Raw genomic sequence first — 123,432 nt, 5'->3', positions numbered from 1 at the left:
GGAGCCATTGTTGTGCCCTCAGCAGAAAAACGTAGAATATAACCGCCACTGTTTACCAACATGGCTGACATTCTGGGGCCCATGATTCGCTGCTGTCATGGCATCAGAGGGCAGATACAGAAGACACACCAACATGCCTCTAGCAGTATTATCAGTGTCCTTAGAGCTTGCATGTATCAGGTTTGACCTACTTGTAGTGTTTTAAACAAAAACACTGTCATTAATCATGCATTGTCAGTACAGGCTAATAAAACACTGATACTGATTCAGCATTACGCTCGTGCACTGCACAATAGATGACAAAAAACTGAAATCCATGTAGACGTGTTACATGGTCTTGTCATGTATGTTGTCCAAACATGGTGCCTTCACTATCCACAATGCGACTGGACCACCCACAGGTTGGTGTGTTATGCTAGTGGCAGCTAATGTAGCCACGAGCAGAGATGAGGAGCGGGCTGCAGACATCAGGTAAACTCACCTCTTTCTAACTCCACACCCTAGAAATATCTTTCTTTTGCACATATGTGATCTTTAGTTTCAAACCAACACTCGAATAGATCTATTTCTCCATTTCTCAGACTCAGTTTGTCCCTCTCTCAGTCACAAAAACTATACACTGCCTGTTAATGTACTTTCATGTGTAAAAGTTGTTGAATTTTCCCTTTAATTTCTCTCTTTATTTAAGAATCTTATATATTAGAGATTCTTAAATTATTTTTAAATAGATGTTTTGATTAATTAAATTTAACACTGAGAAAATATTTCATTTTGAATTCAACTTTTTATGGCTTTCTAAAGTTTCCTTCTTTAATCAGGATCCGGTGCTGAGTCTGGCATGATGGCATCTTGGCAGACTCCCTGGTATTACAGCAACATTTGGATGGCGTGTGTTAAATTTAGCAATCATTAAAGCGTTTTTGCAATGAAACTGGCACTCACTCACTGCTGATATATCAAGTTCTTACATTTCTACTACTTCAAAACTCTGACCTTTACCCCATTGAGTACGCACTTCACTTATTAACTTGGGTAAAAATGTTGGTACATGCCAGCTGGGGATTATGTAACGCTGGGGCAAGAGTAGCTGGCTTTACAGACGCTGGTTTGTTGCATAAAACACTAGCTCCAGATGCCAAGATTAACTGGGCAGGAGGCCGATGAGGCGCTGGTCGGAAAGTTACAAGCCTGTGAAGGACAATGCAGCAATAAAGTTCACAGGAATTGTAACATGTGGTATAACGAACCACTGACTTTGTGACTAATTATCTGGAAAAGTGTGATACCAGCGCCGCAATTAAAGGGACTCTTAACACATTATTGCAATCTACTATTACTCCCGAATCGCCTTTTTATTGTTTGGGTTAAAAGCCCTTCGGATGTACATGCAGGGCTTTTCATTGAAGGACAACTAGATCCAAGTCTTTAGCTCCTGCTCATACCATGAAAGAGGTACAATGCTATTGGGAGTCTCCCTCTCCTGTAGTGTGTTGTCACAGTAGAGGCACAACATTCAAATATGAACCTGAAAATGACCCTGATAGTTTCTCTTTAAAGGTGGTTAACTCAGGAAACTGTGCAAAACAAACAGCCTTCAATGTTTCAAGAGGATGATTCACAATATATCAAGAAAAGAAAAAGGGATCCTCCAGAAACCATCAGCAGGTGACAAACACCAACACATCTGGTCTGCTGCCCACAGCGCCACGGTAAGAGCGGTGGAAGACAGGCAACGAAAAGAAGAGGTCAAAAGTTAGGTAGAAGGATGGAGTGCAAGGCTTTCTGGAGGTTCAACAACACAATAGACCTACAGCTGCAAAGGAAAGCACTACACAAAGCTTTTTAAAGCGGCAGAGAAGGCTAGGTTCAGAATAACAACTCCTGTGGATGGTGAGCTGCAGGCGGTGTCGGGTAGACGTCTCTGTTCACGTGTGTTTACAAGGGGCGAAACACCCATAAACTGTGGTCTTAGGGTGGTGACCCTGCAGCGAACTGAGCAGACACCGCCAAAGGTGTGGCAAGCCCAGACAGACTATAACAATTAACACCTACTGTCAAATTAAAAGGCTGTTTATAGAAAAGGTTTCTTAAATGCATCTATTAAATCTACTTTTAGCCACGAGCTTACAGACCGTTCAAGGGTAAAAAAAACTTGATATCTACTCAAGTAAGTCCCATGAAATGATGTTCATTTGTTCATGATCCCCAGAGGATGGCTCCTACTGAGACTTTGGTGATCCCCCAACACTGCATTTGAACCGGTGAGCCTCTTGTTCCGAAGCCAGGGCCCTTCTCTGACCCATCATATTTGACTCTTGACTTTTGGTTGAGAACTAATTAGGGACTGTCAGAATGCTAACATGCTAACTCAGATGGTGAGCATGCTTTACATTACACCTGCTTAGCATTTTAGCATTAGCATTTCACTAAGCATCACTGTGCAGCCTCACAAATATGCTACTGTAGCTGGACGTAAGACTCTAAGTCCTAGTACATAAGGAATACAGATATGTAGCACCAAAAATAACAGCTCCGTTGATAAAATAATGATCTCAATGTTTACATATTGTTCTTAAAACTCATGCTGGTTTACAAGCCATTGAACAATCTCATGTAGACTTGTTAATGATGGGGTTTACTAACCCTACATCCCTCTGCTTTGATCTTGTCTACCAGGTTTGCAGCATCTGTAGTCCACTCTGATTGGACCAAAAAAAACTGCTGTTTCAGTCATTTAGCCTCCCACGGTCTGCATGTGAGGACAAGTCTTCACACAATTAACATTCTTCACTAACCTGCAGATATTGGCAAAAAGCCCCAAGCTTATGTCCACCTGAAAATGTTGTCATGCGAGACAAAAAAAAGTATTGGATGTGAAGTGTGTTTTTCCGCTAAAAGAAGAACAGTCCACACATAGTAAGACACACACACACGCACACACACACACACACACACACACACACACACACACACACACACACACACACACACACACACACACACACACACACACACACACACACACACACACAAAGACTTTGCTCCCACAGCAGACCAGCCTCAGTGTTTCTCTTCTGTACAAATGGCGTAATTTTCCTCGAAAAGCAGTCAGTGTGTTTGAATTTCCACTGATCGTGGTTTCGAGGGGGTGATGAGGGATGAATTGGACACCAGACCACTACAGCGATGTCCGTGCCAGCAGAAAGTAAGAGGGGACAGGCAGTAACTATTACTTTCAATGTTTGGAGGCAACAGAATGACTTGACTTTATTATTCCAAGACTTTCCTAAGCTGATTTCTAGGAAAGGCAAAGGACCACATGTTGTACAAATACACGTTTGAGAATTCCCTATGGACACACACGAAGAACACTCCAGGCTCCAAATCTGCGCAGGCTACCAAACACCTAGTCAGTGTCAAAACAACATCATGAGGCAATGTTTGCACAACATATCTGTTTTGTAGATTTTCAATGTTCAAAAAGCTCTTTATGTTTCTCATACTGCCTGTGCTGCAGCTCCTCTTTTCACCCTCTGTCTGAAACCAGAGCCCAGTCTGCTCTGATTGGTTAGCTGGACTGGCTTTGTGTTGACTGGTCAACCGCTTAGAGATGTCCCGCCCCTTAGCCTATGTAATGGAGCGCTAGACAATAGAAGCGCAAATGTTTCAGAAGTAAACAAAGGAGTCCAATGAAGGTGTTTCCGGCAGGGGGGGAACAAAGGGATTTTAGGCTTTGCAGACCATTTACATGCACTAAAACCTATAGAACACACTACAGGAAAGGGGAAACCCCAACTTTTATTGGTTGTCTATAAGAAAACTCATAATGCCGTTGAGCAAAAGGAAACATACAGAATTTTCAAAACACAGGTGTCGGAAATGTCAGTGACAGATCAGAGATGATTGTGGATGAATTGATGATCCGAAGAAAACTTTGTATCCGAGCTTTGGAAAACTTGAGAGAAGTGCAAAGCTGTTTTTGTTTAAGATCTGATCAATCCTGAACTCTAAAACAGCCAACAACTGTAGCAGATTGACCTCTGTAGTGTCAACAATGATAATCTCCGATAAAGAAAAACAGCAGGATATGTTATTCACAAAAAATGTTCACTTCTTTGATTTTCTCCAGACCCCAACAGTTGCTCAATTGCAGAACAAGAAGCCAAACGGGAATCTCTTTCGGGGAACTAATCCTCAGACTCGAGGAATCAGAGATACACAGATTCTCTTTTCTCTTCCTTTTAATACTATGTTTTCATTCGGTGTTACGTAATCTGTTTTGAATTTCTAGCAAAGCTGGCTTAGTGATAACAACCAGCTATAATCCCGCGCTATTGCACGAGGCTTTAAGGGGCTTCAGATGTTGGTGGAGTGACAATGACCTTAGTGTGTGACAAGCACCACAGATGTAAGCCATGTGGTAGCGGTAGTTCATCTTTAAAATATCATCAGAAGCTTATTTAAAGACCTTTTTCACAACTTTTTGGCACTACAACAAGATGTTTGATGAGCGTCTTCCCTATATGTTGGTTACAAAGACTTCACAGAGTCTCTACAGGCTGCCCGGTGTGTAATATAACTGCTGTTGTAGTGTTTTGCCGCTGTACAAAATGTAGGTCTCTCCCGTTGAAGCTTTGAGACCAACACACAGCTGTTGCAGATACATGCTTAGGGTCACAGCTGTGCGTCAAGTGCCTGTGAAGTATGAGCTGTTATGCAGCCTGTGTGAACAGCTGTTTTGATAGAAATATAAACGGATCTGTTCCATCAGACGTGTGTGACAGACGGCTGAAACACAAGGCTTACTGTGCAGGCAAACAGTCATCAAAGTAAGGCTTATATCACAGATAGCTATGAGCATGAATGGTTTCATATTATTGATGAAGTCGAGATATCAACTGCTAAATTTTTAGTTATGGCAAGTTGAATTAGAAAAGTACAATCAAAGAATCAGAAAAATCAGCCTCTGTTTATTCCATTGGTGCCTCCAAATCTAAAAGGAAATCATTTGGGAAGATGGTGAGTGTGAACAGTAACGGCCTCGATTAAAGCATAGGTGAAAGGGCCAAGGAAGCACCCAATTACTCCAAATTAAGGGGTAGATATTACATATTACATATCTATAGTAGCATTATCTCAAAGTACAGCTGAGGACAACAGGACTGGTTGTTAGGAGTCAAAATTAGGAGTCAATGTAGCTCGAAAGCTGCCACCATCAAATCCCACCAAAGTGATTAATTGTCATGCCTTAAGTACTTGGAGGATGCGTACCAATCTAAATAGCAGTCTGTGCAATCTAGGGAAAATAGTTCACACTGACGTTGCCGGTCCTAAAATTATGACGCTGGTGTAGTTTAAAAATAGTGGTCATGGAGCTAGTGTCAGCTACTTTGAAGGGGAATAAATGGCAACTTGCACTGCATTTCATTTAAACATGGAGCCTTCATTTTCCGTAAAGATCAAACCTGTGTCCAACAGAATTGCTTGGTGACAACAATCTAAAAGCCCATGGTGTCATTATCCTACAGCCATTACATTGTGCGGTTAATATTTACCTCATAATAATAAAGTTAGGCCTAATACCCTACTCTAATCCACGCATTCATCACGTCAAGACTGGACTATTGCAACAGCATCCTGTATGGCTCAACATCCTCAACAAACCCCAACACATCCAGAACTCTGCCGCTCGCCTCCTCACACACACCTGCTCCCGAGACCACATCACCATCGCCCTCAATAACCTGCTCTGGCTCCCCGTCCGTCAACGAGCACATTTCAACATCCTCCTGCTAACCCACAAAGCCCTCAACAACCAAACCCCCTCCTACCTCAATGACCTGCTCTATCACCACCACCCCCTCCCGCAGCCTTCGCTCATCAGAAGCCGACCTCCTGTCCACCCCCACACGAACTGAACCTGGGGTGACAGAGCCTTCTCCATCGCTGCCTCCACCCTCCGGACTCCCCACCTTCAAAACACTGACATAAACTCAACTTTTCAGACTAGCTTCTAAGGTGTGATTGATGACATGTCCTTGTGATCAATGTGGTTTTATTGCCCGATTTCAATTCGACTTTCTATCTTATTTTTGACCTCCGTAAAACGTCTTTGAGCACCCGATTAGGCTCTTGATAAATAAAAGTATTATTATTATTATTATTATTAGAGATAAGGCAGAAAGGCTGTCCATTGCCACAAAGAAATGCTTTGAACCTGTTTCTCAGTCCTTAAAAATCCACTCTGTACATTGTGTTCTGCTGGGAAACACATGTGTCTGTTGACAATAAAACCTCTGCAGGTTACTTTAAGTCAAGCTGCTCAGTGGAGTTTCTCCTTGGGAATCACAACTGACTGCATTAAACTCAACTCAATACACAGGACTATAAATCAGAACCACAATAGCACGTATACACTTCTGTACATCGCTAAACTGTTACTGGTACTGGATGTGTATTTTGTAAATTGTGTCATTTCTAGTTTTAGTATTTTGACCCATGCTTCTCGAGTCATATTAAGCTATCTTTGGCTCTTTACTTGCTGTACCAAATGTACATGTACCCTCTCTGGGATGAATAAAGGTATTCGGATTCTGTAGTTTATAAGAAGTCTGATTAGTTCAAGGCATAATAGGTAACTATTAGCATTGATGGGAATAGATTGAAGGTCTTTTTCTGCATACATAAACACAGTATACACTTTTGAATACCCAAAACTGGTTTCATATGGACTAAAGTTTCATATTAAACACATTTTAATTGATTTTCTGTGTTAAAGTTCATACATTTCTTGGTATTTCCCACCATGACAGCCTGAATCAAGAAGCCGTCAGCCTCCAGGTGTTTGGGCATAACCCTCAGTCAATGGTATTTTAATATATATGATTTAAACGGATAGCCGGACAGATGTTTTATATCGGATCAACGTCAGACACAGAGTTATATGCAGTCCATGTTTGGAGAGGGTCCTGCAGTGTTTGTCACTCATGAAATGGTAAGGACTTCCTGCCATGCAATCTTTCGATGATTTAATGTACGACGTTTTTAAATCCAAAATCAACCGTAGTCAGAAATACTGGAACATGTGCTTTATCTCTTTTATTTAACCATCCTGGTCCATTTATTTATACAGTGCACGGCATTTCAGGTTATCAAAGTAGGTTCACTGAAAAGCTGGTATGGAGACCAATTTGATCGGTCTTCCCAAAGCCTTGTGCATGAAATCACAAAACGCTTCATTTATAAAAATACATACGACAACAGAAGCCTGCCAAAAATATATTACAGCTTAATATACAAATATATAAATGTACATTTCCATAAATACAATAATCTTGAGATGTATTATGGCTAACATGTAGGCCGGTCCATCACAAATCACCCAGGCTTGCATCTTTATTCTTCAGTAATTGTGTAATGTTTGACCTTTCAAAATAAGGGCATGTTGTTGGCGGAGCTCAGTCAGTGAGGTAAACCGTTGCAGTCGAGACTCTGTTGACCCAATAGGAAGTAATTAGGAAGCACCTAGCCATCACTGGATTTTTAAAAAATGACCTCAGATCACTTTCATAACAAAAGATTTATACCTAAACTACAAAATGCATATCGTCGTTCAACCGCAATCTCAATGACTTTACCTCTACATGGCTGCAGGGGAGCGAGAGCCTTTTAAAGTGACCAGTGACACACTATCTAAAACAAAATCACAGAACAAGCAAGGCTTCAAGAGATCTGATATTAACACATTACACATATTAAAATATATATCTTATACTGATTAAAAAGGTATTTACAAAGACCACTGTGATTCTCCGCTCAGTAGATAGTAAATACTTCTTTGGTCCCCGTTGATTGTTGGCAATTAGTGGTTCGATAAAGACAAACATTTGGGACGATTAAAAAAAAAATACATGTGCCTAGATTAAGCCTATCACTCTGAATCATTTATACACCAACCATAATCCAAGTTCACATAGGCTAAGCAAGCACACCACTTCAATATACATCAAGCTCACTATAAACAGTACATGTTGTCGGCTACAAAAGCATAACAGATGATTACAAAGATACGCAGCGAAAGCTACTGCAAGTGTACATTTGAGATAAGTGAGCACATCATTATGAACTGTAACATTTTTGAGCAGCAGATTATGCAGAGAGAGAGTAAAAGAGATGATGTCCAGCACTGAGGGCGAGGGCCTGCTGGTGGCACTGGGAAAAGGTGGAACGTCCGGATATGAACGCAGCATCCAGTAAAAGTCCAGTTATTGCAAAGGCGTTCCCAGTGTTGCTCTGTGCTGTCCGTGTTGGGATTGATGTGCATGATGATGTGTTCAAGTGCAATTTCAGGCGTCGTTCTGTGTGAAAAGACTGCCCTGCGTTTTCAGCTTGTGCATCCTGAGGAGAAGAGAGGACGACAGTGAACGAGGAGAGCTTTCCGATAAAACAGGGGAAGGTCACATTAAATAATCTGCTACAACAACACAAGCTTCTTCTGGACTTACAGTTTCTCTTTACGGTTCATGTTGTCTTCCCTTGACTTGACAAAGACTCCAGCTTCTCCTCCTCTGGAGAGGTAGGCAAACTCTCCGTCCTTTGAGCTGAAGATCACCCTGAAAACAATCATAGAAAATGTGTTTTTTAATATAAAACTGAAATACAAAATTGAATACAAAAAAGGCTTCATTTGTCATATGCAGAGTAGCTTCAGCGTAGTCGTTGGCAATGAAAATCTTAAATCTAAGGCTCCTCCAACAGTGCAAAATGCTGAAAAATACAGCCTTTTTCTTGCTCCATTCACCACACGCCTAGTCTGAATTGTCTCTGGGTCATACAAGATAGGGTTAGGGTTACGGTTAGGGTGTGAACTTACTTGGACTGGGTCTCCCCGGCCTTGATGCGCATTTTCCTGATGTGGAACTTGCTGCTGCCCCACCAGTCCGACCAGCTGATGATGGTGTCTTTCTCCCAGCGCAGCTTCACGATCATCAGGTCTCCAATGTCCACATCGGTGGTGATGAGGAAGGACAGGGTGGTGTTACTGTCCAGGAACGGACTGAGGTGGGGAGAGGAAGAGGAGCAGTCAATAATCTGCAGCTTATATTCCACCATCATTACATAGAAGGCAATGCAGGCGTCTGTGTTCTGTGTGTGACACGTGCAGCAAGTGTCTTTATCTAGAGTCAGAAGAAACTGTTGCTGAGCATGTCTTTTTGTTGTAATTTACACATGGAAAGCAGAAACACACCAACATTAAAGCTGCCACTTCGGCTGTGTGCAGTAGTGGAGTGTTTAAAACTCAAATCAGAGCAACATGAAACAATGGTTCAATATCTTCAAATAAACGGTTGCTGTTTTGGTCGCCTGAAGAAGGTTCACATGTGAAAAGACTGCCAAAATAGTCAGAGGAAACATGCACTATGCTTTGTATTGATGCCCAAAATATATGTCTCTAAGCAATTATAGGAAATGTAAAAGGTGTATTGTTATGAGCTATATCATTACGGCGGGTGTGGGGAATATGCATTGCATTGCCTCTAATTAGAATATATAAGTTACGTACAGAACAAAAGCGATGTCCTCCTTCTCTCCGTGGGTGCCGTACAGAGAGATCTTCATCGGCTGCTCGGTGAAGCTCATTTTGTCCGCACCGAAGAGATGCACCTTCACTTGATAGTGGAAAACTACGGGAGAAGAAACACACAGTTCAGACTTTAGACACTTTCACAGCTACTGGCCTCGCTCATACCACTACTTAAAGTTGGTGTTATAACTTCAAAAGCCCTTATATAACCTTTGTCCGTCTCCATGTGACTCTCACAGAGGTCAGATGTGTGCTAAATCCTTGCCGGTTACATTCATACACCGTTATATATTTTCATATTTACTAAACATGCTAATCTGTGCACAGAAATACTGCAGACAAACTGTTCCTAAAATGACCTTTCATTGTATCACGTGTCGGTGTCGCGTTACCTTTGCATGCCCGGAGCAACTAAAATACCCATGACCTCTTCATCATGTGACCTCCCTTGAGTTGTACATGTCTACAACATGTGTGAAAGTTGTGAGTCGTCTGTTAACACCAGCGCTGAGTGCATTCATACTAATTCCGGCTCCAAGCAGCCACCTCCACCATTAGAACATTCAACAACAGTAGCTCACATATTGAGGATTACTCCAATTAAGGTGTGTGTGTGTGTGGTCATTAACTCCACGCTACCTAATCCTCTTTACAGAACAGAAAGCCAGCCAGACTTTTCTACAGTAGCTCAACGATTCTCACTACTCGATCAGGGTGGATGACGTCATTGATAATAATGCTTTTCGTCAAATTCCTCATAAACTGTGATCACTTTTAACTTGTAGTAATAAGTATTTTGTCTTTTTTACTTGTGTAATATATATATTTGTACTTGTTGTGACGTCCCCAGAGCATGTTGCCTGTCTGTGCGCGTTGCAGGTCTTTGGAGGGGGGGTCGGAGCTGAGGAGGCCAATCAGCCTAACTGGGGACACCTGGCCAGTGCCCCGGGACCTACTCCAGCTCAGCTGCCCAGACTCTCACTCTGATTCTCCCCTGGACCCCCCCGTCCCTTTGCTCAGCCAGGGTTACGTTTTTTTACTTTTAAGTTAATAAATGTGAGGATGTCTTCGCTGAATGCTGTGTACTTTTTGCTTTATTATTCTCTACATTAATTGGTCTGTGTTAGTTTCTAGTAAGTATGTATATTCACTCTGGTTTTGTAATCTGCCTAGAGACAAAGGATGTAAATGAGCTTTTCTGCTAACTGTTTATATTACACTGATGTTCATTAAGTTGAACTGTCCTTTCACTTAATAAATGGTTATTGTGTATATGTGTTTTATAAATGTTGAATTATAATAATATCAAAACTATAAATATATCCATAGCGCTTGGCAATATGGAGCAAAACTCAATCATCTATATTTGTGATCAATACTTCGATAGTGATGTCGCGACAATATGGTACTTTTCAGTCCTGTTGCTTTCATAAAATATTTACACAATGAGATTTTGGATAAATAGTCATCATAAAAGTGATGTGAAGTCTGCGTTGGTAAAGGCAAATACTAGGAGAGTTGGGATGGAATCTTTAAAACTAAGACGAGACGCTTATTCAAACCAAAATCTCTGTCGTAATCTAGTTTTATATCAATGTACTTGTTATATTTTAGATAAATTGGGCCTGGTACAAAGTATTTCTTCTATGTTCTTGTACTTACATATACAAACGCTTCATTAAATGTTCTTTCTCCGGGTGTTTACCTTTGTAGGGCATCATGTCCCGTGTCTTCAGGTACATCTTGGCGCTGCGGGTCATGCGGACCTTGTTGATGTTGTAGCCCAGCTTGTTGCAGCGGTTCTTCCTGCAGCTCAGACACATGCCCTTGTTGAAAGCCTCTCTGGAGTTGCAGCGGTACGCCATGCTCTGCTGCTGCGTGTTCACCAGAGAGTCGATGAACAGGTGGATGGAGCGCTCGTGAGAACATTTGACGAGCTGGTCCATATCTGCAGTACACCAGAGAGTAGAGAAGCTGTGAAACCTCTGCGTTTCCCATCACATCACGTCAAGCAACGGAGACAATGTCTTCCTCATGTGTGGCTTTTATGGTTCTTTTATGTCAGGGTTTCTTACTTAGTTCTGCATTGCTCGGTTTAAACACTTACAGCTGCCGGAGGGCAAACTGTGAAACCCTGACTGTAGAAAAGCATGTTTACATTGCAGCCGTGAAAGCTTTTACAATCTCAAAGTGACTGTTTACGCCGTGTTAACGCACACAAGCCTATAGAAACTGTTCGCGACAGTCTTAGCAACAGGTTCTCGTTCAGCTGCCATCAACAGACAAATCACTGCCAAATATTCTGATAATTAGAAGTTATTTTTCATCCAATGATTGGAATAAAGTGCTGTTTGCATCCTCTTAAATGCAGACTTTCCTGCTTTTTCATTTGATTTCAAAATGAACTAAACATCTGCGGGCTTTTGACTGACACAAGATGAGATTATAAGACATCACCTTGGACTTTGAGGAAACTGGGATGGACATATAATCAATAGTTGCAGGCATATTATAGGGGTGCATTTCTAGCCACTGATGTCTAATCCCAAATGTAACCAGGTCCTGAAGTTTATTTAACAATACCCTAATGAAACCGTAACCCAGAGAATCACCTCAAGCCAGAGTTTAGTAAGGAACGAACAATGAGAAGTTTTTTGAGTACGTACTTTGGAGACCCTTGATGCCGGACAATGCGATCCCCATCAGCGTGTTCTGGATGTCGCAGCCCGGCTGGAAGGTGCCTCCGTTGGGGTAAATGTCGATGTGGCCCACGGGTCTCTGGATGCCGATGCTGCGGTCCGGGGATCCTCTGGTGTTGGTGTGCAGGACGTCCACAAACTGGGCATCGTCCTTGGACAAAATGTTCTGGTTCTCTGCGTGCTCGAAGGTGGGACCTGCAGGATCAAGACCTAGAGGAGAGGAAAGAGAGGAATGTCTTAGTGCCGCTTCTGCACGGTTCTCCATGAAGAAAGGGCGTGTAGATACCAGATGACTCAAAACAATACATGTATCTTTCTATGTATTAGTCTGCCTGCGAATTGAAGCATTCTGCGGTAGTTTTGTTTTTCATTTGGTCTCTTTTTGCAGCTTTGCAGGAGCTCAGAACGATGTGAATCAGCGATTGATAATGCTTAATGTCCTCCGGCCTGGGATCACAGCAAACATACCAAATATTCTAATCAGATCAGAGAGATTTCAAAGGTCTAGTGACAATACGGATATTGGACCCGCTGAACTGGGACGGACTGGCCACATGCACACACACAATACAGCCCAGGAATGCAGCAGATTACATTTCACTGGGTTGCTTTGCTGTTTTTACGAGCAGGGCCCTGATATTACATTACAGTGTTTTATGGTATGTCTGCACGCGTGAAATCATTGCCTCAGAGAGAAACTGCTGACATTATAGGCGCCTATTAAATAAGATAAAAGGCTCAGAGCTAAAACACATGGTTGTACACTGCAAAGTTGAGTAAGCAGCAGAGGATCCATTGGTTAAAGAGGACATACCATGCACATTTTCAGGTTCATATTTGTATGTAGTGCCTCTACTGACATGTCTCCCTGCTTAATGTTCAGAAAGCTCTTTATGTTTCTCATACTGCCTGTGCTGCGGCACCTCTTTTCACCCTCTGTCTGAAACCAGAGCCCAGTCTGCTCTGATTGGTTAGCTGGTCAACTCTGTTGTGATTCTTCAACCACTTGGAGATGTCCCGTCTATCACGTACAATGTGTTGGAGCGCTAGCCAATAGAAGCGCAACGTTGCATACCGATGCCACTATGATACAGGACTTAACAAAGGAGTTAAATGGAGGCGTTTCAGGCATCCTTGGGATTTTACATTTTGAAAACCATTTACATGCACGAAAACCTATATACCACACAATGGGAAAGGGGAAACCCCAAAATGGTCTAATAGGGCCTCTTTAAGACGTCCTCACCTGTTATTCTGCTGATTTTATGGTCCGTAAGTCCTCCGGCAACTCCCGCCACATGCGCTCCCAGACTGTAACCCAGCAGATGAAGCCTCTCCCAGGGCAGCTGCAGCTCTTTCTGAATGGAGGAGATGGATGAGACGTGTCAGAGGAACATGTTGATATGTGTTTAAACAGCTCAAAGGTGAACCCCACAGACTTGCCGAAGGCTGCACTTGGCAAAGCACTGCAGAACTCTGTTCACGTATTAATGGAGTTTGGGTCCAAAACAAAGAATGGTTGGTACAATTGTGTGTTTTGCCCAAACATTTTGCAAACTTGGAAAGTCACGCACGCAAACAAGTGAAAGCATTTATGCCTAAAGCCTCTGTTTGCATTGATGTCGATCGAACAAAGTCTGCACTCAATACTGAGCGTTGTAATGAGAGGCTGCTGTGAACCGCAGACAAGGCAATAAAACACACACACACACACACACACACACACACACACACACACACACACACACACACACACACACACACAGCATTTCAAATCAGAACCAGTAGGGAAACATTAGACTACTGCTGTGATCAAAAACATTACATCATCTGATACAAATTTGTGACAGATTTTTTGGCTGCTCTCATATCTTTGCTGGCAGTAGGGTTGGGCGATATGATAAGAAAATCAAATATCACAATATTTTGAAACCCAACACCCAGGTATTTGTATTGGGATGATATTGTAGGCTTACAAGTAGCAACTTGACAATTGATGCGTTCACAATCAAGTCGATGCTTTTCTGGTAAATAATCATCGGTTATGTGGATAACTTAGTAATTGGGTAAGAATAGATAACAGAAAAAGCAAAATAATTCTGGTTAATTATAAAATTACGTCACTTTGCAGTAATGCAACCATCAAAACCAGTAAAAAACCACATTATGATTAAAATCCAAAACATCTGGTCTCAAATGACAATATGGATGTAATGTGAATATATCGCTCAGGTCTGGCTGGCAGATTAGCAGAGAATCTGTTGGACAATACATTTCGAGGTGGTTAAGCTTCTTGAATATAACTTTGACTCACTTGAATCCACGTGACGAACTTGGCCACGTCGCGGCCCACCAGCTTGGTGTAGGCGGCGGAAGTCGGGTAGTGCTGGTTGGCTCGGGTCAGCCAGTCGACCACGATGACATTGGCGCCGGGCTCACGCTCGTACAGGGCAGATACCAGTTTGGGCACCCAGCTCTCAAACATCCCTGTCACCTACAGAAACACACACACACACACATATATTTCTGATGTCAGCTGCAGGGTAGCGTAATTTATTGTGGTCTCAGCCACTCATTCTGTGGTCCTTCTGTGGTTGGAGAGAAGCCAAGGTGTCATCAGGTTCAAATCATACAGCATGACTGGCTCGAAATCGCATTACAGGAGGAGATGCATGCAGAGAAAACTCACTGCCCTCAGCTTCTCTGCTCTGAAATGTGCATTTATTGTATAGATGCTCATCATTTTCAACTTGGATGAACATCCATGATCCGTTTGTCGGCATTGGCGAGACTCAGAGTTTATTCAATGATTATGCAACATACCGTTTTTGGCATTTTATCAACTGGTACTTGTGGTGCAATTTTTTAATAGTAAGAAGAAGAAGAGAAGAAGAAGAAGAAGAAGAAGAAGAAGAAGAAGAAGAAGAAGAAGAAGAAGAAGAAGAAGAAGAAGAAGAAGAAGCCCTCTCGTTTTTATAGCCCTTAAGTCCTCAGAAAAACGTCATACTATCATGCACATATATACACTGGAAAAACAATGTATATTTTCTTTGTTGACACTTTTTTTGGGTATATTTTTGGGCAATTACCTTGACAGCATAAATGTAAACTCAGTGCATTACTGTAAAAGACTGAAATTCTCAGTCAATTTTCCCCGTATTGTCAATGGTTAATGACATAGCCTGCATGCACATCACACAAATATACGCTTTACTAGCAAATGAGGCACCTATATCACAGACCCACTAAGAAACCTGCAATTTTCACAAGATGTTTAGTGGTGACGACTCCACATGAATGGCATTTACTTTGACATACCGTCCAGCCATGGATCACGATGAAGGTCTGGGTCTCGGAGTTGAATTCACACTCCTTGATGGTCTCCGGTCTGCCGGCCACGATGTAACACATGTCCTCATCAGGGATGTCCAGAGTGCGCAGGGAGAACTTGGACACAATGTCAGTGAAGTCTGTGATCCATTCAGTGGTGGTGGGCAGGGGAGCATCGGTCACTGTGCTGTTTACTGTTACAACATACACACACACACACACACACACACACACACACACACGAGATTAGATTATGGTGCTATGACTGAAATGCAGGGGATTGCATGCACAAATCAGGGATTTTCAATCGGAAATAACGTACATTTATAACATTATTATAACACTTTTCAGTTTGATGCACCTAAACAACAATCAAGCAGCGATATAAAATAGTTTGGATAGTAGCACAAATCATAATAAAAACCTAAAAAAAACGATGTATTTTTAATTGCAAATGACCATATTTTGCTGCTCTTCTGAAACATATAAAGTGACCACTATTAACACCAGCATGAGTGCACCAGAGGAGACATAGAGCATGGCAGTGTCGCCCCCTTTTGTCTCATAAAATGCATAAAGTGAATAAAATTTTAAAAGATTTAAATTCCTAAAGGGATTGAGTTCCTTTATGTAAAGAAATCTGGGTAAAAAAACAACAACGAATTCGATTCTTCCACTGAGACCTGTTTTGTTGTGTGTCCTTGAAAAAAAAATCTGTTAATTGGTTTAAAGTGAAGGAATGTCATTACAAAGGGAGGTATAGGCAATCCTAAATGAACTTTCTGAAATGCTGTTTTTGCTTATTAACGTTAACAAACAATGAGATTTTGTACGATTTTAAAATACTCCGTTTTTTTATGTTAATGTGTCCTTTTCCTCTGTCCTTTCTCCAGACAAAAGGCCTGCAAGCAGCCGCGTCTCTTCATGCACACATGGATCTGAGTGCTATGAAATGGGATGCAGACCTGCAGACCTGAACTGAGCAGGGTTACTCTCGGTCAGCTCGGACCAGCATGCATTAATTAACCTGCTTATTTTACTTTTATGACTAGTGCGGGTGAATAACCTAATTAATAATCTGCCAAACAGGTTACCTCAATAATAAACACACAATGGTTTAGGGAGGCTCTTACCAAACTCAGTGGTGGTGAGTTCAGGCTCAGAAGAAAAAGTTGCAAAGATTTTTCCCAAAATGATCCAAACAGACAGAAAAAAGATATTTTCTTTTCCCATATTAATGAGAAGGGTTTTTTTCTAGAATATCCTGAATGAAAAAAAGGGCTAAAAAAAAAGGTTGTATATCCAAGCGAGTGTTTTAACGCACAAAGTGTCAGGAGTTGCGGTTTAGTGTAAAGTTTCTTATGGTCTGTCACCGTTGCCGATCCAAGTCATCTTTATGGGTGGCTCATTTAAATACTCACGCCTGATTGGCTGAGAGTTGGAGGGCGGGGTTTCAACTCTGTCCCAGCTCTGATTCACTGCAATCATTCCCATTGAAGCGGAGTTTACTGCAGCGGGAGGGTCGCTATCAATAGATTTCCAAATTTAAAAGAAGGGTTTTAAAGGTTACAGGAAAAAACAGGAACAAACTCTGGTTGTGAAACTTTTTTTTAAATAATAGTTTGTTGAAAAAGACAACATTGATGCGATAATTGTTGTTTTCACACATTTAAGCCAACAGCACACTGAATTTAAATAGTTACTCCAGTAAAAGCAAGTATTAATGCCCCTGTCGGTATCAAAAACTACACTATATACCATTTGATTTTATTACTGATGCATTTTGCTGTAACAATGCAACATTTTCTGTGTAAAATTGAATTTTTTAAGTAACAATTACTATGGTAATCAAAGTAATGTAATAAAAAAGTTGAATATTTTTCCCCAGAGCTGTGAACTAAATGCATCAATTGCCACTAAATGTATATACTGACAAATTCACTCCTTAGTAAATAAATAAAAACAACAATATCTATATAATGAAAACACATTAATAACAATCAAATATTTTGATGAAAGTGTTGTTACCATTTATTAAGTGTCAAACTAATGAATGAATAATCTATCATACCTAAATACATCAAACCTCTCCATTCCCAGACATCTTTCCAAAACCCAACCCGATTTTCAAACCCAATGACTAAATTGTCACTGATGTTTAAGTTATCAGATCTAAATCATGTTGATGCCATGGTGAGGACATGAGATCATCTTCCACAGATCCTCAGAGCCGTGGGTGTGTGAGATAGCCCCCTCTCCTATTGGAGGGCCACAACTCAAACCAATGGCAAAGCACAAGAGGGCATCAAGTGATACAACAATGTCCTGCCCAATGTCTTCTGGTTGCATGCAAAATGTGAGTGCATCCCCATCTCATATCCTGTAACAAAAACAAGATGCTAAGATGCATTCTTCATGATGCGAGTTAAACCTCTCTGCAGCACTTGGGGGCAGTGAAGAAACTCAAATCAAAGACACTGTGGAGAAAACATGTGGGAAATGTGTCTGAGTTTCATGAGGATTTCTATGCCAAAACACCTGCGTGACAATATTTTAAAACCTCAGCTTATTCTCAAAAACAGAAACAGATCAACCTTTGGCCTAGATATTTTTGCATCAGTATAAAGTGTCCGTGTAATTGTTTCAGAGAATCAGCTCTGAGTGCTAAAGCCGGTCGAGAGTAAGTGAATGAGATTTGGATTAAGGAATCACGTGAGGAGTGTGACAGACAGACTTATATGCCCACATCATCTCTGATTACTTTCTAACAGTTTGTTTTAAAACCGTTACTTATCTGTATATCATTTTTCATTTGTATTTTCATCTCATTTCCTTGTGTGAATCTGTACGGTTTTTTCTCTTCTCGATCTGTTGCTGCATATACGCTTGAATTTCCCCACGGGGATTAATAAACGTCCATCTTATCTGATCTTAAAGTGTTGCCTGGATAAAAAACACTTTGATTTCTGTTTTTAGGGACTTGAATTGTCTTATCTTTTATCCATCCTTCAGTTTTTTATTCTTCTTTTCTAATAAATACATGTATATACGGGTATTAACACCCCATTTAATCATGCATGTATTAATCTGTATTGTTTGCTATATTTTAAACAAATAAATCTAACAAATAAAAAACTGATTTTTGACATTTTGACTTAACCTGGCTTTCGTTCCTCATTGTTTTGGCTCTCATAATCCAGATCAAGATGTTACTAATAACAGTAACTGCAAAACCGACAAATTGTTTGTGTAAAACACCCATTTCTTCCATTTTACCTCAATAAAACCTGGTTATGCATAGGAAAGTATTACGTTTTATTAAAAAGTATTTACAAACTGAGCTCCTGTGACACATTTTCTTAAAGGTTGTCTTGTTTAAAAGCAATTCTCATGAAATGTGAGAAGGTCATTAAAATCTGAGGCTGATTAAATAACATCAAGTGATTTTTCAACCTGTCATTGAGGACTTTTGGATTCACTTTCCCTCATGAACTATTTCAGCATGATTGCACCCTGCTGTCCTCGGTAATTATCTGCTGCTCTATAGTTACCTTCTCTAAATATAGTCCCCTATTTCTTTTATCTTTCAAGTATACATAATGTTTGCCTGTGTATGTTTCGATGTGTGTGTGTGTGCCAATGATTGTCAGGGGGTGATGCTTATGGTGCAGACCAACAAACCCAACCCAGTGATTAGAGAGAGGAGAGACGCCTCTCCTCCATCCTGTGATCTCAGTCCTTCATCTCTGAACTCACTTCACTTTATCCCAAGGGAGACCAGCAGTGATAAAAGACAGGAGAAATGTCATGTCCTGTCCGAGACACGCCCTGGCATGCTTTAGAATAAATGTGACGTTTCTTAGGGGGGTTTCCAAGTTGTATCAGCAAAAAGACAGTGGAAGGATTCAGAAGAATGAGAGCAGAAACTGATTAAAGTGCAACACAAACAACAGTAAACCATCCAGCAGGGTTTTGGCTCATATACAGATCAGATATTTAAAACAGCACTTATTTTGTACTAAAGCACATTTATTGACACTTGCTAGGTACAGTGATGACATGTTTTCGAAGGTCAAACGGGAAGTTAGCAATGCAAGGGCTCAAAACTACCACCTTTAACTAACCACCGTTTATACTACTTACATTTATTATTCAGCAGGATAATCTACACATATTGACACCACTTTAATAATGTTTGAAGCATTAAATATTACGCTGGGTGTAAAATGCAAATGCAATGCTATAAATTAACCAACGCTAATCTAAAGGCGGCTAATGTTCAGCGTGATGACATTTAGTAGTCTGTTAAGACTCGTAAAAGATCCTGACATTCACCAGTGGAGGATTTACTGACAAAGATCATCTGGCACAGATCTCGTTAACTTGTGTTAACCACAGAGCATGTGCTAATGCATCTATCCAAAACACATTCAAAGAGCTGTTGACGTTTAGACGGGCAAACAGGATGTGTTGAAATGTTGACTCATTCCCGGGTTTAGGACTCACTCCTGCACCTCTCCATATTGGAAGAGGGAGGTGCAGCTGTATGTAGATTTAGATTTGGTAAGGAGTGGACTTCTAATGAGCTCAACCTGCACCCTTGTTATGATAAGTGGAGGTGAATGGGGAGGAGGAGGGCCGCAGGGATAACGCCTGAAATGACAGCTGACAGGAGGAGAATGGAGGACAGATTCAAAGTTTGACAGCAGCGCAATGATTGGCTCTTTGAGATCATGGCAAAATGTTGGTGTAATCAGCTTATTAGAAACAGCTGGAGGAGTGTGAGAGGAATAGGAACAAATAAAGGTAAAAGGTAGTCTCCCTCCTGATTGAACTTGCGCTGAGCTTCGTATGTCCAAGTTTATTGTCATTTTGTTTGACTTTGACCTTCTGACCTGCTGTGGAAATGAAAGGATCACTGCACGGACAACATACTGTATGTTTTCAGCTGGAGAAGAATTCTTCACTTTCCTGTTTTCCTTGTTTTCTCTGGAGCTTTGTAAACCTTAAAGTCTTGTTTCACATTCCACTGTTTGCAACTTGTGACAGATCATGAGGCGAGCGCTGTTCTGTCGAGTTACCCAGACTTCTCAAATCTGCTGAATGTTTGAGGTGGCGGAGTTCTTCTGCGTTCTTGTTTATCGCTTTTTCTGTTTTGCCTGCAGTATTTAGATGTGTTTACAGGATTCGAGAACACAGGTGTATGCTATAACCTCGCCACATGCTAACACAACATCTCTAAAAACATAAACCTCATAAAAATGTGTTTAAAGGCAAAGTTCAAAATACATATTTTCCTTCTTACTCGATTTTTATCAATTTAGATTGTTTTGTCGCGGAAAGAAGCGTGTGTCTACTTGTGGACGAGAGGCTCGTTCTTACTCGTTGTTGGGTGGAGTTCAATTGAAAGAAAATATTTCCCACATGAAACTGCTTCAAATAATCTCTGTGGATCAACTCGAGTTACCGGGTCAAAAGCCAAGAAGCCAAGTGCAATCTAGTTCCCTTATATTCAAGAACTGGCTATTTAAAGGGGCCCTATTATGCTTTTTGGGGTTTTCCATTACCTGTAGTGTGTTCGGTTTTGGTAAATGGTCTGCGAAGGCTAAAATCCCAAAGATCCTCCAGAGGGAGTTTCTCTTCCACTCACTCCCCCCTCCCTGCCTGAAACACCTTCATTGAACTCCTTTGTTTACTTCCTAAAGATAGTGACATCACTATGTAACACTCACACTTCTATTGGCTAGCGCTTTAACACATTGTACGTGACAGGCTAAGGGGCGGGACATCTCTAAGCAGTTGACCAATCCCAACAGAGCCCGCCAGCTAACCAATCAGAGCAGACTTGGCTCTGGTTCCAGACAGAGGGTGAAAAGAGGTGCTGCAGCACAGGCAGGATGAGAAACATAAAGAGCTTTTTGAACATTAAAGCATGGAGACACAGAAGTAGAGCCTCAATGGTGCATTCCTCAATGCTAATGACTCACTGTTAAGCTGATTTTAGAGAAATGGATAACAGGGATTGGGTTTCCCGGGGCGATGCAGTGTAAATATTAATAGGGCAGGCCTCCTGTTGTTCAGAGGGGTTACACCATGTGTGTACATCGTGTGGTTTGAGGACTTCTTTTCACTAAGAGACTTTTAATGCTTACTTGGCTTTTTTTAAATCTGATACACTTACATGTTCCACTCTGTATCTCTCGTGCAAGGCCAATCTCTATTTGTGTTTGACGCTTTTGTTCTAACAAATCACAACGTGTTCCCCTTTATCAAAATGTTTCCACCGTCCAAACACAACAGGAGATGTTTCTCTCTGCTGACACCTTGAAGGCAGCTGTAGAGCATACAATGTCAACGAGAGGGGAAAAAAACTCATGAATGATGGTCTCACCGATTGTATGGTGTGTTTCACAGTTGTGGCATGAAAGCTAAAGGGAACGCTCTAATTATCCGGCACCAGAGTGGGTTTTAGCTTTATTGCCCATTCAGAATCCATTAGACGAGTAAAAATTTGATTTGCTGGGCTTGACAAAGTGAGAGAAAGAAAGACTCCTCAGTGGGAGTCCAGGCTTTTACGAGCATCCTACTCAAGACACCACAAGGTCATAAAAGAGCCTTGAATGTGTGAGGAAGGCAGTGTTTCAACCCTCTATTCAAGGGTGACATGAAGAGGTTGTGTTATACACTCACGCCGGCTGTTTAACAAGGAAACCAATTGATGGGTGAATTGCGTGTGAGTAAATGTTTGTAGACTTTTGGGTGTTTATATCTGACGTACACAGATAGTGTCACTTGTTTGTATCCCTGTTCAATTTTATCGCGCCTTTATGAACACTTCAATCGCTTTCCAGTAAGTAACCAGCTCCTGGGAAAACTCAAACTCAACTTGCCAAGACTGGCACATCACAGATAATCCTTACAGATCATCAGATTGAGGAGAAACCCCCAAATAACTGTTCATTTAGTTTTTATTTGGACATGCATAAGTAGTTTTACAAATGATAAAGCAGATAAAATCACATCTGTGGCCTCGCTTTGAGACACTTTTTCACAAGTTAGCCAAAAAACGTCCTGTTTTCCTGTCTTCTTGGCAGTTAGATAAGGGTAATGTGGGTGAAGCAGGTGCCAGGATTTGACAAGGAGGAAGAAAAAAACATGTCTGTTGTTAAATTTTGATTAAACTGTCCACCATGAATTGCACAACATTACATGTGCAATGCTAAAATCTACTGAGGTATAAAAATCGTAGCTTTAAGAATAAAAAGGAATGACATTATTCCCTGGAACATGGCAACAGTGGAAAGGTTTACACAATAAAAAAGGGCGAAAGAAGGAACCAAAAACTGATTTAAACGAATGATTGATCTTTTCATTCTTTGTGAGTGCTATTCAGCATAAGCATTGCATGTTATCTCTGCTGTACGATGAAAATAGGGACATTGGGATAAAGTACTCATCTTTAGGATTGATATTATTTGTTGGGTGCATTTGAAAAGGCTTGGTTTATATTTGATTAGTGGTTTGAAATGGCAGACCGCATTTATAAAGTGCATATTTATTTTATTTTATATTGTGTAAGTAGAATTTCAATTATGTTACACCTCGCTTGTTTTTCTTTTGCAGAGCCTCGTCTCCTTTATCAAACCCCCTGAAGTAATCTTAGTGAGCTGGTAATGTAGCTCACTCTGCCAAAACTAACAGAGGGCTGGATGTAAGGGAGGGTGAACTCATGATAGGAGTACAAAGCATTCTCCGAAACGTTGCATTTTAACTCACGTGAAACTGAAGTCCGTCTGCGTATGCTAAACCCCGAGATGGCACCTTGACGCAGCATGAGGTTATCTTTACCTGACATTGAGATATGTCACAAGTGTGTGAATACACCTACAATATGTTTGCATGTACTGTATGTGCAGAGGGGAAAGCTTGACACACACACACACACACACACACACACACACACACACACACACACACACACACACACACACACACACACACACACACACACACACACACACACACACACACACACACACACACACACACACACACACACACACACACACACACACACACACACACACACACACACACACACACACTAATGTTAATGTGCAACAAAAGAGAACCAGACTGAGAACTTCATATGCAAATGAAATCAGTCCCATATGTCCAGATACAATAAATAAGGATAGAGGTAAACTGACATGGACATAGGATATAGATATGGTAAGGTACGTTCATTTATACAACACATTTCAGACACATAAGCAAATGAAAGTGCTTTCGAATACAAAAAAAATGGAACGGAATACTTAATCATTCATAAAAAAGAGAGACAACGATCAGAAATCCACATTGGAAATATTACAGACTAAAGGTATTCAAGATGTTGATAATATATAAAACATCTCTATGTGACCTCAGTAGTAGCAGTGATGAACACAAACATTTGAAGTAAAATAATCTCCTTTTTTCAGAACTGCAACTCGGGGAGGGATCAGGTAAACTTCATCAGGTAAAGAGGGTGAAAGCAAGAGCAATGAGGAAGGAAGTAAGGTAGGTAAGGAGAGGATAACCAAATTAAAAGAAAAGTCTTTACTCCAGAACATCTGCTGCTGTGTTCCCTGTGAGTCTGGATGTAAGAGCACACAGAGTCCTGACATTGATATGCATTCATACAGAACACACACATGCATATTTGTGTGTAGTACATCGAGTTTCCCCCCCCTCACAGTATCATGCCGGTACGTCGCATTACATAAGGGCGTTTGCTGCACATGTGTGTTGATGGATTTGTCTGCGTGTTATGGGAGGAATGCGGCAGACCAGCAGCCTGAATGAGTCCTATGTTTCAGACACAGAGGCAGCTGGTCATGCTGCTGTGAAGGGAGACGCTGAGCATGCTGCAGAGACACCAGACGAGTCAGACCAGACTTTCTCAACTCACTGATGTCCCAAGATTTCATCACAGTTGGATTTCATCTGCTGCGGGACATGCCAGAGGAGCCTGTAGGAGCTGAGAGGAGGTGGATATCATCTTTTTTAATGACTTAAATTATATTGCAACCTAATGTTTTCTGAAAATAAAATATATAGCTGCTTCCTTCTCCTGGAAGTCTCTCCCCCAACACATCTGTCCATGTTCAAATCATAGTTAAAATCACACCTTTCCACAACAGCTTTTAATGCTACTTAACTTACTATGAAAAGATCTGCTTCTGAACTGGAGTTTTAAGACCTTCCTCCTCCAGGTGCACCTCGTCTGAACCTCGTTACAGCAACACAGCACAACTGGGTAGAGGAACTAAAGGAAAAAAGAAACAGGGAGCACATACAGTCGTTAAACATCAAAGATCATTTTCGGGGTCAGAAAGAGAACATTTTGTGAGCATCCCTTAACTCATGACTCTGCAGATCTCGGACTCTGATTACCCATCTTGGCTCGGTGCTTTGCCTTTGCTCTTTTTCCATCAGTCTGGCAGCTCCATGTCTTTGGCAAGGAGAAGAGTTTGCATCACTCCTCTAACTGAACTAATCAAAGGAATAGACACAGCCGGCAGGAAAAGCACAAGGGCACCAGGTGAACCGAATCAGTAATCAAACAGTTAAAGTGTTAATCCAAAATGTATTGTATTGTTTAATCATATGTAAGAAAAACATGATGGCTGTTATTCGACTAATTTCCCCAGGGTTCAAAGTATTCTGATTCTGATCATCTTGAAAGGATATTGTGTTGCTAGAAACAGGGCAGACTGGCTTCATATCTGCCTCCCTTTCTGGCTCTGATGCTCTGCAGGCCTTCTTCTCCTCCCTGCTGTTGCTCCAAACTCCATCTCTGTGGAAGCACAACACGGATATTGTCTCAGCTTTGTTTTCCCTCAGCTGTCCGAGGAAGCTCCTGGTGGACCCACCTATGGTGCTCTCAGGTCTGGTGCCCTGCAGACTAACATATGAGAGGAGCTTTCTGCACATGAGCGCAACACAAACATCACGACCCTGCCTGCAGCGTCTCAATTTCCTCTGATTCAGAGACGTGAATTGATGGAGGTGATGACACTCTGCACGGGATGTTGCTGAAAACCTGCTGAGTGGCACGATGTGAATGTGTGATGTTAGTCTGTTTCAGGAGGCAGTTTGGGCGCCAGCACCTGCTGTCATCACCTCACCCCACATACCTGCACTCATCACACAACAGCAATAGATTTGGTACAGATGAACCCCGTCATTACTTCTCTTCTTGATGTACTATTTGAAGCTGCAAGAATTAAGCTTGAAAGGCTGACAAATGGAGGACACCTCAGTGGAAAGACAGAAAAAATAAACACGCATTCCTCAAAGCCAGGAGGAATCTGGGTGACACAGCACGGGGGTGACGCTGAGGATCAGTTGTGCGTGTGTTTGGATATTTGCATTCCTGTTGCCTTGACCTCACTGTAGGTGCTTGAACCTACATATACCTGACTTAGTGTGTGTGTCATGCTGACCTTCCCTTGTGCTCTTCCTCTCAGGGGCTGCAGAGTCATGGTGATTTAAGCTGTTCTAGATCTGGAGGATTATTTGCAGCACATGTCATGATGTTATCCCCGACACCCTCAACTCACGTTCTCTATGCCCGCATCTTCTGTCTCCAGGCATTTTTCACTTGTTTAGTGTTGTGAAGGGCAAGCATTATGTAAAACTCCCCTTTTCGGAGCCTGTGCATGCACATTCAGGTATCTGGATTGACTTCCAACCCACAATGTGTGAAATAAATGTGAAGTTTTAGAGAAAGCTGCCTTTTAGTGCTGCTCAAAAGTGATTTCCTCTTCTATTTCACATGCATTTTCTTAAAAATATACTCAAGTACCAAAAGTAAGGTTTAAATGAATGTTTTCTTTGCAGTTGTTCAAGGCGAGTCTTTAATCTATGAGTTATTTATAATTAGTTTCTATATTTGTATTAATAAAGGAAAAGTAAGGACAATATTTAGTACAGTACTTGAGTAAATGTACTTTATTACTTGCATCCCCGCCACTGCATTTAGTGTATGCATACAGTGACTGGACCATGAGTCCTCTTGATTAGTGTTCCTATATTTCAGCTGAAATATTAAATCAAATCCACTTATGGAATCTGTTCTGGCTTCTATTCATTGTTAGATAACACCCTCTAGTGGACACAAAGTGGAAGGACAGAAGAAAAATGGGGAGGATTTGAGAGGATTTTCATTCATGAGCTCTATTTCCACATGAAACAGCAAGATTGGGTTGAAAGAGATGTTGTTGATATGGCAAACAAACACATACTTACATCTGCCGCATGCATCTGTGAGGTACTGTGGAGACCTGAAGACCCCTGTACCTGTGTTGCCAGACAATCTATAACATGTAACTGCCTTTACTTTAAGTCTAGGGGACAACAGAAGTACACTTTGGGAGTAAGAAGGCTTCAAAAGCTGAATGTGAAAATAAGAGAAATGTATTCTATGAACATACTGTATTCAATTAATATTACAGAAACAGAAGCATGAAAAGGTGTCAGGGTCTCGAAGGCCAAGCTTCTCATCTAAACACAGAACGAGAGGAAACAGGAGAGGCTCAACAAACAGCAGATAACCACTACAAGGCTTCCTTAGTTATAAACACTACACATATATAGATAGATAGCAGAGCTGTTGTGAGGCGCTATCACGAACACTGAGTTTCACCAGCAGCTGGAAGCTCATACGCAACATTACAAAACAGAAAGAGAGGCAGAAGATGCTTGATAAAAGTTTATGTACTGACAAAAACAGGTGAGGAACAACAGTGAACATCACAGCATGCTATTGGTTCAAGGTTTATTCACAGCTTTGGATGCAGCTGTAGGTAAAGTGAATATATAAAATGCAGAAGCATTCAACTATGGAAAAAAAGAGTACAGTTTAATACAAAAACATCCAATGGTTTACAGCCTGCAGTTGAGTACTTCCCTGGTAGTGTACAAACACGAGTCATCATCATCATCATGATGCATCACCTGCAGTGTGCCGAAGGAGGAAAGTATTTGTGGGAATAAAGGAACTATATTTGCAGAAAAGGAACTTGGGTCCAATAATAGATAAGAAACAAGGAAGTTTGAGTATATCTGGGAGTCATCGCTAAGCCCACACTGACAGTCGCTGTACTCATACTCTGAGGGCGAGGTCCAGAGGTCACAGGGACATCCTGCAGTCAGGATCAATCTCTGTTGTAACCAATCACCCGAGAAATATTCTGCAAGGAGAGTTTTATGCAACACTCATGTGACATTTTCCTCCAGGCCCCCCACTGGGTTTTCTGTTGCAGCCACTACCTTACAACCTACTTTCTTCAGACCAGGTTGGAGGTCTACGAGTCATCCGAGATACCTCTCACCTGAATGGACCTACAAGTTGGGTGACTCTCAAATTTGGATAGCAACAGGGTGCTTTCATTATTATATTCAAGTGAACATGAGACTCCCTCTTATGTGGATTCAATCTTACTATCAGTCAGCAACAATTGTCCTCAATTTCAAAACTATTGATTGACTCACAAGTCATTGCTACTCTGCCCATCAGCTCAATAAGTTAAGCAGTACATCTATAATCTGTTTTTAGAGCCATGCATACTCTGAAGAGTCAGGGATGATTTAAGAAGCAACACTCCATAAAGATGACAAATCTTTTATTGATGAGCCAATTTTACCCTGTGAATTTGTACACTCGACACCAGCAGCTGGCTTTAAAATGAACCCAACAGACACAACTGAACAGAATGCTTTCATCCCAAAAACATATTTCCGTTACAGAAAAAGTAGGATGTGACGTCGTCCGTTACATTTTGTAACAGATCTTAAATCAATAGTGATAATCATCCAACAGTCACACAAACCAAACACTATAAACAAAACCAATTTGAAAACATCGTACTTCAAAAACATTTTATTCCACCAAACGCGTTTCAAAATGAATGACGACCCTCAAGCTATGAAAAAATTAATTGCGACATAGGCTCATCCAATGGAAATCTTGCCACAGACATAAACTGGGAAACGGCGAGGTCCAGTAATCTTGAGGTAAATAAAACATCTCGAGTTCAGGACAACCTGCTTATACAGCACGCAGACAGTGTTACACACACACACTTTAGGTTTTGCTAGATGATAAATACAAGGCAGGCGGGAAATACATCACAAAAAAGAAGAGGAAGCGGTCTCCACAAAAAGGGATTGGAATCGTGTCATAAAAAGATTTCCAGACCACTTTTTTTATTGAAATGTACAAAACAAGAGCGTCGCACTTTTTTTTTTACATCAATAGCGTCGTCCGAAAGCCCCCCCCTGCAGCCCGCCGCCCTGCAACAGCTGGTTCTGTCTGTTCAGAGCGCCGGACAGAGACTGAGACGTCCCCGTGTTCATGTAGCTGCCGCGGCTGCTGGAGTAAAACACATAGAAAGGACACAATTATCGACACTGTGCCAGGAGTGGAACGTAATGAAGTACATTTACAAAGTAATTTAAGTCCTAAAAAGGATGACAAAATATAGAAATCCAGCTGATGTTCTTTGCTCACCTTGCCATTCCTCCGCGTGCTATGTGGCTCTGGCCTGGGATGGCCCCGTCTCTACCTGGAACAAAACAACGCCGCCATTTAGTCACAATAGCATCTTGACATTTTGCACCCTTTTTCTTCAGCCTACTAAACAGATACTGTTATTCCCACTGTACAAGTACACGGAAATATGGCTTGCCTTATCACGAGAACAATCAGGATCTAATATTCAAGGAATACAGAAACCTCTGCCATGGAGAAGTGACGCTTTAACTAAAACCAACCTTTGAAACCACTGCATTTGTTATATCGCTACTGTGTTGCTTGTTTGTTCAGTTATGATGAATGTGGTCAAAGAGGCAATACAATTGAGGAAAGCCTCTGAGTTTTCTTCATATTGTCTACATGTTCATCCTTTATCAGATCCTAGTAGTTCATTCTTCATACACGCACAGAAAAGCTAAAGTAAGCATACTTTGCCACGTCCTGTCTCCATCCACCTTCCGGCTAGAGTCCCAGTCTCGCCCGCCGTCTCTAAAGACAAAAAGCGTGTTATGACATTGTTGACAGTGGACATTTTCAACCGAAGCCATTGGCAGCCAAGTGTAGCGCTTACCTGGGGTTGACGCGTTTGTCGTAACCTCCGCTCCAGGAGTCTCGGCCTTCTCTGCCATGTCTGTCTGAGAAATGCTGAAAAAAAGAGACGAGATATGAGGCGGTTAATATTCATTCCTTAATCCTGATCAGCTGCAACACACTTACTGCAAATCCACAAGCAAAATAAATATTAGTAATAAGTAAAATAAGAAATCCGAATATGTGTTTCGGAGATTCTACAATTGTGAACGAAGAAACCAAGGAAGGACACTTATTTTGATGTTTGGGGATCACTATTTAAAAACAGATGTGGACAAGCATGAGATGTAATGAGTGTAGTAGTGAAAAGTCACGTGTTAGGGAAGTAGAGAGCATACGACTATTTAAATAAGACTTGGACTATACGGCTTGAGTTGTGCAGAGTGTAGGGAACATCTTGGGGTTAAAGTATTCCTTCAACTGTCAAGTGCACGAGTTTCCTCTGAGCTTTAGAGAGAGACGGGGGTCGACACCTCTTACCTGACTATCTCTGTCTGCGGTGCTCCTCGGGTTGTCCCTCCTGTCCATTATCGTGTCGTCCTGGTAACGGCCCCGGTCTCTGTGGTCAAAGTCCTGATAGCGATCCTGCCGGCCGAAGTCTGAGCGGCTGTAACGGTCATCCAGAGCCATGCGCTTATCGGCCCAGTCATCTTTCCTGAAACAGGAGCAGACAAACGTTTATTATCCCGCTACTTATTTTAACAGTGATAGAATACTTATGGACTGAGATTGCGTTGGATTCATAATGAAGGGATTGAGGCTGTTTGCATTCATTGACCTTTTGTGGTTTTACTCTGCAGCTGCACAATGTTTTTTGATACGTATATAGCCTTTAAGAATTATTGTGCATCCATTGAGAAAGCAATGAAATCCATGCATCTATCCTCCTGTTAAGCCCCATCTGGCACTGCTTACCTGCCATCGATGTCATAGGGTCTCTTCAGGGAGCGGCGGTTCTGTTCGTAGCGCAGCTGCTCCTGCTGTCGCCGCAGCTCGTCGCGCTCCCTCATGATCCTCTCCTGCTCGCGCCGCCTCTCGTACTCGATGCGAAGCCTCTCCCGCTCCAAGAACTGACGCTCCATACGTTCCGCGTCCAGGCGCTGCTTCTCAACCTGAGAGTCAAAGCGTTCATTGCGATTACCAACCTGAACGTAAGGCTGATGATGAGTAACTCGACAATTGATATGTGAACAGCAAGATGATGTATCGGTAATCTGACGGTACCTCCAGATAGTCTCTCTTCCGGAGCAAGTGTTTCCTCTCCTCTTTCTCTCGGAAAAGACGGATCCTCTCGCGCTCACGGTCTGGACGGTTGTCACGGTCCCGATCGCTGAAAGAAGACGTCTAATATTAATCTCTAGCAATACATGCATGTTTTGGAGTATATAGAAGACACATTTGTCATTTAGAATATATCCAAAAAGAGGATTTGACTTTTCCTGCAGGTTTTGCTCACTTTTCTTTTTAAAAGGTTGTCAAACTACGGTCAAAATGAAGTGGTGCAAATGTTTCCCAGCTCTGGACAACTTCACTCTCCAAGTACGACATTTCTTCAAAGGATCTTATAAGTTAATAATGTGAAAAGGATCCTTACGTTCTGCGTCTCTCCACCTCTCTGATCTCCCTCTCTCGCTGTCTCTGTCTCTCCCTCTCTCTCTGCTCCTTGATCTGGTCGAACGACAGGATTTCTTTCGTCTCCTTACTCAGCGACTTGCGGTCCCGACTCTTTGAGCTCTGCAGAAAGACGAGTGGAAACGGTACGTACGAGAAAAATACAATTAAGGAAAAGAGTTTTTTTAACATGTCAAAATGAAATCCAGCCTGCAGATCTGAATGACGCGTCGTGTGCCACTGTGTGAGGAAGTGTTTACTTACTCGTTCTTTGCTCTTGGTTTTGACGCTGATGACAGGTTCTCCTTTGGATTTGTCCATAACTACAGTTCTCTCGTTTCGCCCTGTGACAGAAAACATCATTGATATTCAGAATGCATGTTTTTAGCGGTGCTTTTCTGCATTTACTTGCAAAGTTAAAGCCAGAAACATTATAGAATTCGTACCTTTGCCATCTTCTCCTTGTCCCTCAGCTTTGTCGTCCTTCCCTTCAGTTCTACAGAAAATAGGAACGTGTGAGCTTCATCAGTGCTGTAGCAACTAACATTTTTATTTCTATCCCCCAATAAAGTTAATAGCTTTTTCACAGTCTGGGCTTCTTAATGCCGTGGTTGTTGGTTACCACCGGCTAAAAATGTTTGCACATGTGATATTAAAAAGCACACAGGACCAAAATACCAGGACAGCAGGGGGGAATATTTGGTTATAGAGTATACTTGAACATGCAGCATCTTTTATGCAGTCTTACTTTGAGTCAGAGGAGTGTCTCCTGTCACCGCCAGACTTCTTGGGGTCGTTCTTGTCTGCTGGCTTCTTCCCCGCAGGCTCATTTTTAGCCTAAAACATTCAAACAGTAACAAGATGAATGAACGGATTCAATTACACACTAATCGTATCACATTTCATGCAATCAAACTGAACAATAACACCTCTTGAGTAGGCAACTTTAACAGGTCATTTGAGTCAACAACTATTGGAGATCAAATGAATCCAGTGTCTTGCTCTTGACACTGACCCGCTCCACAGAGATCATCCTGCCGTGCAGCTCAGTCCTGTGAAGGTGATCGATGCACTTTGAGGCCTCCTCTGTGGAAGACATGGTGACAAAACCATAGCAGCGAGCCCCGGGACTCTTAGCGTTTGTCACCACCTTAGCTCCAACAACCTGCAGGCAATGGGAAGCAAAGTAAATATGAAATGCTCAAATTTCAGATGGAATAAAAGTGATCTGTAAGTGGGTAATGTAAGGACTAGTCTGCATGGACTTACCTTGCCATATTTGCTGAAGAGACTCTTCAGATCAGTCGCTCTAGTAGTCGAAGAAAGGCCGCTGACCCACAGATTCCTGCTACTGCTAGCTGCAGCACTTCCAGCGGCTACAGATATACAACAAATAAATGAGCATGTATCCATTGAATTTAAAAAGAGCAGAACAGGAAAACAAACTCTTGATTTTAAGGCTGCAAATCTAATTAATTACGGGGTTTTTTCTACGATGGGTATAAAAACATTGACGGGTAAATCAGTTATTTAAAGTGCCATCAAAATATCATGATCTTAATATAAACCAGACCTTATTCTTGTTATTCATTTTGGCCATAGCAGTGCAGCCTTACCTGTTTCATCTTTTGACTCAGTCTTGGCATCTTTCTCCTCAGCGCTAGAGGCAAAGAAAAAAAGCAATGAGCCGACAGCGGTGAGGATCCCCGCCACCTCTCCTCAAACAGACGTATAAACTGGTGTTTTATGGTGTAATACAAACTGACAGTGATCAGCCCATCATGTACCATAGAGCAGGGATTTAACAGTGGGTAAATGGATTTGGCAATCCCAATACATTACTTGTTAATGGGTAATTGAGTCAGATCGGTGAGTGTAAAGAATGACAAATGAAAACGCACAAATGCACGGAACGTTTTTTTTTTACCTCCAAAAAGAGCAATCCAATTTTTGCTAGCACAAAGGAGCCAATGCAACAGAGATAGCCATTTTGGTTTCTAGTAGACATAAAGCAACAAACCTCTTTTTCGGATCATCGCCCTCTACAGAAGAGGACTCTTTCACTGTGGACGCTGAATCCGCGGCAGCTTTCTCTTCTGTCTTCTCATCCTCCTCACCCTCCTTAGCCCCCATTTCTGTATCAACAGTTTCACCCACAGTGCCCTGTTCGCTATCACTAACAGCCTGCGAGCTTTTGTTTTCAGTGTCAAATGTCTCTTCTGGGGCTTTCTGCGTGTCCCCAACCTCTATGGCATCCGTCTCGACAACATCCCGGACGGTCTCCACATCTCCAGAGGCGGCCTGCTCGGACTTGGCTCCGGTGTCGGACACATTGTCTTCCCCTCCGGCGGTGGCAGCTTGCTCTTCTTCGGGGATCGTCTCGGGGCTCTGGTGCTGATCTTCGTTAAGTGGCTCAGATAAACAAGACCCGGCTACTTTGTCATTTTCTACGGATTTAACAGGAATAGAATGGCACAGAGTTTAATCACTTCTGAAACACAGCAATTGTTAACGAGGAACTGGCAAGGCCTGGATTAGGAACGTCATGACCACTGGCCTGTGCCTTAGAAACTATGTATTAAAACGATGGAGCAGACCCTAACGAGAGACTGGAAGGGAACCCAAAAGGCTGGAGGACAACTGAGCAACTGGTGCGACTCATTTTTCACCACAGTGTTCACCTGATCCAAAGCAGACAAAGAGTTCAGTGCTGAAGAGAGCCACAAGATCAGCAGTGCGGCAGCAGAGTCTCGCTGCAGTCCCATCTTCTTTCAACCTTTGACGTTCCAAGTGTCTATTCGTGATGAACACAACTTTAGCTCAAGTCCAGCAAGTTCATATCCGGCTGATTTCTGAGTCAATGTCTTTAAAAAGTTGTTGATGAGTCTTGATAGATCTTCTGTGTCTTGTTCTTCATGTGGCAAACCTAGAAACACTGCTGTCACACCTCCCTGACCATGTTTAATTGCTGTCAATGTGCATCAAGTTTTTAACCACAGTTCATTTTTGTAGTGCAAGAACAAAACTGGCATCTTAAATAAATGTTTACCAGTGAATTCATAAGTTATGGTTAACCACATCTCAACACAAAGCCAGCAATTCCCTTTGGGCTTCCAGTCTCTCCCCCTAACAAAACAAAGTGTTTGCATTCCAAGCTCCACACTGTAAAAAGATGCCTCCACATTTCCTACAGTACCTGTTACTTCTTTCACGTCATCTGCATCCGGATCCTCTGCCTGCAAGAAGAGAATGATGTTTTAATTAATGTGACAGTTTGTGAAATGTGGTTCATCATACATTCACAAGCTTTACATACAGGAAGATATTTGTGAGGGAACATACCATAGTGACTGATGAGCTAGACAGTAATTCCTCCTTCTCCTCCAACAACTCGGACACCTCCATCTGTGGAAAAAGAAACAAAAGCGGTCAGTTAGACAAATAAAGTATCGGAATTAATTAAGTTTCTCGTATGTTTTCTCACCTCTGGGTCTTTTGCTTCATCTTCTGACTCCAAGATCTTGTTTTCATTTTCGTCCTTCAACAGAGCGTCTTCGTCACAGGGTGGAATCCCGGTTTCATCCTCATCGTCCTCGGCTGGTATCCCGCTGTCATTCTCCGTGTCATCCAGAACGTTCATGTCGAGGATGTCCATTTCCTGCATGTTCTCATGATCATCCTGACGCTCCTCCTGAAAAAGAAAACAAGAAATTTGCTGAAGACTCAATATCCAGAATATGAAGTCCAACTCTGCAAAGCATCCCGATTACAGAAATGATTGAACATGTGAAAATAGGTTCAGCAAACTCACATTGTTGGAGTCTTCCTCCATAGTGCTCTCTTCCGGTTCATCGTTCTCTGGCCTTGCATCTGCAGAAAACAGGATTTTGTTTAGTCCAAGTGCTCATTTAGATGTCTCACAGGTATCAAAGAAAACCACTATGTTCGGTTGGTCATAAATGTGCAAATTCATCTCTACAATTTGCACAGTTGGTACACCTTACACCATAATGAATTCCAATACCAACTGCAGCTTTCTAAATTACTATGGCCTTTATAGAACAGCTCTCTTACTCAAACTTAATTACACTTAATAGAACTAATTAAAATGAGTACGCATTTGTTGCAGACAATGCTCCCTTAAGCACTTCTCTGACCTGCCCTAGGAAAACAAAGACCGTACATTTATTGTAAATAGAAAAGGAAAACAGTGAAACAGGTCACTAAGTATAATCATTTTATTCTGGCATGGCAACTACTCATTACATGTTCTTCCAACTCTTCCCAAGGAAGCCACAAAAGCCTTTGGGAAACTACTTTTAGCCACTATGACACAATAATATGGAAAACTCTGCCTATTAAAAGCTAGACTTGCTGACTCAGTGGACAGTTTCAATGGGAATTCAAAACGTCTCTTTATAAATAGCTTATATTTGACTAGGGGCATTTTTCTCCCTTCCCTCTTGTGTATGTGTTTTTCCAAACTACCACAAGACTGAGTGTGCAAAGGCAGAGCAGACCCAAAAAGCCTAAGATAACAACAAATTGTTCTGCATCTGGTCCATTATATTTGTAGTTGACCTCTATACAAGATAAAATAAACAAAAATATGTCTAAAACTGTAACAGTACAAGGTAAAATGAAAGAGGTTTACATATAAACAATGTATAGTTGTGGATATGTTCATTTGAAAGTGCAATTCCAAAGGTACATTATGGTGCAATTCACAAGTACACAGTGATATACTTGACATTCTGTTTTTAAAAAATGTAAACACCTCCTTATATATATTTATTTGTATTAGCACAGTTGGAGTGAGATCAATATTGGATAACCAAGATGATTGCTGTAAACGCTTCCCTGCTGTGAACATGATTAAGAACGTGCCTGCAATACCACAAGACTGTGCATCATGTGACACTAGCAGAAATGACTTTCCAGTATAATTTCATTTAAACAGAAACTAGTAAAGGCAGGTAATGATTCAGATTGTATGTTACAGTAGTAGCTGGTGAAATGGTGTCCAACATGCAAACCTTACCTTTGGAGGACCGTTTCACGTTAGGAGTAGCTTTCTTAGGGGTTGACTCTGGAGCTAGAATAATCTCATCAGGGTTTCCACCCTCCTCCTCGATTGCCTGGATATGGAAAAAACAACACTTTAATAGACTGTACAATTTAGAAGGAGTTTAAAGTAACACAAACATGGCCAAATGTGTAAAAATAAGGTACACAAAAAACAGTTAATTAGCTGTGTAGTGCAAAGGTTGTTTGGTTGTTTTGAACAATAATTCTAATACATCAGAAAAAAGCACTTAATCAGTATGCACTACAATAATTAAAAACTGAAGTCTTTAAATAGAGAAAACACAACAATTAAAAAAAGTAAAAAACACAAGTACTCATTAAGGTGGTTATACTTTTGCACAATTTAATTATTTATTTATATAATTTCATGTCTTTAACAGCAGCAATGAATACTGGGGGAAACTGTAATAAACTGTACAACATTGCAAGGAGTTAAAAGTTATACAAACATGGTCAAATGTGTAAAAAGGTACACAAATAAGAGCAGTTAATCAGCTATTGGCGAAAATGCTAGCTAACAGTTTATGCTAACTAGCACACCGTTCAGGTCAATGGGCCGGTGAAGCTAACCTAGCTCAAGCTAAGATTGAAAGGGAACATTCACGAAACAATGAAGTGGAGCCATGTGTGTATTTGTAGAATTTTGTTCCCAGTTGTTTAACAGGTGAGGAGTTAGCATACCTTTTTCAGCCGCTCGGACAGAACGCTTTTGACACCCGTGGTGTCCAGGTTTCGTTTCTTCAGCTCGGCCTTTAGATCGATCACCCGCAGATCCGACAGTCTGCGGACCTCTGCGCCTTCCGTTAGAGTCACGTCTGCGGATGGGTCAGCCATCGTTTCGTCCGTGAAAATATCTCTCTCAAGGTTTAAATAATCCCTTTTCAGATACACTTTATTTACTGGCGCTACAGTACGAATGGAAGCAACTTGCTTGCAAAACCACTGCAAAATGGAGGACGTGGGGTGCTAGTTGATTACAGCGCATGCGCACTGCAGTTATAGTGCAGCGCTCAGCAGAAGAAATCATACATGTGGTTTCAGAAGAGGGAAACAAGAAATATGCACACATTTTTTTGTGCCGTATGGAAAGGGTAAAAAGCTAAATCAAACACTTTATACAATTCATCTTAAATAATGGTTTATTTCTTCCTTATTACAAACAGAATACATATCAGACTTGAGCTGCAGTGTTTACTTTATTAATGCATTATAATGTATCAAAATAATATTAAAAACTATTATAAAACATTTCTAAAACATAACGCATAGTTAGGGTGAACATAATAGCTTTAGACTATTTAACAAACCTAACATCCGATTCAGCTTTAATGAAAAAGCACAGGCTTTCCTCCCTATCTTCTCTCTGAGTGTGTGTTGTACTGCTGATTAACCATGTGTATGGTTAAATCATAGCTTTCATATGCTTAGTGAGATTGAAAGTTGTAAATGTCACTAAATTTGAAGTTTGTATCATTTAATTGGCTATGGGGCAAGCTACTGCTGACAACAAGAGGTTTGGGGGGGTCAAATAATTCATGACACACCGTCTCCTCTGGCACATTGGCACTTCTGGTTGAAGTTGGAAGGTCCGTGGTGGCAGCCGTCTGTGCCTGATATGACCATTCACTTGACTCTGCAACAGAATTAAAGAAGGAGCACTCAGGAACGTTGAAGGAGTCGGGGCTGAAGGATGAGGAGCAAGAGGAGGCGCACGTCGGTCGTGGCTCATGCAGGTTGAGTTTGGACACCAGAGGTTTACCAACTGACACTGTTTGCCTCTCCTGTACTTCCTCATCCATGTTGGAATATGTGTACTGAAGGCAGACAGTGAATGTGAGGTCCCGCTATAAAGTAAAGAGAGAGATGTGTTTTTAGCTAAAGCAAAACAATTTAAAAAGTCACGCCGTTCTTCATTCTGACTTCTTAAACGTAAATTCCATTCAAACAAAATGCTGCAATCCATATTCTTTATTGTGACTTGTGTCTGACCTTGAGTCTCTGCAGGCATCGGATGCGCGTGTAGAGACTGGAAACCTCTGGTGAAGGAAGATTTTCATTGATCAATAACAAACTCCCGGCTTCAAGAAGAGTTTCCTGGTTACTCTTCTTCAGATTAATGGCCACATCCTGCAACACAGAATACATTTGGTACAGCGTTTAATTTGTAGTTTTGATCATTACGGGCTCAAACCTCAAATCTTCAGGAGTAAAAACGGCTGACAAACCTCAGGGAAGTCTGTAAGATGAGCACAGCAGGAAGCTATTTCTTCCGGCTTCTCAAGTATCCGAGTGTAAATGACCATGATGTTGGAGAACTCTGCAGCAAACCCAAGCTGGACCTTCGCTCCACAGTCAAACTCCAGGCAACGGCTCTGTGGCAGGACTGCATAGAGAGACATCTAAAATTAGATTTACTAAGACATAAATGCATCTCAATGGATTAACCTACAAACATGACATTCATTATGTGATATTTAATTATTTGAGCTAGTGAATCAAGTACCGTGAGCAACAACCCACTGCAGGTTTCGAGCTGAATGTGAAGTAGAGCATTCAGAGGCTTGAATCTGGTCGATGAGCGAACGTCGTTCAGACAGATTACTGCGGAGCTCCAGAGCCTGCCTCCCCCGTGTGATTTGACAACGACCCATGTCTGGACATAGAAAATACATTACAGTAAACAGCATGGACTTTTTAGTGCTGTGACAGAGTTTAACCCCAAAGATTGTTGTTGCAACAGATGTGTTAAACAACCTGAGTGATATGTGGTCCAATATTTAACCCACAGAGGGCAGCACAGCAGCCTTTTTTTACCAAGTGCCATTTGTTTCTCCCATGTACATTTTCTACAGAGAGACTGTTATACTTGTGGTGTGTTCAAAGTGTTAGAAGAACTTCACCAGAAGAAGAAACATGTTTTTCCCGGCGTAGAAATACTTTCCATGCAACAAAGATGGTGTAGATAGCGTAACGCAGCAACATAAAGATCTCATGCCCCACATACCCTCAGCCACTCTGTCTAGCATGACGGTGACCTTCTCATCTTCACACACTCGCCGCTTGAGGAAGCTTATGAAAATGCCATTTGACACGTCTTCCCTCTTCACTTCGTATGCTTCCGCGTCAGCACATCTAAAAAACAAAAAGCCACAAATGAGTGACATCTTCAACCTAAAGCAGGGAGATTAAATCAGACATGTGTGTTTATTCTATCGTGTGAGACACAGGAGGAAGGAAATGAATATAACATCAAATGAAGAGAATCTGCAAACTTACGTGGCATATCCAAACACTATATTTGCCGTCACTTTGAGCAGTCCTGGTTGTACAATGATGTCATCATTTAGGTTTCTAAAAAATAAATAATTGGAAGCATTGACACATGCAGCAGATAAGTTTGAAATAAAAAAGCTGGTACATTAAACGAATAATTAAAAAGATAATGTATCGACCTTTTGCGGCACATGTCCAGCAGCAAAACATTGAGTCCAGTCTCTTTCTCCTGCATCCTGGTAAGTATATTCTGCACACACAGACAGTGCTCTGATGTGTAGGAGGCCGGAGCATCGATGGGAACCATGAAACTGTTGCCAAAGTTTTCATAACCGTGACCAGCAAAGTAAAGCAAACCTGTTGAAGGAAGGACAAAGAAGGGTTAGCCAGATTTGAGTGTGTCACTATAGGTAAAATTGGCACAGAAAACAAGGTCAGATTCGCTATCGCTTTTTGCTGATGAAAAAATCTGCATTTAGGTGTCCAGTTTATTTTATTTTGTTAAGAGATACTTAGATATAAAACATCTATGCATCCGTTGTCATTCATTATTTTCAGGGGTCTGTAAAGTAAAGCTGCATTCTTTCTAACATCCAGCAGGGGGCGACTCCACCAGATGCAAAAATATAACTTCAAACTTGATTTATCACCTCAGTAAACACTGTAAGTTTATGTTCTCGATTGCTAGGTTCAAGTATTCTATAATACAGCATGATTTTCATTTAGAAAATGATGGTCCTTCCAAAACGCCAAACTCAGCAAAAAACATCAATGGCAAAACGTCAACTTCCTTTAAACAGTCTGTGGAACATTTAGCACTAGCTTACGCTAACTGCTGCAGGGTAAATATTAAATATAAAGTTAATTTGTGACAGTATCTAGAAAAACATTGGTATATCCTATTTCATAAACTATTATATAGGGGTAAAGAAGGTGTTTAGCCTGTGCTACAGTGTTTAAAAGTACAGACACACATTTCCACATGGAAAAAACACCAACCATAGACTCCCTTGTCGAGCAACAAGAGGAACTCTGTGACAGCGCTGTGCATCTCCTGCCAGTTGAGGTCCAGCAGGGAAACCACCTTGAAATCCATTTGTCGGAGCAGGTTGGTCAACTCATGTACGTCAGCGATGGGAGCGGAGAGCTGAGTGTGGTAGTGGTAGTTCATGTTGCCAATCAGGAGAGCAACTTTGTCTGTGGCTGCAGAGAGGAAGATAAAGTCGATTTTTATCCACAGATACCATATTCAGACTTTTCTGTGTCTATTTCTTTTCACAAAACTCACCATACAGAAGCCTAGCCGGTGGGGGCGGATTGACAATCTGTTGTAGTGGATGACTTCCTGCTCCGTAGGTTGACCTATGGACTTCCTGTTGACTTCCTGTATCAACATCAACATGAAATGTCTCATTTTACTTTAATCTACAGTTCTTGGTAAGCATTATTTATCTATATTCTACAATCTACTCTACATACAGTATTGTCTTCTTTTGATCAGAAAAAAACCTCAAGTCCACAATGGATCAGTCCTCAGACACAATTAGATGACATTCTTTTACACTCACAAAAATAGGCCTTTCACTTCTGTACACAAAAATAGGAATCAAAGTGTGATGACATGCGTGAGAGGAAAAAGGAACCACAATTCTAGTGTAGTTCCCCTCTTCTCTTTTAGATATTCTATTCAGAAAATAAATAGTACCTCGACCACGATCAACTTCCACCCAGGAGGCCTCTGTGATGGAGCTGGGGCCTGCATAAAAGGGCAAAAAACAGGACGTTATTCACTGCACATTACTGCCTTTTAAAAATCAAGTCTGATAGTGAGCCTATACATGTGCACTGTCAGACCTAATGCTGGTCTATCTATTTTATAAAGGTGTCAAAAGTAGGCCTATTCGTACAGATATCTTACGTACTTAAAAGGTACAAATACGCAGCAGGGTCTTACCGATGGTGACTGTTGCTGTGTCACTCCACGCCTCGTGATACAGGTTAAACATCTTGCATTTGTACTGTCCTCTCTGTGCTGTGGTAACACATGGGATCTATAGAGAGTACAAGAGGACACAACATCCATCACACACTGCATACTGACATGGTGACAAACTATGAGATGAGTTAACTTTGTTTGATTATACAGGCTCAACACCATCATATGTGTCATACACACAATAAACATTTTATAGATCTTTATACTTCTACACCCCGACATTTCAGAGGGAAAGTAGGTACTTTCTTTCTCTACTAGACCTGTCATACAACTTTAGTTCAATTTCAGATTACTTATCTAATCAATTTATCTCCAAATCTGATGATTTTGTAGTAACTGGAAGGGTTAATTGTTCCTTTGTGAGTTGAGGCATTGCAGTATTTTCACAGTGTTGTATTAGTACTTTAACTATTAACTAAAGCATTACGTAGTAGTGATGAAGAGCAGCATCTGTGAATGCTCTTACTTTGAGTGAACGTGTCTTGTGTTGTGTGAGGGGCTCCGTGTTGTGGTACCACTGGTACTGAGCAGGAGGGTTGGCCTCTGCACTGCACTCCAGCAGCAGAGTGTCGCCCTCAGACACTGATTTGGACTGAGGCTGGACAATGACATGTAGCCCACTCACAGACCCGGTAAACAAAGTGCTGCTGCAACCTGAGGTGTGACGACATTTACCAGATAATTAAATCACATGCCATGAAAAGAAACAAAACACAGCGACAAGGAGGAGGAAAGGTATCAGGACTAATACCTGCAGACTGAACGAAGCGAACATGAGCCCACTTGGAGAAGACAACGTTTTCTCCATGGTTAACCCGACAGATGTATGGACCCTGGTGGACCAGGGCTGAAGGACACAGAACCAGCTCTGGTGTACTGCCCGTCTGATCAAAAATCTAAATTTGATAAAATGACTTTTGTACATTAACAAGAAGGATTGTGTATCCTTAATTATAACATATTCATACGAGTTTTAACCGACCTCCTCTTTGCCTCGGAACCACTGGTAGCTGAGTCCTGGGGGGCCGGTGGCTCTGCAGATCAGCACCACACGCCCCCCGACTGAGGCCTGCTGGTTCTGTGGCTGCACTGTGATCTGGATCAGCTCTGCCTCTATCACACACACACACACACACACACACACACACACACACACACACACACACACACACACACACACACACACACATTGACCTGTTATGACTTGCTGTCTTTGCTTTCCTTACTAGCCATCACTAACGGTATTCATTGCAACAGGTATTTCACGGCTATAAGCCAACACACTGAGAAAGATCACAGTGAGGTCGCCTCAACATGTTACCAACAAAAGCGAAAGTACAATGAGGAACTTAGAAATGTGCAGAATATGCAGCAATGGAAAGGATTTAACTACATGTGATTAAAGTACTAGTGTAACTTCATTTAGCTTGCTGACATTCATATTTCCATAGTGATTTGGGTAAATATTACTTGTTGCTATGTTGTATAGTTAACTTCCTAAAACTACAAACAATTGTGTCTTAATCAATGTCAAGGTGAGCTGCCACCGCCACATACCTGTATACAAAACAAAAGCTGACAATTTCTGTACTTTCCCATGTTGTTTTGCTTTATACCACCTGTGAAGAAGCAGGCACTTCTTGCAATATGTGACTTTTTATGTGCTGTACTTATTTTGAGGAAAATCAGAGTTACACAATTGTATCTCATGTACATTGTCAACCCTTTTACTTGCCCAAACTAGTTCACAACTATAACTATTTCTCTCTAGCTGTGCTGTAGTTCAACTTCTTCCAGTGTAAAGTAATTGGTAGCTTTCAGAGTAGCTTCTCAAATGCTGATATGTGGCCTTTAACACATTTACACACTTCTCACACAGTAGTTAATGTCAGCCTCACAACTCACAATCTAATATAGATATCTTTGACATTAAGGTAAACATATGTAATGGCTTACTGTACATCAACGGCTAGTAGCTTTGTAGACTTAGAAAAGTGTAAAGTTAAACCCTGCTGGGAAACAAGCCCAAGTTTAATTTAGATCCCGAGAATGTTATAGTAGGACGTATTTCCTAAAATTATAAAAGGTGTATTTGCATATGTATTGCACCCCCAGTCACTTCTTCTTTACCTATGGAGGTGAGGTACTGCACAGCTTCCTGGTGGTCTATCTTCCTCAGGCAGTGCAGCAGGAAGTCCAGGGAGCAGGAACGATCGGCGAGCCGAGCGAGGAGGGTGCGTCCCGGGCTGCCTGCAGCACTCAGCACCTGAAGAGAGCAGCAGGTCAGCTCGCTCTCACTGCAGGGAGGTACAATGGGCAGTGTTAGTCTGGTGGGGACAATTCATGGGGCCAAATGCAGGGGGGAGTAAAGAACGTGCACAATGAGTTTCAAGAGTATCAAGTTCAAGTTTGGTTACAGAGAAGCAGGAATTCAAAGTGCTTTTGAAGGCAAAATATGACACTTTTACTCCACTTTTTATTCATACAAAATGTAATCAGTTTATACATTAGGTGACTCTACTGTACCTAGCAGTATATACCCAGCAGTTTAATGTAATTCAAATCAGTTCAACATTTACCTGCTGCAAAATGAATGTGAAGAACACATTAAAGACTCAATAGTTTAAAATCCAGTAATATGATAGATAATTCTGAAATTAGGCATTATTCTGAAAAGTGGTACATAATGAGTAAGTTTACTTTTGGTACTTTCAGTATTTAAAGTTTTGAATGCAGGCTTTCTATTAATGTCGGTAAAAAACCCGACCATTACTTCCACCAATGTAAACATTATGGAAAAATACATAAAAGCGAAAAAGGTGTACTGCAGGATGAAGTGTACATTTGAGTTGTAATGTAATGAGAAAAGTTGTGTGGCGCCTTCAATGTCTCACCTGCAGCGGAATTTTGGCTGCTCAGACACAGCGTTGGCTAGCTGCCTCCATCCGCAGATGGAGTTGTCCAACAACTTTGACAGGCTGTTCAATACTTCTTCACTCAGAGAACCGATGTTCATTTTCCCCTCTTCTATCGTCGTTATGTGTCAAACACCACCAACAAACCGAGAAATCTACCGGTGAAACAAACAGTGATTTGATAATTCAGTTGTGTTCGCGTACACGTTACGCCAGAAAACTGCAGGTTGTATACACAAAGCAATCTCATGTATTAATGACGGATGGCTGTAATTGTAAACACGCACAATGTGATGGTTACCTTACTTAAATATAGGTCACGTAATAGTAAAGCTACAAACAATGAAACTAAGAAGTGTACTACACCAAACTAAACATCGTGACGTCGTTTAATAACTGCCACTATGCAGCTTCCGCCATTATCATTGATCAAAGTCGTGAAGAAAGCTTACCAACTTTCCGGAGAGTAGACACAGATTAACAAATCCAGTTGAGAAACAATCGCCTTCACATCAAAATGAATCTGTCTGCTGCATGTCCGTCGGTCAGTCTTATTACATGATTTTGTTCCCTTGATGACTTTCTGCTTCTCATTTCGGTTCCTCATTTCTGACATCCCCAGCCCAGTCATTTGCATGTAACGTTGTCATAGCAACAAAATGTATTGGAGCTAACTACATGAGAATAACACATCCTTGATTTGTTATTCTTATGTAGTTAGCTCCATGCAAGGGTGGAATATAACTAAGCAGTTTATTTTAGGTATCGTACTCGACATTTGAGGTATATCTTGTAGTGATGTTTGTGAAGATGATGAAGAAGTCTCTGGAGACACCAGCTTGTATATAATAAGGTTTATTACAACAGCATAGCATCATACACCCACACGGGCAATACAAGGTTCCCAGAGCCAATTGTGGAAGTCCCCCTGAACTCTTTGTGCATGCCATTTATAGGACAAAATGTGTGTAAGAATGTGTACCCAAATAAGGTGAGATATACGTTTGTCTAACATGTCTTGCTCTTACTCATCCTTGGAGGCCCTCTGGCGTAATCCAGATGTTGTTATGCAACCTCCTGTGGCACCCCAGATGGGACTTTCTAAACAACCTCTTCACTGCACTCTGTATGACCTCCAAGAGTGCCTAACTGTATATGAACCGATTTAACTACCTGTACATCTGAACAGATTTAATACACCACATATTTACTTTGAGTGCTTTATCTAATGTGAATTCATAGTTCAACTCCATAATACAAAGGAAGGTAACAACATTGTATTCACAGCTTAAAGGGGACATAATATGCTCATCTTCAGGTTCATATTACTATTTTGTGCCTCTACTGTGACATGTCTACATGCTTCAATGTTCAAAAAAGTTATTTATTCTACTCATACTGCAGCACCTCTTTTCACCCTCTGTCTGAAACCAGAGCCCAGTCTGATATTTCATTTTTAATGAGATTGCAAAAAACAAAAGAACATAATCAACATGAGTTGTCAAAACGTGAGCAAGGCTTCACACTTGAGATGTGGATATTAAAAAACTGAAAAACATAAACATGTACAATTTAATTAAATCCAATGCAGTATCTCGGAAACAAATACTACTACTTTTCTGAAATTGACAACATTCTCACACAAAATCGACTTAGAAGCAGGTTGTACGCTTTTGTTCGTATCACACAAGCGATGAAATTTGAATGTTAAAATCTCATCATAACTAAAGAAATGCCATCTGCTGAAGAAGATTGTGTGAAATAGCTGAAACCTCCAAAACAACTGCAAAAGGAGTTTCTGAGGTCGTTATGCCTATGATGTTCAGTTACCGTTGAGTCTGAGGCCTTACTCTTGCTGTGTATTGAAATCAATAACACTGCAGGGGTTTCAATACTGCCACCAGTTTTTTAGATTGAAAAATGAGCTTCCTTATATTGAGCATTATTTCAAACGACACGCTGGCAGTAATTCAGTCCAGAGAGAAGCAACCCAATGTACAGGAAGAAGTGATCTGTCAGTCCAGTGCCAGTTAAAACTTCTTCCCCTTTTGCAGTTTGTTATTACGCCAAATATTCTCCTTCCTCAGGCGCTTCCAGTATTCCCAGGTGTCCGGCTCCAGCTCGTTCAGCTTTTTGGCCTGTCCCAGGTTCAACTCGAACAACCTGAGGGAAAGACAAAAGTTGAGGTGAAGCATCTTTCTAAGTCTGGTTCAAACTGTTTTATCCCCTGTTTATGACTTTAAAAATGTTTTGCAAGATATTTTGAAAAAGAGAGAGAGGCATTTTTGACAAAATGAGGAAAGAGATAGTTTCAAACAATTAAAACAGAAAGCAATAGAATCAATAAATGTGTGCACTTACCACTCAGGATATTGGTCATGAGGTTTCAGCTGGGGGTCTTCTCCTTGCTTGAAGATGTTAGCCCCTACTGCATAAGTAGTGAGTCTGACGGGGTCTGTACACACCTCTGGACCTTTCAGCTCCTGTTTGGCCATCCCTTTGCCTTTAGCTTTGGTCGCTGCAAAGAACAGGAAATTGTTATGTTTACTTTACATTGACGTGTCGATTAGGATTAAAGATATGAGCTGATGGAAAATACAATGACAGTTTTGGAAAAAGTACTCAGATTCTTTCCTTTGAAAACACCATTACAGGTAGAAATCCTGTATATAACATATACGTAAAAGTATTAAGTTAAATATACTAGTGGGGGGATTAGTAGTATAGTACTGGATCATATCATATAGGCAAAAACATGAGTTTTTATCTATGTTTTAAAATGTTAAACGTGTCCATGAACTGGTAAGTGTGAATTAAATTACTTGAATTGAATTAGTTGCATATTGGAATTACTCAAGTTAAGAAGTATGTATAACTTCTATAATAAGATAATAACGGTTCAATAGCATATGCAGACACATGTGATTTAGATGGTATATAAGGCTATGTAACGTCAAATAATAACATCACACTATCCTAGACACCTGTGTATCATCTCCACAGCTAATTCACAGTAAACACTGAAAAACGTTGATATACTGAAGATACATGACACTAATCTTCTTTACTCACCAACTTTCTTAGCATAACCACATGTCTGTATTCTGTTTAGTGCGCTCGTCCTGCACAGCGACGTTGTGGCGTTGTTTGTGATACCTTTTGTTAACGTTACTATCCTAAATAAACTGCACCAAGACATTTTCCCTGTAGGTTATGTGAAAACGATCACCATGCTACAGTTTGACTTTCATAGTCCCTTCAACTTCCGGTGTCTGCTTTGCGATGACAGTGTGGAGATTATCTACTGCCCCTCTGAGGCCGGGAAGACACACTGCAGGACGACTTTTGAAGTTTATTTGTTTGGTTGAACAGAGAATACATGCAAAATAAAAGGATGGAACTTTACAAAGATAAACACATAAAACGTAATATGGTTAAGAGTTAACATACATTCATATTCAGACAATTTTAATGTTTGTTTTTTGCTGAATAGAGATTTTCTTTTGTAAAACGGCGTTAATGTGTATATGTTTTGGTTACGATGATGGATTGCAGAATCAGAATCAGGATCACAAACAGGTTAATTGCCAACTAGGTTAACACGAGAAATGTGCTTTGGTGTATACTGTGTGTATGGTGCTTCATAAACACAGTTAAAGAAGAGAAATTCTAAGAAAAACGACCACAAAATAAAAATGCGTGCAAAAACCTTTTAAATATACACTTCATACATTTTAATTACATTTTAAAACTATCACAAAACAGGTGTTCTGTTCTGGGGAAGACGTGAGACCAGCGTTTGTGTAATACATCCTCACTCCGCTGGGTGGCAGCGCTGCTGCAGTGCGTCGATTACTTTAATAACAACGTAGAAGAAGACGTAGGAGCTTCTCGAAAATGTCTGAGTACGCTGCATCTCAGAAGAGTGCTCTGAAATTAAAGGGCCTTGGGTCCATTTCAGCCGGGAAAAAGTAAGTGTTGTTCCATTTGTGACATGTTTCTATAAGAATCGAGGCTTTTTGATCGATGAGAAACCTTTCCATAGACAGTTGTTACTGGGAAAACCTTCTCATATTCAGGCGAGGCTAATGTTAGCATGTGTGCTAACTGAACAAAACAGTTTTCACATAAACAATTACGTTTAAGATGTGTACACGATGCTGTCATACATGGGAAATGTATTTTCAAATAGCATTGTACAGTGGAAAACCACACTGGCCTCATCTGTGACCTCATTACAGTTTTGGCGACATTATGTAGTGGCTAAAAACATACCTCAGTGATCTGCATTTAGGTAACGCTTCACTAAAACGGGTCATTTGTAAATGTCGACTCCTTTCAATGTGACACATTAACAAGACTTTTTTACATTCTGCAGAACACACACACGGTCATATTTAAAGCAATGTATCCGTAATGTATATACTATCCTATGTATATATGTTTTTGCTCCTGTATTATCAGTATTTTTTCTGTTGCTGCAGTATTTTGGTCTTTTATAGAACATTTCAATACATCCAGAATATTTAATACGGTGTATTATTTGTGATATGTATTTTCTACTGTAGATATGTTTATAATTGCGGTTTTGTTGTTTTTATTTTATTATGTTTATCATTTATTCCACCTGTTCAAATATATTAATGCCTGAACACACTACAGCTGTAACAAAAGATTTTCCCAATCTGAGTTCACTAAAGTATCTGTCTGTCTGTCTGGCTGTCGGTCTGTCTGTCTGATCCCATTTCATTATGTGTCTGTACAAGATGTTTTCTGTTGCTTATTGAATAGAGTGGTTGGTTTGGAAATCCACTGATCAACACTCTTTACTATCTTTTTCCAGGAAGAAGAAGAAGGACAAAGAGACTAAGCGTCGCTTAGAGCAGGCCGCCAATCAAGCCGAGGAGGAAGAGAAATCCAATAAATCATATGTTGACAAAAGGACACCGGCTCAAATGGCATTTGACAAGATGCAGGAGAAGAGGGTAAGTTATAGTTCTCCAGCATTAAACACCTGCAGGGAATGGTTCAGGATTTGAGCATTGTAGATTATTAACATATGTGTGGTTGTATTTGAAATAACATTGAGGTAGATTACCAACTGTATTTCAATTTCAAATCTTAACACAGCAGATTCATCCAAGCTGAAATAGAATATGATAGCTCAGGTAAGGTCAATGATCTTTTATGGTCTGTTGGTTAGCCTTTAAGTCAGACACCGATGAGGTTTATCAGCCCCTCTCTACCCAGAGAACAAAGGTCATTGATTGAAGTGGTGAATGTATTTTCAGCTACAGTATGCATATGTAGTTCTGTGTCAGTAATAGGGTAATTTTAGCGTGTGATTTATTGCAAACAGGTGATCGTGTCATATGGAAATAAAGCTGATGAGCAGTTCTTACATTTTCTTGGTCGGATACATGTGTTCTAGAGGTGTATACAGAGTGACTAATCTGACAGGGACTAATGTTCACTTTTTCCTCTCTATCTCTCTTCCCTAAAGCAAATGGAGAGGATTCTGAACAAGGCATCAAAGACTCATAAACTGAGAGTGGAGGTAAGTCATGGCACACTTGTCATAGCACCATTCAGCGGACCTATTCATTTCAATAAATTAGTTTAAAATCTTGTGAAGACGGAAATGTTAACAGAAAAAAACATATTCTATTGTTTATGTTCTTTTGCAGGACTTCAATCGGCACCTGGACTGCCTGACTGAGCATTATGATATTCCCAAGGTCAGCTGGACCAAATAGAAGAGGATCCTGCAGTGTTTTTGTGTATTTGTTACTGCTTGGACTAAAGTCTTGCACATCACATTTGTTTGCTTATTTTATATATTTACAATTAAAAGTCCTTCAATCTGAATTCAGTAATCCTCATGTTTAAATTCCTTGTGTGTACAATAAAAGGATTTGAGTAAACTGATATCTGCGGTGTTTCCCTGGCTTTTGATTGCATATATTCTGTACATTTTAAGATACATTTAGCATGCGCGTTTAAACTGTAAATCATGAATACGAAAGCTAGAAACCAGAATATAGTGGCTTTTTAATGAATACATTATTAAATTGGAACACAAATGGCACACATACTGTAAACCAGAACACAGTGGCCCCTGTTGAATCATTTGGGATGGCATAGTGTGAACATCTGAACAAACATGAAGGTACCCACTAATAAGTCAAATCGATTTAAGACTTTAAATACCAGAACCAAGAAAGTTGCTTCACAAATGACACTTTTTAACTCCCAATTAAAGCAGTATGTTCTCTCGCGTACAGGTGGTTTTTTTTGTTGGTGAATGATCTTAAATACGTAACTGTCAAACAAATCGGTGGCTTTACTGTTACCAGTTACAAGTGTATTACAGGGAAATTAAACCATCACCATCAGGCAAAACGGAGAAAAGCTGCAAAGCATTCTCATACTTTAAACAAAAGAGATGTTCGAGATTCAGAGAATGTTTGCTTCATACAGTTCAGTCCATTTGATTTATTTGTAAATAGTCTTTTCTCTTCCACTTGAAAAGGTATTTCATTTTTCTTGTAGTGTTTCTTTCGCTGTCCCATTTCACTTTGGCCCCAGCATTTCACTCGGCTTCACCCACTGGTCAAACTGCTCCTCGGTCAGATAGCCCAGTTCCACGGCCACGGCCTTCAGCGTGGAGCCCTTCTTGTGCGCTGTCTTGGCGATGGTGGCAGCTTTGTCGTAACCGATGTGTTCGTTGAGAGCGGTGACCAACATGAGCGACTCATTCATCAGCTTGTTGATCCTATCGATGTTGGCCTCGATGCCCAGCACGCAGTTGTTGGTGAAGGACACGGATGCATCTCCGAGAAGCCTGGCTGAGTTCAGCACGTTCTTGATCATCATTGGCTTGAAGACGTTGAGCTCGAAGTGTCCGTTGCTGCCTCCGATGGTGACTGCCACGTTGTTCCCCATGACCTGGGCCGCAACCATGGTCATTGCCTCACACTGGGTGGGGTTCACCTTGCCAGGCATGATGCTGCTTCCTGGTTCGTTCTCCGGTAAGTTGAGCTCACCCAGGCCGGAGCGAGGTCCTGACCCCAGGAATCGGATGTCGTTGGCGATCTTCATCATGCTGACAGCCACGGTGTTCAGAGCTCCACTTAGCTCTACCAGGGCATCGTGGGCCGCCAGAGCTTCAAACTTGTTGGGGGCGGTGATGAAAGGCAGGCCTGTGAGAGAGGAAACGGTGGAAGCGATTTTCTCAGCAAAGCCGATGCGGGTGTTGAGTCCAGTCCCTACTGCTGTGCCTCCTGCTGCCAGCTCGTACACTCTGGGCATGGCAGCCTTCACTCTCTCAATGCTGTATTTCACCTGCTGGACATAACCCCCGAACTCCTGCCCGAGGGAGAGCGGCACAGCATCCTGAGTGTGTGTGCGACCGATCTTGATTATGTCTTTAAACTCTTCAGCCTTTGCAGCCAGAGCATCGTGCAGTGTCTGCAGGCCTGGCAGCAGGACGTGGTGGACTTCTGTGGCTGCAGCTATGTGCATGGCGGTGGGGAAAGTGTCATTGGAGCTCTGACTCTTGTTGACATGGTCATTAGGGTGGACGGGATCCTTGGAGCCTAGTTTTCCTCCCAGGATCTCAATAGCCCTGTTGCTGATCACCTCATTTACATTCATGTTGCTCTGAGTGCCTGACCCAGTCTGCCACACCACCAGAGGGAAATGATCATCCAGTTTACCAGCTGACACCTCATCTGCAGCCTGGATGATTGCATCTGCTATTTTAGGGTCCAGGCCGAACTCCTTGTTCACCTCAGCCGCTGCTCTCTTCAGAATACCAAAGGCCTTGATAACTTGGATCGGCATTCTCTCACTGGGTCCCCCAATTTTGAAGTTCATAGTGGATCTGACAGTCTGCGCTCCGTAGTACTTGTCAGCTGGGACCTTTAGCTCACCGAAAGTGTCCCGCTCGATCCTGTACTCTGCAGCGGCCATTCTGGACGTGCTGATCAGCAGTTTAGAGTTGACTCTGACTCTTTGAAAAGTCAGGAGGTTGCAGTTAAACTGCTGTACGCGTCTCAAAGACCGAAACATGGCTTCGCATTAGAGGTGAATCCGGGGGGAGGTCAATGCAGCCCTCTACTCTAGGATCTGTCATTGGGTGGAGAGGAAACGGATCGAGCGTCAGCCAATAGCGAGGCGAGGAAGGCAGGACTTCCGCCGTGGTTGTCGTATCGCGTGGAGGTGATCAGCCTGCTTCATCCGTATTAGTGAAGCTGCTCAGCACGTTGGAAGATTGTACTGCCGGTTTGACAACGAAGGACAATTTACTTTGTAGAATAAAAGTCAGTAGCTTTATGTAACCATTGTGTTATTCAAAAATGTATACATTTAACGTATCAATCCAAAATATGTTCAAATAAATATTGATAATACATTATTTGCACAACTATCTATCAATAATTCATATTGCTTTATTTTAGGTTTTAGTTTATTTTGTGTTAAACCAGCTATATTTGATGTCTTTATTCTCATTTAGCTTTAACTTAATGGATTTCGTTTTCTTAATTGTATGAGTATTATTGGAGAGAGCCTGTGGCCCAAGACTATTATTGAAGTATTGACCTCACTGTTGTAATTATTGTGGATGTGATAATAAAGAAGTATAAGTGTGCCGCAGCATCCGGACCAAGACCACCAAGACCACCAGACTCAGAGACAGTTTTATACCACAGGCTATAAGACTGCTGAACTCCTGAGCTCTGTGAATGTCTACTCACATCTGTTTATAGTACACACATACATACATAAACATCTGTTTATAGTACACATATCTATATATTATACATATCTGCCATATACATCTGTTATACGTAATATATGCATCTGTCCATACCTCCTCATTCAACAGTGTAAAGTATTTAAATAATTTCAATGTATTCCACATATGTATATATTTCACATCCTCAAATCTTTATTGTTGATATTGTAAATATTCTTCTCTCTTTTTGCACTATTTTATTTATCTTATTTGCACCATGTATGTTGAGTTGTTGGAGCATGGGGTATAAGATTTTCATTGCCAACATATACGTTGTATATGCTGTGTATATGACCAATAAAACCTTGAAACCTTGAAACCTAAATCCAATTTAAGACATATTACCAGCAAGCCTGTTTATTATTTGAATGTGTTGTCTAATTTCACATGTTACGTGTAGATTACAAATAAGGTTGCTCATACTGGTTTAATTATTGTGAAGATTAAGATCCTGCATCATGTGACGTGTTCCTGGTTATATAAGAGAAAAGATAAGAGATGTAATCATCACCAATCTATGTACAGTGCGCATCGAGTTGTGTTGCATGTTCAGAAAAACAAAATAATGAGCAATAAACAAGAAGTTGCAAACAAGTTACAAAAACAGGTAGTCTACAGATCAAGATACAAGACGTAGTGCAATAAATATCATGTAGTGCCGTTATAGAAACACTCTAAATAGTATAAAGGTATATTTAATTATAAATACCAGTAGTCACGTCATAAAGTGCAAAAGAGTAAAGCAGTTTATGTTCACTGAGGATATTTACAGTATGTCTATTATAAATCAGAAACGCTGGAAATGTATGATAAATGTATATTGAGGTTTGGATTGGTTTATTTGTTAGATGACTTTAATTACAATGTTTTCACATCGTACAGAAGGTCCTTTATTTTGAAGGGGTTGAACGTTATTCTACCGGAAGTGCTTGGAACGTTGCTGCCATCTTCCCTGTGCCGCCTCTTCTCGCGGTAACGTTAGTATACTGTTAGCTTTGCTAGCTAACCCCATCGTTTCCAGGTTTTGTGTCGACTTAAAAAAACAGCCAACCGAGAGAGACACAGGAAGGCTACTTCGCCGAATACTTTCTAAATCCCGGCTGCACCGAGGAGTGGGACAATGCCGCACAGCTTCCAGCCCGGAGACCTGGTTTTCGCTAAAATGAAGGGGTACCCCCACTGGCCAGCCAGGGTAAGCAAACGTTAGCAACAGCCGGAGGGGCGGAGGGGATGAGCTGCTCTGCATGCAGAAGGCTCTCTGTGTATCTTCGCCACTGTCTAACATGTATATATATCCTACAAATGCATAAGTTAATTTGTAGTGGAGCTGACTTGTGTGTTTCCGGCCTGTATGCAGTGCATTATCAGCATTACTTGCATGAGATACTGTTGGCCTTACGTTAATCTGCATGGGAATGCACTGCAGCGAAGCTAACGTTATTTTGTAAATGACGTTTCAAATGTCTAGATAAGAAACCACTTTACACATAAAACCTCCACGTATGCATCCATCAGCTTCCCCCTGCAATGTTATGTTTTTCGGACACATGATTGAATGAGTTCCATCATGATTCTATATCTCACTTGGTATGTATTTGCTTGTTCTCAGATTGAAGATGTGGCTGATGGGGCAGTGAAACCACCTCCGAATAAAATCCCAATTTTCTTTTTTGGGACACATGAGACGTGAGTACAGTACTGTAATTATCTTAAGTTAGATACACAATAAACTGTCATACCTGTCCTAACCTAAAGGGGCCCTATAACGCTCATTTTCAGGTTCATTTTTGTATTTTGTGTCCCTACTGTGGCATCTCTCCAATCTTTAGTGTTCAAAAAGCTCTTTATTTTTCTCATACTGCCTGTGCTGCAGCACCTCTTTTCACCCTCTGTCTGAAACCAGAGCCCAGTCTGCTCTCATTGGTTAGCTGGCCAGCTCGGTTATGATTGGTTAACAGCTTAGAGATGTCCCACCCCTTAGCCTATCACATACAATGTGTTGAAGCACTTGCCAATACAAGAGGTGTGTAAGGTAGTGATGTCAGTATGTTGCTGAAGTACACAAGGGATTACAATCCAAACTCCCTCTGGCTGAACTTTGTGATTTTAGACTTTGCAGACCATTAACATGCACACAAATCTTTATACAACGCTACAGGAAAGGAAAACCCCCCAAAAGCATAATAGGGCCTCTCTAAATGACTGCAAATGTTTCTCAGTAATCTGTTTTTGTTACAAATCTGTCTGATACTAAGTTATTACAGTATAGTTTCATTTTTGTCATGCATATCTTTTTGTTACCTGCTATGCTCTTTGAGAGCTATGTTTTGAGTCCACAACACAATTCTTTACGTTGATCTCAAACAGTTGTTTGTCAGTCTCCTCTCCCAAGCTTTATTATTTTCTATGTTTACTCACTGTAGACTTTTGTCAGTCTGAGTTCGCAGTATGTTTTTGCGAGATGTGTTTATATGTCTGATCTGGCATCAGACACCATCTGTTTGACAATATGGCACCTGCAGTCTAATAATCCATCACTAGGTGGCACAGTCAGCCGTTCTTAAGTATCAAGTCAGTGTAAAGCCTATATGATGTCAGCCTGTTCAATGATAACTTTATGTCTTGTTAAATTGTGCAGGTTAAATAATACTTTATTTTTTCCCCCTCCGCCCTTTCTTCACAGGGCATTCCTTGCAGCAAAGGACCTTTTTTCCTATGAAAAGTACAGCGAACGCTATGGAAAGCCAAACAAAAGGAAGGGGTTCAATGAAGGTTTATGGGAGATCCAGAACAATCCACATGCCTCCTACAGCGCCCCGCCAGCAGTAAGATACCATTATATTATAAATCCTGAAGCAATTGAACATTACGTCATACTTTTAAAGATGCTGTAAATATAAAATTAGAAGTTTTTGTAACCACCTCCACCCATTCCTATCATCATCTGTTGCGCATGCATCTCTTTCCTGTCCATCATTTTCTAACTAACATGCAGGTCTCATCTAGACATTAACTTTTAAAGCACTTTGAATTGTCTGGTTTTCAAAAGTGCTTTACAAATAAACATTCCTTGTCTTTTCTTTTGAATAAAACGCAGCAGTTAGGGAGTCCTGATGCCCAGCAGTCTAAGGTGTGATGCTTACTGCAACATTTGTTGTTCAATTCTTACCAGGGGACTTTGTTTCATCTCTGTCCCCGTGTTTTATTTCACTGTCTTCGACAGAAACTGTCAAAGAAAAAGTCAAATGTCTTGAAATGTTTTAATTAATCCTCTTCATTTGCAGCCGGCCAGCTCATCTGACAGTGAGGACAACGAAGCTGGAGGAGGAAGTGATGAAGACGACGATGAGGAAGAAGCAGCCCCAGTGCCTCAGAAAGCAGACTCAGCAAGTGAGGTGGACTCCGATTCTGGGAGTGAAGATGAAGGAAGGGTAGCAGCTGTGAAGAGAAAGCCACCTCCTGCTAAGGTAATATCAGTGGAAATAAATACCAGGTAAAGGCCTGTTCAGGGATTGGCATTTACTGATTGGATCAGACTAACTGTGTTGTTGAGCTTAAAATAAATTATCTTCTTGTTTGCAAATATGGGTACAAAGCCACCAAGTGTCATCAGCGGCATCAAAGTTCACAATTTGCTAAGCTTAGGAATGTTTTGAGAAGTTGTGTGTTTCCTATTTCAGCGGCCTCCGCCTCCAAAGAAGGCTCGCGGCTCGTCCAGTGACCGAGATAAGCAGGAGAGTGGATCTGACTCAGAACCCACACCTTCAGAGTCAGAGTCCGGCAAGAACAGCGATCAGGTAGTTGCACACACGGATACACACACCATCGTTAGTTGATGGACTATAAATGTTGCTCATTTGTATTTTTTCCACCAGGATTTTACTCCTGAGAAAAAAGCAGGCGGACGAGGGGGGAAGAAAGCAGGAGGCAGAGGGAAGAAAAAGGTGAACCATCATCAGATTTAAAATGTGTTTTTACGTCATGGCAGTTTGTGGATTATTCCTTTATCTCTAACTCCAATTCTCTCTGTGAAGGGTATGTCTGGCTCGGACTCGGACTCAGGATCAGGGTCAGAGAAGAAAGTAGCGGACAGCGACTCGGAGGACGCTAAGCCTCGCCCGGCTCTGTCCGGCTCTGAGTCTCAGTCTGGCTCAAAGTCCGATTCAGACTCAGACCCTCCTCCTAAAAAGGCCCCACAGGCACGCAAGAAAGGTGTGGGTTCAGTGTTGTTGATACTTTTCAGCTTCCAATTCTGGGAATAAATATTTTTTGAGTTGGATTTCATGCCCTTTCATTTTGCTTACGTACATTTATTTAATTTGCTTCATTTGTAGCACCCACAGAGAAGCCCGCACCAAAGCCTCGTGCACGGAAACCCAAAGCCAAACCCGCCCCCGCAAAACGAGCACCTCCATCTTCATCCGACAGCGACAGGTCAGACTGCTTTATGCCTACATGTTATTTATACACAGTACATATTATGCACATTATACATATTGCATGCTGTATTGTTTACAAGCAAGTTTCTTGTAAAAGAGAGCATGGAAATGAATCGAATAAAGTGAACTTTAAAGCATGAACAAAGCACCACAAAGTGAAATTTAGACTTTGCATTTAATCCATCCTAGTACAAGGGTAGTATGAGGGGCAGTGGGCAGCTACAATATACTACACAGCAGCTTTAAGCAGTGTGTGAGTCTGATTCCCAAGCGAAGGCCCTACAAGCTAAGTTACTGCCTTCACCAAATTGCATAAACTTTGCTCTGTTCCCCCCCTCCCCCCACAGTGACAGTGACACCGACCGCATCAGTGAATGGAAGAAACGAGACGAGGAGCGCAAGCGAGAGCTGGAGGAGCGGCGGAAAAAAGAGGAGGCAGAGGAGCTCCGCAGGCTACGTGAGCGGGAGAAGGAGGAAGATGAGAAAAAGAAAAAAGAGAAAGATAAGGGTAAAAAGGGGAGCGACAGTGACAGCGACAACAGCTCAGATCCAGGTGTAGAGGAGCATCCATTGAAGAAGTCCAAGAAACCCCCTCCAGCCCCGATCCCTGCTCCCTCAGACTCTGATTCTCCGGCACCTGAGGTACAAGCGCTAAATTGAAGTTGTAGCCTTTATTCAAGGTAATAGGGCTGTATTCAACTTTAAGTGTTTTTTTCTTTTAATCAAAAGTCTAAGAAGTCATCCAAGAAGCAAGACAACCAGAAGAAGGCCCGAATAAAGAAAGAGAAGGAGAGGAAAGAGAGGAAGGAGAAAGAGCTTAAACAAAAGAAAGCCAGACGGTCAGAAGAGAAGACCAGAGCGAGGTGAGTGCTCGGATGGGAACAGACTACAGTATGCAAAAACTCATTAGAAGCACCTCATTAACATTTAATGTACACAGATCACAGAGTTCCCCCCTCTCCGTCTCTCAGGTCTAAGCCGGAAAAACCAAAACGCAAACCGGAGAGGCCGCCAGAGAAGAAAGTGGAAAAGAAAAAGGGTAAGTGCTTCATACAGTCAGTTTGTCTATTGAAGATTAATAGTCATTGAAGGAGATCAATTAGGTCGATGGTCATTATTTTTGTGAGAGGGAAAGTAATTATTCAGCACAAAATATTGACTCTAACGTGGTGTGTTCACGTGCAGAGGCATCACCAGATGAAAAGCTACAGAAACTTCACACTGACATAAAGTTTGCACTCAAAGTGGACAACCCCGTAAGTGACATCTATGATTTGAATTAAACACAATTGGCACAAGAGTCTGTTTTTAAAGCCAGCATGAACATTGGAATTGTGTGTTTTCAGGACATAGACCGGTGTCTACAGGCTCTGGATGAACTTGCTGCTGTCCCCGTCACCAGCCAGATCCTCCATAAGAACGCTGAAGTTATTGCCACACTAAAAAAGGTGTGTTTTCTATGACTGTCTTACTTTTTTAGGTTTGTAAACTCATCTAGTTTTATATCGACGTACCTTGTTTTGTGTTCCTTATGAGTGGTGTCATGGCCGTCCTGTTATTTTCCTATTTCAATTATCATTTATATTTGCCATTTCTTTCATGTTTTTTTCTGTTTGCTTGGGACCTTATAGATTCGGCGGTATAAGGCCAGTAATGCAGTCATGGAAAAAGCCACTGAGGTTTACAACAAGTTAAAACTTCGCGTTATGGGAAAGTCGGAGGAGGCAGCTAAACCTCAAACAGAGGACAAGGAACAAGAGAATAATGAGAAGGAGACACAAAACACAGGTGAGAAATCACACCGTGGATATTGCCTCCATCTGGGTTTAATGTGGCCCGGATTTATTTTGTATTATTTTGTGATGTAAATTTGCTTTTGCTAGACTCCGCTCCAGTGAATGGGGATTCAGAAGTGAAAAAAGATGATATGGATGGAGTGGAAAATCCAAAATCACCAGCCAATGAGGAAAATAATGACGATACTGCTTCAAGTCCAATCAGGTACGCATCCCATGTAGAGCAATACTCAACATTTTTTCTACTCGTGGATCTTTGTAATTAACTAATGCTCTTGTAGTTGGAATAATAACATGCTATGGAAGCAGAGCAGAGCTCATCTACAAAAAAATAGACAGAAATCTGTTTCAAACACATCTGCATAGCTTTTTCTCTTCTCCTGAGAGCCTACAACAATTAACAAATGGAGTTACTAATTAAGACAATCAGGGAAAGAGTAAGAAATATATTCAAATAAAATACATTATTATTTATTTTGAATGCTGATTAAAGCGATCTGTCTTTAGCTCTTGCTAGCAGCACCTCACCATGACACACCAATATACAAATGAGCGTACCTGTTGACGTTAGAGTGAGACTTTTAGAAAACATATCTAAATGCAGAAGGTGTCATTGTGCAATCAAAATCTACTTCATGATAAACCTGTAGGTTTGAAAAATGAAATAAATACATAAGGAAAAAAAGTGTTTTAAGCTGAACTATTTCACATCTTTAATCAGTACCTTGTAGGAAAGAGGGATCCATTTGCTAGCCATTGCAAAGCTAATGGTAGCATCCGCTCTTTTGTAACTAATCATATTCGAACCACAGCGCTGTTTGTGACTGATGATGTACTTTCTGTTCAGGCGGAGCCCAGAGAGCCCTGCTGAACCACAGCTTCACACGTATGAAGAGGCAGACAAATCCATCTCTGCAGAGACGGAACCGCCGGCTGTAGAAAGCTGAAAGGCTTGAAGCCCCAGTGCAGTGGACCAAGTGCTGAAGATGGTGGCCTCTCTGTTCGACGTCATGACGTGCCCCCTACGTTTCCTACACTATCTGTTACGTCAATGTTGATTTATAGACATTTTGTACTATATCAAACGAGAAGGCCCGTGTTGCTCAATCCATTTGGTCCGTTATTTATCACGACAAGAGGAAAGCTTATTAGTGTGGTAGTTTGTGTTCCTGCGCAGACTCCTTTTTATTTCAGAAAATGTCCTTTTTGTTTTATACAACACACGACCCGTCCTGGGTCTTCCCCCTGTATTCCTGCTACTCTGTTCTTTCTACCATATGAACCCTTAATCTGATCTGTCACACGGTTTGTATATTGAATGATTACGTTTTTAGCACTTCTAACCTGAATTTAGGCGGGGGTTGTATGAGAGGAAACTTCGATAATCTTCTTGGGGAAATGGAGCCATGCAGTTAATTTTTTTTCTATTGGAAGATTTTGTGCATCCTTTACATCTGTGGGCTTCATTTTTATAAAGCCTACAAAACATCACAAAGGCCTCCTGTCTGTGTATGACATTGTGAGAGTGGTAAAGTACTATATGTGAGTCTTTTATTTTAAGCTTTTTTTATTATTATTATTATTATCTGGTCTTGATCCAGTTAATCCAGTCTGAAAAGTCAATAATTGAGTCACTTAAACATGTTATTCAAATGAGGTCCACCCTACTTTTTTATAGCCTTGTTTGCAAATATCTGCATTTACAGTTTTGTCTAAAATAACAATTGCTGTGGAGTTAAACACCCTGCACTCTCGTCTCCCCATAGTGTCTGCTTTCAGTAACTTGCGTAATAAATGGAATAACTGTACAGATTGAAAACTGCCCTTAAAATTATTGAGATCTCATGTAGCTGCAGCCTATTTTGACATGTCCCTGTCTTATGCATACAACAGGTGTTTTTAGTGCTATGTAAATTGGTAAAGCATTTCTATGACTTAGTTGAGACTTGAATAAAAATCTCAGCATGGCTTTGTTTCTAATTTCTGGATGTAAAAAACACATAATTTCCTGTGTTTGTATAAATCATCACAATATAGTTGGTTATTTTAGGTTGTTGGTACTTAGTTTACAGTAAACCTTGTATGCAATTAAGTTCACTGTTTATATTAAATACTGCACATACTGTAGTAGTTAATGTATGGAAGACAAGGACCACATGAGAAAACCATATTGGGATGTGACCAAAAGTAAAAATGACTTCTGACTTTAATTTCAGAATTCTGAGATTAGAGAGAATTATGAAAAAAAAGCTGCATTCCGATTTAAAGAATATCTATTTTTTGTACATTACTTTCTGAATATTTTTTTTGTGGGCAAATATCAAAATTCTGGCTTTTTCAGAACTTTTTTTTAACTTTTGTTCACATCCTCAGAAAAAGGTGGATGTGTGACCCTAATCCTGTTTCCCATTAATGAGGGGCTGACATTTTATTGGAATAAGAAGAAAGAAGTTAAAAATATTATGAGGAATTTAAGCACATACATTTAGAATGACGGTCTAATAAATAATAAATATGTCATAAAACAGTTTGCTATTCTGAAGGGAGCGCTAGACCTTTAATTCCATTGATTGCTATGAGAGTCTCGCATAATACTAAAGTCAGCTGACTTAAGACGCCATTTTGTCTGCCATTTCCTACACTGATCCATTCCCAGCTTCTTCGCACAGTACAGGACGCCCCGTCCGGCCTCAGCTTCATCTGCCCGGGCTTGGTAAACAACAGCAGACCCTGCACACTAAAGGTACCCGGGTGGATGAGAGACAGTCCAGAGGGTCGGTTGGCACCCACTTACTCCTCTCTGCAAGGCGCCCCGCAGGACAGAAGCGGTACAAGTCACAGGCAAACATGGCTTTGAAGATTGTCAAAGGGAGCATCGATCGGATGTTCGATAAAAACCTTCAGGATTTAGTACGTGGCATCAGGAATCACAAGGAAGAAGAGGTAAAACAACCCCCAGTGTCACCGGAACAACATTTAACCTGACATTCATTAATGTTTTTTACTCGGCGCACAGTGACATTACCGTTATCGCTGAGCAGCAAGCTAACGTTAATGGCTAAAGCTAGGTGATTTAACGTTAGGTAGGCTAGCCGGCTAACGTTAATAGCTAAAGCTAGATGAATTAACGTTAGGTAGGCTGGCCGGCTAACGGTAGCGTCTGCTCAGTCCTGTCACCCACATTCACTCAAACACTTGCTTTTAGGCAGTGAATGGTATTAAAACGTTTGATGAATAACACTTTCGGTAATTAATGTTGATGTTAACTTTTTGGTAACGTTACATGTTAGGTTTTAAGCAATGAGACGTTGTAACTGACAGCTAGCAAACCTAGCTAACTGACAGCTAGCACATTTAGCTAACTGACAGACGTTGGAGGAAACTGCTCGATAGATTATCAGAATTCACCGGGAGATTACTCTTCTATTCCATCCAAATCATACCAGAGATTACTGCTAAGGTAATGTGTAATAGAAGTTTTACCAATAGGCATCTTACCATGACTTTATCAATGATTGGCATTTGTATTGAATTATATTCACAATATAGAAATAATAATAACAAGATGAACCTTTATTAATCCCCCTAGGGGGAAATGCTGTTATATGGTAACTGGTGCATGCAAAATGCAGCCTAAAGTGTTTACAGAGCAAGATAAGACACACAAAAACAATAACAATGAGTAAAGAAAGAGTAAGAAATATTATTAAAAAGAAAAAAAAGGCTAACATGACAAAACATGAACCGTGACACCACCAAAATGACCCCAAATTAAAAATATTGGTGTTTAATTCCCTAATTCCTAAGGAATTTGCTGTTTTATGACCAAAGGGGATTTCTTGTGAAATACTTTACGTGCTCCTTAAAGAAAGGCATTGAATGATCTGAGTATGGATTCATATTTGTAGGAATTATCCAGTGATATTTGTCTCTTGTGATTTGAGGACTCTGTTGAATGAATCATGCTCTGATTGCATGGGCAAACGATTTTGAAATAGGCATTTTTATCTTTTTTTAATGGGTTTTAAAAAACACATCCTTTGTAAATAGTGAGAAATGAGTCAGCCAGCAGCTTGTTTTATACATCCCCTCAGTTATGGAAGCTGATGTCATCCTGTCACAGCTCTGTGAAGATGACAGGCTCATCAGCACCAGACCTGAGAGGGAGGAGGGGGAGGGATGGACCATTAGATGGCACTGTTTGGGGAGAGCCACGTTTCAATCTCTCACATCAGCCTGCTCTTTTTTTATAATCCCTGTATTGGCTGTGTTTTACATTGTTACTGCTGGTACAAATGTCAGTTAGCTGGAGGGGGTGGAGGTATAATGCAGGATCGCTGCATTGTGGTTGCACAGGGCTCTAGACTGTGCTGCTGTGCACACCTGTTACCAGCTTTAGGTCAGATGTGAAAAGTGGAGGTAGCGTGTCTAACCTGAGGGCAGCTTTGGGATTTTCTCAACGTGGCAGATTTGTACTGCTTGCCAACCTGCTTGAAAACCACATTTTAAAAGCATGAGCAAAACCACTAGATCATATTAGCTATACAGTATACACATGTTGCTTGGAGATTAAAGATCTATATTTGTGTTTTTAAGTTATAACTAACCTACTAGAGGACCGTTAGATATGGGTTAATACTCCTGTGTTGCGTTGCTGCACAGGTTTTTTGAGAGTTCAAACTAATGTTTTGACATAGTGTTGCTGTTGTTAGCCTCACTTTAATTCATCAAGAATGATTCTTCTTTTACCATGGATGCATGTAAAAAACGTTCGACGTAAAACAGGCTAAGTAGCTGATACACAAATGATAATTAGGGTTTCATGAAGTACTTATTTTTCATGTTATTTTGGAAATCTAGCACATGGATCGGCTATGTTGTTTGAGGCTATCAATCCTTGATCTCTTGATGTAGTGTAAGAGGTTCTCGAGTTGTAACCCAACCTTGGCTTCGTAGATAAGGTGCTGGTTGCCCAGTCAACAGTGGACAGTTTGCTGAAATATTAATACACTGTGTGAGTGTGTGTGTGTACGCCTCAGTGTGTGTGACTTTTTCCTGGTCAGCCCACAGTTAGTTTCTCACGTGAGTGCTGAGTTTTTGTACAGTTCATTCATTCTCCCTCACATGCCAATTGGAAGCAGCCCCATTGTAAGATGCTTTCAGGATGTCTGAACTTTAAGCATGTTTGTAATATTATAGAACCAGGCTTTAGCTTCAGCGGACACTCAGCCTTCTTGTTCTTCTTTTAAGTACAGACCTTCCTGTTTATGTCCGGCTGAGTCTGCATTGTTGGCTGAAGACTGGCTTTGTTGGCACTATGACAACAATTTCAGTTATTCAATGGGTCCTGAACCAATCATTCAGAATGAGTGTGATGCAGCACTGTGTGTGTCTGCTGATCTGCTGTTCCTTGATAGCCTCAGTTTCTTCGGGAATAGCAGCAGAGCTCAGTCCTCCCCCTCTCCCTCTCCACCCCCTTCTATCACTGTGCTGTCTCATGACTGCACACACATGACCAGCATACACTCTCACTCAACAGAGGTGTGTGTGTGTGTATGTGTGTGTGTGTTGCTGGTCTACTCCTCTCAACAATGGTTGACTGATTTCTCTATCTTGTGGTCTCACTTAGCTCGCCCTCCACTGTTGAATGCAATGTACCTTCTGCTCTCTCTATTTCAGGAGTTTATTGTAAGAGCTATTTTTCACTCATTCTTTCAGGGGTGAGGTTCCTGGCAACACTCTTTTGTTGAAGTGCTTCAGAGGATGGGAGAGTCACCTTTTAACCTCAGACTTGCGTAAATAAATGTTCAGCAGCTGTGTAATTAGTGGTTCAATTAAATCTTTTGCTCGTGTTTCCAAAATCATCATCAGTTGTTCAATAATCCTAAAAATGCTGAGATACTGGATGTATGATTTTATGAATAGTTCTTTCACTTGGCATTCACTTTAATGATTGAATAATTTATCACAAAATTAGAAACAGCAATTTTTGTATAATTTGTTTACCAGAAGCCTCTAGCATAAACATTTGCACACCTGGATAGCAGGATAGCTGTGTTGTCTTTCATTTCATTGGCAATTTAAAACAAAAATCTTTATAGTTTGACTTGAGCTGTAGGAAACCTTTGTTTTAATATTTTGTATGTATCATATGTTTGCATGGACAGTGTTTTAGCGTGTTCACGCTCATAGACAAGTCGTACCATTTCATGTGTAAGGATTGGCAATCTCAGGAGGGAAAGTTCTTGGTCTACAAGCCGAAACAACATGCTTTGTTTCAACTAGGACTTGGAACAGGGCCTCTACATTAGTATAAGAAATATTAAATATCAAATATTAAGCCAGGGTTTCGGCTGACAACTGCTTTCATTATCAATCATTTTTTTTCTAGAATAATAGTTGTTGATTGATTCTGCTACTCTAACTTCAGCTCCAGCTCTGCTGGGGTGTGCCTTGGATAGCAGCAGACTGAGCAGAAATCTTCCAGCTTGTTTCTGGGTCCTGAAAGCAGCCTTCCACTCTGGATATCACTCCTAATCTGATCTGATGTCTGTTTGTCTTCTCCTTTGTCTGCCCTCAGGCCAAGTACATCTCCACATGCATCGATGAAATCAAACAGGAGCTCAAGCAGGACAACATCGCTGTCAAAGCCAATGCCGTGTGCAAGCTCACCTATGTAAGCTCTCTCTGCTCCCTACACAATCATCTTGATACACACTATCATTGTTTGTCCCTCAGTGAAAACCCACCTGTGTTTCTCTGGATAGATACACACACTGCTATTCGGAACGACTCACTAAATCAAAGCCAGTCTCTTTATTCTTACAACACTATCAGGGAATCAGTTGAATTATCAACACCCAAGACTAACAAAGAGAAAATTAAACAAACAAATCTGATAAGATTTGATTCATAAGCAATCAATCCGTATGTGGTTTGTTACATGACCCAAAAGCAGGTCAGAAATATAATCTTATTTATATATTCTGTCAAAAGGAATATTTTTTTAAGGCAGGCATTACATTTGTAGCTTTCAAGTAAGATCAAACACTTTCAGATTAACATGCAATAATGGAAACATATTTTTCAATGTGATAACTGAGGAAGAAAGACACACACACACACACACACACACACACACACACACACACACACACACACACACACACACACACACACACACTATTTGTTCTTTGTATATGATCTTTTCTATTCAGTGGCATCATGTTGAAGCCCATTGTTTTGGCTCATGGCTTCATCAGGGGTAAACAGAAGTGACCTGTTAGACACCACTTAATACATTTATATTAAATGGGTACAAGCCTGCATGTACACATGTTGATTTGGAGAGGAAGATTAGTCACTACACAGCATAAAGGCTAACAGCCTGCACTTATTGAGCACAATTTCTGTAAAAGCACTCTTTCTATTTATAGCCGACGAGGCCCACATTTAGTTTTAGATGGCTTGATGCATTGAGCCTCTCTGTGAGCCACAGGGACATCTTACAGCCCCTCTCCTGATTTCTCTTCTCTTTTTCGTGTCACAGCTTCAGATGCTCGGCTATGATGTCAGCTGGGCCGCTTTCAACATCGTTGAAGTCATGAGCTCCTCCAAGTTCACATACAAGGTACGATTAAAATATATTTAGACGTCTTGCAAATGCAGAACTCTCATCCTTGTCACTTTCTGGATTGATGTTCTTGATCCTGTGGATCCTATAAAGTCTTAGAAGGCTTTGGATTCTTAAGGTCTTCATGATATTAAAAGGTCTTAAAATGAACAGTTAGAAGAACTACCAGGACTTATCAGGTCTGATTTTTAGAAGAAACTTAAAAAATGTAAACACTTGTTTCAATCTATTTTTGAAATTATTTACAAATGTCTCCGGCATCGATGTCATGCAGATCTAGATTGTTGAACCAACCAGAAGCTCAGACCACATGCAACAGCATATGGAAGCAAATTCAGTAGAAAAGCTTTTAAGATTTTGAAGCACTGCTGATACCTGTAATGGGGAATGAACATTATTAAAGGCACCGTTAAACTTGAGCAGGAAGTGTTATAAAGCCAAGATAATGGGAAGTGAAGCAGTGGAATCTCCCATGCAGAGTTATTGTAAAGCTGGGCTTTAATTTCATTCCATTTTGTATCAAAACAAATCATAGAAGATCCTTGAACCCTACCCTGAAGATGTTCTGACTATGGTGTGAGTTTAATGCTGAGCTTTAACTTCATCACTATGTACCCAAAAATAGAGGAATAGTCACACTGTACTGTGTTGGTAAGTCTCCATGGATCCTCTGCTCTGGTTGACAAGTGTTTGTAATAAAAGCATTGTGCACATACCGTTCAAACACAATACAGCGCAGTCCAGCAGTGGCTCAGTCAGTAGGGGCTTGGACTGGGAATCGTAGGGTCGCCGGTTCAAGTCCCCGAACAGACTTGAAAATATGGAAAGTGGACTGCTACTTGGAGAGGTCCCAGTTCACCTCCTAGGCCCTGCTGTGGTGCCCTTGAGCAAGGCACCGGACACCTCCAATCCCCCCTCCCCATTGCGCCCCGGGCGCTGCACGATAGGGGCCCACTGCTCCTAGTACTAGGATGGGTTAAATGCAGAGGACCAATTTCACTGTGAGTGCTCTGCTGTGTGCATGTATGTGACTAATAAAGAGGATTTCATCCTCCGTTTCATCCTCCTATTCTAGTATGTCATTATTTCTGCCTGCTTTTCTTCCTACAGAGGATTGGCTACCTGGCGGCCTCTCAGTGCTTTCATGAGAGCACTGATGTCATCATGCTGACAACCAATCAGATTCGAAAGGTCAGTGATGTTCTTCTTCTGATGTGAATATGATGGTATTTAGCCCTCGGCCAACCTTTTCTGTACTTTGGTCTCTTCCTTTCTAATATTTCTCTTCTTTTTTTTCCCAGGATCTCAGCAGTCCCAACCAGTATGACACAGGTGTTGCCCTCACCGGCCTCTCTTGTTTTGTAACCCCTGACCTGGCTCGGGACCTGGCAAATGACATTATGACACTGGTGAGTCATAGGGAATATTTCAAAAGGTTTCCCAACAAGGACTCTTAAGGTTTTCTTTTCATGATACAGATATTATTCCTCCCTCTCAGTTTTTTGGCTTGTGCAACATTCCTTTTTTCAATTGAATCGCAACTTTTATTGATTTATTGACTTTATTTCACACCCTAGATGTCCCACACTAAACCGTACATCAGAAAGAAAGCGGTGTTGATCATGTATAAGGTTTTCCTGAAGTACCCGGAGTCCCTGCGACCTGCTTTCCCCAGGCTGAAGGAGAAACTGGAGGACCCAGACCCAGGTACCGAGACAGCCTCCGCAGTCAGTCTGTTAGGCAGGAAGCTTGTGCTCTGTCACCTGAACCCTATGAATTATTCAGCACCAAAGAATATGAGATTAAGGGAGGCTCATCTGTGAGACTGCCAGGGCTGTCTGGGAATATTCAACAGCTCGGGACTATTTTTGTTGCAGACTGAAACATCTTGCAGGACATTTATCCGGCTTTATGGCATGCCAGTGTGGAGTCGTACTTATTTATTGAACATCGGGCACAAGAAATTGCATCGTGCCTTGATGAAACAAAATGCATCTAATGAAAATATTTCCAGTCCTAACATTATACAAATGCAGGGTCTGGTTTATATTTTGGGTATTAGATTTTTGGGGTATATTTTGGTTAGGAAAAGGGAAAACCAAAATCAATTTTTCACTAGAACACCTTAAAAACACGGGTAGTTCAACATTAAAAATGAATGAATGAAGAGAACCTTAATGTGGCTGACAATTGACTTTGCCTATCAACTTTGAAATTCTACAGCTATCTCAGTCATTATTAGGCATCCTGAGAGATTTATTAGACACATTTTCTCTGCCTGTTATATCGTACACATCGTTGTTTTATAGCCTCGTACTTAATTCATTATTTTGATTACTTGCGATTTTCTGATCATCTTGGTTCCTCTGCAGGTGTCCAGTCTGCAGCAGTAAATGTGATCTGTGAGCTGGCTCGGAGGAATCCCAAGAACTACCTGTCTCTGGCCCCGCTCTTCTTCAAGCTCATGACCTCCTCCACCAATAACTGGGTTCTCATTAAGATCATCAAACTGGTGAGGCAACAGGATCCAGAGAAGTTTCCCTTTGAACAGTTCCTGGATACATCTCTTGTAATACCACTATGCTCTTGTCAAAATGGATCATAGGCATTCATTATATATTGTGTTCGACCAAGCCACTTTTTTTATTACTCGTAGTATTGCACCAATAACACAAGGGTAATTCCACCATAAAAGAGGAATAGATACTTGTTACTTCACCAGCGTTGGTCAAAATGCAGTGAGGTCATGTGACATGTTGCACGGCTGACCAAGTTGTGTTTTGTGAACAGAAACATCCCTTCTCCTACATGTGCTACAAGTCAAATACAAATAAAACACGTTTTCTAAGGCTGTATCGAATAGTCAGAAGCTTTATTCATAACGTTGACACTGACATTCAGCTGTGGATTGTGTTGAAAGGTGGTACTTTGTTAAGTTGTAGAAATAGAGGTAATTCTTCTCAAAATGTATGTATGATAGAGAAATATTCTGCTTCCATTTATACTTGTTGACATTTAGTCCTTTAAACCACATTCTCTCTTTTAAAATCGTTGCTCTAGTACTTGCAGGCTGCAGGGCACTGACACAATGGGAAATCCCAATAAAAGCTCTAAATGTCTTCTTGATCCTCCTTGAATCCATCCATGTTTGAGTTTAAATGAAACATAAGCACCCATTCTGATGTGACTTATAATCTACTGTCGTGGCGCCTGTTTGTGTTACAGTTTGGTGCGCTCACACCACTGGAGCCACGGTTGGGGAAGAAGCTGATCGAACCTCTGACCAACTTAATCCACAGGTTAGACGATGAACATTTCACCAGAGAGTAGAATCTGTTTGATTTGACAGATGTATAACTCCCTTTCTCTCTGTTTCTCACCCTCTCTCACAGTACCTCTGCCATGTCGCTGCTGTATGAATGTGTCAACACAGTGATAGCAGGTCAGTACTGGTTTTAAATGTGAACAATGGTAGCACTCTCATTCACCTTCAACTGTTTTTAATTTCAGTTCCTCTTTATTATGTGAAGTACACATCTTGAACCCTTCATTTTCTCCCAAAATGTTTAGTTTTTCGCTAATTGCTCTTGTTTGTCCCACATTGCAGTGTTGATTTCGTTGTCGTCGGGGATGCCTAACCACAGTGCTAGTATCCAGGTAAGCCTCTGGGGTCCACTTCCCCAGCTGCGCCTTCATCTGGTTACATATTGATCATAACCATTTCCCCCCCAATTGAACCACTATGCATGCTTTCTCCATGTTTTCCTCTGTTCACACACATGTAAAGTAGACACACATCAATGATAACGCAGGATTCATAAATCTTTTTCTTTCCTGCCTTCAGTTTTGATTTCAACAAATGCATGCACCATCAGTTATCAGCCCAATTTCCCCCTTTTTGTCTCATTTATGTTTTGTAGGAGTAGACTGAACATGTTGTGGAAAATGATGTTAATGGCTCGGCCTTTCTCCCTCCCCTTTCTATCGCTTCCTCCCTCTTTCTCTCTTTCTCTTTTTCAGCTCTGTGTGCAGAAACTGCGAATCCTGATAGAAGACTCGGACCAGAACTGTGAGCCCTCTGTCAATGCCTGCAGTGTGTCATTTTCTCATTGTCTGCGTGTTTCTGACTATGGAACAGTCCACCCCCTTAGACGACAACAACCTAGCCCCCCTGACTCTGGATAACTCGAAACATTATCAAACTCCCTCCCTAATTTAGGAGGGCCGCCTAGAATACCACTTCACTTATGTCAATACCCCTTTCACAACAAACCCTGTGCATGACACAGAAAGGTTTGTTGCTTCAATTTGAAAGGGATAAGAGTTGCCAGTTTGCAGTTTGTTCACCAACATAAGGCGTGACTCTATAAATACACTCCCACACACACTTCCAGTTGGAGCTGAGAATACTGAATCCAGCCATTCGAGTTATCTGGACACCCATATATAGATAGTTTTGTGTGTGGAGTAGAAATAGACCTCTGATGTTCATAGAGCAGACTGTGAACCTGTGGTTTTAGGTTGTGTTTATCCTTTCAGCGCACCTCATAGCCATGCTTTAGGTACAACACTTTCCAATACCTTGATAAAAAGGTAGATGAAAGAGCAGGACTTCCCTGGATTGTGAAGATACTTTACTGATAAAATCATCAACAAAAATAAGGCTGCGATGTGCAGCACAACTAGGCAATTTTCAGACATTCTTTGCAAGCAAAAAAACCAATAAATTCATATTAGTTGAGATCTGAACAAAAAGCAGTGGACATACTGTAACACCATGCTTAATGCATTGAATGTGTTGCATTCTACTAAAATGGAAAAATATTTCGCCTTTGAGTTGCAGTTTTTATAAGCATTGTGTTTTGAAGCAAACACTAGATCCATAGATTAATTCCGCTGTTACGGTTATTATCTTCAGTGCAGCATAAATATATTTTAAATGCAGTTATGTGAGGAAGTTTATGACAAAACTGTCCCTATCAACACATTTACAGAAGGCAGCAAACAAAATGAAATGTTAGATTTATGCGATTCCCATTTCATGACTCAGTCAGGCCTTCCTGGCTGAGATAAAGAATCTGCCGAAGGTACATCCAGTGTCCTCGTCTCCGACTGCTGCACTGACTCCTGGTGTCCCTGGTCACTCCTGGTGTCCCTGATCACTCCTGCAGTGTTTTCACCGCAGTGAGCAGACTACCCTCACCCCCAGAGTGACTCTCTCTTATTGATCCAAGAACCTGAGAGGCATTTGTCTCTGTCGAATTAGATATTCAACATGAGGCTGTGAGTCAGCAGATTTCTGAATCTTTAAAAGTCTTTTTCTGGTGAGAAAAATAAGCTGCCAGGCGACACAACGGAGGATAAAGCAAAACAAAACTACTGTGTCCAGTGTGTGTGTGTTGTACCGTGTGTGTTTGTGTGTCCTTTCCATTGTTCTGCATGTTTTGTGTTCCTTTCCTTTATTTAATTTATGTCATTTACATATTCTTTTTTTTTTATAGATTATTGCATGAACGATAAAGCAACAGTATTTTGTTCATATATATTTACAAATAAGTATTTTCTAGCCACCAACGCTTTTTAGACTGACTAGATGTATGAAAGTGCAGTAGTTAGTAGTAGTTTGTACTAGTGTAATTCAAAATGTTTCTACGACGTCTCTGTCCTCTGGAAAACAACAAGTAATTTTCTACAACCAGGTATTTGTTGTTCAACAATCAAGTAAGAATAATCAGGTTTACAAATGATGGCAAATATTATAGCAACATGATTGTACCGTTAGAGAATAATGCCAGCTGATGTTTATCTTTTACCTGCTAGGGTACGAAAAGCTGAGGGTGCTCTTACGTCTGTGAGGAAATACGCTGAGGTCTTGTTTGTTTTTCAGTGAAGTACCTGGGCCTGCTGGCTATGTCAAAGATCCTGAAGACCCACCCCAAGTCAGTGCAGTCTCACAAAGACCTGATCCTCCAGTGTCTGGACGACAAGGACGAGTCCATCCGCCTCAGAGCTCTGGACCTGCTCTATGGGATGGTAGGTTCAGTGTTACTAGAGCTACAATGATGATCATATGTGTGTTCATTTAGCCCTGAGTTCATTAACATTTGGTACAATTATTATTTTCACTGTGCAAGATATTATAAAGCCAATTGTGCTCTCGTTATTTTATCTGTCAAATCTGACCGTTGTTTACCTGGTGTCTGCTCTCCCAGGTGTCCAAAAAGAACTTGATGGAGATCGTGAAGAAGCTGATGCTGCATGTGGACAAAGCGGAGGGAACGACCTACAGAGACGAGCTGCTCACCAAGATCATCGACATCTGCAGCCAGAGCAACTACCAGTACATCACCAACTTCGAATGGTCCGTCTGACAGCCTTACCAGTGTGAATTCTGACTGAAATTAGGATTAAGTTTTTGTCTTTTGACTTGGATATCATGTAGATTTACTCATCAGCATTGTTCTAGTTATTATGTAGTGGTGTTTGGTCAAATAAATATAACAATTAAGTTGACTATCTGTCTTGAATACTGCCAGTTACTTCCCACGAGCAGTGTCCTGTATTTCACATCTGCACTTTTTCCTCTCCCTCTGTTTGACATTATTTCTCCCCTCTTCCTCCTGACAGGTACATCAGTATCCTGGTGGAGCTGACCCGGTTAGAGGGCACACGGCACGGCCACCTCATCGCCTCTCAGATGCTGGACGTGGCGATCCGGGTCAAAGCCATCCGAGGATTTGCCGTTGCCCAGATGGCAACTCTGCTGGACAACGCTCACCTGTTGACGGGCAACGTGCAGCGGAAGGGCATCTGTGAAGTGCTGTACGCTGCAGCCTGGATCTGTGGGGAATTCTCAGAGTACGTTTATTCATCTCTTTTGAAATGCACACTCACACACACAGTTGTGTGTCTTTTGTACACTGTAGTGAAGGTAAGATGAACAACACTTCATAAAAGTTGCATGACTATAATGCTGACAATAAGGTATCTCATGACCCCGGTGCCTTTATGAATCCATAGGGAGATGAATGACGGTTTGGTAAAGATACTGTGCTTCCCACCTCTGTTTCCTTCCTCCTATATCATCCTAGAACAAGCTACCTTACCCGAATGACATACAATCTTTTATCTACACATTCATCTATATGCAAATCTGTCTCTCTGACTAATTATCTTTTAACCTGTCAAAAGTAACAGACAACCTCAATTACATTTTTTTCTAAATTGGTTTTCCACCTCTGAAATCTATTAGGGTCGGATGCAAATGTCGTTTCAGTTGGAGGCGATTTCAAACGTCTTTGACACACTTACTGCTTTATTTGTAGGCAATTAAAGAACTCCTTTTTTACAAAATGCTCATTAGTATTCAAAGTCATCCTGGAAATTGTAATGGGATTCAATGTACTTTTCATTCAGGTCTTTATCTAACTTCACTTCCTCTGCTCCTCAGACACCTGGAGAACCCGATGCAGACATTAGAGGCCATGCTGCGACCGAAGGTGGCCACCTTACCGGGCCACATCCAGGCCGTGTACGTACAGAATGCAGCCAAGCTGTTTGCCACCGTGCTGAAGAGCGGGGAGGGGAGCGCGGACAGCACTGCAGCACAGGAGATGATGATTGAGAGGCTGCCGTTGTTCGTCCAGAGCGCCAACCTGGAGGTGCAGGAGAGGGTAAGAGAGATATATGACACGCAACTGCCTTTCTCTTTACCTAAGACAAAAACTCATTTATTTTACCCTTTTGAATTTCGTCATGCTATATCTCAAAATAGTGCCAATCGACTAAAATCATACTCGCAATTAAAAACACTAAAGTCATTAATCTTGTGTCCCTGGCCTGCTTAGTAAACCTTTCAAGGCAAAAAATAAATGATAATGCGGCACAATAATCTTTTTATCTCCCATTATCTTGTTTTCGAAATAGTTGGAAGCCAAATCCTAATTGAAATAAAATTGTGATTAATTTCCTAGGCCTGCTTCACACGGTTACGCACTTTGTACAATTCTGATAAATGACTCTGCTGATCTCCCCCCCGCGCCTCTCCTTCTGTCTCGTCCTTAGGCGTCCTGCATCCTGCAGCTGGTCAAGTACATCCAGAAACTGCAGCAGAAGGATGTAGAAATAGCGGAGGAAGTCATCGCTCTGTTCGCTGGAGAACTCAACCCTGTTGCCCCAAAGGCACAGAAGAAAGTGCCTGTTCCTGAAGGGTGAGTGAACACTGTACATGGGGAATACACACATTCAAATAAGTTGAGATGGCGCTGCATGGTCTTGAGTCTTGACCGGTGAGCTGTAACTGGGTCTGTTTGTGCAGTCTGGACCTCGATGCCTGGATCAACGAGCCTCCGTCTGAGAGCGAGTCTGAGGACGAGCAGCCCAAGGCTATTTTCTCCAAGGAGGAGCCCAAACACTCCCGCCCCCGTCACACCGAGGTGGACGAGAAGGAGCTGGCAAAGGTGAGCCGGTCGATGAGGGGAGCATTTTGGAAAATAATAGCTGAGTAACAGTGATTTTTGAATAGTGTTTATATCTATACAGATCTATATTGTACCTCTTGTAACTGGAAACATTTCGACATTCATATTTTACACCCAAAGGTGGTCTTCTGTCTAGACATATTCAAGCAGTATTTTTTCCAAACCATATCGACTTTCTCTCAGTTTTGCTGTGACTCTGGCCTCCCACGTGGTCGCCCTCTCATGCTTACCCGATGCAGGCTGTGTCTCATTGATTAATCCATCTTGCTGTTTTTTTATCATCCTCCCCCCCCAGAGGAGAGAAGCCAGAAAGCAGGAGCAAGCCAACAACCCGTTCTACATCAAGGCCTCCCCGTCCTCTCAGAAGGTGTGTTCACCCCGTCATCACAAGAGTGTTTATTTTCTATTTTCAGGCCTCTGTGGAAACCAGTCTGTTGTATAGAGGAGAAGAGAAGTGAAGTAGGACTGCGATGATCTTTTCATTTTGGTGGATTCATGATCTTATGAATTGATGCAAAGTGAAATGCAACAACACAAATCCTTCTATTAAAGATACTCCCTTATTTTGACTGAAACATTTGCACTTTAACATAGTAATGTGGCACGTTATAGAGAAGGAGTGAAGGTCTATCTTAAATATTTTGCTTCATTCATTTGCATTTCTAATGAAAATATGGCTTTGTCATATCAGCATATTTAACATTTGTGTCTAAAGCATCCTGATGAAACTTGTGATGTACTCCTCTGAAGTCATGTTTTAAATGAATGTCTCCTCTGTGCAGGTGTACCAGGAGGCCCCCGGAGTGGAGCACATCCCTGTCGTGCAGATTGACCTCACTGTGCCTCTCAAAGTCCCAGGTAACGCAAACACTACCACAAAACACTAATTAGAAAACTTTCAAAATCCGACCAAAATCCAAGTGGCTATTCCAGTAAATGTCCTGCTATAAGATACTGCTTCAGATTCAGTCTAATTATTAAAATCAAAATAATTAATCTTCCGTCCCACAGGTCTGCCTATGTCCGACCAGTATGTGAAACTGGAGGAGGAGCGTCGGCAGAAGGACAGAGCCGATAAGAAGAAGAAGGAGAAGAAGAAGAGGAAAGAAAAGCGCAGCGGACGAGGGAAGAAACACGACTCGGGTCCAGAGAGCGAGGAGGACATCACGCCTGCGCACATGGTCGACATTGTTACAGAGGAGATGCCAGAGGTACGCTGGAGCTGGAGTTTTGAATTGACAAGCTTTAATGACTCGATTTAAAATTATAATTCAACTCGATTTAAATCTGTACAAAACACAATATTGAAAGACTTGAATTCGATGTAAAAAGAAGAAAGATATATCAGTTATCCTCTGAATTATATTGCCGTTGACACATTACTCTGACCTTTTTATTATGACCAACGCACAACTGAGTTATTAATTTCATGACAAAATCGTTTGCTTTGTTTATTGGATGCTCAGCTGAACGACGACTTGGACTGGAAGTCAATATCTCCACAGATCACTTCACATTTTGTCTTGCGGATTAAAGATCTTCGATAGAAAGTTATCCTCTCTGTTTCATTGATTTCTCCTTCATTATTTCAGAATGCCTTACCCAGTGATGATGATGACAAAGATCCCAATGACCCTCACAAAGCCCTGGACATCGACCTGGACAAGTGAGTCCACACGTAGATGTAGAGGGATGTACTTCAGTTCTACTAAATCGGGGAATGATTACTATGAATCTGTATATGAAACCACTGACATGATTAGAGTGGTCCCAGTGGTTTGAAGATTCATTGATAATGTTTTCATGAAACTAATTATCATTGACCTATCTGTCTGAGCTGGCTTTCCAGTGTAAAAGTAGAGCTGAGGAACACAGAAGTTGAGAGATTTGTTTTAATAACCTGAATATTTCTTCAGTGTAATTGTTTCCTGAGCTCCCCGGCAGTAGCATCAAAGTGACTCAGCCCTTTCCCTCCTCTCACTCGGTCTCATGGTGATTTGCTTTCTGCTTCCTCTTTTCTCTGCATACACACACCCATCACTGCCTCTTTGTGTGGGCAGCTTGGTGCAGAAGGCCGCGATCAGGTGAGTGCCCCCCCCCCATCCCCGGCGGCAGGACCGCGGCTCCGCCTGCACATGGATTGTCTTTCTCTCTCTAAATAGATGTCTTGCTCCTCTCACTAACATAGATCTCAGCTCTCTCGTTTGGAGTTTGCGGTTCCCTCTTTCTGCTCTTCTTTCCTTCCATAGCATCACTCCATACTCATCATTGTAGCGTTTGACCTAGACTGATATCTAGTATCCCTTTCCTCTTATCCTGCTTCTTATGATAACCTGTATGAGCTTGACAATATCAGCAGCATATCACTGTATTCCCAAACAAACTGCTCTGTGAATGTACTGTCCTTCAAATAAGAATCTTTACCTCCAAAGAATGAATCTGGTTGATAAGACTTCTAGTGGCTTCTAGTTTCATAGTAAACAACATAAACATTTTCTCTGGCTGCTGCTGATGTTCTCATGGCTTAAATCTTTCCCAACCTGTCCTCCTGGAAAAGACTGTTTTGGCTCTTGCAGTTTGCTTTTAGGAAACAGAACCCAGGGGTTGGGTACTACATTTCTTTTGCTTACAGTTCCCCGATCCTCCGCGCAGTTCTGCAGACTTGCCTCCAAATTCTCACCAGATGTTTTTTAAGCGGATACGCCTTGCCTTCCATTGGCTGGAATAAAAAGTCCCTTAAGACAAAAGCTATGCAGCTAGCTTTTATCTATAGCACATTCTTTTACAATTTGTTCTATCAGTATGACTAAGAACTGAAGAAGAGTGGAGACTATGCATTAGTTATTGTAAACATCTGGAGTGAAATGTCATGGCTTTCTTTTACTAAAGTAATATAAAAAAGAAAAGAAAAATGCTATTCATTACTAACTAGTTATTTGAAGCTCAAAGAATAAATACAAATTGAAACAAATCTTTATTCAAGATATAAAGCGAAACTGTCCATGTCTGGGCAGTTGACGTTGAGCTGTGTGCCTCTATAGATAACCACCAGCAGGGGGCTATACTGCACGTTATTGCTTTGAAGAGGCCAGTCTTGGAAAATAAAACGTGACAGGTGTTATCAGTTTAATGTGGAGGAATTTATTGGTGTGGTTTCTAGCTGCAGTCCCAGTGCTTTACCCCTGCCAGAGTAATGTCTCAATGCTTTGAATGTGCCTTGGCTGCTGCACAGTGCAGAATATGTGACTGAAAACAAGAGTTTTGTTGCACCAAACCACCCCTATCCACCTTTTTTCTAACAGATTGCTACTACAAAATAATACATGAAGGTGTAAAATGTATTTTACTCCAGCTGGGCAGTATCCACCTTAAAAAGTCCTAATTTGAACAAATAAACTGATATCTGTGCATCTTTTTGTTTGCCCAGGCCTCTTGCGGACAGTGAAAAGCTGCCCGTCAGGTCACACCGTGCTGCAGAGGTTCTGAAAAGCCCTGCTGAAGATGGAGACGCAGAGAGGAGCGTCTCACAGGAGCCCAAGAAGAAGAGCAGCAAAGAAAAGAAAGAGAAGAAGAAGGATAAAGACAGGGACAGGAAGGTGAGGCTGTCAACAGGGCTGTGCTCTTTTTCTTCCTGGAAACCGGACTAACCTCATTCTGCCTCGCTGATGAAACTGCTTCTTTACACCAGTAAATCACGTTAATGGTTCAGGGTGGGGGGGGAAACAACAAGAAGCTGTCAACCATTGTGAAGTGATGACTCAGAAGTTGTGGTTCTCGCTAAACCTTGTTGTGACACGAGCTGAATTTATGCTCCTGTTTTCTTGCAGAAGAGCAAAGAAGAGAAAAAGAAAAAGAAGCACAAACATGAGGACAAGGGGGAGGATCTTCTCGGGGGTCAGGAGGACGAGCCTGTGGTCCAATCAGAGGAAACCAGTGAGGTGGCGGCACCGCCCTCCTCCACCACCGCTGAGGTACGCCCTTACTAAGATGTAGAGGCAACTCCTGTTTCAACCTAGCAACAGAGCACAATTCTAAGATCTGATTTGACCCAGAATTCTGATTATCTGATCTAAAATTCTTGATAAAAAATGGCTTAAGAATATTATTGAAAACAGTGTTCAGCTTCTGCTGAAAGGATACATGCATACAGATATCTTCGATCATTCATTGACTCAACGCTTCCATTGCTTCCTCCCAATCAGCCTTAGTGATCAAGTATCAGTTTCCCCGTAGTCGACTCTCGCCAAATACTTGATTTATTCATGAAATAGAACAGTGTAATGTCTGTCTCCGTTTTCATGAATAGTAGAAAGATACTGAACCCGGTTGGCCCTCACCCCTCTCACCTCCTGGCACTCCTTCTTCCCTCCCTCCCTCTTCTAGGTTTCGGATCTGGATTTCTGGCTCTCAAACGCTCCAGTGCCCTCTAACACCCAGGTTGAGTCTCCCCCCCTTGCTCCCTTGTCCCCTCCTCCCCTCATCTCTACAGTTTTCCTCTCTCATTACTCCATGTTTTATTGATCTACCTCATATGTTTGTTTTAGCCTTATGTTCTCCCGTTATCACCTCTTGATTTGGATCAGTTTGTTCTTGAGCACCTCACCTTTTTGACCAGACTTCCTCTTTCACAGGTCACATAACACCTCTTTTCATTCTCCAGCCTCTCCTCTGTTTTCCAGCATGTCTGAATGTATGTCAGTGTACACGGTCTGTCTGTATCCGTCTCACGATGCCAGTGGTTCCCTTCCTCAGCTCTTTGTTTTTTTGCTGGCTTGGTGTCGTGTCGGTCTTAAGGTCAAAGTAGAATTGATTATTGTTGTGTTTGGTGGTGTCGACAATTTAAGCTTGAGGCCAGGAATGCGGCCTGAAGTCTGTTTATTTTTGTCGCCACCGCCTCACCACGTGTCCTCTGACTGCTTCCTCCATGATCATGTGGGGTCATCTTTGTTTCTGTTTGTCCTTTTGAGCGTCATAATTGCTCACACTGAGACAGGAAATATCATGTTCAAAAATATCCCAACATTTGACTATAAATAGGGTAGAGTTGAAGCTGCCCTGTAAATATTTACAGTTTTGTTTGCAGCAGTTATTAGTCCTGACGGAGATTTCAGCTGATCAACAGTTGACTGCGGTAATCTAGCATAAGACAAATGAAGAAGAAGAAAACCAGATAGTGAAAATCAATATCAATTTTGAAAAATCGGACTTGCAGTAGTGGAGGAGGAAGAAATTAATGAATGATGTCTCAAGATTTTACACAATACTTTGGGTTTAGAAAAAACGTCCTGTAACGTAGTCTTACCCAAAAACTCACAAAATATGAATTATTGATTATGTGACTTTTTAAAGTCAAAAGGACATTTTCATTCAAGGAAAATCACTTCTCTGTTTGTTTGAGGTGAAGGGTTTAAAACCTATGGACATACTAGCTATTTCCCCTTCTTTCCCGTATTGATGCTAAGCTAACAGACTGCTATCTCAACATATTGATTTTCTTATTTAAGACTCAACAATAAAATATGAAGCAAATTCCCTGAAAAAAGGTCACACTTTTCCTTTTATCATTCCCCCTAGAGTGACATTCACACATGTCATTACAGTGTCCTCATCTATACATTTTCGGCATGTGAGGACCAGGTCTCTCATTTAATTGTGAAAGCAGTAAAATCCTTTCTGACCCCGAAACATTGCCCTTTAAAGACATGCCTCGACATGTCTGTGTTTTAAACTTGTTTTCACATTGGTTGTCAGTTGTCAAGAGCTCACATATTGAGCCGCAGGCAGCTTACAACAGCATTTACTGTATATAGGTTGTCACGAGGATCCTGTGAATTAGGATCTTTATTCTGTCAGCAAAAGCTAGTGATACCCAACAGAATAAAACAAAGCAACTGCACATGTGTAGAGGCCTACAGATATAATCAGGCAGGGACTTTTGGGATCAAGCTCTTTTGTCGGTTAGTAATCTTGAATGTGACGCACTTCTTTTAACAAATCAGGATTATGTTTGTGTTGTCACAGAACTCGTAGGGTGCAGCTGATCACAAATAACTTTCTTTATGAATGAGTGCACTCCCTAACTTCACTAAACCTCAATCAACTCCAAAGTGGCACCAAAGTGTCTGTGTTTACACGCTATGGTTTCTCCCTGTTAACCCCGTGGTGTGTGTTTATGTTGGTGTGTGTGAAAACAGGGAGCAGCAACAGTAGCAGCAGCAGCAGCAGCAGACCCTGTGCCTGAGGCGGCTTCTGGCGCGGCGCCAGACTCTGAGCCTGAAGAGCCCAAAGACACCGAGGCGGAGGAGACTGTGAGTCACTAATGACGAGTTTGGCTGTTTGGCTGCTGCGCTGCAGATTCCAGATCACAGTGACCTGACAGGATGCAGCACACTGGCTGCTTTTCATTCTCACATGTTTGTGTGAATCAAGTACCACAGGTCTGCCAGTTCCTATTTGGTCTTCTCATTAAGACAGTAAAGTATATATTCACCAAAAGAAAGTGAAAGGCTGATAACATGGCAAGCACAACGGAACAACACTAGGCAGACATTAAGGAAAAAATCCTAGAAAATACATCTAAAGAAACGGGAAGGCGAAAAACAAAGTAATAAAATAAATACATTCACTTAAAAAGAATCCGTTATTTTATGTCAGAATCAATACGTCTGACATTTTAGAGAAAACCCCTGCTTTACATTTTGGAGGAATGTTTCGACACATATTAAATAACCAATTCAACCTCGTAGCATTTCTAACAAATTCTGTCCTTCTTTCATTGTGGGTTTTCAATGATAAGAAGTCCTCCAAACACAAGAAGAAGAAGCAGAAAAAGGAGAAGGAAGAGAAGGAGAAGAAAAAGAAGAAGAAGCATCATCATCATCACCGCCACAGTGACGCAGGAGGGGAGGAGTCGGTGCAGAACGGCACCGTGGAGGAGGAAGAGCCGCTGCCGGTCAGTGTCCTCAGTGTTCAGCAGGTCTACCTCCACCAGCGGTGTGGAGGAGAACAGTTGGCTCTCTCTTAGCGTAGCATGTTTTTATCTAACGAAGGAGGAAAGTAGTCACAAGTCACTGACCTCAGACACACAATTAGCTAATAAATGCAGCATTGTTTATCATGACTCTGATCTGTGCTTCTTGACTGCACCATGTAAACCCCCTGACTGCTGTGCACACACACACACACACACACACACACACACACACACACACACACACACACACACACACACACACACACACACACACACACACACACACACACACACACACACACACACAGCTCCTGTTGCCTAGTTAGCATACAGAGCGACAGAGAATGCCTGATCTGACCTGAGCTCTTCTCTCCTTTCAGCCCATGTCCAATTACTGCCTGCTGGCGGAGAACTCCTACATCAAGATGGTGAGTGAGGACGAGATGCTGCTCGAAGAAGGACTTCACCAGTTGGCTCGGGGATATTCAGTTTTTGAAATGCATGAAACATTTTTGTCCAAAATTTGGTCTAATTTCTGTCCCATAAAGATTTAATCAACTTGTTTAATTTAGGACATCCGAAGCTGTTCTGAGCTGTGTGCATGTTCAGATTGGGCAGTCCTTATCTACCCGAGTTAATCATATTTTTTTTAAGATCAATTTGGGGGGCTTTTTGCCTTTAATCGGATAGTACCGTGGAGAGTGACAGTGGGAAGTGGGAGAGAGAGTCAGGGCGGGAAGGACCGCGGGTCGGAAATCAAAGTTTTATTACTTTACACTATAGAACAATTACAAAAGTATTGGTTTGTTTGCCAGATTGACCTTGTGATGTTTGCCCTTCATAGGCGACATTGTCAGCTGCTTATCTCTGCAATAGAAAATAATAAGGAAAACATTATTTCCCTCAGAAGAGGGGATTCCCTAAAATAATTGACCCTTTTTTTGGTCCTGCGCATAATCATCACCATATGTGAACTGAGAGGAGCTAATAAAAAAATAATTCATCTGATACATTTTCAAAATGTCCCCGCTTCCAAAATTAGCCAGAAGAAACTTCCAAGATCTCTTCATCATTTCTAATTCAATCTTCTTCTGGTGGTGAAATCTTAGACTTAGAATATATCCCTTAAAATTGAACAAATTCTAACCTTCCTCTGCACAGACTAAAGGGTAGTTCTAATAATCATGTTACGGCTGTTTATATTGATGTAAAGGTAGCATGAACATAAAAAACAAAGTATGCAGACATTTGATTTTCTCTCCCTCTCTTTAAAGATGTTGGAGGATGCTGATCAGGTACTGGTTGAAGTTCTGTCAGTGGCAGAATATACTTAAACTCCTTTCTAGATCTGTTGCTCTCTGTGCCTGTTGCTCTTCACAACCTGGCCTCTGGGGCCGACTAAGTTACTGTTTCTGAATATGGTCCTTTCTTTTTTTCTCCGTGTGGTCCGACTGGTTTTCTTGGAAAATCAATGTGTGCTGCGGTGATGGCTTTGTGAAACAGATTTGCTTTGTTTACTGTGTGTCTCTTTGTAAATAATCATGGTTCAGTGAAAAACAACATAGGGGGCTTAGACAGCTGATCGGTCTTTCCCCATGCAAATAAACGTACTTCATAATAAAAATAATTGAAATGTTTCCTCCCACAAAGGTGAACGACATCCAGGGGAATCTGCAGGATGGCAGTCAGGTGGTGGTGTCGGTTATCTTTGAAAACAAGTGTGAGAGCTTCCTGAAATCCATGGAGTTCAACGTGCTGGACTCTCTCAACTCCAAGCTGCAGAGGCCGGAGGGATCGGGGGCGCATGATGGCCTCACCGTCCCCTTCCAACTCCCCCCTGGTCAGTGATCATCTGAAATATAGAAATAAGTCTGAGGAAAAAGACGCATTTGTTTCTCTGAAACACTGATTCATAACCTGGGGAGGTGTGGTTTATTTTAAAAGGTATCAAAAATAATAAACAGTTGGTATATATCTCAGGACTCCCTTTGTTTCTGTGAAGATACCTTTTAAAGGTTTAAAGTTTGAAGGGTTGATATAAAAGTAATCATAATAATAATTCACTATTTGGGTTAGTTGTACAGTTTCAACAGTTGTTCAGAACTGTCATCGTTATTTAGTTTAAAGGGTTGGGAATCAGTACCCGGGAATATACAACATACAGAATGGTTCTTGTGGGTAGTGTCATGATGGTCACTGTAGATCTCTAAAGTTGTGTCAGTCCTCAATTTTAATGATCCCCAATCTAATCCAAACCTCACATTGGGTTGTAAAGTCTGATCACTTAGCCGTGAACTCTTCTCTGTGCTTCAGGGGTTTCCAATGAGGCGCGGTTTGTGTTCACCATGCAGAGCATCGTGATGCCGCAGAAACTGAAGGGAACCCTCACCTTCATCGTCAAGGTCTGAAGAAAAACACAATCATGTACACACCGGAATATTTAAACAGCATCTATTCCTTAAAACAAACATGATCTCTAATGGTATCATATTTAAAATAGCTTCTGTCCGTGCTTGTTTTTTTTTAATGCTCTGATATGCTCGATTTTTAACATTTTGAGTGCAGTAGTTTGGCGTAGTTTACAGAAGCTGTTTACTTCCAGGAATCCTGACCAGCTATACGTTTCACCCAGAGCTCTGTGCAGCTCACAGCCCAGAAGAGAATCGTTTAAGTGCCACGTTTCTATGTTATTGATTGTCTGTTATTGTTGTTCCCACAGAATGAAGACTCCTCTACTCATGAGAAACTGGACTTCAAACTGCACTTTACCTGCACCTCCTACCTGATCACTACTCCCTGCTACAGGTTCGTTTGTTAAGTGTCACAACCAACGTTAAAGAGGAGGAAAAACTTCATTCTGACAATGTTTTGCATTCTTTAGAGACGGCTCAAACCCGTCTTTAAGATAAACTTGAAGGATTGACAGTGTGAGCAGTTTTGCCTCAGGATAGTGCTTGGGGAAAGTGTCGAGTGCCTAAAATGTAAATCTTCTGTGACACTAGAGGAAAAGTCGGTCAGTGTGTAAACTGCAATTTATCATCTGGAGATAATAAAAAAATGCCAGATAGTTTAGTTTCTGAGTTGTTTTAGCTCTTGATGAAGTATAAACTGAACACTGAGTTTATTTTGTTTTGTTTCTCCAGTGATGCGTTCGCTAAGCTGCTCGAGTCGGGCGACCTGAAGTGCAGCTCCGTCAAACTGGAGGGAATCAGCATGCCCTTCCACCACCTCCTGGCCAGGATCTGCTTCCACCACCATTTCTCTGGTACACACACACGCACACACGCACACACACACACACACACACACACACACACACGAACACACACACACACACACACACACACCAGGACATATAATATTTGTTTCAACACACAGACTTCTGTCCTTATAAACTTCAGAGTGAAGTGGTCCATACAGAATTCAACACTTGAGTATTTGGCATGAATTTCTGTTTCGTTTAGTGGAAGATTCATCTCATTGATTCTATTTTTACCTAATTTGTATCGACCAAATATTCTCTGCCCTCATGAGGCCGATTATTTATTCATCTATAGTAGTCATTAAGGGATCAATGAAGGCCAAGACAATAACTTTGGTGGTGATGTGCTGATCTATGTTGTGTGTGAAGTGCATTTTTTTGATACACTTTTTAAAATTAAAATAAGTGATTGCAGACCGATCCATTTAAGCAAACATAGACAATGCTAACAATAATAGTCTGAAATAAATATGAATTTGAAGATCATTTAGTTGTTGACTTTATTATTATTATTAGGTAGTTTGTTTTTTCAGATATCAAAAAAACATGAATGAAGCCATTACATTTCTACTATCAGCCGCCATGCTCTCAAAAAATCTGCATCAAGCATGAAAAATAAATCATGTCTGTAAACCACTAGTCTGGTTTATACAAGGTTCATGTGGTAAACCGTGTATAAAACAAGAAACACTTGAGAGTGATTTGATCACGTGAGTGCATGCAGAGTGTTTCTGACAGTTCTGTTTGTCTGCTTGGTCCAGTGGTGGAGAGGATCGACTCCTGTGCCTCCATGTACAGCAGATCTATCCAGGGTCACCACGTCTGTCTGCTGGTCAAAACTGTGAGTGAGCCAAAGAAACTTCTCCTTTATCCTCTGCAAATTCAGATCTTCATAACCTATTGTGGTTTTCTTTAAAGTAAACTCAGACCGTGAGCTTGATTCTCTCTCTCTCTCTCTCTCTCTCCCCCCCCCCCAGTCTGATCAGACGGTGTCCATTGACGCTAAATGTGACGAGCCGACGCTGCTCGGGAATGTGCTGGATGAGATCAAGCAGACCTTCTCTCAGTGCTGATTGTGTCCGACAGCCCCAGGGTGCCCCCCCGACCCCTCCATGCAACCCCCCCTCGCTGCAACACAACATAATCATGTTACGAAACACTGCGGCTGGCACTCCCAGTATCGCCCTATTTATTAGTCCTCAGATTCACAAAATTTCTACCCCCTTACCTTCTTCCTCTTCACTCTCTGTTCCGCTGAGCTCTGTGGTCACTCCCACACACTCCATGTTGTTTTACAGACTCACTGTGTAAATGCGCCGTCTTCTCTGCAGCGCACTTTCATCTTTACTTCCTGGTTTCCCATGACTGTACTGAGGTCGTTCTTCTGGATGCCCTGCGTCCTCGGCTCCTTCCTGTGTACCTTCACTCTGTCGGAAATTCACTCTGTGACAGTCATGTAATGTAGTGTTGACAACTGGACTTTTGCTGTTGATGGTTGAAATGTGATTTTACTGTTTTGCAGTTCTTTTTTTGTCTTTGGTTTGTTTGTTGTTTTGTCTCTTTTCATTTGTCTGAAACCTGTCTGCGCCTTTGTCTCGCCCCTTTTCTTTCTGCCCTCTTAACGACAGTGTTTGTGCTGCTCAGCTTTGTAGACCATGCAACTGATGTTTCTCAAACTGGAAAATGGGGACTCTAACCTCCTCACAGTAGTGGGGAGGTGTAACCAAAGCTACATATAAGGCATGGATTTTAAACTTCTTTCAGAGCCGTTGCCCTACTTGCCTTTTGACAAGGCTCAGAGCAGATCTGCTGGTGTTAGTTCAACACAATCCTTGTGAGGCACTACGGGTGATTAGTACAGTAGATGAGTGGTTGCTCTGTGCCTTAGCTGTGCAGTCTGACCTATTCCAGCGCTTTGTGAGTTTCGTAGAGCCCCCCCTCTCTACCCAGTCTATCTGCTCCCTCAATCAACTGTGCTAAGCTGCAGTTTGATCCCCTAAGAACTTCCAACATATCATTCCTCTCCCAAATCAAAGATTAATTTGAAGATATCAAAATAATTCAATTTAACCTCAGAGTAGTGTGCAGTCTAACGTGAGATCTCTGGACGTTGCCTCCTTTTATCAGCCTCGTCTTCAACTCACAGATGGATTTGTCAGTTAAATAGAAGATGTTGTATTCCTGTAATACACAGAAAGATACTGTTATTTTTATGGAACTGATATGGTGCTGAGGGCCTTTATTTGTGTCACCATATGGTCAAGTTAGGGACAGAATAATCTGGCATGAAGCTGCCCGTGTTACATCGCTGTCCTGCCTCCTTTCTTTAGGAAAGTCAAATTTGACTAGCTGAGAGACGACAAAACCTGTCCTCTAATGTTAAAACATTCAGGTTGCAAGTTGTTTGTAAGCAGAAACTGTGGTTACATTTCAATCAGTATTAGGCAACATGACTGCCAATGTAAGGGAGCCTCCACACTGTTAGCAGCAGCTTTGTCTGTCTTCATGAGGAATTATGTGAGACATTTACACCTGTGCCACTGACTAGCATTGCAGTAGCTTTACTGACACCCAGATAAACCCAAAGGTTTCCTTTCCCTTCAGAAACTGCCTTCCCGTTTTTTGTGCATTGACATTGTGACAACATGAACGGGCCACGTTTATTTTTAAATGGCTGCCTCTTGTTAATCTCTCAGAGGTACTGTCTGAGGTCACTACCCGGTCCAGCACGACTTAACCTTGTTGTAGCAAGATAAAAACCGACTCGGTAGCGTCTCTGATCACACATACTGGTAAGGCCCTCTTCATATCTGTCTGCTATATTAGATAACGACTATGATAATGATGTCTGTGACCTGCAGATCAGGTCAGCCATTCCATGAGATCTTCTGTCCTGTAGTTGAGTCTGAATGCCGAGTGATCCGCTGTATTTCAGAACCGTCACTAGAAAATAAGTATGTATGTATTCCCTGTTCCTGCAAATGACTGATATAATAGAACCTGGAAAAAAAAACAATTCCCCTAATCGTCCATTGTCCTGATTCTGATCATTATCCTGTGCATTTTTGATTAAAATGTGTATATTGCATGATTAGGAATTTACACTTTTTATTTCCTTTTATTTCTGACATGCTTACACAAAGAAAAACTTGTCATTCCAGTTTGTCCTTTTTCTTTATAGTTTTTTTTTTAAAAAGAAGTTTACTTGACCATTCTCTATTTTTGATGGTATTGTGTTTTTATCTACAAGTTCAGACAACTAAAAAAAAAAAGTGATATCGTTGAATGTTTTAAATTATTAAACACAGGGGAAGGAAGGGGGTTATATTTGGTGTCATTACACTAACGGCATGGGGCTCCCTATAATAAGTGGAATGGAACAGGTCATATGAAGCAGTGTACTGAGAGGCGACCCACTCTGTCTTAAGCTCTGTTGGTTCAGTTGTAGTGAGTTATTTTACCAAGTTTGGCTTGTGACATTGAAATATACTCTGGTATGACTCTGAATTTGGAAGGTCCTGTCTTTTCATTTCTCCATATTCCATTATCAAGCTGTACAATGTAAAATGTTTTAAAGGGGACAACATAAATTATCTACATTCCCTTTAAAGAAAGTCCACCCAAATTAAAAATAAAGGCTTTCAGAAGCGTCTGTAGTCCTTATCGTGTTTCTGTGAACAACATATTGTTTTTTATCTATTCTAACATATGGGTCACATAATGTGTGTGGAGGATGTGTGTCATATGTATTACACAGGCAGGATGTTATTGGCACATAACCACTAAAATGTGTGGTCTGAAGCTACGGTAGATGCATTGCTTTAAACGTCATGTCCCAGAATGCCTTGCATATAAGCAGAAGTAATCGACCCCCCCAATGACTGACAGCGAGCAGCTGAGTTTACTAAAGTTCAACTAACAAAGCAGAGAGTTTTGCTTTTATACATGTATGTAGAATTAGTTAATCAAACTTTAAATGTCGCTTGGACCACCCTTTTTTATGTTTGATAGAAACAACACACAAACGAGGAGATGTGCTAGCTTTCGTTGGCAGCACTGTCGAGCTAACCAAACTGGGTTTCCTGTAACTGCTTTCAAAATAAAAGCTTGTGAGTTTAACCTATTTTTGACAATAGGTTCATCTGAAGGTGCAGCTCATTTTGCATCTTTGGGCTTTACTAGGGGATGGCCTTTTTTCTAGAGTAAGCTCTAACTAGCATGAAAACCAACAGAACAGGGATTCATTTGAAATAAAAAAGAGAACATACACATAATATCTGGGTTTAAGTAGATAGATAGGTGGATGGATCAGAACAACTTTATTAATCCCAAATGTTGTCTTTTTTTGGGGGGGTTTAGATAGATAGATAGATAGATAGATAGATAGATAGATAGATACTATATTCATCCCAATATATGCATATTGACATTACTATATAATTGCATAACATAATGTTTAATCCAACGTGAATTTATGAGCTGCAATATGTGTAACAAATGTGTTCAAATAGCTAAAGAAGGGCCTTATTTTGAAAGCGTTAACCGGAAATGGAATACACATGGTATCTGCCTTCATGACAGCAGGTTCAGATGGACGTTAATAACTGGGGCTCCCCGGGACTGTTCACAACAACGGAGGAAGCCGCACGAGCTCTGACCAAATAAAGACCCGTTTTCAGATCCTGTTTTGGAACCAGACTAACGGAAACCCACGTTCTTTCTCCACTGATAGCCATTGTTTGTTCGGAGCTAGCTTTGTCCTTCTTCCCCGTCACAGCTGTGGTGGGTTGCTGATATATTTACACAGATCGTTGCAGGAATATGGCTCAGCATGGACACCATGTAGCCAGTTCCCAAAAAGCCCTAATGCTGGAGATGAAAAGTCTCCAAGATGAGCCAGTGGAAGGGTTCAAAATAACTTTGGTGGACGAGTCGGACATGTACAACTGGGAAGTGGCGATATTCGGACCCCCCAACACACACTACGAGGGTGGTTATTTTAAGGTGAGTAGCTAACGTTAGCTAGCAGTCGGTCTATTGTTCTGTAGCTGGGAGGTTTAGCCTGTGTTTAAGTAGTTTACTCATAGAGAAAACCCAACGGTTAACACTGGCCTCCAAGTTACGTCTTCACAAACAGAATGTCACAGTTTAAAACGTTGACTTGGATCATTAGCAGTTGTTGCGTATTGCTCTGATAAAACAGTCTCTGCTGCTTTGTTCAACTTTAAACAAAACTCCACTCAATCAGGATTATTACATCTAAAGCTTGCTAGCTTGTACACAACTTTTCCCATCTGTGTTATTTATACTGGTATTTATTGAGGCTCTTATTTTATGTGCCAGTGTTGTAAGAAGTACATAGCTATTTAATGTAAGGTAGAAATGCCAAAGTGTAGGAATACTCTCACAAGTAGAAGTCCTGTATTCAAAATGTTACTCAAGTAAAAGCCAATATGCACATTGCCCCATCTCACAATCATATATATTATATACTTTGATTTATAAGTGTTAATGTGTTTATCAAAGCGGAAGTTGTATTCACTTTACTGCTGGGTAGCCTGTGAATTCAATCCAGGGGTAATTCATGTCTTAGTAAAGTGTTGGATCATGTTTTTGTCATTAATCCAAACCTGTAACTAAAGGTAATAAATAAATGTAGTGAGTAAAAGTACAATATTTAACTCTAGAAGTCCCCCAAAATTGTACTAGAGTAAATGCACTTTACACCACTGACTTTAGATCAACTCCAGTCATTTATTAATTAACACATTTTTACCATTTGATAAAAGAAGATAACAACTTGTTTTAGATATGTCTTTTGTTTTAAACCCAAGCTATTAAGGTAATTTATGGTGACAGATAGTTCATGAACATGTTTTATTACCGCCTCGAGCTCTCACGTTACTATGATAAGCTTTATCTCCCTCATGTTATCAGTTCCTTGGTGTTTTTCTGAAAAACCCACATTTTTTTTTACTGTTATTCCAAATCTAATTAATCCAACATGTATGGCAAGTGTGAAATGAAGAACCTTTGCTAAGCTGGTCTAAGTTATGGAAACCGAAAAGACATTTAGGTTGTTTTTCTTGCCCTCTTCCTCCCTTGAGAGTGCAGATACAGATGTGCTTTCCTGTTTGTGAGTGTTAGTGGCAGTTTACAAAGCACCAGCTGATTTGTGTGTTTTCAAATGTATTTTAAAGGCCCCATGTCCCTTTTTTAATACTGGTGTTTTTACAGTTTTGGTCTTATGAATTGGTCTTACAGTACCTGATTTCAGACACACTTTAAATCTCAGTGGAAAACACACACCTACATGGTAAATAGAAAAGCATTGCATTTGTTGCCATAGCAGAGCTGCTGATTAGTCACAAACCTAATGAACATGTAAACACCAACGTCACACATGGCAAAACACTGAGTGGATGGTTGCTCTCCAAAGTCCCATGCAAATGTTGTTATTCACCCTTTAAAGCAGTTTGATTTATGACTTTGTCTGGCGAAGTGAAATAAACTCCTGTCGCTGCTGCTTCAAATTTGTCCTACATTGTTGTTTAATTGGATATCAAACATAGGATCATTTATTTTGTATTGAGGAAGCATAATGGTCCTGTCTTTTTGATCTTAGGACATAACAATGTAGGTCAGGACCCTGAGAATACATTAGTTTCTTCTTTGAGTATAAATAACAACATACTCGTATAGTACATGTCTCTTTACAAGGGGTTTTTGTTGTAGGCTCATAATGCTAAGCCCCGCATTAGCCATAGTTGTTTCCATATTACAGCTAAACTGTAATGTATCAGTGAAGGATCCCACTGTGCTCAGATTATCCAGCACATAACTGCTCTCTGTTTGTAAGCCGTCACTACAGCAGTTCACTGTTTGTTTTTTCTCCACTTCTTGAGAAGCGTATTCATTTTGCCTCTGGTGTTTTTGGGGCCTGTGAATACAAGCAGAGGGCCCCGGCCAGGCTACCGTAGATGGTGCTCCGTGTATCCGTGTGGGTGCTGCTGTGTACAGGATTCCTTTGTCGGGCCAGGAATGCACAGCCTGGCTGTGAAATCCACAGCATGGTTGTGACTCATTGTTCTCTGCTGGGTTTCCATCCAACCAGTTTGCCATATTCCAACAAAAAAGAAAGAGAATCCCACCCAGTTCTGATTCACGTTACCAAAACAAACTGTCCTGACCTGCTGCAGCTGCCTGTTCACCTGAAACACGGCAGCTGCACAACGTCATTCGAAACCTGGCTGAGTCAGGTTTTTCTTTCACATGGGTGGTGCTCTCCATGAGTCACATCATCACCAAAATATTAAAGAACTGCAGAAATATTGCAGTGTCATTCAAATACCATTAGATAACTGTCCTTGATCTACAATAAGTAGGTGGTGTTTAGGTGGTAGCCCTCAAACAGTGAACTGGTTATATATGAAATCTAATGTACGTCTGTCGGTCCTGGGAGAGGGACCCCTCCCATTAATTAATGTGGGGTTTTGTAGGTTTACCAATCTGTTAAGCCCTTTCTGACAAATATGTGACATTGGTCTTTATAAATGATATTTGATTGACCTCAAATGTTGTTGTTAAAGCTTCTTCAATGGTTAAGGATAGGATAGGTAGTCCAGCAGTTAATCCTCATTAGGATGTGTTGAATGTATTGCTAAGAGGGTCCAAACACCACATTGATAGCTGAGATGTATATTTTCCAAGTAGGATTTATTGTGGGCAATATTCCGACACCACATGAATGCAGTGTGAATTCCCAATCACACAATGCTATCTTAAGTGAGCATCATTTGTCTGTCGGCCAAGCCATTTGGATCCACTCCAAAGTGTTGGTTCTTCCTTGCCTTTCACCAGGTTTTATGAAAATCAGGCCAGCCGTTTTCTGTAATCTCACAGAAAAACTGAGCAACGGTAATAAATTGATCATCGATATGTTGGTCTCACAATAGGAGCTGATACTGACTGGGGTTGTAACAGTATACCCACAGTGTGGCATAAAGGGTGGGGGTTATCATATACCATGTGTCATGCACATTTGCTTATCTACAATATATTGAAAAGTTGACCTCAGTGAGAGTGTGTGTTAAAGCTACAGCCAGGAGTCCCTACTAAATGTATATCATTATGTGAACATGCTATAGTGCTGCTCACGTAAAGCACTAGCTACATTATTATATATTATAAGCTGTGGGTTGTTTTAGATGGTTGTTCTGCTGTGACAATCTCATACCGTTACCCCCACTGGCATTCATTCTTTGTTTCTGAGACATTTCCAAGCTGTATCTGTGTGTCTGTGTGTCTGTGTGTCATGTGAAGTGTCCCTGCAGGCTCAGAGTGTGTGAGGATTTCTGACAGAGGGCCCATCTGTCCTGCAGCCAGCAGTGGTCCTGGGACACGTTTGAAGCAGATTAACTGTGTTGCTTTCACTCAGAGTCCAGATTTAAGGGAGTGTTTGACTTACAGGAGTGTTCTCACACTAACTCAACGTGTGTGTGTGTGTGTGTGTGTGTGTGTGTGTGTGTGTGTGTGTGTGTGTTGTACACGTTCAGTTATATTGCCCAGACGATACCATAACTATGAGGTTCAAACTGCTTTCTTGATGTAGTTGTATACAGAGTTTATCTTGGGTTTAAATACAGGAACCTTCTTAAAAACAAGGGAAAGACCTCCAGGTTTATAATCTACTTTAGCTGGTCATTATTAGGGCGGCAACTAACGATTATATTAATTATCACTTATATCTGCTGATTATTTTCTACAGGTATCGATTAATCCTTATCCAAAAATGTTGGTGTAGAAAATGTCCGACCCAGAGACGGAGCAAAGGATGAGAACCCGACATTTGGGAGGTTGAAGGCTGCCCTTTTTGCATTGTTCTACTTCAAAACTTGTCCATATAGCTGCTGATTTATATTATAAAGCATAGTTTATAAAGAAAATAGCCCTCCTGTCAGTCATCCAACTTCCACAGTTTATTGATAATCAAAAGAGAGGGTGATTACCGTCGTGAGTCGCTGTATTGCGATCACTTCCTGTATGTTTTTGGGGGAAAACACGCTTCTAAAACAGCAAGCACAGCCATGAAGACTTTTGAAGGTTCATATAAAGTCCACCTAGGTACTGTGACATTGCTTTTTCTTGTGACACCAGAGCCTTGTTCATTCTCAAATGGCAGATTGGACCTCTTCCTGCTGGGTTTACGGCAGCAGGAAAACCGAAAGCTGAACGGTGCTTTATATCCACAACGTTAAGGTCACAGTGATGAACAACTGACCCAACACCCTGTGTGTGGGGGCTGTACTGCTGTGGAAGAGCCTGGGATCTGTGAAATGAAGTGTGTGTGACCCTGTTTGAAGTACTGCTGTGTCAGCACCTGGCAGCTTTAATTATGCTTTTTGTTGCATGTAATTATGACGTAAATGGGGTCTCTGCAACTCAGAATATCTTGTGAAATGGAACATCTTCCCTATCGCACTCAAGTGGTTTTCTCCAGTGGCTTCAAAACACTGACAAACCACTTCTTCACAGCAAACATGAAACAGAGGGGTGTTGGCCTCTGCTTTTGGCCCGGGCCTGCCTGTGTTTTCCAAACAATCAGTCGACACTCAGTCCTGTTGAGGTTGGGTGGATGCTTTATAATGTGTCCCAGCTCCATGTTAGCCACGCTAGTAGCGGTGGAGGGGCGAGCCTGAGCTGCCGGAGTCATGTTTCCCCCTCTGGTTGTGTCACAGAGAAATGAGAGCAGGGCCGAGCAAAGGAGTGGGAATACAGAACCTGCCATACAAGACCAGGCGGGCCCTTCCTTCAGAGTGGGGCCCCCTTTTTGAAAGCAGAGCCTGCTTTGAATAGAGGTGAGCGTGAGGCCCCGGTAGACAGCTATAACCGTCCCCTGAAGCCCATGTGTGCTTTTCCTCTTCCTGTATAGGGCCACCAGTGTAGCACCTTTTTGAAACAAAGCTGTACAAGTTGTTTGTTTGACAGTGCCACTTGTGGTGTTTAGGGATTGGACGATATAGGATTTACCCCAGATAGACACAAAAACACAGGAGTTGATCATGGAGAATTTCCATTATTCAGGATGAGCCTGAATATCCTCAAATGAGTGACTTGAAAACTCTTTTTAGTTTGCAGTATTGGTAGAGAAATGGAAAATGTGGCCTGATTTTAAAGATACAGGAACTATCATGAGGGCCTTAAGGCCTTTGCACACAGAGACCAATAAACAACACATTCTGCTGCCTTTGTCAAAGAGGGGTGTAACAAAGTAAGAAGTTAGAGCCCCCGATATGATATTTTCTCATTGTAACTGAATATATATGCGCAACTCAACTCGTTGATAGCGTGACAGGACGATGCCTTTCATTCATCTGAGCATGCACCCTCATAGCAAAATGCAGACTTTGTCCTGTAAAATTTTCCCCTGTTAAAAGTGATGCCAGAAATCCATATTTTAGCTCATCAAAAACTGTATAATGACTCCAAAAACCGTACCAAATAGACATCAGGCGGCGTATACTTTTGATTTTACAGAGCTGACGTGGGGTTATTGTTTACCACTGCGGCGCCATCTTGCATATAGGCGTCATGATCTCGTGAGAATTGATATGTTGATACAAACCTTATATAAAAGATCAACGCCACAGTATCGCCCTCATACTGTATTACTCTAGAAGAAACCCTGGCTATTATGCTGCGTAATATTCCCACCCCGTATAAAGAACAACAGTTTTGAAAAAGTAGCGCTCCAGATTGTATGATCAATGGCCTTATTTAAGATTGTGCAATTTCACTTTAAAGCATGTTCACTCAAGTGTCTGTTCTACCTTTGATACATTAAACATGTCTGTATCGTCTCAAAAATACTAAAGAGCCATGCTAAGACGGTTTTGTGCATATTGTGATGATAATTGGTGTAATACTGTGAGCAGTTCTTTTGACCCAGACAATCGTCTATCACACAACGGCGACACCGAAGACTCAGGTTGTAACGTAGCTTCAGTATTTGATCCTTTCTTTCTCATAAACGTCCTTCTGAGTTAATGAGGTAGGGGACTGCTGGGTGCCAGCATGATAATCTCTGGGACCTCGGTGTGCGTGCGTGTGTGTGTTAGTGTATGGAATTTGCTCTACACAAGGACTTTGGTGTGTGAGGATAAGGTCTGCAGAGAAGGCAAAGAGGCGCTCAGGGAGAACTGAACGATGTGTTCTGTTCAGGGTCTTTGCATTGACCTGGTTTACTTTGCCTCGCTGTCAGTTTCCACACGGGGGGCACGTTCACTCTGGTTCCCGTTCTCTCTTCAAGGCAGCGCTTTAGCTCCCAATGCAAGGGAGATTTACGCAGAGATCTTCAGGAGCTTTTTTGCGTGCTTGGCAGGAAATTGGCTTCAAATGAGCTCTTCAGGGTTGCTCACCTCCCGACCTTGGATGCTGTTAATTCTTGTCTCAATCCAATTATAAGGCATGACATGCAAGTCAGCTGTAGCATCCGGAAGCGAGTGAGCGGAGGATAGCCCTTTGTGATGGGCAGAGACCTTTTTAGCTTCTGTATGGAGACAGTGAGAATGAAGAGAGTGGGAGTTGTATTAAAAGCTCCCATTAACAGAAAGATCTCTGGGAATTAAACGAGAAAGCTGATACCGGCCTTTTAAGACCCTCCTGTATCGTCCCTTCTCTTCTTTCTCCTCTTTGTGTTTCTTTTCTTCTGCCTGCTTACTGCTGCAGAGCAAAGCCAATCAATCATCCACCACCACCACACTCCTCTCCTCCATCTATCCAGGGTTTGGTGTCACCTGGGTGGGCAGGTCGACAGTTTCACTCCTGACCCTGGGAGGCGTAGTCCTAACGTCAACATTTTTGTCACAAAGTCGCCTTTTCTATGCCTTTTTCTAAAAGTTTTTGTCCACACGTTAACAGCATTTAGGTTACAAAGGACCTTTTGTAAAACTCTGTACAGGGTTTTAGGCTTGTATCGTCGGTGTGTACCACAATCTTCTATTGTGATGCGTCACAAATGAGCCAACGTATGGTGTAATGACGGGTTTAGACAGAATAGAGCTGTCTCACCTGCCAACGGGATTTTAAAATGTTGACCTGTATGTATAGTAAGTTATTCATTAGTTCAATAGCAACTCGTTTTAGACCTGTGTATTTGGGGCTTATCCCGACCCCTGGCCTTGACCCTGCTTCAAAGAACGTTTCCAAAATCTTTTTTGTGTGGACAGGATTTCTGAGTGGGAGGAACTATAATGGAAAAACGTGTGGACTGCACATAACGACACATTAAAGGCAGTTTTGGGCTCTAAAATATGGCTTGTTACATATCCATTGTCTGGATGGACCTGAAAGACCTTGTTCGCAACACCAGACACCAAATCTAATTCCTTGTGGGTGTAAACGTACCTGACAATAAACTTGACTCTGATTCTGAAAGACTGCTTGATGGTTTTAAATCTGTAGTTTTTCTTGCTATAACCACAAGGAACACACATCTCAGTCCGCCACCTGCCTATTGATTGTGTTGAATACTGTCATGGCGCTCTGAGTGTTTACAGTATTCATCGTGAGGTGTACAGTTTGTGGAATTGTGTTACAAGGAATACGGTTTAAAGGCTCCTGGTAAGCTGCATTGTGAAACCGTGCTCTTACCTTCTCAAAGGGATCAATGCTTACCGCTAATGCATAGCCCCACCTTCCTGCCTGTAGCTTGCATTCAGACTCGCAGGATGGTGATGGATGGAGCTGTGTAATAGTGTTGATGCCTGGTAATTAGATATGGGACCATTTAGGGGGCTTGATTCATAAAAGCAGCATGAGTATTTGGAAACATTTTCCTGTGGGTCGCCAAAGGGATGGGTTTCTCTGTATCCTTGATTTTCAATCTTCTCTTGTATCCAAGATTTCGTTTAAAGTTGAATAATGAAACTGGATTGATGGATGTTGCTCATCAATATAGAAAACTGAAGATGGGATTTTGAAGTTGCTGCAGAGCATTTATTTCACAAACTATTTTCTTGGAAGACAAACACGCATAGGTGGGCTAAGGATTGCACCACTGCTTTTTGCAGATGATGTGGTCCTAATGGCTTCATCGGTCTGTGACCTTCAGCACTCACTGGATCGGTTCGCGGTCGAGTGTGAAGCGGCTGGGATGAGGATCAGCACCTCCAAATCGGAGGCCATGGTTCTCAGCAGGAAACCGATGGACTGTCCACCCCAGGTAGGGAATGAAGCCTTACCCCAAGTGAAGGAGTTCAATTATCTCGGGGTCTTGTTCTCGAGTGAGGGAACAATGGAGCGTGAGATGGGCCGGAGAATCGGAGCAGCGGGAGCGGTACTGCAGTCGCTTTACCGCACTGTTGTGACGAAAAGAGAGCTGAGCCAGAAGGCAAAGCTCTCTGTCTACCGGGCCATCTTCGTTCCTACCCTCACCTATGGTCATGAAGGATGGGTCATACCGAAAGAACGACGGATACAAGCGGCCGAAATGGCATTTCTTCTCAGGGTGGCTGACATCTCCCTTAGGGATAAGGTGAGAAGTTCAGTCATCCAGGAGGGACTCGGAGTAGAACCGCTGCTCCTTTGCGTTGAAAGGAGCCAGTTGAGGTGGTTCGGGCACCTAGTGAGGATGCCACCTGGGCGCCTCCCTAGGGAGGTGTTCCAGGCACATCCAGCTGGGAAGAGCCTGAGGGGTAGACCTAGGACCAGGTGGAGGGATTATATCTCTTCGCTGGCCTGGGAGCATCTTGGAATCCCCCAGTCAGAGCTGGTTGATGTGGCCAGGGAAAGAGAAGTTTGGGGCTCTCTGCTGGAACTGTTACCCACCGCGACCCTGACGGAAAAGCGGGAGAGGATGGATGGATGGATGGATGGACAAACACGCACAAACCAAACGTTCTACTGGGAATCACATTTACTTTATGCCCTCTAGTCGTGTTAAACACCATTTCTTCCCCTGTGGCACCAGTCTGTATCAGACAGACAATCTGAATCCCCACAGTTTGTCGGAGATGCCGCAGATTATCCTCCCCACTTCCAAGCCAGTGGACAGATTTGATCATGATGGGGAAATATTGTTTTGGAAGACAAACTAAGCTCTCACCGTTGTTTCCTGGCCCTTGTCCCCCCCCATCCCCCCCCCCCCTTGCTGGCTGCTATGTGTTGCGCTGTTTCCAGCCTGTAATGTGTACAGCGTTGGCTTGAACCCTGCACTCTGAAGGGCCGCCAGCTCTCTGGCAGGGTCAGTCAGACCCGGGGATTTAGTTTCTTTTCTTTTTTCCCACAAGCGTCATTCTCTCAGCCTTGGGTCAGTGTTTCCTGCTCTGGTTTTATATCATGGAAGCCGTTTATTCAGCTATTCAGGGCCAGAAAATAGAAGACAGGACAAACTGACTCCGTTTTTAAACACCTTGAAACGCAGCAGTAGAACGCACTGAGCAGATCGGTCTGAGCGTTGACATTTTCCCGCCACATCCAGCCTTTAAATGACCTTAATGTGAAGCACAAGTATTACAGCGCACCACCCCATTTATTCAACGCCCCCCCCCACCATGATGCCCCTGCCTCCCGCTAGTGGGCTCACTGTGGCGACGACCAGCTGACCATGCCGAATCAGCAACTGTGAACAAGTGTGTGTGTGTATGCATGTGACGGTGGTGGATAAGCAGAAGGTTTCATGCTGTGAGTGACATGCTTGTGTGTAATCAGTCGGTGTGTGTGTGTGTGTGTGTCCCCGTCCCATCCATTGCCCTCCTTCTGCAACAGGAGGAGGGGTCCTCTACACACAGGAGCATTTATACAGTGTGTGTGTGGGGGGGGGGGGGTGGTGTCAGTGTTGGGACATATAATAACACGGGAGTGAGCGGTGGATTGTCTTGGGTTGCAGTGACAGCTGGAGAGGACTAACCCCCACAATGTCTCTATACCAACCCCCCCACCCCTGCACACACTCGGCAGCTGAATGCACTGCGAGCCTCCACCCTGCCTCCACACCGTATTATGTTACACCGTCATTAGCTCCTCTGTGCTCAGCCACATCCACCAGGTTTGCCATGACTCTCCAGCTGCTATTTATAGCTCCTCCCCCCCCATCACTACTGATGCTCCTCCCCCCCCCCATCACTACTGATGCTCCTCAGCAGGAGGGTGGAGGTCTTTCTGCTGCAGCTGCTTATTGACACCAGTGCTGTGTGTCTCTCTCTCTCTCTCTCTCTCTCTCTCTCTGATCCATTGAAGTTTTTTCTCTAAGCAGATTACACCACCAGCCCCCCATAATGATGTAGTAACTATAGTTTAAGACATTAACGTTCTGGGTACATGTCAGCAGCGGTGTGATGTCACACACTGTTTACTCGAGTACTGTACTTAGTAAACAATGGAGGTGCTTTATGGTACTTCACTTTTACACTTTGCAGGCAAATGTTGAACCTTTTACTCCACTACTTGTGTTTGTCATATTTAGTTATGTTGCCGATTATGGTTAATGCAGATTATAAATCGACACGCATTATTATATATTATTATAAGTTAAGTTTAACTGTAGTGTATAAATGAACTCAGATCAACTCCATCATTACCAAGTTCTGCAGTGAAGTGCTGAACATCTTAAAGCACCAATCATTTCATTTTGCATTACATTGACTTTTACTCAAAGTATTTTCTGATGCTTGTACTTATTTACTTGAACGTGTACTTGTAGCAGTATACTTACACTGTAGTATTGCTACTTTTACTTACCTATGTACTTCTTCCACCTTGGAAAAAGTTAGGATCAATTGACCTCAACAATCATTTACTAATGACCGCATCGCTGAGGGGTCGTGGAATTTTCTACTGATAGCATGTTGGTCAAGCTCAGTGCAGCAGAGTCAATAACACCCAACGTCAGGGGCTGCATTTCCATGAATTACAACCCAACCGATCACTGAAGGCAGCATTAGGAAACGGAAACTAACAAAGTGGTATCAGAAGAAACACTGTTGAATAGTTTTTAAGCGATTTCTGCTGGAAAACCCTGAAAACCTTTCTTTATTAGCACTAACCACAAGTCCAGAAAAGTGTATTTCAGTGTGTGGATCAGCTTCTGGGGACCATGCACACGGTTTGAATCTTGAGATCCTACAGCTGTAATCTGTATTGTCCCAGTCCACTCCTGAGCTGTTCTATGTTTAAAGGGAAAAAAATGGCATCAAGCGTGCATTGATGTCAACATGGCATCACTAACACAACAGACTACGCTCCCATGTTTCACAAGACGTAATTCCCAGTGTTTACAAGCTTAATTCAGCGTCAGTGCATCTGTCGGGGTCTGGAAAATGTTTCTCCCATGCAGCGGGCGTTCGGAGGGAAGCAGTCCTGACTTGTCTGCTGCCAGAAGAGTTTTAACCCGCCTGCCTCTCACGTTTCTAATATGCGTCTCCTGTCCTCAGGCTCGCATCAAGTTCCCCGTCGACTACCCGTACTCTCCACCTGCCTTTCGCTTCCTCACCAAAATGTGGCACCCCAACATTTATGAGGTAATTCTGAGATTATAGTAAATATCTAAATATATACCTGTAAGAAAAATGTCTGTCTAATAATAACAGGGAGCACAATTGCAATATTTGGTATCAATTACTCCCTTTTTTCTTTCTGATACAAACATTTTGAGGTTATACTGTTAAGATACTTGCCCAGAGTATGTTGGGGCATTTATCCTTATTATACATAATACATGTGAGGTGGCTATAACTATTTTCTGAACATGTTTGTGTTTTCTTGTGTCTCTGCAGAACGGGGATGTGTGTATCTCCATCCTGCACCCCCCGGTGGACGACCCTCAGAGCGGAGAGCTGCCCTCAGAGAGGTGGAACCCCACGCAGAACGTCAGGTACCAAACATGATTCAATTAACCAATCCTAGACCATATCTTAAAGAACAAGGCTTTTAAAAATAGTGAACAGGGTCACTCTTTCGGTCTCTCGTCACTTTCTGCGTTTCATTTTTTATCCGGATGGACAAAATCGGTGTCACATAAATACCCTTCTTCTGCTGTCCACATTTCCCTACTGCTCATTGTCCACCAATCGATCCAGACTGAAAGCTGAACCGATCATGCAGCGATTGATGCAGCTAGTTGCCCAATCTTTACTGATTGCTGGAAGTGAGCGTTAGCAAAGTGTGAGGTAATTAAGCACGCAATTTAGAACAGCTGCACGTCCCGAATGAACCTCAAAAGCAAGGTTAATTCACTGGTGGCGTATTGGAAAGAATGTGAGCCATTTGATAAATGATGAACATACACTTGAATGTCAGTGTTTGAGGAAAGGTTAGACGTGATTATCAGTTCAGCCTTTCAGAAATTGGACTCGTTCCAGGAGGTTGTGCGTCTCCAGCCGAGCTGGGTGGATGTTCTGGGGTTGAGCAGGCTGTTTGTCTGACCCTATCCTCAGTTTCTCCCCCTCCCCCTCCCCCACTCCTTCCCGCCCATATGTCGTCTCTTTCTCTTTTCACTTCTTTGTCCTGCTTTCTCAATGCCTCTTGTCTCGTCTTACCTCCATCTTCCCCTAACCTCCTCCCTTATTGCTCTCCTGTATATTAATCCCTCTGACGTCTCTTTCAGGACCATCCTACTCAGCGTCATCTCCCTCCTCAACGAGCCCAACACCTTCTCCCCCGCCAACGTGGACGCCTCCGTCATGTACCGCAAGTGGAGGGACAGCAAGGGCAAGGACAGGGAATACATCGAGATCATCAGGTAGGAGGAACAAAGCATTCTTTATGAGGGTCCCCATTAGCACTAGCGTTAGCATTGGCTATTCTACACACTTGCAGTCAAACACATTGATACCCGTAAGTGCTGTGTTGATTAATGTGCAGTGTTCTTTCTTAGATAAACCAATACAATCTCAAACATAACAAAGATATAAAAACTATTACTCATCTCGTTATTAACAATCAAGCACGGAAGTAAAACTAAAACAATCATCCTTTGAACCATCCCTAAACCAAACACAATATTAACAATCAAAGCATTCCTCATGGTTATTATCACACTTCACTACAAATAACTAATAATTCAAACATAAACCTTAAGTACCTGTCCTACTTAAACTTGTATAGACTTCTATTTCCACCCTTGTTTACATTTTCTGTCGTACAAGACCACACATAGCTCATATCATCCTACACACAGCACAGATCCAGTATCATTTCACAATCAGAAATCCTTTATTAGTCCCATAGCAGGGACATTTACAGGAAAGGTGACAAAGCAGATAAAAAGGCAACAATATAAAGAGCACTCAAATTAAATTTAGAGACAAGCACATGTCATTCAAAAGAAAATGTTGAAAAGGTATATTTAGTATTAGTTATGCGACTGAAAGCTCCAGTTCTGACGCTTTTCTGCGTTTTCCTCTTCTGCCCCCCCCCCCGAACAGGAAGCAGGTGGTGTCGACCAAGGCGGAAGCAGAGCGGGACGGCGTCAAAGTCCCCATCACGCTGGACGAGTACTGCGTCCGCACCCGAGTCCCGCCCACAGACGACGGCTCCAACCTCCTGTACGACGACTACTACGATGACGAGGAGCTGGACGACGACGACGAGGAGGACAACGAGGACTGTTGCTACGACGATGACGACTCAGGCACAGAGGACTCTTGACAACTTCCCTGTACGCCCCTCCCCCATTACACTCACACACACATACACTCACACACACCTCCCTCTCTTGTCACGGACTGAACTCTAATTCCCTCCCTCGTCGTCCTCACTTCTGTCTGCACACTAAAACCTGATGCATCAAAAGAAGCTGCAGTCGTTTTCGTTTGTTTCTGACATGTTTCTCCTTTTTTCATTTAGTGTTTTGAGTAGAGGTGACACACACACACACACACACACACACACACACACACACACACACACAGCAGCACACCCTACAGTAACAGCTTCTCTTTCCCTGCACTGATACCAGGTTATAGGACCTGCTCCTTCCTCCAGAAGTCTCTCTGATGGCAACATTTCTCGCTGAAAATGTGTCCTGAGGAGAACTCAAGCCTTCTCTCGACATCAGCGAGCCGGAATGCAACATCACAGGTCCGATCAGATCCGAGTCAAACAAGCAGGAAGCTCATTTAGAAGAAAATGGTGCACATGTGTGTGTGTAGGAAAAGCTGAGTCACTTCTGAGCCATGTGTGTGACCTCCTGTTAGCGGGCTGTTTGAAGCCCTGCCATGCTTCACCTCTGACCTTTTTTTTTATTGTTTTTTTTTTTGAGCCTCAGGGCTTGTGCTGCTCCAAACAGGGAAGTCATCCATAAAAAAAAAAGCTGTTCACACTCCCTTGTGCCTTCCCCTCACTCCCTGAAATCACAGATCTGAAAGACTTGTTGGACAGACAGCAGAGGGGGATATTCGAGCTCACAAGGCCTCAGGTGGGGATACTGTGACTCCCAATGGGATTTATTTATAGCAGCGTTTGTCTGATTTGTCTGGGGTGTGAGAAAGAGAAAGGTGTGCAATCCAACAGCCGAGCTAAAAAGACGGGAATGTAGATCAGAAACGTCCTCCCACTGCCACGCAGCCTTCATCACACGAGCACGTGCTACTCGTGGTCTGGATGCGTTCAGAACAGCTCGCTGCTGGAATCCAATGTACTGTACTTTTAAACACAACCTATGCAGTCAGTGCTTGAACTCAATATGCAGTGCTTTAAACGTGGCAGGACAGAGAGTCTCACAACCTGTGGAGCTTCAGAGGTGGACGTTTGATTTATCCGTCTCCATGTCTGTTATTCTAACTCAGAGTAGCACAGAGCGTCTACACTGGCCTTCCTCACAGCCCACCCCCTAGTGGTGGCTCTGTGGCTCTCTCACCCCCCCCCCCCCCTCCTCCTCTGAAACGCTCCACTGGGCTGCAGCCATCTTAACTCACCTGAGTAAATGAACCCTGTTACCTCAGAGGAGATCAGGTAGCAGTGTGAGTGATTCTGAACCTGAGCAGAGGGGGGGGGGGTTGTTTCCAGTCCACACTGTCAGAGGCCTCTTCAAACGGGACACACCCAGCAGTGTTTCTAACATTTAAATTCTAGCTCTTTCCGTTTATTCGCTGACTTATACGATGCGCTAAGGAGAAATGGGGTGGGGGTCGAGCATGAGCAGGAGAACAACTCTTCAGTAGCATGCTGTTTAAGACCCCTCTGTGGTTTCAGACAGGGGGGGGGGGGGGGGACAGAAGTCCTCTACTCAATTTTATCTGAAACGGTTGCGTTGTGAATGGGCTGAGGGTTGTCTCTTCTTTGGTTTTTTTGAAATTGGGGAGGGGGGCTTCTTTTATTGTTTTGATGTCATTTTGTTTTTCCAGATTGCAATGTTTTCTATCTTCAATGTTTGAAATGCTACAGAAATTCACCTGATTGTTAAAAGAAACCCAGGATCGTTCATGGAGGAATGATCGTTACTCACAGTTATAGCAGCAGAATATGACCCCACACAGACGTATAGACTAGTTATGAACACTCCTAATAAAAAGAATGGACTGATGTTCATTACACAGCCCCCCCCCCCCCCCCATTTAGTTTTACGTTTTCAGGGTGAACGGGATTTCATTATTTTTTGTCAAACTGCTGTTATTTTATCGTCTTTCTCGCCGCCCCCCGGTTCTCTGAGCTCTGTGTCAGCATCACTGAGGGATTTAAAAGAAACCCAGCAGATAATTACAGAAAACTACAAGAACCTCAGGAAACGACAAACAACTAAACAAACAAACATCCTTTCTCCGGCTGAGTGAACCCCGGGGAGTCTCGCTGTTCGGCTTCAAAGGACTGTTTACAATCTCTACCTGGATATGCACATGTGGATATTTGATGATCACTTGATGTTTTTCTTTTCTTGTTTATATTTCCTTTTTTTCTTATGGTTTGTAAATCTATTTAAAATCTGAAATAAAGATCTTTATTAGATATTGACTGTTTTTTGTGTGTTATTATTGAGGTGCAGGGTAAATGGGTGCCGATTTTGAACTGGAATGGTTTCAGGGGTTAGCTCCTTAAGTCACTTGTGTCCTTTTTTCCCTTTTATTTTTAAACCTTTTAGCGGTACCACAGAGAGGAGAGTGGAGATGTGTACCCGGTCAGTGGTCACCCTGCTTCGGGTGGGTGAGAATCTGAAAGTGTTTTCTGATGCTTTCCATGTTTTTATGTTCCAAGTGGGAATTTGGGAAATGCAAAAGGTTTCCTTCTCCCGTTCCTCTATTTCTCGCTTTGCACCAAAACATGTACAGAAGAGCTGCAAATTCACAGCAAGAATCATCAACTATTCTGATCACTTCAGTTGAAGATGTCTGGCTTCTCTCTGTTTTATATCATGTATGTTGGGTTTTGAGCTGACAAAAACAGCCCCTTTGATTTTTCACTTTTCCTACATTTTTTAGACCAAATGAGAATAAATATTTGAATTTCTGCTGGGGTTTTGTTCAGATTCTTTTCAGAAACAAGTTGCATATGAAGAATTAGACTTATTCTGGCTTTACTGAATGTATGAAAGGAGTGTTAGGTTCATTTGCAGGTATTAGCTTTTTAGGATATCCAACTTATTAGGCAATGCAGCTTTATGGAAACATGTGTTTCTGCAAGTTTACTTTAGATTACATTCAACTTTATTGTACAATGAAACACAGATTACATCCAACCAGAAAGCAGCAAATAGTAATAAAGCACATTAGTGTTCAATTAACTCACAGAACAAATATAAGGTGCAGGGTTTGGACATATAGAGATAAATATAGATGTTATAAATAATAAATAAAGACATTTTAAATGAGTGCAATGTCCCTGAGTGTGATGAACCATCATCACATTCAAAGGGGAGTGCGGTGGTGGGCTAGTCCTGAGTGTGAGGGTTACGGTGTTCTGGGAAAAGCTGTTTCTGAGGTTAGACTAAAAACTGTGCAATAACCTTGTGTTAGAGGAGACATAAACTCTTACCATGTTTGTTTTGCATGTTTCTTCTTAGTTTTCATAGTTTTTTCTGAGTGAATTACTGCTCTATTTGTATTTATTATATGACTGCTGCGTGCCTCTAGGGGGCAGCAGCAGCCTGTTTCTGGTGTGTCTGTGGTCTGTAGAGAGCCTTAACGACCACAGAAATCAGTCAGAACGGTCTTTCTTGTGAGTGTTATTTATTATTGACTGTTTTAAATAGTAGTGGATTAAAAGTGGGTATTTTTCGGTTGTTTTTGAAGCTCAAATGTCTGCTATTCTGCAATCAACAGCATGAGAGGAAGCTCATAATGGTTCCCTGACGTTGTCTTCCAGCAGGGCACGCTGCTACAGTCTCACATAGATATTAAAGAGTAATATGATCCATATATTCCACTTTCTCCTATCAAAGTGCCAAAGTATCCTCTGGTCATTTCCACATTACTGTAGACAGTATAACTCACACGCAGAGCTCTTTTATGCTGCATTGGTTATCAGGTTTATTATTTTCCACTTTCTTATTTCTTCCTGTGGAAATTGACCCCACGATCTGGAAAATGAAAACCATCAGTCTGTGAAAAGAAGTTTCACCTGCCAAAAGAAAAGAAGGTCAATAAGCTGATTGCTGGAGCTTCAGGTCCGCTCTGTGGGGATATTTCTAACCTTTCCTAACTTGTTAGTATAATATTACTGATGCAAAGCATAAATCAACTTCTAATTTTCTTTAATTAAAGGTTAAACTACCCAGTAGTCTATACAATAAGTAAAGCCAGCTCCACCTTTCCCAGCTGCAACATTAAAGGGGTCATATTCTGCACATTTTCAGCTTCATATTTGTGTTTTCTGTCTCTACTGGGACATGTCTCCATGTTTTAATGTTCAAAAACTCCTTATTTTTCTCATACTGCCTGTGCTGCAGCTCCTATTTCCCCCGGAGGGAACTTTGGGATTTTAGCCTTTGCAGACCATTTACATGCACATAAACCTATATAACACACTACAGGGAAGTGAAAACCCCAAAGCAGAATAGGGCCTCTTGACAGTGAAAAACACACATTTAGAAATGACTAATTATAAAACATTGATATTAAAATATAACTATGAATGTGTAATTTTACATAATAATTCATTTTAATATTTTGCCGTAGCTTTTCTACGTAAGTCGGGTTTCGAAAGCATGACATTACCTGTAGTAAAGCTCCTTTCACCTAAATAAAAAATCTGATATTACTTCCTGCACCTCCGGCTCTCAGGTCATGCATCCGTGTCCCCCCGCTGAGATACAGCGAGTTAATAAAAGGTATTTCCATGGGTTTCAGGTCTGACATTTTACCCTGCATGTCTCCAATCCAAATGCCAGTTCAGCGGAGCAGAATGATCCAGAAGACCCTAAAGAAATCCTCCTGGTGTTTTGCAGCATTGCTTCCCTACATGTGGTCTTACATAGGGGGAAAACTGTTAAAACTGCAGGGTAGAAAGCAGGCTGGATCACAGCCAGATCTTACACTAAGACCCCCCCCCCCCCCCCTTACCAGTTTTAAGATAAGATGAGATCGACCTTTATTGATCCCTGTAGGGAAATTCAGGTGAGGCAGCAACAGAACGAGAGTGAAACACAGGATAATAAGAATACAAGTAAGAGGCTGAAACGCCTCCATTGGACTCTTTGTTTACTTCTGTAACATAGTGACATCACATTGTACGTGATAGGCTTAGGGGCGGGTTGACAAATCACAACAGAACCAGCCAATTAACCAATGAGAGCAGACTGGGCTCTGGTTTCAGACAGAGGGTGAAAGGAGGTGCTGCAGCACAGGCAGTATGAGAACAATAAAGAGCTTTTTGAACATTAAAGCATGGAGACCTGTCCCAGGAGAGACACAAAATACAAATAAGAACTGAAACATCTGCATAATAGAGCCCTATAATAAGATATTCTCATATTTAAACTAACATTTCACAAAATGTAATTACAAATGTGTCCCCGCCCTCTTGTGGTTCTGCTGCAGATTTGCAGTCTGATCAGCGCCCTCTGTGACCTTCGAGGAAAGGGTGAACTGTGTGAACTGTAGCAGACCGGAGAGGTGAGGAAATGTGAGAGGAGTCAGAGATGAAGGGGGGGGGGGGGAGAAGAGAGAGAGAGAGAGAGAGAGAGGAAAGGGGGTGTTGGTCCATGTGTCAGGATAGGAGATGTCTCCAAGGCAACAGAAGTTGTGTGTGAAGCGGGTTGGCAGAAGCAGAAAGACGGATGGCAACAATGAGACGGAGAGGGGTAAAAATGGACCCTGTGACGCGTCCAGGGGCGGATACATGCCCAGGCTGCAGCCGAGGGGCCGCGGGGCTGCGGGAAAAATAAGAAAGAAAATCAGAAACAGAATCAAGTTTATAGAGTCGGAGGATGAAACCCTCTTTATTAGTCACATACATGCACACAGCAGAGCACTCGCAGTGAAATTGGTCCTCTGCATTTAACCCATCCTAGTACTAGGAGCAGTGGGCAGCTACCGTGCAGCGGTAGTGGGGAGGGGGGGTTGGAGGTGTCCGGTGCCTTGCTCAAGGGCACCACAGCAGGGCCTAGGAGGTGAACTGGGACCTCTCCAAGTAGCAGTCCACTTTCCATATTTCATGTCTGTTTGGGACCGTGAACCGGCGACCCTACGATTCCCACTCCAAGCCCCTACTGACTGAGCCACTGCGTTGCCAGGTGCGTTGTCCTTCTAGGAAGCCATTCAGGGAAATCCACAAGCTACCCAGCAGTGTATAAAGGAGTGTTATGAGCTCAGCCCTGAGCCTGTGATCCAGTGACACACATCATTGTGAAAGGGGCCTTTCTGCATAAGGAATATTTGCTACACTTTACATTTTTATTTACATTTGAATGATGTTCATACCTTAAAGTAGAAGATGTGAGTCAAACCACTGAGAGAACAAGCTATTGGACTTTAACAACACTGTAAACCCCCTTTAGAGCTGCTCTTCTGTCTCTCTTTATTTGCTGCCTTGGTGTTCCTCACCTTCCTCGCTGACAGAGATTTAGGGTCCGGCCTCTTAATGAGCGCAGAACAGACACATTAACCTTTTCTCCGGCTGAAGATCCACAGACGTGCCTCTACAGATCTCATTATTTCGTAGAGGAAGCTGTTAACAGTGTGAGCATGGAGTACTCTGACATTCAGACGTTTCAGCAGATGAGACAGCTTCCATTTTAAGATAACGCACGTGTCGTTTTTAATTAATGTATGTTGAAACCTAGTCTTTTTAAAATTATTTTTAGGTTTGTTCTGTTTTTGCTCTTTAAAACATTGATTGATAAATTAGTCGATGAACTCACTTTGAATAATCAATTCATGCATTTTTCAAGCATTACCCGTTTTTATTCAACGTTTGTATGTCGTTTTTTGTAGACAACAATGAACAAACAAACAAGATTGTAAAGCTCTGATGAATATACACTTAATTATTAAACGTCTACATGAATCAGATCTGGTTTTCAGGTCTTAAATCTCTAAGAGACTGACTGACGTCACAATACATGCACATGTATCTTTATATTGTTGGGAGTTTCACAACGTAAATAACTGAACCTTGAGTTTCTGAAAATTGGGATGCCTATTTCTTCTACCAAACACTCGTGCTTTAATAGTGTGAGATAAGATGAGATGTTCTTCATTGTTACAGCAACTACCCCGCACCCTCCCCTCGAGTTACCTCAGATCAGTTGCAGTAAAACACTCCAGCAATTAACACCACATAATTGATTTGAATACACTTTTTGTTTGCTTGTCAGCTGACATTATTTAGTTTATTTCCACATATTGTATCACAGTTAACTCGATAAGAACTTTCGTTGTCTTTGAGTTACCGTGGTCTTTGGGGGAGGTTACTTCCTGCTTCAGCAGACGGTGTGGTTGAGAGCTGAGGACTCATAAATCCTGCCAGCAGCAGAGAGGGGCAAATTGGGACAAACCATATATGCTTCCATGTCAAAGGGGGGATTTGGGTTATTCCAGTGTCCTTTGGTCTTCTGTTAATCTTAACCACCCCTTGTTTTCTATTTGGTTTGGCCAAGCCACTATATGTGTTCCATTTTGCTTGATTGTGGCAGGTCGGTTTGTTCAGTTTACACCCGTTTAGTTGCTGTTATATTTATTACTGTCTGATGACCTCTTTTATAAGCCTAGTTTTTAAAGATTCTTGGTTTATTAGATTTTTTGTAAACTGGTTGGTCCTGACAGTCTTTGAAGTCTTTGTTGGGCTACAGGAGTTCCTTTCTTAAAAATGTAAGAATTTCCCCTGCATTTCAAAGAAAGTATCAGGCTTTTTTTTTATATAGCAAAAGTTCATTTCTCTGAATGCAAGAGTTTTTCCTTTTCAAACTGAAGATTTATCTTTTTATTATGGCTTTTTATTCTTATTTTACCATTTTATTCCCTTCTGTCTTATGTGTTTGTGTTCATCTGTTTAACACCTGGGATGAGAGGGTTTAGTAAGGTTTATTCTTAGTTAAGCGCTTTTGAGTATGAAAAGTGCTATGAATAAAAAGTTTGAATTGATTACTTGTAATATAGTATTCCTACAACTTAGGAATACTCTATTACAAGGCATAGATGCTCCTGATTTACATTTCTTTTTAGCACAGAAACTGATCTCAACAGTTTCTCCTCAGCAGTGTCACAGGTTGAGGCTCTTTAAAGTGCAGAGGGGTCTCACCCTGCGTCAGATCAGAGACAGAAGGGGGTGAGGGTTAAAACAGTCCTCTGCAATCCTCCTGGTAAGTGTCTCCTCTTCACACCGCACCGTGAACTCTGAGAGGACCTCAGCAGGTAGGCCTGTAATTACCTCTGAAATATCTGACATGGTTTACATACTGAGCTGGAGGGTGTCCCTGCCGTCGTTGAAACCAAAACATCCTTTTGTGTGTGTGTGTGTGTGTGTGTGTGTGTGTGTGTGTGTGTGTGTGTGTGTGTGTGTGTGTGTGTGTGTGTGTGTGTGTGTGTGTGTGTGTGTGTGTGTGTGTGTGTGTGTGTGTGTGTGTGTGTGTGTGTGTGTGTGTGTGTGTGTGTGTGTGTGTGTGTGTGTGTGTGTGTGTGTGTGTGTGTGTGTGTGTGTGTGTGTGTGTGTGTGTGTTGAATACTTGTCACTCATCACAGTAACATAAGTCATGTGTCTGAGAGCCGGAATCCGGTTTGTGTTTTTAACTTAGAAAGGTTCCTACGTGTGTGAAATGATTCAAAGGCTCTATTTGTCGCTACAGCGTTTTTAGTTTTGGAAATGAAAATCTTGAGTCTCAGGCCCCTCCAATAATGTAAATACAGTAAAACATAAAGGACAAAAACATCAAATATTTCAATAATCCAAAAGTAAATAGTGTCAGGGATGTTAAGAGCTGTTTGAATTCTTCAAATGCTAAGTAAAGGCTTTTCAATACTTCCTTTCTTATAGTCTTTTCGCAAAGGATACACTGGACCATCCTTTAGTGGGGAAAGGGAGGTCACTTTTCCTTCACATCTTCCCTTGACCTCATGACCTTTTCCATCAAGGTCAGTTTACAGTGTTAAGGGAGAATGCATAAGATGTAGCTTTTTGACTGAAGCCTAGGTGTATACCATGCAGGTGCTGGTTGATCTTTAGTGAGTGAGCTATCCCAAATTAAGAGGTCATTATGTGCAGAAATGATTTACCTCCTGCATGCCTCCATGGTGAAAGCCGAGACCAAAAACAGTAAAAAGTTCCGATTTAAAAAAATAAAAATTAGCAATAAATCTTATATTTGTTAACTTGTGCAAAATTCCACGTACAGCTTCTTTTTTAACATCTCTTTTACATCTCAGAATCTAGTAAGCCTATCAAACGTTCCTGTACTACAAAAAACTGATGGCATATTTAGCAAAAAACATGCATCAACTCAAAGGGAGCTGAAAAGAGTTCTATCTATACGGTTTGCAAACACTCATAACACTGTAATGGAAACTTCTGAAGCATGGAGCCGAAACACAATGAGACATGGGAGAGCTGAAACTTGATGGCAAACACTGAAGATTTTGAATTAAGGTACGGCCTGAGAATTTACAGGACATGTGACACAGCGCTTGCCCGACCAATTCTTAAGATTTCTCACCCCGGTCCCATGTATTTAGCTGGTTCTGAGAGAATAACTAACACTTTGCATGACAAGATAAAACAGCAAAGCACTATAAAACCTCCATCAGCTGACGCAAACAGGCAGGAATAAGGAGACAAAACACAGAGAGCACAGCACCCCAAGGTCGCAGTACAAACTGATCAACTAGATCAAAGTTAAAAGCCTCGGAAAATATTTCCCCAACAATAATCCAAGTCTCATTTATCCTGTTATATGCTCTTTACTTCAAAAGCACATGCATCTTAACAAAAAATGTAAAACCTCCTGGATAAACTCGTACAGATACAGTGTGACTGCAAGCGGGACACTGTTCTTATTGTTGCTTGTGTGGTAAAGAATATGTTTTTCTAACCTTAACCCTCATAAGTTTCCCACGGCTTTAAAAGATGCTGAAATTAATCTAAGTTTATATCCGAGTGAGGCAAATCTGACAGGGCTTTACACATTAACAGTTTTTTTATCAGCTGTTTAAAGCTTTTGTTGTCCTTCCTGCTGCCACATATTGACTCTGAAATCCTTACATTTCTAAATTCCTTCCTGTCGAGTCGATGCAGAGCTATTATCGTCTCCCTGCAACAGATCTGCGATAAAGCAGCCGCCTCTCAGTCCACATGGCACTTGACTCAAAATCAAGCAATCTGGACAAATCCTGGGCTTTTTGTCCTGCAGATCGATGAAGTCAGCGGGGCCCTTTCCTATTTTAAGACGGACAAATGTATTTGTTGCCATAGCAAAGTTTCCAGGGAAACCAATCAGTGACAGACGGACACACACAAAAATAGGAGAGAGAGGATTTCATTTGAATGAATCCACTCAGGTGCTCCTTGCAGGATTGTCTGCATGTGCTTTTTAAGGTCAAACCCTCTTATTATAGCTTTATAATGACTTACAGACTCACAAAAAGCTCTGTGAAGTCGCCATGGAGCGGGAATGTAAATAATGTGTATCTTTTGATGAGCTGACAAACACAGTGTGATCATGGCTTTAATGATTTCCGTCACTGAAAGCTGCAAAGAGAGAGTGCTGTGTGAAATCAATTAAACTAACAGTGTTTTTATCCCTGGGAAAAGGAAACAAGATGACTTATTTCTGAGTGTTTGGTGACACTTGCAGCACAAATGCACACATAAAACATCAACGATTGGCTTTGAAATCAAATCACCCAAAGTAAAACGTACTAGTGACGTATGATGGGTGGCAGAAGCTCAGTCTGTAGGGACTTGGCTAGGGAATCAAACGCTGGTTCAAGTCCAGATTGGTCCAAACAAAAGGAGTGTGGATAGGTAGCTGGAGATGAATCGGTTCACCTTCTGGGCCTTGCTGCGGTGTGTTTGAGCAAGGAACCAAACCCAATGCTCACTGCTGCCGGAAAAACCTCATGCTACTTTGCTTTGACACCTCTCCGTTGTAAAGATGCATGCTGTGCACATCTGTATTCCTGTGCGTATATCTTCAGTAACAGAGTGAAAAACTGAAATCCCCCTTTGAGATTAAAAAAGGGTCTTATTCTTCATAATGGCCCATTTATATTGTACAATGTGCACATTTGTCCTCTAACTTCCCCATCTCTGTGTTTGTCATATGAATGAAGTCGAGGAAAAGTACAATATGTCTTCCTGAGTCAAAGAATACAATTTTATTTAAGGCCTAAAATTCATGTACAAGTACCTCAAAATTATAGCTGAACGGACAAAAGGGTACTTATTCTAAATACCCTTTAATTAACTGTAAATACTGTTACTAAATACATGAATACTGTTCCTTTAATAAAGGTATACATTTATTTATGGAAACATATACATCAAGTACCAGAAGTAGCTACTTGATTTCCAAATACCGTTAAGTTACTGGGTTACGGTTATTAGTGCATCATGTCTTCTATGTGTCGTACAGCTGGTAAAGGTGAAGCTCATTTGAATTCATATTTATACTGGTGCTGGATATCCTAACCTGTAATTATGTCAACTTTTATTTATTTTTTATAGTATTTACATGTTATTTGAGCTGAATCTGTGAAGTGAATAAACCTGCCAACTTTTATAGAGGAGCAAGAAGTACAATATTGTCTGAAGAAGTGGAGTAGAAATATAAAACATGCAATAATAAAACTTTGTGACTTTGTTCCTGTGGCTGCTGGTTGAACATGTTACCAGTTAGATTCCTTTGATATGTAACCAGTGTGTTTTTTTCCACTTCTCCTGGAAGGAGTGCAGTTTGATCTTATTGGTCAGCTGCTGCCTGAGCCGGATATAAAACCCGGAGCTCCGCAGCAGAGACCGACTGAAGGCGCAGAGCAGCGCCGCACAGCGCACAGTTTACCCGGGGAGAAAACACCTGTTACTGCCGGAGCGAGGGGACTAAGACGAGTGTGTCTTCTGTTTGTGCTGTGAGTATTTTATTAACACGTTTCTGCAGACAGGAGCAGTGTGTTTGAACAGATTACTCAGGGACACGGTTTGTTAGAGGTTTTGGTGTGTTGCGTAATTGGAGGAAGATCCTCCGGCACCTGTTGAATTTAATATCCGTCAGTAACTTTTATCGAATGTTTTCTCGTAACTTTTTTGATTAAAACTGATAAATCAATATCATATGAAGAAGGGGAACGATGCTCTGCGGCAGGTTTATTAATATGAATATGATTTAATTATGCAAAATCGACCATAAAGTTATTTTTTCTGATGCTTTTTATTCTCCATCTAGCCTCATATTGTTTGAGTACAACAGAAAGCCTTGCATGAAATCTGAATTTTCTTAGTTTTAAGTATAAAATGCCTGCAAAAGACAAAGTGCCATAATTATTTAATATCTAACAATCAAGATAAGTAATAAAGAATTCGTTTTACAAATGTCAAGATTTTAAAATAAGTAAGAACCGTATTTGGTTTTGTTAATCTTTTCCAAAACTGGCTTTATATTTACTCTAACAATCAATAAAGCCACTCTGCAGTTTAAAATCAATTGTGACTGTTTTTAATGTTTGGTTAATATTGTAAAACAGTCAAATTCTGGTTGATTTTCTATCTCTTCTCTGTTAAAAGACCTCTCAATGCTGCCTGTTGAATCCTGTATCTTTTGGATCCCTTGCATAAATGTTATAAGCCGAGTCAATGAGCTGCAGATCATCAAAGAGCCTTTTTGCAGATTCAGTTTTACTGCATAGAGTCAATAGCGCTAAAAGTTCTGCAATGTTTCCTGTTTATTCCGTCTTAATCCCACAAATACTTTCATCATATTGTGCGTGATCATCAGAGCTGCAACACCTTTATTTTGATCTGTCTGCTTCCTGTGGATTAACCCTCTGCTCCTCTACTCCCTCCCCCCTCTGTGTGTTATAATTGCAGACTCGCCTGACTGCACCCTCCCCACACGCCCACACATCCCACAGTCCGGTGGGACCATGTGGGTTCTGGATAAGATCCGCGGGTCGGTGGAGACCGGCGTGCTGCGACAGGGGGAAAACGCAGATAGGAAAGGCGCCCCCTACAGCAACGTCCTCACCCCGGACAAGATCCCGGACTTCTTCATTCCTCCGAAGCTGGTCAGCGGCGCCCCAGAGCCGGAGATTCCTCAAGTGAAACCCAAAGAAACTCTGCAACCCTCGGCCGCTTTGGAGCAAAGTCATTGCGGCGGGAGGAAGATCAGCAGCCCGAGGAGTCCACGCCTGGTGGCCAAGCTCGCCGGTGACACCAAGAACCTTCTGCGAGCCGCGAACCGTCACATCATCCAGATCGAGAGCGCGGACGATGTTGGAGACACCAATGCAGACCCTCAATCGCAAACCGCCATGTCCCTGCCTTACGTTCCCAAGACTCAAACACCGTATGGATTTGCGACGTTGAAGGAAAGCCCTCACACTCGCCGCAAAGAGTCGCTTTTCCACTGCGAGCTCACCAGCCCCGTCACCTCCCCAAACATCCAGAGGAAGACCCACGGGAGGAGCAGCGATGCGGGGAACCATCTGAATCCCGCCGACTGTAACAGCTCCCACATGAACCCGTATCGGTACTTCAGCGGAGGCGAGAGCGACACCTGCTCCTCCGCCGAGTCCTCGCCCTTCAGCTCTCCGTTGCTCTCCCGCTCGGCATCGCTGCTCAAGATCTTCACGCAGGAGACGCAGGCCAAAGTCGTGAAGGCCAAACGGTCGCTCGCTCGCCACAGCTCCCTCTCCACCGATGAGTGCAGCTCGGCAGAACCAAGCCCAAACATCCAGCGGCGGCTCCACGGATCTTCCTTTGGTGGGGCCGGGTTGTCGGACCACCATCGGGAGCACACCGTCAACCTGCACAAAGGAGGAACGATGAGGATCAGCGCCAACTACGACGCCAGCACCTCCCGCCTGCTGATCCGCGTACTGGCGGCGGAGAGTCTTTACGACAAGCACTTCGACATCAAGAGCATCAACTGCTGCGTGTCCGTGTACCTGAACCCGGGCAAGATGCAGAAGCAGAGGAGCAACATCATCAAGAACAGCCGCAACCCGGTGTTCAACGAGGACTTCTTCTTTGACTCGATCAGCGTCGTGCAGGTGAAGAAGCTGTCGGTGAAGTTCAAGGTGGTGAACAAGGGCACCAGCCTGAAGAGGGACAACCTGCTGGGAGAGCGAGAGGTGCTCCTGACAAAGCTGCTCTCCGGGGTTTAAAGCTCCTGGAGGTCAAAGGAGGCGGACATGGATTGAAAGATAAATTAGATGTTTGCACTGGTTTCTATTGCTGTTTTTATTCTGATATATGTAAGCCGATGGACTTTGGAGGAGGTACTGAAATAAAGGCTTACTTCTTACACCTGGAAAAAAAGCTCCCAAGTTCATTAAAGGAATCTCTTGATGTAGGAATTTATGATGTTGGAGGCCTCCCCGGTTCCTCCTGCTCATTAAACCCAGGCTTCAACAGCAGCAGATGAATTTCACAGATGAAAGCATGTTTTTTTTCTTCTGGAACCCCCCCTAGCCAACTTCCTCCGACAGGTCTGGTTCAGAGGTTACACAACACCTGTGCATCCATCGCCGCCCAGCACTACTGTGTTCGTCATGGTTTTTATCATTGTAATGGGACATAAATCCACACCAGCACAGGATGTGAAGCTGCAATATCTGCGCCGCGTGTTTGGCACAAAGATGCTTTTGTGAATCAGAGCTTTGAAGTGGCACTACATCCTGATGTGCAAATGACCCTTTGATCCCAGTCATCATGGCCCGCCTCCTGCATGGGTGGGTGTCAGACAAACAGAGCTGCCACAATAGCCAAATTTGCATGCACATCTGAAAAACAATTATCATGCAAAGTCCTGATTGCCATAAATTGATTATGTCAATGTAGATATTAACAGGAAGCAGAATTCCAGGAACATACGGTTGCAGAAATGTCTAGGTTTTGCCTTTTTATTTAGTAAAAGGTACCCGCAAACACAAGTCTTATTTAATTCAGTTATTCTTTCTTGAGGTGTAATGAACTTTTAAGTTTAAAATCCTTAATTGTTTACACCTTAGTTGGCTTGGAAGCGGTCGTCTAGTTGACAGCACTTGTTGGTGCATTGATACGTTTGCCATTTAGCAGAAGAGTGAAAAACCAGTGGCAGGATAAGGGATTGCAGATTGAAAAACAATATCCTAAATGAAGTTTATTTTTCTTCAAACCTGCGCCGGATTGTTTTATCTGTTGATTTATTAAAAGCTAAGTGAAAATAAAAGGTTGCTACTCGTGCGCCATTCAGAGTTTACGAGGATGATTTCTAATGGGAACAGGTCCAAATATTCTGACCGCCCTTTCATTTTACAGACATCAATTCATGCAGGCTGGAGGAATCTGGAGCTGAAAGGAATGATAATAGTTCCCTCATTTTAATTCCGGTTTGGGTGGTGAGATCTTTTGAGGAACCTGTGAGTGCGATCTCACTGCAGCCTGTCACGAAGGCCTCATTCATTGTGGGCACCTTGATTAAATCTTGTGCAACCAGGCAACGAGCTCTCGCCTCGTCTTCGCTCTGCATGCAGACCGGTTACATAACACCGTCTTATTCTGCACAGGGTCCAAGATGATTACTTTAGTTTTGTCACGCAGCCTTTCCTCCTCGGTCAAATCTGCCTCTCCAACCTTTTTCTCTAAAGCACTTCACATATTTCTCAATTGTTGGATAATTTCGCAATGGGACAAGAAGTGAGCTGATTAAAATTCCCGTCATGTAAACCGTCGGCCATTTATGCAACCAGTGCCGCTGCCTTAGTCACAGTGTCGGCAGTGGACAGATACAGTACTTGTGTGCATGTAAATGTATTAAATGTCTCATTATGAGGATAACAGAGCACTGTAGTAACAGTTGCATGCCACAAATGTCACTGACATGCTGGTGTTTGCATGAAATGCTAAAAGTTATATCAAACCCTAAAGCCTTACGATGTATATCTGTGTGTGAGAATGAAAGAAAGTGTGTGTGTGTGTGTGTGTTTGATTAGCATGACATTTGGTCCTATGTTTTCTATGTACGACATGTTTTGTAAAATGGTTCTGTTGGATTTGTACTGTATATATATCTACATAATGTACTAGTTTCTACGATTGTCAGCCAATTATGCACCAGCGAGTGAGAAGTGATGATGAGAGGCTTTTTAATTAGGCCTGTTTTAACTTTAATTACGCCCAGGGGGAAGAGGTAGAAATGTCAAGTGAAATAAGGAAAACAAGGCAACAAGGAAGACAATATTGTGTGTGTTGATGTTAAAAGCAGCTCTTTGGATTATGAGAGTAGACAGAAAGGAAATCAGAGAGATGCAAATTACTGAGGCGCCTCACACACTGCCACAAAGAGGATTTCTCTCACCTGGTGTTAGTAGCTCCCTTGTAGCACTGTTCTTGATATGCTCTCTCTTTATTCGTTATATATACACGGTGAACCTGCTGGTCGGCTTTGTTTTGGTGTGAAAGTCAGTGATCTGTGCCTGCTCGTACAGTTATAGCATGACTAACAAACTTCAGTAGTGTCAGTGGTGACTTTCAGTGGATTCATATCGTGCAGTGGTGAGTCCAATGTGCTCTGATTCTAGGTGAAGTTTTACTGCTGACACAAATGCTTTTTACACCTGAAATATTGTTGATTCAAACTGTTTTGTATTATTAGAAACATTTGCTCATGTGGCTTATCATTTAAAACAATGGAGTTGCAGATGGGAAAACAATAAACAGTAATCTGATTACTTCTGCCTACATATCTGAAGTCATATCAGGAGGTTATATCAGCGTTAAAGTTTTACGTTTCATGCAATTCAATCACAAGGAAGACTAAAAGACGGATGAAGGGGGCCGTTTATGCTCCTTTTCAGGTGTATATTAGTATGTTGAGCCTCTACTGGGACATGTCTCCCTGCTTTAATGTTCAAAAAGCTCTTTATTTTCCTCTTACCTCTTTTCACCCTCTGTCTGAAACCAGAGCCCAGTCTGCTCTGATTGGTTAGCATGCCGGCTCTGTTGTGGTTGGTCAACCTCTTGTCCCGGCCCTTAACCTATCATGTACAATGTGTTGGAGAGCTAGCCAATAGAAGCATGGTTGTCACATGGTGATGTCACTATTTTACAGATGTAAATAAAAGAGTCCAATTGTGTGTGGTAAACCCCCTAAATCATAATAAGGCTCTTTAACATTTTACTTTTAACATTTAACTACACACCAGCAAAGTTACATCAAGCTTTTCGGTCATAAACAGTGGATTTATTGAATGGGTTTCTTCAGTTTTGATTGCTCTGGTGGTAGATTTGAATCTGAGCCGGAGGTTTACCACATATATCTGTAACAGAAATATATTGGATAATGTTAAGAGATGATTACTCCTGATAAGCCCACTTATCTGCTCCTGAGAAAACACACTCAAAAAATGGATGCATTGAAATGTAGGAGATGATTTTGATTCTTATCACTGGTGGGGAGAAAAAGGATTTGCCATTGGAAACCATGTTGTTGCAATCTTAAAACTAAAAGTGATCGAGAGTAGACATTTAATTTACACTGTGCTTTCTACAACAATGGGAAACAGAGCTGACTCAGAGTTGCTGAGAATAATATGCCTTCCTGCGCCTTTTAAAGCTAATTAACAAGGAATTATATTGGGTAAAACACACCAAATTGTACCCATGACATGTGTTTTTATGCAGCTTTTAAAGTTCAATAAGTGAATGAAATAAATGAAATTCAAGATTTTAATTGCAGTTTAATTTGTTACAATTCCAACATTACATATTTCTGTTAACTACTACATTTCAGATATTCTTATTAGAAAAACGTGTCAAAATCGCATTACGTTCATACTGGGAGTGCAGCTTCAATACTAACTCGTCAAAAAGCAGTTGTTGATGTTCAAAACTGCAAATAACGCTTTGCAGGTGTTCTGATAGTGTAACATAAGTCTTACAAAAGTGGAAATGTGGACGTGTTTGTCAAGCCTAATACCAACAAAGCAATCAGGATTCTCCCTCTGAGAACCATAATGATAATGAAGCAACAAACAGATGTCATTATTCCCAGAGTCACGCTCATTGTGTGGTCAAAACAAGGTTGTTTATTTAAAATGTTGACCTTTGTTTGGCAACGGGGAGGAAATTACAGGAATCACCTGTCCTGTTATCCTGCCTGCTGGTGGGAAACCAGCCCTCGTATCTCTGCACTCAATATCTGTTTAATTTAATAAGGGGTGGAGAGGCTTGACTGATAGCATTTAAAATGAGAATCGAGTAAAGTGTGAGTGCCGCTGTGTGTGAGAGATGGAGAGTGATGGATGTTGTTTTTCATTGACTTTCACATTTCATTTTTAAATATATTGTACATAAGCTCAAGTCTGCATGTCTTGGCAGGTTCTCTCTGAAAAGTGCCCATCCTTTACTTGACACTGAAGTCTTTCATTTATTTCCAGACTGTTGCTGTTTTCTGTTGTGTGTCTGGGTTGTGCAGGTAGATTTTTACTGTGATGCTACAACCACTGACTGTCTGGTTATTTACTGTGTTGATGGATGTGAAATACTTCAATTAAAGGAAAAGTTCTACAGCATCTCTGCTTATGTCGTTATTGATTCAAAGATCCAAGATTTTAAGTTTCATCAATAAAATGATATGAAATCAGCTGTTTTGGTCAGGTTTTTATTATTAGAATAAAGGATTAAATGTTAATAAATCTGCTGGAGAATGATCAGACGTTCTATTTTACATAAAAAAAGTTGTGATAAATTGGAGTTTAATTGTTGAATTTGACAATAATATCTATTTTATAAAACAAGAGATATGATGATATGAAATGAGATGTAT

At 41.7% G+C, this 123,432-nt stretch overlaps 10 protein-coding genes and 1 long non-coding RNA gene across 21 annotated transcripts; 6 read left to right on the top strand and 5 right to left on the bottom strand.

The window, feature by feature from the left end:
* Positions 1-7,083: 7,083 nt before the first annotated feature.
* Positions 7,084-16,981, bottom strand: lpla (lipoprotein lipase a). The gene is made up of 10 exons (XM_063891113.1): positions 16,746-16,981; positions 15,601-15,806; positions 14,597-14,776; positions 13,529-13,640; positions 12,250-12,492; positions 11,289-11,531; positions 9,563-9,683; positions 8,873-9,055; positions 8,505-8,612; positions 7,084-8,397 (listed from the first exon to the last, which is right to left on the bottom strand). The coding sequence occupies exons 1-10, from the start codon at positions 16,843-16,845 to the stop codon at positions 8,346-8,348; spliced, it is 1,548 nt and encodes a 515-aa protein (XP_063747183.1). The 5' UTR covers positions 16,846-16,981; the 3' UTR covers positions 7,084-8,345.
* A 7,913-nt stretch (positions 16,982-24,894) lies between these two features.
* LOC134870244 (uncharacterized) lies at positions 24,895-26,284 on the top strand. Its single transcript, XR_010166525.1, has 3 exons — positions 24,895-25,198; positions 25,415-25,665; positions 26,127-26,284. It is a non-coding gene; the product is annotated as an uncharacterized LOC134870244 (long non-coding RNA).
* A 1,982-nt stretch (positions 26,285-28,266) lies between these two features.
* safb (scaffold attachment factor B) lies at positions 28,267-37,468 on the bottom strand. 4 transcript variants are annotated; one of them, XM_063891838.1, is made up of 21 exons: positions 37,166-37,468; positions 36,438-36,534; positions 35,208-35,266; positions 34,881-35,087; positions 34,739-34,801; positions 34,593-34,632; positions 33,417-33,843; positions 33,013-33,056; positions 32,666-32,772; positions 32,412-32,561; positions 32,145-32,233; positions 31,843-31,892; positions 31,661-31,740; positions 31,380-31,519; positions 31,010-31,115; positions 30,701-30,930; positions 30,266-30,440; positions 29,766-29,839; positions 29,625-29,683; positions 29,171-29,225; positions 28,267-29,032 (listed from the first exon to the last, which is right to left on the bottom strand). In XM_063891838.1, exons 1-21 carry the CDS (start codon positions 37,316-37,318, stop codon positions 28,912-28,914), a joined length of 2,526 nt encoding a protein of 841 aa, XP_063747908.1. In that variant the 5' UTR covers positions 37,319-37,468; the 3' UTR covers positions 28,267-28,911. The 4 variants fall into 4 exon arrangements, with proteins under 4 accessions (XP_063747908.1, XP_063747909.1, XP_063747910.1 ...); XM_063891839.1 differs by having other exon boundaries at positions 28,267-29,029; XM_063891840.1 differs by having other exon boundaries at positions 30,701-30,897; positions 37,166-37,466.
* A 137-nt stretch (positions 37,469-37,605) lies between these two features.
* Positions 37,606-45,317, bottom strand: malt2 (MALT paracaspase 2). Its single transcript, XM_063890476.1, has 17 exons — positions 45,121-45,317; positions 44,648-44,823; positions 43,884-44,050; positions 42,736-42,866; positions 42,505-42,649; positions 42,220-42,407; positions 41,712-41,808; positions 41,463-41,513; positions 41,046-41,141; positions 40,757-40,960; positions 39,937-40,114; positions 39,761-39,835; positions 39,489-39,616; positions 38,988-39,137; positions 38,710-38,867; positions 38,474-38,611; positions 37,606-38,328 (listed from the first exon to the last, which is right to left on the bottom strand). The coding sequence occupies exons 2-17, from the start codon at positions 44,767-44,769 to the stop codon at positions 37,909-37,911; spliced, it is 2,448 nt and encodes an 815-aa protein (XP_063746546.1). The 5' UTR covers positions 44,770-44,823; positions 45,121-45,317; the 3' UTR covers positions 37,606-37,908.
* Positions 45,318-46,116: 799 nt separating this feature from the next.
* On the bottom strand, positions 46,117-47,969 carry mrpl54 (mitochondrial ribosomal protein L54). Its single transcript, XM_063891036.1, has 3 exons — positions 47,741-47,969; positions 47,030-47,186; positions 46,117-46,831 (listed from the first exon to the last, which is right to left on the bottom strand). Exons 1-3 carry the CDS (start codon positions 47,865-47,867, stop codon positions 46,699-46,701), a joined length of 417 nt encoding a protein of 138 aa, XP_063747106.1. The 5' UTR covers positions 47,868-47,969; the 3' UTR covers positions 46,117-46,698.
* Positions 47,970-48,479: 510 nt separating this feature from the next.
* fam32a (family with sequence similarity 32 member A) lies at positions 48,480-50,596 on the top strand. Its single transcript, XM_063891037.1, has 4 exons — positions 48,480-48,639; positions 49,512-49,653; positions 50,172-50,225; positions 50,356-50,596. Exons 1-4 carry the CDS (start codon positions 48,566-48,568, stop codon positions 50,422-50,424), a joined length of 339 nt encoding a protein of 112 aa, XP_063747107.1. The 5' UTR covers positions 48,480-48,565; the 3' UTR covers positions 50,425-50,596.
* A 106-nt stretch (positions 50,597-50,702) lies between these two features.
* On the bottom strand, positions 50,703-52,810 carry fh (fumarate hydratase). Its single transcript, XM_063891035.1, has one exon. The coding sequence runs from the start codon at positions 52,739-52,741 to the stop codon at positions 51,242-51,244; it is 1,500 nt and encodes a 499-aa protein (XP_063747105.1). The 5' UTR covers positions 52,742-52,810; the 3' UTR covers positions 50,703-51,241.
* A 1,622-nt stretch (positions 52,811-54,432) lies between these two features.
* On the top strand, positions 54,433-61,671 carry hdgfl2 (HDGF like 2). 3 transcript variants are annotated; one of them, XM_063892286.1, is made up of 17 exons: positions 54,433-54,660; positions 55,078-55,154; positions 56,152-56,293; positions 56,569-56,598; positions 56,753-56,935; positions 57,149-57,265; positions 57,344-57,412; positions 57,503-57,680; positions 57,803-57,902; positions 58,255-58,549; positions 58,637-58,770; positions 58,879-58,946; positions 59,093-59,163; positions 59,254-59,355; positions 59,539-59,695; positions 59,791-59,908; positions 60,551-61,671. In XM_063892286.1, exons 1-17 carry the CDS (start codon positions 54,589-54,591, stop codon positions 60,648-60,650), a joined length of 2,013 nt encoding a protein of 670 aa, XP_063748356.1. In that variant the 5' UTR covers positions 54,433-54,588; the 3' UTR covers positions 60,651-61,671. The 3 variants fall into 3 exon arrangements, with proteins under 3 accessions (XP_063748356.1, XP_063748355.1, XP_063748357.1); XM_063892285.1 differs by having other exon boundaries at positions 56,566-56,598; XM_063892287.1 differs by lacking the exon at positions 56,569-56,598.
* A 669-nt stretch (positions 61,672-62,340) lies between these two features.
* Positions 62,341-89,707, top strand: ap3d1 (adaptor related protein complex 3 subunit delta 1). Of its 6 annotated transcripts, none has more exons than XM_063890976.1 (35): positions 62,341-62,646; positions 66,284-66,379; positions 67,253-67,333; positions 68,447-68,527; positions 68,638-68,745; positions 68,914-69,043; positions 69,709-69,848; positions 70,562-70,635; positions 70,729-70,778; positions 70,944-70,993; positions 71,357-71,405; positions 73,224-73,369; positions 73,549-73,697; positions 73,964-74,194; positions 74,787-75,009; positions 75,401-75,546; positions 75,654-75,795; positions 76,112-76,183; positions 76,599-76,674; positions 76,828-77,027; positions 77,409-77,482; positions 77,877-77,900; positions 79,244-79,412; positions 79,647-79,787; positions 80,200-80,253; positions 82,011-82,124; positions 82,613-82,768; positions 83,170-83,217; positions 84,064-84,084; positions 84,440-84,629; positions 85,103-85,191; positions 85,509-85,594; positions 85,933-86,054; positions 86,813-86,892; positions 87,029-89,707. In XM_063890976.1, the coding sequence occupies exons 1-35, from the start codon at positions 62,551-62,553 to the stop codon at positions 87,122-87,124; spliced, it is 3,804 nt and encodes a 1,267-aa protein (XP_063747046.1). In that variant the 5' UTR covers positions 62,341-62,550; the 3' UTR covers positions 87,125-89,707. The 6 variants fall into 6 exon arrangements, with proteins under 6 accessions (XP_063747046.1, XP_063747045.1, XP_063747048.1 ...); XM_063890975.1 differs by having other exon boundaries at positions 79,644-79,787; XM_063890978.1 differs by lacking the exon at positions 77,877-77,900 and having other exon boundaries at positions 79,644-79,787.
* A 921-nt stretch (positions 89,708-90,628) lies between these two features.
* cdc34a (cell division cycle 34 homolog (S. cerevisiae) a) lies at positions 90,629-106,991 on the top strand. The gene is made up of 5 exons (XM_063891613.1): positions 90,629-91,055; positions 102,482-102,568; positions 102,824-102,921; positions 103,654-103,788; positions 104,474-106,991. The coding sequence occupies exons 1-5, from the start codon at positions 90,873-90,875 to the stop codon at positions 104,694-104,696; spliced, it is 726 nt and encodes a 241-aa protein (XP_063747683.1). The 5' UTR covers positions 90,629-90,872; the 3' UTR covers positions 104,697-106,991.
* A 9,446-nt stretch (positions 106,992-116,437) lies between these two features.
* On the top strand, positions 116,438-123,168 carry LOC134869224 (C2 calcium-dependent domain-containing protein 4C). The gene is made up of 2 exons (XM_063890704.1): positions 116,438-116,536; positions 117,492-123,168. Exon 2 carries the CDS (start codon positions 117,548-117,550, stop codon positions 118,787-118,789), a length of 1,242 nt encoding a protein of 413 aa, XP_063746774.1. The 5' UTR covers positions 116,438-116,536; positions 117,492-117,547; the 3' UTR covers positions 118,790-123,168.
* The last annotated feature ends 264 nt before the right edge of the window (positions 123,169-123,432 follow it).

This window comes from Eleginops maclovinus, chromosome 9 (assembly GCF_036324505.1).
Source record: "Eleginops maclovinus isolate JMC-PN-2008 ecotype Puerto Natales chromosome 9, JC_Emac_rtc_rv5, whole genome shotgun sequence".
Lineage (NCBI taxonomy): Eukaryota > Metazoa > Chordata > Actinopteri > Perciformes > Eleginopidae > Eleginops > Eleginops maclovinus.
Note: the sequence above shows the minus strand (reverse complement) of the source record. Positions and strands in the feature narration are given on the sequence as shown.

Bases quoted from the DNA above. Each gene is read 5' to 3' on its own strand.
- lpla (XM_063891113.1), bottom strand. From the start codon at position 16,845: ATGGGAAAAGAAAATATCTTTTTTCTGTCTGTTTGGATCATTTTGGGA. The intron at 14,777-15,600 runs GTATGTCAAAGT...GTGTTTCTGTAG, and splicing joins TCGTGATCCATGGCTGGACG to GTGACAGGGATGTTTGAGAG. The intron at 13,641-14,596 runs GTGAGTCAAAGT...TCCTCCATTCAG, and splicing joins AGTTCGTCACGTGGATTCAA to AAAGAGCTGCAGCTGCCCTG.
- safb (XM_063891838.1), bottom strand. From the start codon at position 37,318: ATGGCTGACCCATCCGCAGACGTGACTCTAACGGAAGGCGCAGAGGTC. The intron at 30,931-31,009 runs GTACCGTCAGAT...CCTTACGTTCAG, and splicing joins GGAAGAGAGACTATCTGGAG to GTTGGTAATCGCAATGAACG. The intron at 30,441-30,700 runs GTAAGCAGTGCC...CTCCTGTTTCAG, and splicing joins CCCTATGACATCGATGGCAG to GAAAGATGACTGGGCCGATA.
- malt2 (XM_063890476.1), bottom strand. From the start codon at position 44,769: ATGAACATCGGTTCTCTGAGTGAAGAAGTATTGAACAGCCTGTCAAAG. The intron at 44,051-44,647 runs GTGAGACATTGA...ACCTCCCTGCAG, and splicing joins CAGCCAAAATTCCGCTGCAG to TGAGAGCGAGCTGACCTGCT. The intron at 42,867-43,883 runs GTAAAGAAGAAG...TGTGTGTGATAG, and splicing joins GCAGTACCTCACCTCCATAG to AGGCAGAGCTGATCCAGATC.
- mrpl54 (XM_063891036.1), bottom strand. From the start codon at position 47,867: ATGTCTTGGTGCAGTTTATTTAGGATAGTAACGTTAACAAAAGGTATC. The intron at 47,187-47,740 runs GTGAGTAAAGAA...TGTTCTTTGCAG, and splicing joins TGGTTATGCTAAGAAAGTTG to CGACCAAAGCTAAAGGCAAA. The intron at 46,832-47,029 runs GTAAGTGCACAC...TCTTTCCCTCAG, and splicing joins CATGACCAATATCCTGAGTG to GTTGTTCGAGTTGAACCTGG.
- fam32a (XM_063891037.1), top strand. From the start codon at position 48,566: ATGTCTGAGTACGCTGCATCTCAGAAGAGTGCTCTGAAATTAAAGGGC. The intron at 48,640-49,511 runs GTAAGTGTTGTT...ATCTTTTTCCAG, and splicing joins TCCATTTCAGCCGGGAAAAA to GAAGAAGAAGAAGGACAAAG. The intron at 49,654-50,171 runs GTAAGTTATAGT...TCTTCCCTAAAG, and splicing joins ACAAGATGCAGGAGAAGAGG to CAAATGGAGAGGATTCTGAA.
- fh (XM_063891035.1), bottom strand. From the start codon at position 52,741: ATGTTTCGGTCTTTGAGACGCGTACAGCAGTTTAACTGCAACCTCCTG.
- hdgfl2 (XM_063892285.1), top strand. From the start codon at position 54,589: ATGCCGCACAGCTTCCAGCCCGGAGACCTGGTTTTCGCTAAAATGAAG. The intron at 57,903-58,254 runs GTCAGACTGCTT...CTCCCCCCACAG, and splicing joins TCTTCATCCGACAGCGACAG to TGACAGTGACACCGACCGCA. The intron at 59,356-59,538 runs GTGTGTTTTCTA...GGGACCTTATAG, and splicing joins TTATTGCCACACTAAAAAAG to ATTCGGCGGTATAAGGCCAG.
- ap3d1 (XM_063890975.1), top strand. From the start codon at position 62,551: ATGGCTTTGAAGATTGTCAAAGGGAGCATCGATCGGATGTTCGATAAA. The intron at 70,779-70,943 runs GTCAGTACTGGT...CCCACATTGCAG, and splicing joins TGTCAACACAGTGATAGCAG to TGTTGATTTCGTTGTCGTCG. The intron at 85,192-85,508 runs GTCTGAAGAAAA...TTGTTCCCACAG, and splicing joins CCCTCACCTTCATCGTCAAG to AATGAAGACTCCTCTACTCA.
- cdc34a (XM_063891613.1), top strand. From the start codon at position 90,873: ATGGCTCAGCATGGACACCATGTAGCCAGTTCCCAAAAAGCCCTAATG. The intron at 91,056-102,481 runs GTGAGTAGCTAA...TCCTGTCCTCAG, and splicing joins ACGAGGGTGGTTATTTTAAG to GCTCGCATCAAGTTCCCCGT. The intron at 103,789-104,473 runs GTAGGAGGAACA...CCCCCCGAACAG, and splicing joins GAATACATCGAGATCATCAG to GAAGCAGGTGGTGTCGACCA.
- LOC134869224 (XM_063890704.1), top strand. From the start codon at position 117,548: ATGTGGGTTCTGGATAAGATCCGCGGGTCGGTGGAGACCGGCGTGCTG.